The sequence below is a fragment of the Anthonomus grandis genome, chromosome 3 (assembly GCF_022605725.1).
Source record: "Anthonomus grandis grandis chromosome 3, icAntGran1.3, whole genome shotgun sequence".
NCBI classification, from domain to species: Eukaryota; Metazoa; Arthropoda; class Insecta; order Coleoptera; family Curculionidae; genus Anthonomus; species Anthonomus grandis.
In genome coordinates, this window is record NC_065548.1 from 45,670,613 (window position 1) to 45,814,791 (window position 144,179).

Genomic DNA, 144,179 nt, shown 5'->3' on the forward strand with positions numbered 1-144,179 from the left:
TTTACATTAACACTTTCAGATGAATTATTTTTGTACATGACTCGCTGAACTCTACCACTTAGATAAAATTGAAACCACTTCAATACATTATGTTTAAGGCCTAACCGTTCTAATTTCCTAATTAACATTTCTCTACTCACGGTTTCAAACGCTCTCTTAAAATCCAAAAATACAGCAAGTACTAGATTATCAGACTCAGGGGCCCTGAGAAAATTATCAACTATATTAATAATGACAGACTCACATGAATGATTCTCACGAAACCCCGATTGGTTAGGCACAACTATTTATTTATATTACAATGTTCGAGTAGCTGTTCCTTAACACATACTTCAAGGAGCTTCTCATAAATAGGTACGGTGTTAATTGGCCGAAATTCATTACACAATTTAGTGTTTTGCACTTTTGGAACAGGAACAACAATAGAAACTTTCCAGGCTTGCGGAAAAATCCCAGTACTTAAGGATGTATTAATAATATCCAAAAGACGATCACCCACAACATAAGCAACATCGCAAAGAACCTGCTTAGAGATGCCACTCTCCCCACCACCAACGTTTTTTAGATCTTTAAGTATTTCCTTCATTTTAGTCATCGATACTTTATTAAATTGTGTCAAGGTTTTCTGGACTGAAGGTGGTTGAATGAAATATGTTTGGCCATTTGCTGCTGGTGGAATATCTGCAAGAATAAGATCAATACTATTCACGAAATAATTATTAAATCTATGTGCAATATCATCCTCCTATGTAATGATTTAATTTTCAAACTTTATTTCATTAGGCATGTTTTGGTTTTTTCCTGGCAAAAGCGTCTTCAGATTTTTCCAGAGTTCTTTTTGATTATTTTTATTTAGATCTATGTTATTCGCAAAAAATCTATCCTTTTCTACTCTTATCTTGCTTACTATGTTATTTCTTATAGCTTTATATTCATTCCAAACGTTGTCGTTGTTTTCTATGGCAGCCCTTTTATATAATCGATCCCTTTCCTGCATTTGCTCCCTTATATCTTGAGTTATCCATTTTTTATCGGCATATTTCTGTTTTTGCACAATTTTAATCCTTGGACACATACTGTCAAGAATTGTTCTAATATCTGTGACAAAAGTATTAGCTAGTAAGTCAACATCTGAACTATTTCTATTCCAATTGCATGTAAGCAGTTCTTCCTGAAGTTTATGGCATTTGTAAGTCTTAAAAGACCTAGTATAAATTACTAGATCCATTGGCTGTTCCTTCGATTGATCCATAGAAATTGATATAATAGAATGGTCACTAATTTTAGGAGTTTGATGGACTTTATGCGAGAGAGATTTGTCATTTGAAATTAAATAATCGATCAGAGTCTGACTTCTTTGGACTATTCTAGTTGGAGTCTTAATTATTTGACTAAACCCATTGGTATAAATGATACTTAATAATTTGTTACTATAAAAACTGTTTTTTAATAAATCAAAATTAAAATCCCCAAGGATAATGTTGGTGTCAATAAATCCACTAACTTGCTCTAAATATCCCCCAAAAAACTCTATAAATTTGGCATCTTGTTTCTGAGGCGAATGGTACAAAACAGAGCACAAATATTTATCTCCACCCATAGATAGCTCAAATGACGACAACCAGACATAATAATCAATAGACAATACAGACCCCACCTTATATCTAATATCGTTTCTAATCAGGGCCAAGACCCCACCTGTTCTACTGTTGTTACTAGTGCATTGCTCCAAATTGTACCAGATTCTACCTGGCCTCCATTCATTTGTATACACATACGAGCCCTCTTTACTAAAGAAAATCTACGGTTTTGAAAAATATTTGGTTTTAACCTGAAATGCTCTCCAGCTGCAATGATTCTTTCCCTTACTTAAATGATCTTTGTGTAAAATTGGAAAAGAAGAAGAAGTCTTTTATACATCCCCAGACTGAAAAATCCAAAGGTGTAAGGTCGGGCGAACGGGGTAGCCACGGAATAGGAGCATCTCGACTCCGACATATCCAGCGATTAGGAAATACTTATTGCACTGTTTCTCGTACAATGTCTAAATGTGGGTTTCAGGGTTATTATTATTAGCCTTTATTAGGGCACGCAAAGAAAACGCAGCTTTTTATTGGTAACCCCAGCTTTAGTATTGAAAGATAAATCAATGTCATAATTGACAACTAATTTAATCTATAATCTCAATTTAAAAAAAATACAGTAATGCTCTTAATTTATAATTATGAAATTTAAGATTATGAAAGAAAATAAAGTAAAATTTAGCACTTAATACTTATTAAATTGTACATCTGATAATACCTCGCATATACGTATATACTTAGTTCCCAATTTCAAATCAAATCAATGATGGTGGCTATATAAACAATTTTGCTAAATTGAATTTAAAATTTGTGACCATTTCTACATATGAATTTCAAAAAAAAAGATCTATAAATTACGACGAGCCGATAAATCAGTACCTAAAGAAACCAAGCCAAAAAGGGGGTACCTGAAATTCTGAGTCTCTCCGACTGGCAACATACTTAAAGCATCCATGTAACATACTTGATGTAAATAGTTCCTAACATTTATAGCAAAAAGAGCCGAAGCACCGTCGAGTTGAAACCAAAAACTTTGTCTTACATTTAGAGGAAAATTATAAAGCAAATCGGGCAGTATTTCTTATAGAAACCACAGAAATGAATCACCAGGCAAATTGCCTGGTAAAATGACCGGTCCTAAAAGAAAGTTATTCACAACACCTGCCCACACATTGACCTTAAAATTTACATGATGATGTGTCTTAACTATGGCCCTAGGATTCTCTTCAGCCTATATGTGTGCGTTATGGATATTTGTCATGTTGTTTCTCGTGAACGTGGCTTCGTCAGTAAAGGGAATCGCCCTTATAACATTCACATTTCTATTATTCATTTCACATAACCATCTACAAAAAGCAAGTCAAGCGGTAAATCAAATTTAAAATATATTTTCTTTTGGGATGAAATCGGTTTGGGAATGTTTGGGCATAGCATCTAGCGGCTAAACTAGCATTAGAGTCACATTTTCCTAGTTGAAAATTGACAGGTATTTACTGTTTACAATAATATTTAAAACTTACAAAACATCAAAACCATATCCGCCATTTCGGAAAAAGGAACATTTCTTGGTCTATGAGCCATTATGGTTTTATAAGTTGTAAGAAAACACACCAAATACAAATATGTAATTAAAAAATGTAGATTTATTTTAGGAGTAATTAAGAAGCTTATTAAGAGCGTCGGAAGCGTTTAAATTGTTTACTTTGACATTTGTATTTAGATTTTAAAATTAAGATATCTAATAAACGGATTCTCAGGCCGACATTTCTTGAGAATACTTTTTTTTCAAGAAAAGATCGGATAATAAGAATTCTTTACTAGAAATTTATTATACATGAGTACAAAAAAGCTTTGGTATTTATAACACATGTAATATACCGAAGGAGGCGCCCTCTGCAAGAACCATAAATGGTGATCTAAATCCTATTAAGTTAAAATTTTATATTTTAAATCGTAGATGTCCTTATTGTACTATGTTTTTAATTTTAATTCTTTTATTTATTGTTGTTTTTATTCCCGATAACGGGTAATTTTTGTTTTATTTGGTGGACGTATATGTTTTTTGTAATGTTCTGATAAGTTCTAAATCTGTATTGTTATAACGAATAAGCTCCTTTTTTAAAACTGTCTTGAATTACCTGTATTTTATTTCAGTATCTGATGATGGCTGTTTACACAGCCGAAATGCATAATACATTTACCTAAGTGACCTACATGCATTTTTCTTAGAGATAAAAACTTCCTCATTTTGTAATCTTTATATACACATTCTCCTACAAAATATGGACTTCTATTCAACTATTTTCATCTAAGTTTTTGGAAAACATGTCCAAGAGCAAAGACAATCTGAGGTAACTTGTGTCATAAATCCACTTCTAGTGTTCATATTGGGTTGATATTTGTTTTGAAAGATTCTTTGAAGTGTTCTTCAGCTTTCATTAAACCTTAATTTGAATTTTAGTGTAGATTTTTTTTATCCAGTCTTTTTCTGTAAAGATTCATCCCATTCTCTGTAATACTTACAATATAACTTCTTCAAATTCTAATTTGATGAAAATCAGAGCCATTACCAAGAGAATTTATTACATACATTTATTCTTTTTTTATTCCTCCTTAAACCCTTAGTCCAAATAGCATTTTCCGACTTAATACTCCCTTTCTATCAATGATGTCAGACGGTGATATACACCTCGGGCAAACTACGTGCGGCAATTCCTCTCAAGTTAATGCATCGACTTTAGCACGCAAGACCTTCGTTGGCCCGACCGGTATAGCATGCCTTTAATATGACATAATTTGTTTATTCTTTCAATTTTTAGTGGAGATTTTTTATTTTTTCGTGATCCTAATTATATTAGACCTATACCAGGTGGCCCATGATAATTTTCCCGTAACCTGTGACCCTATACAGTGGTACACCTTGCCACGCGTACACACTGTAAATAGATAAAAATTTAACATCTGTTGGACCGTCTCTCTTGTTCATCATTTAAATAGGGCGCTAGAAACGCTAATTTTTTTTCGTTCTTGGGTGGCTTTAAATTTGACGCACCTTGTTCACTTTTGGTTTTCCGTAAATTCATAGTCTTGCGATAATTGTCTAGTCTTAGTCCACCTTTCTTTATACATTTTACCTGCAAGTATTAAAAATTTTCACTTTTGTTAGTATTTTTTTTACATATTATTTTTGTTTTAGATTTTTGGCTACGGGGATCTCATTCCGAGCACTCGCTTTTTCTTTTCGACTTGGTGAACGTACAGTAAGAGAAATTATATATATATAATTAATGTGTATATTATTGTGTATAATTATATATATGTATATATATATATACAATATGCAAGATTTTGCAACCCATTATTATGTTGATGAGAAGCTTTGTACTAGATCAGAGAATAGTACACACATAGATCCGTTGATCTATGGAGATCCGTTGATTTCAACTAAGATCCTTTGACCTTAATTTGTGTACATAGATCCATTGATCTATGGAAATCCTTTGATCTTAATTAAGATCCTTTGACCTTAATTCGTAAATATAGATCCGTTGATCTAGAGAGATTCGTTGATCTCTACTTGAGAATCGTTAATCATAACTCATACGCATAGATCCTTTGATCTATGGAGATCCGTTGATCTCAACTAAGACCCTTTGACCTTAGTTCGCATGCATGAATCCATTGACTTATGGAGATCCGTTGATCTCAGTTAAGATTTTTTTTTCCCTCAATTCGTATTGTATTGGTCCTTTGACCTTACTTTGTAAGTATACGTCTTATACTCACAATTCATCGTCTTGAAAAGTATTCCATTTCTTAATTAAATCAGGAGACACCACCATCGGTCTGATAACTCGTTTGGTTCTCTCTCGTAAGTCTTGGACCTCATAGCGATCATTAATTAACACTTTTGTTATGCGGAATGGCCCTCTGAACTTCGGTAACAGTTTTCGGCTTGACCCCGTTGGAACCTCACTGACTATTCGCACCAGCACTACATCTCCTTCTTGATACTTCGTAGCCTCTTTTCTGGTCTTGTCATATCTTTCTTTTTGCTTTCGTTGATTTTCGGTTATGTGTTGGGAAATTGGGAGCTCTCTCGCAACTCATGTAAATCTAATCTTTAAATTTAAACTTGCACTTTGTTCAAAATCCATGCTTCAGCTATATTCTTTGATTTGCAACCGATTAAACATTCCATTGGTTCCATTTCCAGTGGCATTTATAGCTCGATTAAATGAAGTATGTAGTGAGCATTGTATTTTTTTGATAAACTGGTCCCAGTTGTCAGCTTCTTTTTCTACTACTGTCGCAGCCAAAGCGTTAACAATAGTCTTATTATACCTTTCACATTGGCCGTTGGCTCTCGAAGTAGCAACAGCATTTAACACATGTTTTATCCCATAAGTCTTGCAAAAGTTATCAAACGTTTTCGAAGTAAAAGCTGTTCCTCTATCACTTATAATACGATTGGGAACACCAAAAAGATGAATTACGTTCATGAAAGCGTTAACAACATGTTTACTTTTTTGATCACGTACAGGTTCCAATACAGAAAACTTGGTAAAACCATCTACAATCACCAACAGAAATTTATTCTTCTTCTTGCTTGTAACAAATGGGCCCACGTGATCGATGTGAAGTGTATGAAATAGAACTGCGATTTTTTCGATTGGATGTAGTTTACCTTGTTTGATTACGTCAGTTTTCTTATAATAAACACAGTGTAAACAAGCCTTGATATACTTTGTGACAAATCGCCTCATTTGTGCAAACTAATAATTTTCACAAATGCGCTTTATGGTTTTATCAATGCCCAAATGACCAAAATTATCATGACACAGTCTACATATCTGCATTCTTGCTATTCGAGGAACAACTAATGCTAGTTTCTCATCTTTTAACTTCTTATATAATTTATTATCTTTCAGCTTATATACCTCAAAATACTGCTTCGTTTCTCGATTTTCTTGACGTAATTCTAACATTTTTCTTATCCGGTTGATGTGAGGATCTTCAAGTTGTGCTGCTACTATCCATTCGGCTTCTGTTATATCTACCTGGTGTACTTCTACATTGATTGGATTTCGACTTAACGCATCGATGTGAGCCATTCGTGTGCCAGCTCTATACTCTATTTCAAATGTGAACTCTGATATTTCCAACCAATTACCGCATCTATTAAAAATTCGTCAGGAATTGTCAATTGCAATACTTTTAACTTCGTAAGCTTTTGAAAGCAATAATCCCCCAAATTTTGACTAGGTTGAGCTTCATAATTAGCGGCCTTACGAAGTAAACATGCAAATGGAATGGACTTACCAAAATGTTGTGCCATACTTATCTTCAACTCACTTCAAGAAATATCACATTTTTCGTGTTCGTCAAAATATTGTCTTGCATTCCCACATAAACGACCAGCCACTAAACGCATTATTGCATCACCGTCCCAACGATACCTTTCTGCCACATTATCAACACGCTTAATCCACATTTCAACACTAATGTCGTCCTTCTGTGGATCAAACAATGGAATCAGGAACGCATCACTCGCGCTAACACCCGCGGATGTAGATGGTCGATTCCGTAACTTTTTCACTTCCGACTGAAGTCTTTTTACACTTCTTTTTAACTCGCGGCTATCCGCACTACTACTACTAGTCGTAGACGAAGAACTCGAACTTGACGAACTTCGCGTACGTTTTACCTGTTTCTGGCTTGGTTTTCCCATTTTAAAGTTGTTTAAACAAAAGTCAAAAATCAAAAACCGTGCCGATTTATATTTTATAGTTTTTTAACGTAAAATATATAAAAGTACACAGTAAAGTCCACTTATTTGAGCTGATCTCACTTCCTGACAATTTGTAAGATTAATTTATATTAAAACGCCAAAATAAACTTTCAACATTATGTAAACGACCAAAATTTTATAAATAAGATACGAGTGCTCACAACAAATATATATTCCAGACTACCGGGCTTTTTCTTTTTAAAATACATTCTAGCATATCTAAAGTTTGTCCAAACAGTTCGGTAACAGATGTGGGTAGATTCCCACCATAGTTCGTAGGCTCTTTAGTATTCTTATCACGTCCCAGCCTAGGGTAGCTTTTAGCACCATGTGGTCTCATTTTGGGCCCGGTACTTTTCCGTAGATTAAATTTTTTTGATGGCCGCAGATTTAAATGTCTACTCATTAATCGTATACCCATAATAGAATTCCGAAATATTCCATCATCTGAATTCTTCCCAAATAAACCTACATCTTCAACGATCAATTTATATTTTGCATCTACTAATGCTAAAAGTACGGTGTTAAAGTGCCTCTTATAAAGTCTAATCCACCATGTGATGGTGCCTGAATCCGCACGGTTTGCCACATCAAGGGCACCCATCGCATTTGAAAAATTACACTTTTCCCGAAAACCTTTCTCTGATCTAGTACAAAGCTTCGCATCAACATAATAATGGGTTGCAAAATCTTGCATATTATATATATATATATATATATATATATATATATATCAATGTGTATGACAAGACCAGAAAAGAGGCTACGAACTATCAAGAAGGAGATGTAGTGCTGGTGCGAATAGTCAGTGAGGTTCCAACGGGGTCAAGCCGAAAACTGTTACCGAAGTTCAGAGGGCCATTCCGCATAACAAAAGTGTTAATTAATGATCGCTATGAGGTCCAAGACTTACGAGAGGGAGCCAAACGAGTTATCAGACCGATGGTGGTGTCTCCTGATTTAATTAAGAAATGGAATACTTTTCAAGACGATGAATTGTGAGTATAAGACGTATACTTACAAAGTAAGGTCAAAGGAACAATACAATACGAATTGAGGGAAAAAAAATCTTAACTGAGATCAACGGATCTCCATAAGTCAATGGATTCATGCATGCGAACTAAGGTCAAAGGGTCTTAGTTGAGATCAACGGATCTCCATAGATCAAAGGATCTATGCGTATGAGTTATGATTAACGATTCTCAAGTAGAGATCAACGAATCTCTCTAGATCAACGGATCTATATTTACGAATTAAGGTCAAAGGATCTTAATTAAGATCAAAGGATTTCCATAGATCAATGGATCTATGTACACAAATTAAGGTGAAAGGATCTTAGTTGAAATCAACGGATCTCCATAGATCAACGGATCTATGTGTGTAAGTTGTAAATATTATGTCTTAATTGAAGTCAAAGGATTTCCATAGATCAAAGGATTTATATCTATACGAACTAAGATCAACGGATTTTAGTTGAGATCAACGGATCTCCATAGATCAAAGGATCTATGCGTATGAGTTAAGATCACAAATTTATATCTGAGTTCGACGGATCTATTTGTATTTGATCGACGGATCAAAGAAATAATACTCGAGGTTACTTATAACGCTAAGGCGGTTTTTTTTGCAGGTTAGCCTCACCTGAGGACAGGCGGTTAGGTCAGGATGGCCGACTGTAATCTACGGAAAAGTACCGGGCCCAAAATGAAACCACATGGTGCTAAAAGCAACCCTAGGCTGGAACGTGATAAGAATACTAATGAGCCTTCGAATTATGGTGGGAATCTACCCACATCTGTTATCCAACTGTTTGGACAAACTTTATATATTTTTATTTTAAAAAGAAAAAACCCGGTAGTCTGGAATATATATTTGTTGTGAGCACTCGTGTCTTATTTATAAAATTTTGGTCGTTTACATAATGTTGAAAGTTTATTTTGGCGTTTTAATATAAATTAATCTTACAAAAACTTGTGACACCAGAAAGTGACATTATTTTTTCACATATTGGGGATGAAGCATTCCCTTTAAGGACGTTTTTATTGAAACCATATTCCAGTGACGATGCGCTAGACGAAGAGAAAAAATTATTTAAGTATAGGTTAGGTCGGGCAAAAAATATCGTGGAAAACTCTTTCGGCATTTTAGCACGAAAATTGAGTTTTTCCCATGAACACATTATGTGTATTGTGCTAGCTACCTGTTGTCTTCACAACTTTCTAAACAATGATACGTGCCAATGGTCGGAAAATTATCAACGCATTTTCATTTTAAGTATGACAGGATTGTAAAGTTTACGAGGAATAGGTGGTGCACTGGTCTCATGATGCACTAAATATCCTAGATTCCTTTAAAAAATATTTCAATTCTGTAGTAGGATCAGTAGAATGGCAATTGCGAAAAGTTGCGAAATGCTGGAAGACGATTACCATAAGCCGAATAGAAATCAGATAAGAAATGCCTTAACATCAGTACATTTTTCATTTTCTAGAATTGGAATCTGTCTTCCGAATCCCGATCAGAAATACCGATGTACCGTCCGTGCTGTCAACTGGCAACTCTCATATGTCAACATTATGTGACATGACTGTCAAATATGGCACGCAATCCAAATCTTCCGTTCTTATTGAAACACCCTTTAAAAGATCTTTTCTTTAATTTTAAATCATAACTAAACCTGTTTTCTTTATATCACTATATATTTTTTAAATTAAGTGATATTATGTTTAAATTAATCCGACTTGAAACACGATAGTAATATTAATATTTCTCACAATAAAAGGGAGATTATTAAAAGCGAGCTTTTATCGGGACGAGATCTGCCAATAATACCCGACACACCTGGCGCCAGCCCACCGTCACAACAGCTGTATATTTTCACTAAAAATGTTTTTGTAAGTAAATGTATTTTATCTGGCATGTTTATCTAACACCTCAGACCACTTTAAACCCAACAGCAGCAGCAGCAGCAGCTCGTGTTTAACAGGTTTGCAAGCGTTTAAAAATAAATCAATTAGCATATTTGTCTCATTATATGAACAATGAATAGTTAAGATGTATCTCGGAAGAGCCATGCATTTATGAGCTAATAATATAGGATATAATAAAGGATGGTCTTTTATTTTTAATAATATATAATTAATAAACTGTTAAAAATAATAATAGTAATAATAGCAAGAATAATATTAATAATAGAGGTGTATACAAATTATTAATGATCAAAATGACGGAATCTAACTCAAGAAGATGAAGCATGAACTTCAAAAATAGTTCTGCGGAGAAATAAGAGGCAACCTAGAAAACCAGTCAAATGCAAAAAATAAAATATTAACCATTACATCACTTGCAATATCTGTCATCCAATACAGATTTGGCATTAATAAATTGACAGAATCTAAAATTAGAAAACTTGATAGACTTAAAACAAAAATTGCTTAATATGTATGACTTTACACCCTAGAGCTGATTCGATCATACATAAAAACAGTGGAGGGAGAAAGCTAGCCAGCATAGAGACCGGTCACATATTTTTATTTAAGGACTTCATCAATATCTGGAACTTAAAATCAAAGATAAGTATATGGAGATGGTATACAAACATGATTAAAGAACCAAGTCGAAGAGCTAAGAGTTTCACCAATCCCATTGATTTTAAAACAAAAATGCTAAATTCGTTTAAAGAAAAGCTAAAGAACAAAGAGCAGCAAGAGCAAATGACCAGATGAAAAAATACGAAATTACATGGATAAATAATAAAAGAGGCTGAAAAATATTTCATTACTACAGAACACTTGTGGAAGTGGTTTGCAATTGTAAACTTAAAATCAGAGTATCGAAAAACCTTGGAAATTGCAAAACAACAAAAAAGAAATATACATTGTCGAATTTAAATGTGTGCCTGGATGAAACTTTGCGGTTTGAATTTCTCACTGTTCTTTATATTAAGTTCACTGAGTGTTAAAAAAATCATTTAAGGAATAACCTCATGGCTAGTTGTTATTGTGGTCACTAATATTAGTACTGGAGCTACATATATTGTATATGGCCGTTTTCGTGGATTCCTTTCCACACAGATACTGAAGCATTTATAAAAGCGTGTCAAGAGCAAACCATAGCAATCAATTATATGAGGGCTAGAATTTTGAAAACCGGAATTGATCCTAGATGTAGACTTTGCCGTGAATGCAATGGAACTATAGGTCATGTAGTATCAGAATTCCCTATTCTTGTAAATAAGATTTATACAGAGTGATTTTTAAGTTGATACTTTTTTTTAACTGTGTATAGAACTCGGTAAAATAAACATTTTTTTCAAATAACTTTATTCAAATAACCGAAAAATAAAAAAATTGCAATGCCAAAATGTTATAAAATGAGTCCAATACGGTCCTCTCTAATTTAAATAAGTTGTTCAAAGTTGTCACCATAACTTTAACACAACGATTTGCTCGACGTAACCACTGTTCCATAACGGCACGCAATAGAGAAATCGGTTTTGTCTAACTGTTGCCGCAGCCTGCTCAATACGTGCTATTAGTTCTTCTTGTGTGTCGATAGGCGTCTTGAAAACAAAACTTTTCATATACCCCCACAAAAAAAAGTCACATGGATTTAGGTCTGGCGACGACCTTGGTGGCCATGCAACTGGTCAATTTCGGCCAATCCACCAGTTTGGGTAACCTATATCCGAAAATTCGCTCACTTCTCGTCTAAAATGGGCGGGTGCTCCATCCTGCAGGAGCCACATAGCTTGCCTGATATTCAGTGGCACGTCTTCTAACAGAACAGGCAGATTATTTTGCAAAAAGTCCAAATAAACATCGCCCGTCGAACGGTCTGGTAAGATAAATGGTCAACAAGTATCCCATTCACAATTCCTGCCAAACACATTAGCATAAAAGCGGTGTTGAAAATTGGTTCTGCGAATTGCATGGGGATTATCAACAGACCAAACATGCGTATTTCGAAAATTGTTAATTCCGTTTCGGGTGAATGTTGTCTCGTCCATGGCTAAAATTTTGTTCGAAAAATGTTGATCATTTTCATGTTGTTGTAGGAACCATTCACAAAACTGAACTCTGCGGTGGAGGTCTTCAGGCAGTAGCGCTTGGACACGTTGAACGTGAAAGGGATTAAATTGATTCTCGCGCAATGTTGTCCATACTTTTGTTTGACTTAATCCGACCTACCCTGCAACAACTCGAGTACCTGTTGTTGGATCTTTTTCGATGAGATTTAAAATTTGTTCTTTCCTATGAACATTTTCAGGTCTCCTTCCTCTTCCTGCATGCCCTCCACGATGTTTCCGTAAATCGCCAGTATTCCTAGCCCGTTGAATAAGATTTATTAAACTTCTGGGTGTAGGATGATTCCGCAAAGAAAAGCGGTCTGCATATAATACCGAAGCAACAGCAGCACTTTGAAAACACTCTCCATAAATAAGCAACATATCCACAAGTTCATTATTTTCATAACGATGTGCCATTTTAAGGAAGAAGTATCAACTTAAAAATCACCCTGTATATATCTGGGCCTTGGTTCCAAAAGGGCCAAAGTAATTTTTTTAGATTTGAGCTTAAGTGCATTTTTGAAATCGGCACAGACCAGATTATTATGTGGGTATAAGGGCCAAAGTCTATTTTTCACAGGAAAAAAATTACAAACCCGTAAAGGCCAATGTCAACATTTCAATTTTATACTCTTTTTTCAATAAAAGGGCCAATGTGGACATAGGCCCCGGGAATCCAATATTATATAAGTCCAATATCGACATTGGCCTTTTTAGAAATAAATGGTGTTGATCTGTTGCGACAACCCAACCCAACCCAACCCAACCCAACCCAACCCAACCCAACCCAACCCAGATTGAAGCCGAAAATGAAGAACATAAAATATTGGCTGAATGCGGATATAAAGAAAAAAAAAGCGACAAGCTTAGGTGCAAAACAAATGCTAATTTATTAGTTATAAGCCTTGACTTGCAAAAGTGTTTGCCAACTCTTAACTTACAAAGCAGTATGTCTTTTTATAAGAGAAAACTTTGGACATTCAATCTCACAGTTTTTGAATCACATAAAAATATAAATTTGGCAAAATGTTATTTATGGAATGAAACAATAGCTCAGCGAGGCGTTCAGGAAATCGCTTCTTGTCTGTATACTTACCTTCATAACATTCCCTTTGATGTGAATGAAATAATTATGTACAGTGATTGTTGTCCTGGACAAAACAAAAACATTATAATTTCTGCTATGTTGCTAACGATGATTGAAGAATATTTTAAACGAGAAGGAAGGCATGTCAGCATATATCACAAATTTCTTATTCCGGGACATACTCATTTGGAAGCCGACCAAATTCATGCAGCCATTGAAAAGGCTAGAAAAAATACCACAGTAAAAATAGAAATTCCTAGAGACTAGGCTAATTTTTAATATCCTCTTTACCCAAATCAAGCTTAAGGAAAATATAGAAACTTATCTATGTTGTATAAAAACCACACCTAATGCGACCTCATTACCTTTAAAGTCAATTTGTCAAAAATTGCGATTTATGACTTTGGCCCTTTTAGAACCAAGCCCCAGATATATCGCCACGAAACTGTCGTGTCACATTTGCACTAGAACATTTGCAAGTTGGATTGCATGGGATACAATTTGAAAGGAAGTTACCATTAGTTGGAGGTTAATAGATCGAGCAATAGCTGCAAATAAATCAGACCTAATTATTAAATTTAAATAGATAAAAACTTTTTTACTAATAGATTTGTATCGATTCCATCTAATTACAATACAATTCAGAAAGAAGCAGAAAAACTAATTACACAGATTTGCAAATTTAGGTTCAGAGTTTGTGGCATATGCAGAGTATAATGGTTCTAATTGTGATTCGATGCAACAAGATTAATTTTTAAGAATCTAAAATTTATCAAAAATATCTCTGGTAAACACAATTTCCAGTCACGGCAAAAATTCGTTGTGTTGAGCTATGTACATAGTGCTCTAGTGCTAGGTACGCTAAACGTCATAAGCCTGAAATTCCGTGGAGTGGTTCCAACGAAGAATAACACTATAATTAAAAACTATTTGAAAAAGAAAATAATAATAATTAAGGATCACGCAAAACCTATAAAGAACAAGGCGTAAGCAAAAAATGATCCTATACTACCTCGATACGACAAAGCAACAACTAGCCTTATACGTATATCGACTATGATCGTACAAGAAAAGCAATGAAAGGAAAAGACAAAACTCAACTTTTGTCCGCAGCAAAAAAATTCTACAGGAATCTAGAGATTAACCAGACTAACCAAATAAAGAGCATTACATCTGCAGTGCAGGAGGTAAAAGAGTTCGGGACAGAAATATGGTCAAAACACATTAGGAATGATCAGAATGCACCTTGGATATAACACGAGGAAGTGTGAATGAGTGGGATTCAAGAAATCACACCGAATCGCCTAAGAGTAAGAGATCCGAGCACGATAATTAATAGAGCATCGAACTGGAAAGCTGCAGGGCGAGACAAGATCCATAATTATGGAATTTAAAGTTTCCAAGTACGCATGCATCAATATGCCACCAGTTTAACTTTATATTCATTCATCAAGCAATGGACTTTGCGATCACGGTAGCCATCCCGAATTCCTGATAAATAGAGACAGTGTACACTATTACCGTAGACTATGTACACTATTTTCTAACTGGAAATGAAAACTCAAACACATGCCACGTATAGTTTTGCAATGATCATCCAACTAGACATATTTAAAATAGTTCCTGTCTTCGTTCCGTTGGAATGATGTCTGCCTTAAGTAGGCCCTAAACGGTCAATCATTTTGATCAAACAATTGCGCCAATTGATTGAATTAAGCATGATTGATCGTCTAGAAACCCTTTTGTCGATTGAGTCAATCATTGATGGTCATTGATGAAAAGTTTGATTGACGCAAATGATTGAAGAGGACGCTTGACCGTTTAGGAGCGTTTTGATTAACTTTTCCAACAGTCAGACGCTCAGAAGCAATCATGGATGACTCTTCGCAGGCCGACAATAAGGAAACAAAATCGGAACGTGAGTTTACAAGCTTATTAATAGATTAAGATCGAGATTCCCCAGAGCTGTGGAAAGTGAAAAGCAAGGACTACTTTAATAGAAATAAAAGAAGCGCGGCGTTTCAAAAAATTGTGGGTGTTTTAAAAGCGTTAAAACCGGACTTCACTGTTCAAAAATTAAAACAAAAAATTAATACTTTGAGAACTAATTTTAACAGGGAATACAAGGCAATTGAAGCAAAAAAGTGTCTGGGGCGTCAGCGGATGATGTTCCTGAACCATCGCTCTGGTATTACAACGACCTTTTATTTATAAAAGATCAAATTGAAATTGCATCAACAGAAACTTCAGAGGTAAGAGTTTTTTTTTATCACATATATATCTATCATTATACATTATAATTATATATAGGGTGTCATTATATAAAGGTTGATAAGTTTAATTAAATTATTTCAATTATTTAAACAATTTTGTTGCCATGGGATTGACTCAGAGATATTGAAAAATTCGAAAAAGTTATCCCTTATTTCCTTGGCTTCAACTGTTGAGTTACCTTTGGTTTTTTGAAGTTGTAGCAATAGTTGAGTTCCTTGTGTCCATGAAGCAGGTTCCACACTACCGGTAGAAGAATTTGCATTATCAACGTCGTGTGGTTGCAAATAGTTCCTTCTATTTCTTAAGCACAAGTAATTGTGCAAATGGCAACATGCCATAACAATTTTTCTAGCTTTATGTGGTTGAAATTTAATGTTATTTTGGAATACCTTGAATCTCTTTGTAAGTATTCCAAACACATTTTTGACTATCCTGCGTACTCGGGATAATCTGTAATTGAAGATCCTGTTCTCATCTGTTAAAACAGCTCTATTATAGGGCTTCATAAAATTAGGAAGCAGTTGGAAAGCCTCATCACCAACGAACACATACGGAAATTTTTTATTAGTACCTGGTAACTGTCGAGAATCTGGCATATTCAGCCGATTCTCAGACAACCTGCGCCAAAATAACGTGTTTTTCAACACTCCACCATCTGAAACTCGGCCATTTGCTCCGACATCGATCGTCATGAAATGATAATTTGCATTTACAATCGCCATAAGCACAATACTAAACGAACCTTTATAGTTATAATAGTAAGACCCCGAATTGGAGGGTTTTTGGATTAATATGTGTTTGCCATTAATACTTCCTACACAGTTATGAAAGTTCCATTTTTCTTTAAATTCCTGTGCAACTTCTTTAGTTTTTGGAATCTGAAAAAAATTAAAATATATATCAAATACTCATAGGACAACATCTTTACTATTATTCCGTAGTTTTGTTTTAACTAATTTATTTGTTTTTTGTTGCAGTCACTGTTGCCTGAAGACCCGCAGCCATTTCCTGCTTCAAGTACTGCTTCTACTCGTACTAATGAAACTGCACTAGCTTCCATCACTCCTACCCGAACTCCACAGCCTTTTTCAAAGAAAAAAAAGGTCAGCCCGATCCAATTGAGCACCTAGTGGAACTGGCTTCAGAGTATTTTGGAAGACCTGAGCTATGAGGTTGGGCTATAAAACTAAAAAAGTTACTTCCAGATTAAAAGCGGTTCGCCGAAAAAGTTATAAATGATGTGCTTTTTGAAGCAGAAATGGGTAGCTTAACAAGGATTGCGTTTTGGAACACACCCACGTTGGTCACCCTCTCACCCTCCAGCGTCACCACAGTCAGGTTATAGTTGGCAGCGCTGTCTCACCGCACCATATGCACCTCCGTTACAACAAACAATGTGGTATCCATCTCTGTCACAACAACCAATGTACTCTCTATCTCCATCACAACAACCAATGTGCTCTCCATGTCCGACACAACAACCAAAGTGCTCTCCATCTCCGTCGCAACAATCAATACACTCTCCACCTGAAGCCATGACAGTTCTTCCCGAGGCTTTGCCCCTTCTATAATGCATTCACCACAACCCAGTGCAGAAAATTTGCAAGAAGAAAGTGCGGCGGACTTGTTTTCAACATTTTTGTCAATGTGAATTAGACACTTTAATTTATTTATATGTTTCCTTTTTTATTTTTATATGCAAATATGTTTAATGTGTAATAAAAAGATTTTGAAAACTTACCTGAATATTATCTTTTAATGCCTCGATAATTGCTGGGCAAGTTTCCATTATTATAAGTTCCAGAGTCTGAGGAGCAATGGCGCACATGAACTTCAAGTCTTCCAAATCCATACCAGAAGCTAGGTACCTCAATGTGATGGAAAGTATCTGAGTTTTAAGAACCGCTTCACGCATATTAGTGTCTTTTTCTTCTATTTTAGGCCTCACTAATTCTAATAAAAAATCAAAACTTTCTTGGTCCATCCTGAGGAAGTTTTTATAGTCTTCAGGTTGCACAAAACATTGAGTAAATGTTCATGAGTGAAGCGATTTCTTAATTTATACCACTCAAAACCTTCGCGTCCTCTTCTTTTTCTGTTTTTTGACTTGACGGCAGCTAAAGTCAAAGCAAGGAAGCCTAAATCTGCACTTGAGACCATCGTTTCAACACACTATATTTGAAATTTTACCACTAAAAATTCACAAAAATTTCACAAAAATAGAAAAACATCGGGAACAGTACCGTTTAAAACGAAACCTCTTTTGGGAATGCACTTTGATCAAAAAATTCGTGGATGATTAAAGCGACCGCCAATGATTGACTCAATCGATTGATTCAATCTTTTTCTCAAACGATTAACCATCTAGGGCCTCTTTTAGAGCCAATGATCCTTCTGCGTGTGCGAAGTGCGGTTTACATTTCGATCATCTTGAAAAGCTCTTCAGATAACAAACCGTGGGACGGTAAAAGTTGCACAAAGGCAATGAACAACAAAAATACTGTTTCTAGCAAATGGCGCCAAGACCCAAGAGCTGCAATTCGTGTCATTTTGTCGCCTTGAGAAATGCGTGCAAGCAACCGATCGATACCTGCAAAGAAAAATATAATGAGAGCGTGAAGACCAAACTTCTCAATTGCTCAAAAGCAGTCGGTTAAAAATTCTATCATTGTCGAGGAAAGATGGTTCCATTTCAATACTCGCAATGGAAAAGGTAGACTTGCTGGGTTAGTTGTTTGTACCAAACTCTACCCTAGAGGTCTTTTCCTTGGAGACTGGATGGATTAAAAAAAGGAAAAAATACGATGTTTATCAATTACCATCCTTGCTTTAATCCCGCCAACTGCCAAGGAAATGGAGAAACTTGTCAACCAGCAAATTTTGAAATACTTAGAGCCCATCAACATCAATGGTTTTCGAAAATACTGATCTACTGGCGATCTGTTGACCTATTTCACGCATGTTTGAACCGAGCCTATCGAGAATTATGGGGAATCTTGTACCATATCTATGGATCTTTAAAAGTCATTCAGTAGGGTCTGACATAAAAACCTCTTAAAGAAACTGTATTAATATGGTTTATCACTATTTCTAGTTGCTTGGTTCGGAAGCTTTCTCGAGAACTGATCCATCCAGGTTGCCATTGATGGACACACCTCGCAAAGATTTTAAATTAACGCTGGTGTCCCTCAGAGCATGCATCACCCTATTCCTGTTATGAATTAACGATCTTCAAGTCGTCCAACTAGATAATTTCAGCCAACACATCGTGCCAGGGTGGCATCGCCAGGTAACAAACAACTATTACCTGACCTTAATTACATTTTGAATTGGAGTTAGTGTTATATAATTGAGTTTAACGCAGGTAAGACTCAGACTGCTGTATGTACAAAGAAGGCTGCTTCTGCCGCCCCAAGCCTTACTATTTCCGCGATTTCTTTACTTCTGTGCATGTATTGTTGCATGATCATGAAAATAGCGTAAAGATAGCCAAATAACAAAAGCGGCTTCTTAAAAACTTAGGGATTTTATTAAATTTAAATATTTGAAACGAAAATGCTGTATATACCGCAACAGCTTTTAATGCTTTACAAAGTTGAGATTCCTCTTCATCCATCTCTTGCTCCATCTCTTGGCCATCGATCTCATATATGGAGCTCTTTACCCAAACACACTCTAAAGATACTGGGTTGAATCCTGAAGAGGGCTATACGTTATAGGAGATCCAGAGATAACTAGAAGCTTGGACAGTTAGCGCATAAAACGAAAGTGGTGAATCTGACTCTGTTTTTCCAACACCATCATAGTATCGATAAAATACTACCGAACTGCCGCATATCTTTTTACCTAGAGTTATCCAAGCAAGATCTACTAAACAGGCAGCTGCCACTCATGAATATCGAGTGCATCTGCAGATACCGCTTTTACAGAGACGTGCAAGCCTATGAAATTAACTCTCAAACCACGTCTATAGCGAACATTGCAACTTACAGAACTTTCAGAAAAATATCCACAGACAACATCGTAGAAGTAGTGTTGCTCGTGATATTGGAGTATCATAGGGTTTGCGCTTTTGTACCCGTGTATTCCGTAATAAAAAGAGATTCGGGAAAGTACCCTAATTTTCTCTTGCAAGATATAACACAACTACTTCCGAAGAGTAAGCACACTCACGAAACTTCTAATTACCGGTCAATTACGTGCTTCCCAACTTGCTGCAAAATCCTTACAACCGCTATCTTAGAACATTGAAAGGCTAGAATTAGCATTGCCGTAGAACTATGGGCAGTTTATTTGCTTGCAACATTTCTGATGCAATGATGTCAAATGCTTATGTAGAAATGGCAAAAAACACACTTTGTAATATTATGAAAATTTGTCGCTTATTTTAACAGACGCAAAATAATATTATTCCTCTTTAATAAAAATTAAACATTTTCTTTTCATAAAATATTGAATATATACTCTATAAAGAAGTCAACATTCAAAGTTAAATGACTGTAGAAAACGTCCCTATATTAGAGAAAAAGGCAACAACATTGCAACGCCGCTCGATCGTATTGGCTGATTCCATGGACACAACTAATCTTTACCAGTGACGTCGTCCAAAGATATTTACATGATTAATATTTATTATTAATAAATTATGCTTTAAATTACAAACAATATTACCGTTTATGAACTCTTTATGCGTTTTTTTAACGTACTTCATTAGAGTAAATGTACTTATCCAATAAAACGCATTTTTATGGAAACTAAATATTTTATATTTATTATAGATTTCTTAATAAATTTTTATTATTCTACGTTTATGACGACGGTTGACTCTTGATATGATGTTATGATAATATCGGTATTTACTAGTGAAAACATCGGCTTAAATCGCCTTTTTCCCATGGTGCGGCACAAACAGCATAAGTTTTTACTATCGTAATAGTTCGCAAAAACACTTAAATGAAACCTTTTTTAACCAAAAACTAAAGAAAAAACACAAAATTTCACAAAAGCCGCATGTAAACACGAAAAAATTTGAACAATAAGGTACTGTATTTTATATTATAGTCGATAAATATTCAATAATGTTATTACAAAAGTCTATTTTTATACCCTCACTTCTGAGAGTCATAAGACAGAATTGACCCGTTATACATATTGTAATAATATAATCAATACGGGAATACCAGAAGGAAGTGTTTTAGGGCTAGTGCTTTTTTAAATTTAAATGTGTCAAATTGGAAATATTGTACCAAATTATATTATCGTATCATAACCTGATGATATCTACTGCATTGTAATTTTCTGGTAATAGTTGGAAAAATGTATGTAGGATTAGTTTTAATTTTTTACCTAATTTACTGAAGGACCTTATTTTTATTTAAATTTGCTCGAGTGTCACTGGTTTACCGCCAGAATCCCAAGAAACAACCAAATGTTGCGCGAAGCGCGAAATTTCGTTGAAGGCGTAGGAATTGAACAATGTGATTGGTCAGATGCGAAAAGCCTGTTAACATCGCTGTGCAGCAATGCATGCGCGAAGGTCCGTCGGCAGCAGTTGAGTCGAGTTAAGTTGATTTTGTTGGCTTTCAAGTAGCAGACAAATATTACGTTTAGTTTAGGCCGAGACGCGACCTTAATAATTAACATTTAAGGCGTGGATTAAATAATGTACTTTCGTGTGTTTGCTGTTGTAGCCGTAAGATTTTGGTTGTTTGTCGTGGAAGTGTAAATTTAAAGGCTGTCAAACATTTCTCTTTCCTGATGCCAGCTTATTAATTTAATTTATTTTAAATTTACATTAAAGAGTGCTTTTCTGAAATCCAACTCCAATTATCAGACCCTAGACAATGATATAAAAAAAGCCTACATGTATATAAATTTGCATATATAAGTGAATCTTAAAAAAATTTGAAATAAAAAATGAGAAATTACTAACTTAAAAATTATTTCATAGTGATGATAATACTTAACTGCCTAACCTTGCAGCGAAATTTTCCGTTTACCATTTTCATTTAAATAACCACGATCAAATTTACTTGGTGCTTTATGACCGTTCTATACACAGCCCGATCGATACTCGATATATTAATGAGCCGATCCAAATTCCATTTTCGACGGGAAACCATAAACCGTAAAGGCACGCTTTTGAAAATTTATTATTCATTGAACGATTTCCCCATAAATAGTGAATAAGTAAATATGTGTACAGTCTATTTACAGGGGATATTGGAACAAATTGAGCGTGATGATTAAAAGTTTGGGGCGATGCCGCTCTTGCGTGATCAGAATTGTAATCTAAAATAAAGATTTAACAATTTTAAGTTGCATTTTAGAAAAGACATATCCTTTATTTCTAGTTCTAAATAAATTTTCTGCAAGCAGATAGTTGAAGCTATTTTTTATCGAATGAAATATTATTCTTTTTGTTAGCCTGCGTAATGTACTTACTTTGCAAGTTCTCAAGAGCTTATAAGGATATATACTAAAAATGGTAAACTATTCAATACGTACAGTATTCTCAACTAAGTACGTCATTACGGTGTCCGATTTGGTCAAAAAATATATAGACCGCCAAATGATTTAAATCTGAATACAGAGGATATCTATCATGTCTCATAGTAGACACGCGGAGATGTGTATAATGGTTGAAAATGACATTAGATTCACCATTACTGAATAAATTTACTGTAAAAAAGAATAAACGTAGTAGACTGAGGAAAAAGAAAAAGGAGTAGAGGGGCTACCCACAATGAAACCAATTGAAATTACCAACAACAATATTAAAGAAGTTGTTCAACCTTTGGGTAGCACTCCGAGCACTCACAAAATTCATCCCTACTCGAGGAAGCATTTGCGAAAACGCAAAATATATTAAGCTGTTCAATTTACAAATGTAATATAAACCTTGCAATACTAAAACTATTCTTTACGTCTGAGACGACATACATGTCTCCCAAAAATCAAAACACCAAAAGCTTTCGACCTAGTTACTGTATACTGCTGTATAATACAGCAGCCTGTGTCTTAGCTGCGTTAATTTGAATTAGATTGCACTCACCCTACTATGAAATTATATTAAGATCAGTATTATCAGTTGTTACCTAGTTAGTGACGCCTTAGGCACTGGTTGGGCGACTTGAAAGGAAGACACCAATGTAAAGCTGTAATTTCGTTTAAAAGTTTTATCGAGAATATGTAAAAGCTCATTGCTTTATAACAGAAGGAGGATAGGGGACAAGATGCATCCCTGAGGGATACTAGCATTAATTTAAAACCTCTGCGAGGTGTGTCCATCTACGACAACCCGGATGGATCCATTCTCGAGGAAACTTCAGCCAAGCAACGGTGTTAGTGGCAACCCATAAAAATACAATTTGTTTAACAGGTCTTTATGTCAGATTTTATGAAATGCGTTTAAAATATCTAGAGCTATTGCACGAGATTCACCCTATTTTTTTATGGTCTTTCTCCAAACATGTGTGTCATAGGCCAACACATCGTCAGTAAATCTGCGTTTTCGAAAGCCATACTAACGGTCGTTAATAATGTTGGTGGACTCTAGTTATTTCAAAATTTTCTGGTTGACAAGCTTATTCATTACCTTGGCAATCGCCAGGACTAAAGCAATCGGATCGAATATCTGTTGAATCCGCGCAAGTTGTCAGTCTCCAGGGAAGAGACCTCTTCTGTGTGAAAGAAAAAACAGTTTGCTTAACGATAATATCAGCACCACCACACACTTTCTCTGGGCCGAGTGGCTATCCCTCTTAGGCTCTACAACATTATCTCTGCATTCTTGGCAAGGTCAGTGGTATTTGCTTGTGGGTCTATGGTAGAGTTTGATGCGAACATCTGACTCAGAAAGTCTGCCTTTTCTATTGCGGTCAACAATAACATAATCTTAATCCATTTCGTTAATTGAAAATTTTATTCTTCACACTCTCATTATATTTTTCTTTGCAGATATCGATCGTCTGCTTGCACGCATTTCTGAAGGTAACCAAGTTGATGGTTTGTTGATGGTTTGTAGGACTTGAGTCTTGCTTTTTATGGTGTTCGGAATATAAGTCTTCAAACCTGCCAAAATCACCCCTGAAATCTCGCTCACACGCTGAATAATCATCTGTTTTAAAACAGACATCATTCAAAGGAAACGATAAGAGGAACTGTTTTAAATGTTTTAAGTTGGCTAATCTATAATGCCAAACTCTAGGCAGAATGGGTGGATTTAATTTTCATTTCTAGTTCATATATTGCGCTTATTAATTTGTGATCCATTTAACACTTATTGTCCTGAGGACGTACTATATTGGTCGCAAATGTCCTGCGTGGGATGGTCAGAAATTATCAGATTTAGGATATTCGTGAGATGTCTCTTAAATACTTATCTTTATATCCCTAATTAAATATATATCATTATATTAATCTAAGAATTTTTATTTGTTTTTTTCTTATTTTTTAATCTTGAGTGTTAGTAAAGCAGTAATTACGAGAGTGCATATAGCTTTTCTAACATTTTGTGATTAAGGTCCAAATTTGGCCTTATTGTGTCCGTCAAACCTCGTTTCGGTTTAGTTTTACTCCATGATATAAAGAGGTCGCTGTTGTCGACAATTCTCTCTATTATTGCACGTTGGGGATGTTGAGTGCGTTATTATGACTGATCTTTTCAGTTCTCCATCCTCAATTTTCTTTTTAGATAATAACTTTTTTCGTAATAACTGAGTTTTGTTTTGAGTGTTTTGCTTTCGTTGCTATATCGGTGTTTTGTAGTCGCCACGATAAGCAAAGGTGATGTTGAACTAGGATTTTAAAATAAAGGGTTTCGAATGGATTCCCTTAACTTTAGTTGAATCGGTAAGTGGAAGAAGGGTCTAAGTGCGAAAATACACATTTTCCAGGAAATAAAAAAAATTAATTATTTCAATTAGGAAGGAGAATTTCGTGAGATTAAAATTTATTGCAATTAATAACTAAAATATGAAAATAATGTTCTGTCTATCTGCGTTATCGTATGCTTGAATTGAATTGACGAAACAGTGGGCTGCCAAGGCAGTTGTGCATATAGGTCTCCTGATGGACCCGTCATACCCCACCGGGGGTTACCAGAGCCCAACGGCCTTAGAAAAACCTATAAGGCTCTCTGGTCTGAAGGACTTAAAGTCGCTCGGTACACTGAAAGTGTTACCCAAGTATTTGAACCTGGCGCGCATGAGTGCTGGGCACTCCCCGACTACATGGTCAGCGGTTTCATCCTCCTCACAGCACTATCGGCATTCCGGGTTGTCCGCAATACCGATAGTATGGAGATGGCTTCTTAAGTGCCAGTGACCGGTTAAAAGACCTGTCACTAGCCGAATTTCGCATCTTTTTAGGCGTAGTAAAAAATTGCGTAAAAATCGTATGCTTTATTTATACAATTTATATTTATTCAATGAATCCTTGCTTAGTTAGAACGTCTTATCAAGAAAAAACTAAAAAAAATAAAAATAATGCCTTTATTTAATAAGCAACTAAAGGGTGATAAGATCTAGACCTAAATTATTTATTCATGAAAAAGTATTCTAGGAAAGAAAATTAAGTTAGAATTAGCAACATATCTCATTTGAAATTTCATATTTTGGTTTTTACTCTGTGATGGATTTTGCTTTTATGGAAACCTTTTCCCGGATACATACAGAAAGTTTTGTTATTATTGATCCGCCGGCTCCCGAGGGGATCCGGTCAGTGGAAACTGAACCGCCTTGTGGGAACGCCCAGCCGCAAAAAATACGCGCATCTTTTTATTTACATTTGTTCATCGTGTGGAATAATAAATTGCTTAAAATATTCGGCTCCCACTTCTTATTCAGTAAAGCTTATTCTGGACATTTATTTTATAGCTTGTTATAAAAGCAAGTTTATAAAATCTATGATGAAAAAAAAAGCATAAAACTTATTAGTTTTAATTCCTTCAACTTAGAAATTCCCAATATTAGTCTAATAATTAAGACCATAGATTATTAAATTAAGCCAAATTATATAGTCAAATTTGCAAATACTCATAAAGCTTATAAGCTAGTAAATCTTAACGCAACACAATATATTTATTAGTATCAAAGCTGCAGGCGTTACAAAATCCACTTTTTGTTTGTATTTATTTCTTACCAAAAGTACCGAAAGGCACCAGTTTAAAAAAGAGTTATCCATACAAAACTAGTTTGCTTTTCTTCACAGCTGAAATCGCGCTAGTTTGACATTTTCTGATATAAAACGTCTACATATAGGGTTAAGTGGTGCAAAAATGAGACACGTAAAAAATACTAATTATGTAATTCCCATATCGTCACCGTCATATGAAAATTGCGTAAGTCCACACTTTCCAGAAATTGAGATTTGGGCGTGATCTTATGAATTATTTTATTAACTACAATTTGGTGTAATAAGATTGAGTTTTCCTTCATAGATGGAGCCGCCACAGCAGCAAATGAAAAGTCCAGCGGTTTTTATTTTAGTTTGAATTTTGCGTAAGTCCGTGCGTTCCGTGCTATATCGACGTGTGGATTGCAGTGTTTGTTGTTTCCGCAGTTTTTTTTTAAATTACTTAATCATTTTAAGAAATAATTAATAAACTGTTTTCCTACAGAATTTAGGTAAGTACAGAAATGTAAAATAATATTTAAATTCAGTTTTATCTTATGTTAACTTATTAGTTATATGCTGTATACTTTTGCGAGGAGTTAGAGATTTTTCATATTAAATTAAATTGGAGTTACGCATATTTCATACAATAAATTATTATAGCTCTTATGGTAAAAGTCCCAAACTATTAGATTTACCCATAAATTGAACTAATATCAAAACTTAAATCATTGTCATTGTAATTATTGCTATTCATGTATCTTAATAATTTAATTTGCTCTTTAAGCTTTGGGCTTAATATTAATGATTAATAAGATTTTAAGCTTGTCTATAAAAATTAAAATTGTGATTTAGTAGGTACTGTTAAAAATTGGGTTAAAATTACAAGAAAGGATATTTGGTTGTAAAATTATGTTTTAACTATTTTAGAACAGTAACTCAACACAAAATCATTTAACTGTTTTAGCAGCGATACTGGGACGTGTTTATAAATTAGTACACAACTTCTCTGTATTAACTAAAGACTGACTATAACAGATAGTATAGTTTTTTTATGTGCTTTAAAATCTAGAATTTCATATGTTTTTTTATCTTTTTTAGAATAAATCAAACTTCGACAAGCTTTAAAATTTTAAGCAAAGTTCTTAACGAAAGTCAATCCAAAAATTCTAGTAGCGTAAGTGATGAGCCTGAAAACGTCGAGTTTAATAATGCTAAAAACCACGATAATGCCGAACTATCTCTTGCCATAAAGAATTTAGAAAACGAGTGCTTTCAAGCTCAAGTAGCCATAAATGATGAGAATATTGATCTCAACCTATCCAATGAAGATTTTGTTACGAAACTTATAAATCTTAATACCGCCGAAGATTTGGATGCACTAATAGACATAGATTGCTTAAATAACGTAACGTTAATCGAAAAACAAGGAGCGGAACATTCTGAAATTGAATCTTCAAGTGGTAATAACAATAATCATAGTAATATTTTAAGTTTACAATCGGATCAAGGACAAGAAAATATTGATATTGAAAGTTCAGATCAGGAATTGGTTGAATCTGAAATTGGGATTGAAGAAAATTTCCAAAATGATGAAGTCACATTAGAAAGTGAAGGTAGTAGCATCAATGTAACAAATAAAAAACGAAAACGTAGGCCAAACAGACTCAGCAACAGTAACGAGTGGGAGTAAAATAGCAACAAGAAGAAAAGAGAAAAGGGAGAAAAGTATTTGGGGCAAAAAGACAATACATTTGTGAATAAAAGTGGAAGAAAAATTAAAGATCGTTGTACCTCCTCAAAAGGACGAAAAAATGGTTTTGAATGCTATAAAATTGAAGAAAAGGAACGAAACGGCATATTTAAAAAATTCTAGAATTTTTCGTGGAGAGAAAAACAATTTACAATGTTTCTATTAGGAAAACAATTTTTCTATTAGGAAGAACGACCGCAACAGAGACAAAAAGAGCAAGAAACAGAAAAAATGAAAGCCGAAGAAGTACATCCTGCAGTTATTTTTTGAATACAAAACAACGCATATGGCGTCAACATCCTTCCATCGAAAATCGGAGGAACTTTTTAGCCTCCAGAAATAGCTGCAAGCGAATTATTGATGAATGCAAAGAGAGTCACAACAACAGGATCAAAAACGAACTGCTATACTGCCCAAATGGAACAAGATCTTTCTGGTCGGTATCGAAAGCCGTTAGTCAAGGATTTGCTAAGTCGGCCTTGCCACCCCTAACAGCAGATGATGGTTCTATCGCGGTAACAGCAAGGGAAAAAGCCAACTTACTGGGTAAACTCTTCGCGTTTAATTCTACTCTGCACTCGCAAGGCAAAACACCGCCATATTTGCCAAGGGTGAATTCATCGATGGGAGAAATTTCGTTTCCCCAACGAATTATAAATAAAATTCTTAAAAGCGTAGACATCAACAAAGCTTCTGGACCCGATGGAATTCCAGCCCTAATATTAAAACGTTGTGCAGACGAATTGACTCCTCCCTTATGTAGACTGTTCACGGCATCGTATAAGCAAGGCCAATTTCCAACAAGCTGGAAAACTGCTCGAGTGCAAGCTGTACCCAAAAAGGATAAGAAGACGATGCCCTCCAATTACCGCCCGATTGCATAGTTTCAGTTATATCGAAGATTATGGAGAAAGCAGTCAACCAACAACTGTTAAAATATCTGGAATCATCTGGACTAATCAGCGATCATCAATATGGCTTCCGAAAGCTTAGATCCACCGGCGATCTTCTAGCCTACGTCACACACTTGTGGACGGAGGCCATGGAGAAGCACGGCGAGTCCCGCTCAGTCGCTCTTGACATTTCCAAGGCATTTGACAGAGTGTGGCATAAGGGACTACTAATCAAGCTCTCCTCAATCGGCATACAAAACTCATTATTGAATTGGATCAAAAGTTTTCTTGAACAACGAACAATTCAAGTAGCCGTCGATGGATACCTCTCCGACAAATTTAACATTAACGCTGGAGTCCCTCAAGGATGCATTCTATCCTCCACCCTTTTCTTGGTATATATCAACGATTTGCAAGGAACCACTGTCAATCCAATCTACAGCTTTGCGGACGATAGCACACTTATTTCCACATTTAAGTCCGCCAAACAAACGACAGCCGCAAGTTCTCAGAATCTTAGTCAGCAACAAGTAGCTTCAACCAACAACGATATTAGAGCAATCTTGGAATGGGGCGATAACAATTTGGTCAATTTTAACGCTAAAAAAACGCAGGCTGCAGTATTTACGATGAAGACTAACCTTGGTGGCCTGAAGCTGGTTATGGCAGGGAAAACATTGCCAATGAAATCATCTTTACATCTTCTAGGAGTCGAGGTCACCAACAGTGTGTCCTGGCATGACCACATTGCCGAGGTCACCAGGGCGGCTTCCAAAAAACTCGGAGTGCTTGAAAAACGAAAAAACTGTATACACCAGAACAGCTGCTGACTCTTTATAAGGCTCAAATACGCCCTTCCCTCGAGTATTGCTCGCATGTCTGGAGCTCTGCACCAAGCATAGTTTAAACCTGCTGGATTCTATACAGAAGAGAGCTATTCGTCTTATCGACAAACCAGAACTGACAAAGAGTCTGGATAGTCTGGAGCACAGGAGAAAAGGGGCTGATCTCTGTTTATTGTACCGTTATTATCACGGTAAGTGCTCCATTGAGCTGGCAGGCCTGATTCCACCCAGAGCTGTTCCGGCAAGAAGGACGCGTCTAGCAACTGCGGCTCATCAACATCGAGTCCACCTGCCTACCCCAAGGACGTCGCTGTATCGGGACTCATTCATCTGGAGAACATCTTCTTTGTGGAACGGGCTTCCACCTCACATATTTCCCGACACATACAACCTAAGCGTTTCAAGATAAATGCCCACAAATATCTTCGCGCAAGCACCACTCCAAGAGTGACATAGGACTCTCCTCTTGTGCTTGTGTTTACCATAAAAAAAAAAGTAACGATAGGGTTAGACTTTGTAAAACCATGTTCTGTAATACCTTAGCAATATCTCTAAGAACTATTACTTGGGTTCGGAAAGATATGTGCTCTCCAGAGAAGAACAATAATGACAGCCATATAAAACATAACCGAAAAAAAGATGCTGAAGAATCTACTGAACTTCTCAGAAGAAGTATTGAGAAGAAATTGTCAATTAAACAATTTTTAGAATCACTACCCAAATTAGAGTCACATTATTATCGCAAATCAAGTGACAAATTTTATTTGCAACCTCAATGGAAAAACAAATCGGAGCTTTATAATACATACAAGGACTTTTGGTGTAAAGATAAGAACATTCAGCCTGCCAGTATGACATTGTTCAAATATATATTTGAGGAAATGAAATTATCCCTGTTTTCTCCGAAGAAGGATCAGTGTGATGTATGTGTAAGTTATGAAACAAAAAACACTTCTGACGAAATCTAGAACCTGCATATTAAGAAAAAGGAAGAAGCCCGCGCTGAAAAAGAAAAGGACAAAGGATCGTGTGATAGGGTTTTTACAATGGATCTGCAATCAGTGCTACTCAGTCCCAAGTCGAATGTTTCTGCTTTATATTATAGAACAAAGTTAATTGTTCATAACTTTACAATTTTTGACTTGCGTTCAAAGGACGGATTTTGCTTTATATAGCATGAAGGGGAAGATGAGATCAAAGCAAATTGTTTTGCTTCAATTATTTGCAATTTTTTAAATACAAAGGTTTGTCCTTCTTTTGATGCAAATAATAAAAAAAAACATAATTCTTTATAGTGATGGGTGGGGTGCACAGAATCGCAACGTTATTTTGGCTAATGCACTTTTAAATCTTGCAGTTCAGAATGATGTCTGCATCATTCAGAAATATTTAGAAAAAGGAGGAATCATACACAAATGGAGTGTGATTCTATGCACTCATCTTGATGTGTATGTATTTAATTTGAAATAATACACAACCTTAATTTACGAGAGTATATTTTCGACTAACGACTAACTACGGTGAGGCAGACGGATCTGAAACATTTCGGCCTGAGGTAAGGGGAATGCAGTAGTGGAGACGAGTAATGAAGTCTTAAGACGAAGTCTTAGACTTCATTCATAAAATGGACAATGGCGTGTGGTATTATGTAAAACTATTTAAATTCGATTTAAGGAAAATAATTTTGAAATTTATTAAAATAAATTTTCCTAATTAATTATTTATTTGTATGTTTTATGGTTTTAGAAATAAGTTCTTTTTTTTTTTGGTATACAGGGTGTCCCACAATCAACGTCACAGGCTATAACTTTTTTATTTTTAACTATAAAAATAAAAAAAAAAATTAATAACTATAGGACCATTAACCAAAATTACTTAAAAAAACTACCCCCAACAAATACATCCCCCAAAAATGAATTTGTCGGGGGTAGTTTTTTTAAGTAATTTTGGGTAGTGATCATATAGCTATTAAAATATATTTAAAAAAAAAATACTTACAAATAAAAAAGTTATAGCCTGTGACGTTGATTGTGGAACACCCTGTATACAGGGTCGCACGCAAATATCTCTGTTGCTAAGTCGAATTTAAAAACAAAGTTTAAACAAAAGTTGCTAAGGTCACAGGGAGCCACGTCACTGCAATACGTACGTGTATTTTGAAGGTCATTAAAAAAAACACAAGTCAAACGTCGACTAAAATGAGCCACCTGGTATAGATTATAAAAAACAAACAGCATAAGCGTTTTGGCAATGATAAAAGTTCGGTTAAACTAGTAACGGGAATTTTTATGTTTTTTTTTATGCGAAATTTTCACTCTTTTTGGTATTTCCGAAAAAGTAAGGTAATTTGAGAAAAATATAAGGTAAACTTACCTAATTTTTCGTTTACTGTTATTTATGTTAATGTTTTTTTTAAGTCTCACACACTTCACTTAAACATGTTTTTATTTTCACTGGTGAAATAAGCGAGCTCGTTTTCTTTACCTTCAGCCTCGTATTCACTATCGTCTTCACTACTACTGCCATAAGTGTCACTGTCCTCATTTCCTATTGTGATGACAAGGAGCTCGATTTGTTCCATGATTTGGTCAGTTTCCCAGAATTTATCCTCCAGAAGTTTTTCCGTGAACCATCTAGTAAAATTTTCCCTATTCATTTGGCCATGGTAATCACCTGTGGCCAATCCGGCTTTAAATATTAAACAGGCATTGTCCACAAAACCCTTGTCGGAACCTGCATGAACAATTATTGGTCGACCTAAAATATCATTTAAAATATATATATTTCTCAAATTTAACGGGTCCTTGCCCGTGAAAAAAATATTTGACTGTAACTTATACACTGTTTTGTATTGTATGCTTACCCGTTGAACTAATATTTTTTAAAACACCAGTAACCGTATCGCTCTGCCAACATTTCTTGAACGTCAAATCGTTATCCACCCAAGTTTCGTCCAAGTTAATAATGTTTCGGCCTTCTTCACGATATTTTCGTATTTCGCGAAGTTATTTGTATCTCCAGGAAAGAATATTGGGCCTCTCCATTAAGATTTTCCTCTTATTTTGACACTTACGCCAAAAAAAGCCATTTGACTTTAATAAAAGACGAAGCGTTTCCTTGGAATAAGAAAAATTTGCCTCTTCTTTTAATTTTCTTCTTTCTAGTTGTAACAACTTTCTAGTTGTCGGAACCACTTTATATTACAGGTAAAATCTGGTGATACAATGCCTAACTATTTGAAAATGAAAACTGTCATCTTTTTCGACGACAGTTTTCCGTGGCCGCTGGACTGGCTAACATTTCATCAGGGTTATTTTGTCGCCTTTCTTCATCTTCCTTGTGAATTTTTCTCACAGATGATACGGAGACTCCGGTATAAAGGGAAACGCGATCAAGCTTACGCTTAAGAGGCAATTTCATCGAATTATCGCAAATCCTAATAACAACATTTTGAATGCATAGTTGGTATACAAAAAGCAACAAAATATAATATAAACTACTGTTTTTTTAAGAGGCACAATGTATTTCACTTTTTTTTAAATAAATTATTATAACTTACCTGTATGTTTGCTATCACTTCCCTCCTTTGACTATGAAGGACCTTACCCTCAGTGAATTTATTCATTATAATAAATGTTATTATTCGTATATATGTAGACAATAATAAAACAAACTAAAAAATTAAATATTAGGTATTTCATGTAAGTAATAAAACAGTGAAACTCCAAACCTAAGAAAATTACACTACCTACTTAGGTATACACAACACTACTATTAGTTTTTTTAATTAATAGCCACAAATAAAACAAAATAATAAATAACATATAAAATAAACGGAATCCAAAAATCAACGATAAAACCTACGCCACTGTCCACCCTTCAATAGTAATCAATATTTTGAAACGGCAGCAAGCATTGTAAACAGGTGACCAAAGACGCTGTCCAATGAACTGTCGAAATAATTCATAACAAAAACACGTGCGGCGAGGGAAACCAATCACAAGCGTTCAGGTTCATAATGGCTGACCCCTATTATACAAGAAGTAGAGGAGTAGACGTAGGAATGTAGAGATGATATTATATTGCATATTATTAGAAAGTCCCGCACAATTACGTTTTGAGGTTAAACGTGGCAACGTCGAATATTTTGGCCCACATTCCTGCCGCTGTTTTAGATCCACTTGCCAGAATATAAGAGCACAGCATAAAGAAACCAGCAGTCTCACTCCGCTCGAAAATGTAAGCGAACTAATAGCATCCTTAGCCATGCCGCAGCCATGTTCTCCGGATGCCGAGCTCACTGTTTATCGAACTGTGTTCATAGGTGTATCGCCTAGTTCAGCGCCGTACTTAGTGACTATTTTAATAGCATTTTTACAAAGCGTAGCGTTTTTTATAAAAACTTTTGTATTAAAAGAGGGGTATGTCAAAAATTATTAATGAAGCAAAATAATTGACTTTGCCAAAGTTTTTAATAGCTGCAAATTTGGCTGTATGGCTTAAATAACATAATTAGGCATCAATTAAAGTTGCAGCAATGTAGTATTTTTTTTTTTGATTTTTAAGGACATTATTTATATTTCTGCTATTTTAACAGTGTTGCCATATTTAAAAGAGTTGCAAAATTGTATACTTTTACTTTAGTTGGTACTTTTACTAATATAACAAAAATTCGCAGATGTTAGAATTGTTTTGAATTGTTGCCAACTATTTGTCTATTTATTTATTTATGTATAAGAGTTTCTATTTGTTTTGAAATATTACTTTATTTGTATAATTAGTTATCCTTAAACTACTATGTAGTCAGATGTTAATCTAATTAAGTATGTACCATAAATTATTTAACAGGCGATTGTTTGAGTAATTTTAAGACAAAAAGTTCATATGAACATAGGTCCGCAAGTTCTCTGGCGGTGTTATTTATAACATTAAGGAGCTAATTTACCCCTAACATGATTAAATTTATTAGGTTCAGTGTAATCTCGAACGGGACCTGAAGAAATATTTGTGGCAAAAAAATTGGGGCACCTGAATTTTGTGCCATTCTTAATATGTTATTTGATTTACTCAAATACAAATACAACTTTTTCGTATCTCGCTTATTTTTCGAGAAAAAAAAAGTCCACTTAATTGCATATCCCTGGATCACACAAGGAATTTGGGGAAAAGTTTCATTTGGAATTCATTATTAACTAAGCAAGATACGAAAAAAATTCAAGAGACAGAAAAGTTTTATTTGTATAATCCACAAAACATAATAAAAATTGCACAAAAGTCAGTGGCATATATTTTAGTTGTTGTTAAATTTTAACACCCTGTATATTGAGAACGAAGAATTTCTGGACATATGTTTATATGAACTTTTTGTTTTAAAATTACTCAAAGAATGGTCTCTTAAATTTATGGTACATACCTAATTAACTTCCTGCACGTATTCTTCTATATCGTCGTTGTTAGATGTAGAAATGCGATGTTTATTTTTGTTTAAATATTTTGTTAATGTATGAACTTTATTTATATTAAAAAATCAATATTTGGTACTATGTAGGTATTTTTATTTTACAAAATAATAACATCTAAAAAAATGTTTAAGTCCGGCTGTAGCCAAGGCAAAAGCCGCGTGGACCGTAGCGAGTGTCAGCGGCATCCCTACTATAAGCAAAAATGCCTCGCCTGCGTTAGTACACATGCACCGAACTCGCTTATTCAAGCCAATGTATTTTTATTGAAGTGCGACTGCTGGTTTCTTTATGCTGTGATAAGAGATACGATAAATTCCGTAAATGCCGTCGGTTTCGAGCCAGCAGAAAAAGGTAACAAATAATAATACAGCTATGCGGTGTAACATAAATAAACAACGGATATGGAACACCCTCCCCCAATAACAAAAAAGAAAAAAAAAACATCAACCAGTCAAACATCAAACCTAACTGTCTTCTAAAGTAAGACACTTGCAAACGATCCGGCATTTTAATTTTGCTATGTCTACGCAACACACGTGTACCCGAATCACTTTCTAAATCAGATTTATCACTATCTGATAAAATTACCACTTCATCTTCACTAGAGCTAAAACTATTATTATGAAAATGTAAATACATTAATTATTCTGCTAGTTTTTGTACAATTTTATTAGTATTCTGTAGTTAAAGTTGATTCGTAGGGTTTCTCTAGGGTTCTACTTGCGTTTGGTTTATTATTTTCATCTATATTGTTTAGTTTTTAAGTAGTTCATCTTGTTCGAGAGCCCCATTTTGGCCCCAATTTAGGTTATATTATTGTAAATCCCTGTAGTTCTAATTTTCTAGAATTTGTATACTTGCTTGCTTTGACTGTCAGTATTCTCCTAAAATTATTGGTCTCTTTGGGCAAAAACAATGAAGATAATTCTAAATATTTCGAAACTGTTCCATCGGGTTTTTAAAAGGACGCGGTTTATGACAATTCATTCAGTTTTAATTGTTTAGTCAGTTTTTACCTTGGAAACAATTAAACGACAATCAAGGCGAGTTAGGTTGGTGCTTTTAACGTTGACAGTAAAAGTGTGTTCCCGAATTTCGTTACACTATTATTATCAATCGAGGTAGATCTTGGAATTATGGTTGTATTTGTCTTATTATGTTCAGGCTGAAATGTTACATAATTTTTTTTAACTGGCTGAGGTGCCTCTTCCATTTTATTCTATCATCTACCTCTATTACGTAAGTTCTTCGACCAAGAATATCTTGAATAACCCCTTGACACCACTTACTTTTGTCTGCATTTGGACGATAACCTTGAGCCCACACTTTTTCTCCAATACAAAATGATATGTCTCGAACCTTTTTAAAAATTTTCTCCATTTTATGCTATTTATTTTTAACTACATTTTCGGTGGAAGGAAACAATAAGTCAAATCTAGTACGTAAAAAGCGACCAAAAATAATTTTGGATGGACATTCTTGAGTGTTTGTTTGAGGCGTATTGCGATATTGAAAAAGAAACGTATCTAAAATAAGTTTCAGATCAGTTTTATGATCTTTGTAACCTTTAATAAGCGCTCTTTTTAAAATTTTAACACCGGACTCCGCCAATCCATTAGTCTCTGGATGAAAAGGAGCACCCGTCTTGTGGATAATACCCAAACTCTCTAAAAAAGATCTAAATTCAACAGACAAAAAAGTTTGTGCATTATCTGTAGCTATTTCTTTGGGCAATCCAAACTGAGAAAATAACTTTCTTAGAATTTGTATTTTTTTTTTTATGGTAAACACAAGCACAAGAGCAAAGTCCTATGTCACTCTTAGAGTGGTGCTTGCGCGAAGATATTTGTGAGCATTTATCTTGAATCGCTGCAGGTTGTATGCGTCGGGAAATATGTGAGGTGGAAGCCCGTTCTACAAAGAAGATGTTCTCCAGATGAATGAGTCCCGATACAGCGACGTCCTTGGGGTAGGCAGGTGGACTCGATGTTGATGAGCCGCAACTGCTAGACGCGTCCTTCTTGCCGGAACAGAAGACATATTTTGCACAATAAAACATTTCAACCATTTGGATGTGGCGTCTTCAACAACTAAAAATGTTTTATTAAACAATGGGCCAAAAAAATCTACATGCAAACGAGTCCAGGCATTTTTAGGGCAATCCTACATTATCAAAGAAGGTTTAGGTGACTTATCCGCATACATTGAACAAATTTTACATCGCCGAGTAATATTTTCAATAGCCTCGTCGATTTTTGGCCACCATACGTATGAGCGAGCCAAAGCCTTCTGTCAAATGTCAATGTGGGTTAAGGGTAGCTCTTCCAAAATACTCGTTTGAAAACTTGAAGGTACAATTAAACGATACCCCCACATTAAACAACCGTGTTCAATAGATACTTCGTTTTTTCTTATAAAAAATGGCTTAAGGTCTACAGAAGGACAAGTTTTAGGCTAGCCATTTTTACCATTAAAAAAAACTTTGCTAATGATTGGATCTTTACCAGTTTGCTCTTTAATTTTTAAAAAATTTACTGGAAATTCGGAATTTTGAATATAATTTAAATATGACACTTTATCATTGTCACTTGATGAAAACACAATGGAATACTATTATAATAATAGTTAATATTTTCAACACTAGTTCCTAGTCGAGATAGAAAATCCGAGTAATTCTTTTTTGTGTTGACGTATTTAATTTTAAAATTAAATGATGATAAAATATACGCCCACTTTTGTAGGCGATTAGCTGCAAAAATCAGTAGCCCTTTTTTATCTCCAAAAATGGCTAAAAGGGGCTTGTAATCGGTATACAAGGTAAATTTTGTCCCATACAAAAATTGAAAAAAAATTTTTACTCCAAAAATGATGGCTAGAGCCTCTTTTTCAATTTGTGAAAAACCTAATTCGCTTTTACTTAATAATCTGGAAGCAAAAGCGATTGGCCTCTCAGAACCGTCTGGATAAAAATGACTAATAATCGCTCCAAGCCCTACACTGCTAGCATCCACCAAGAGTTTAATGGATATTTTGGGATCAAATTGAGCCAGAACCGATGGAGAAATTAACATTTCCTTGATTTTAGAAAAACTATTTTGACTTACCCCCGATTTTGACGAGAGGTACCTGGATTTTGATTATAATATATTTCCTCTAGTTCTGTTTTAATCGGGGCCTAAGACTCCTTGGATGCACGCTTTTCATGATCAGCGACCGCAGACTCCTTTGCCAAAGCAATTTTTTCCATGAACTGAAACGTACAGTCCCTACTGATGGCATTTTCTTCAAACAAGCGATCGGAAAAACGCACGTCATTAATACCGATCGCAAAAATATCTCTCATTAGCGTACTGAGAGTTATTGTAGCCTCAAATCCGCAATTACTCACTAAATTTTTCACATGAGCTGCCCAATCACACACTTTTTCACCGGGCTCTCTTTGAGCAGAGTAAAATTTACTTCTCTCCGAAAAATAGGACAGCACTGGAGCAAAATGCTTTAATAACAATTTATCCAAATCCTGGAATTTCACTTCCGGTGGCGTTTTCGGTACACACAAATTTCGTAAGAACACGTAACAATCTTCATTTAATGTATTTAGAAGAGTCGCACGCATTTTGTCGTCCTCCGTTATACCATTTGTTACGAAAAACTGTTTTAGCCGCTCGGAAAATATCGCGTAATCCGACTTTTCCGGATCAAACGTACTTAAATTTCCGCGAAAAGATGACATTTTCACCGACTACTTTTAACAACTTAGATCCGTAAGATCGACTGCGCCAATGATGTGTATGTATTTAATTTGAAATAATACACAACGTTTATTTACGAGAGTATATTATCGACTAACTAAGAGATACAATAATACAAATTCGAGCCGGCAAAAAAAAGGTAACAAATAATAATACAGCTATGCGGTGTAATATAAATAAACAACGGATATGGAACACATCTATTAAAAGAAAATTATCTGGTAGGATAATAAACGTACCTGCACACTATATTTTTTATGCAAAATCTGCGAGAAAATTACCAAAACCTTACGAGATGCAATATTTGCACCATGATTATTTTAAAGATTTCTCTGGTCTAAAGTTCATTAGCAAACTCCGCCCTGGTCATAAAGAAGGGGATCCCGAAGTTCACGATATTAGAGCCTTAAAATATAGCCCTGAAGGGTCAATTGAATTTAAGCTACGACATACTCATACTTTTGAAACGTTACCGGTCAGATTAAATCAAAATAATGTACAATGTGTCCCCATGGAAGATATTCCAAGTGTATACCAAAATAAGTTACAAATAAAAAAAAACCAAGTTTGAGCACCTTCAAGAATTAAAGGTAACAATAGAGCAAGACTATCGTTCATTTCACGACTCACTTGAAGACGAATAAAGCTAATATAATTTCAGTTTTTCTGCGTATTTATATGTATTAGGATTGGGTATCCACTTATCTTCTGAAAATAGGGTTTTTATTTGTTAAATAAATATTTTATAAATTTAAGTCGTGTTTTAGTATTCCTTTTTCAGTTTTTTTTTTAATTTTAAGTTCAATTTTATTCACTATATATTTTTTATGTAAATATCATTTACTATAAAAAAACACTATTTAATTTATCTATAAAGATAGAGATACAAAATAAATAGTGTAAGCTGCCTAACTCTAATCAAAATGACGAAATAACATGTGAATTTGCCTAACTCCGATAGTACCATTAAAAATTTTAAAAAAAATTATTATTTATTACTACACTACAGGAGAAAATCTAAACCACCCAATAAAAGTATCAAAGTGTTTATAGCCAAAAATATAAAAATTTAAAACGTTTTTTTTCTCTCCTGTAAAATTTACCTTTTTGGACTTAAGCACTTTTCATTATGACGGCGACAATATATTCTTTGTTATAAACTGATAGCAGCAGTTGTAAGAACCTCATGACTACAATTTATAATTTTTCAGTAACCCTATGCTTAAAATTAAAATTACAAAATCAATTGTTTTATTTGAAAGTATATAACTTTTAAACCCGTTACCGAAACTTTTGTCGTCTGAGTTCGTAGGTCGGTTCAGCGCAAACCAATGCTAATTTTGTTATTTGAACACTCAAGTACAAAATTCAGTATGCCAAAGAAATATATTCCAAAGCCAAAGAACTATAAGGATAGAGCTCTCGATAAAGCAGCAAATTTGGTGAGAACTTAAGATTTTTCTGCAAGAGCTGCTTTCTATATCGACAAATCGAAACTTAGTCGCTACACGAATAAGAAAAATTTGGTAAAACATGGGCAAAAACCAGCAATATCTGTAGAGGCCGAACAAAATTTATCTTCAAATTTGATAACAATAACCCAGTGGAGGTTTGCATTAACTAAGCGAGAAGTCCAAGATGCCGTGCAGATGCACTTGCAAGAGAGTAACCTTACAAAACGCTTTTCAAAAATGAACGTCCCGGCGACGATTGGTTTAGGAATTAGAAAGATCTTGCAGAACTCATATCCATGGTAAAAGAACTGAAGCAGGAAATCCGAGAAATGAAAGGCTCGCTAGACTACATTAACGAGCTTTTTGAAACAGAGAGGGTGCGTAACCGAGTCTTCGAAGGAATTATTGAAGAATTGAAAGCGGAAAATACGTGCCTAAAAAAAGAAATGGGCCATGTCACTGCTGTAATAAATACCATGGAGTATCAAAAAATAAAAAGTAACGTGGTAATTTCTGGTATCTGCCATGATAAACATGAAAAGCAAGAACAAATCGAGGCCAAAACATTGACCGTATTAAAACATATCGACGAAGGTATTAAAAATGCAGATATCACTGAAATCAAAATACAAAACACCAAATCAGATAAACCAATAGTGGTTGCTACATTCGCTAGTGAAAAGAATAAAACTGATTTGCTCAAAAAAAGATCGACAAAAGGAAAAATTACTGGAGAAGCGTGCGGCATTCCAAATATACGAAACATTTATATTAATGAGGAGCTAACATTTATGACTCTGAATCTTCTACGTGAGGCATCTAAACTAAAAGGGATAGGGTTTGATTTTGTCTGGAGCAGAAATGGTCAAGTGTTTGCACGGCGCAAGCAGGGGGAAGACGCAATAAAGATACATAATAGGTATTATTTGCAAGATATTGTGAAAAATGTAAGTGAATAAATAAGATAGTTTTAAATTAGGAGTAGTCAAAAATAAGTACAGTAGTCTATATTTCATTTTCATAAATGGCGCTTAACACAATCTGCGATGATGTTCAAGAATATATAACTAACGTTATTGATAGTATAGATGAGACATATTTCTTTAATTATGAGAATAGAGATTTAAATGTTATCCACTTTAATTTTAGGAGCTTAAGTAAAAATTTTGATAATTTGTTGGCATATTTAGCATATCTAGACAAAAATTTTGATGTAATTGCACTTTCCGAAACCTTTGGCTTAAAAGATAAAAAAAATAACCTAAATATACCGGGTTATATGTTCTGTTATAATGAAAGTACAACTAATAAAAATGATGGCTTTGCTTTTTATATTAAATCGGCATTGTTAAAAGCTGTTGAAACTGTAGAGATTAATAACTGTAAATTTCTTCGGGCAATTTTGAATAAAAATTCGTGTGAAATAGGCATTACCGGAATATATCGATGTCACGACATAAGACAATATGATTTAATTCAAAGTCTTGAAATATTTTACAATAATTTAACTCCAAAACTGGAGACAGAAATCTTTTGTGGTGACACAAATATTGATATAAAGGGAAAAAACGAAAACATATTGCATAAGTGCCTTTATTTAAATTTGTTTTCATCTCTAGGCTTTAGAAGCAAAATAAATGACTTTACTAGAGTAGATGGGCCACATAATTCATGTTTAGATCATTATTTTATAAAAACATTAAAAAAAACTAATGGGAGTATTCTCAGAGGTGGACATTCAGACCACTTCCCTATTTTGCTAAATATCATTTTAAAAGAAAAAACTCTAGTGTAAATAAATATATAAAAAAACTTGATGATTAAAAATTAAATGTATTTCTTCGATCAGAAAACTGGGGAAGTATTCTTGAAGAAAAAGAACCAAGTAAATGTGCCCACTTATTTATTGAAAAATTAAAATCATACATTAGTTTATCTACAAAAGAATCTTATATTAAATGTAAATATAGAAAGAAGAAATCTTGGTTGACGGGTAATTTATTAAGGTGTATAAGAGAAAGAGATAGGTTAAAAAAGATATCAACTTTAAACCCAAATAATTTAAATGCCAAGGAAATGTTTGTAAATTACAGAAAAATGTTGACAAAAATACTGAGTAAAGCTAAAGCTGTATATTTTAGGCAAATTTTTGAAATATGTAAACAAAACCCAAAAGAGTTGTGGAATAACATAAAATATGTCACTAATCAAAACTCAGCTAAGCCGAAAGTAACTAGTGTAATGGGGGAGTCAGGTTTGGTAACAACAGATCAAAAAATATCAGAGGAATTTAATAAATACTTTAGTACGGTGGGGCAAACACTAGCCGCTAAAATAAAAAAACCTCAAAACTATGTTATTAATCTTCAAAAAAACTGTAAAAGTAGTTTTTTTCTTAAACCTATTGTCAAAAGTGAACTTATTACTATAATTGGATCTTTGGGAAATAGTGATTCAAATGTTGATGATGGCATATCTAATAATTTTATTAAGAATTATAACAGATACTTGATAGTGCCTCTTTTACATCTGGTAAATACTATCTTTGGGTCTGGAGTTTACCCTGAAATTTTAAAAAATACAATCGTTATACCACTTCATAAATCAGGCCCAAGGGATGAGTTAAAAAATTACAGACCCATAGCTCTCACCAAAAGCATAAGTAAAGTTGTAGAAAAATGTATTAAATTGAGATTATGTAATTATATTGATAAAAATAACCTACTTAATGCAAATCAATATGGTTTTAAGACGGGAATGGGAACTGAGGATGCTTTAGTCAGGGTAGCTGACGACATAATAAATGCTTTTAACACCAATACAAAATGTATGACAATCTTCCTGGACCTGGCTAAGGCCTTTGATACTGTGCCGCACCACATCTTGATGGAAGCTTAGAAGCTAAAGGTATAAGAGGAATACCATTAAATTTATTAAAATCATTTCTTGAAAATCGTTACCAGCAAGTTAAGATAGGCGAGATTCACAGTAGTAAAATTCCAGTGAGGTGTGGTGTGCCACAGGGCACGGTCCTTGGTCCAATATTGTTCACTCTCTATATGGATAGTATATTTTTGGTAATAACAAGTGTGCAAGTTGTCTGTTACGCTGATGATACAGCTCTCATGGTTGGGGGTGGCATGTGGGATGAAGTGTTTCAAAAGGCCGAACAAGCTCTTGTTGAGGTTAAAAAATGGCTGGATTTTAGTTTATTATCTCTTAATATTGACAAGACTCATTTCATGTGTCACTCCATGACAAAAGCAGGATTACCTTATGACCTTGAGACTATTAAAATTCACGACAATGATTGTAGGAATATGAAAACTTGTAATTGTGTGCGGATTAGTGCAGTGGACGAAATTAAATATTTGGGTGTCTACTTTGATAGGCATCTAAAATGGGAGATACATGTGCAATATATCTGTGGTAAACTTAGAAAACTTATGTATAAATTCAATATATTAAGACAATGTTTGTCACGTAAAACAATACTAAATATTTACAAAGGTTTAGAAGAATCAATTATTAACTATGGAATTTGTATCTGGGGAGCCGCCAGTAAAACTTTCTTGAATCCTCTTGAAATCATACATTAGTTTATCTACAAAAGAATCTTATATTAAATGTAAATATAGAAAGAAGAAATCTTGGTTGACGGGTAATTTATTAAGGTGTATAAGAGAAAGAGATAGGTTAAAAAAGATATCAACTTTAAACCCAAATAATTTAAATGCCAAGGAAATGTTTGTAAATTACAGAAAAATGTTGACAAAAATACTGAGTAAAGCTAAAGCTGTATATTTTAGGCAAATTTTTGAAATATGTAAACAAAACCCAAAAGAGTTGTGGAATAACATAAAATATGTCACTAATCAAAACTCAGCTAAGCCGAAAGTAACTAGTGTAATGGGGGAGTCAGGTTTGGTAACAACTCTGGAACAAGCTCTTGTTGAGGTTAAAAAATGGCTGGATTTTAGTTTATTATCTCTTAATATTGACAAGACTCATTTCATGTGTCACTCCATGACAAAAGCAGGATTACCTTATGACCTTGAGACTATTAAAATTCACGACAATGATTGTAGGAATATGAAAACTTGTAATTGTGTGCGGATTAGTGCAGTGGACGAAATTAAATATTTGGGTGTCTACTTTGATAGGCATCTAAAATGGGAGATACATGTGCAATATATCTGTGGTAAACTTAGAAAACTTATGTATAAATTCTATATATTAAGACAATGTTTGTCACGTAAAACAATACTAAATATTTACAAAGGTTTAGTAGAATCAATTATTAACTATGGAATTTGTATCTGGGGAGCCGCCAGTAAAACTTTCTTGAATCCTCTTGAAATTACCCAAAAAAAAATTATAAAGATATCTCTTTTAAAAAATATAATGCATCATACCGAGTTACTATTCCAGGAATCTAAATTACTTACTATTACTAAATTATATTTAAAATCAATAATTAGACTCCTTAGTAACCAGAAAATTAACATTAATACATCAACCCACTCAATTGCAACTAGATTTGCACAAAGTAAATCAATGATCTTATCAACTCCAGTGCATTATACCGCAGTTCAGAAAAGTATAGTCTTCTTAGCTCCCAAAATATACAATCAATTGCCTCAGGAACTAAGAAATAAACCATTCTCTAAAATTAAACGGAAAGTTAATTCATGGCTACTAAACCTTCAAAAAGATATACTTCTGACAGTAATATAGATTATTTATAATATTTTATCACAATAGGTATGTACGTAGAATTGCTTGTTCTTTTCTCATTTTCTATTGTTCCGACTAACGACAAATAAAAAGCATTTTCTGCTTATATGTATATTTATTAATTGATGAGTATATAGACACACGCACAACTTTTTAAAAGTAATTGTGTGTCTAGTCTTAGGCAAGTATTATGTTGTATATTTTCCTAAAATAAAGAGATTATTTATTTATTTATTTATTTATTTATCCATTGAATCAATAGGAATATTTCCGATTTCAAATAAAAAATATCCTATAGAGAGAAATATCCTACGAAATTAAATAGACCCTCTTGATATACAGAGCGATCAGTTGGAAATTAATGAAACCCAAGAAAATATTGTTAATGAACAAGTAGGCTCAGAATCTAGAAATGGTTGCAGCACAAGTTTGGTATCAGCTGACAATGTAGTTTCTACGACATCTGCGAAACCAGAGAACAAAAATTCTTCATTGGAATGCATTTTGTTAAGTAAAATTAACAAGACACAGAAACGTCGCAAAATACTCAGCAGTAGTCAAATACTAACTAGTGGCGAATACGCAAAGCCAATTGAAAATATGGATAAAGAAAAAAGCAGAAAGAAAAAAAAGGTAGTTAAGAAGAATGAAAGAAGCAGAAACAGAAAGAAAAGAAAATTAAAAAAAAACTTCAAGTAGTTCAGAATCCGATTAAGAAGAAGAGGTTCAATACGATAAAGCGATATCGAAAACATGACAGTAACTGATTTGGTTAGAAAAAAAACTAATCAGGATGTTGTTCAAAGTGAATATGAAAGTAAGTGAGACAGAAGATATGCGATTATCACATTTAATCAGCGTCGGAAGAAATTTTATTATAACTGCTGGCGATTTCGTTTTGGTTAAATTTAAAACTAAAAATAAAAATATGCACTACATGGCTTTTATAAAAGAGTGGCTACTTAATAATGAATTTTGTGTTTATTATTTATGACGTAAGGGAAATAAATTTGTTTATTCAGTAGTTCCGGAAATCAGTAATATGGTAAAGGAAGATATTGTTTTAAAACTACCACCCCCAGATCCGCTTGCAGGAACATCTAGAATGGCAGATCTGTATTCCTTTCCAATAGATTTCAACAGATATTTAGTTCGTTAGATTCTCATTAGTAAAGTAATAAGTAAACATGTTCCTCTATGCCATTAAGTTATTTCTTTTTTTTTACTTATTTTATATGAAAGATTTTTTTTATGGTAAACACTTGTAAAACAACAGCTTGGAGTCCTTTGCTCAAGTTTTGACTCAATATTTAGTTTAAGAATCAATGGTTACTACTTAACAAATATTTTTGAACGCATTTTCCTATAAATAAATATTTTTGCATTTGTTTATTGTAAATTTTTTTTTTAAATGGTGTCTCAATTCTGCGAGTCCTATTTTTGATTTAGACGGCGAGTCCGACGCTTTATACCTAAATTTTACCACTATTTCATATTGCATCTGGGCTGTCTCATATTTGCACTTTTCCAAGGATAAATATGAGAGAGAGTTTTAATTTTTTTCCTTATAATATAGGTAAACTTGCTATGTTTCTATTATTGCAATATTTGTCTGATTATCAGTTACATCTTATAAAATTTTTTTCGATGCCTATAAAGGAGCCCAAGACCTGAAAAATACGAATGATTTAAAAAATGTCTCATTTTTACACCACTTTGCCCTAGGTCTTCATACCAGGTGGTACAGGAGTGACCTCTCTTTCTGATGGGTAGTATATAGCACCTGAGACTCAGTGGCGGCTTTTGGGGCAGAGCCACAGTGCCATGGCTCTACCTAATAAACGTTCAAAAAATATAAAATTTATTTTTTAAATTTTACTTCAGTCCAAAAAAATATCTGTATATTAATATTTAATACCAATTATAAAATTAAAATACTGGAACGCAGCCAGTGCAAGATTCCGCAAATTTCGCTAATGCGGAATCGAAGACGTAGTTGTGGCGCCAGGCCCCGTATCGATGCATGTTACATCGAATAATCACAGCAAATGTCCTTGAAAGAATGTGGTAAAGCTACGGCAAATTAAATAATTTTGGGCCAGGCTCCAAACCAATAGAATCTTTTCTAGCAAAACATGCGTGATATTGTTTGTTTTGATTATTCATCGGGCGTTCGTGGTTCCGTAGAGATCTTTTATTTTATTTGGCTGGCGTTTTCGGCTTTGTTGATGTTTTTTATTTTTATTAAATATTAAAAACAATGAATAAAATTAGTTTTTTAAAAGCAAATCCATTTCCAAATTAGATTAAGGTTTGGCCCTACCTCCCTGAACTGTCACGAGCCGCCACTGCTGAGACTGTATATCACAAGGGTTTTGTGATCCACATTGCAGGCATAAAGATGTGGCATCACTTCAATGGAATTTCATAAGGAGACTATCTGGTATACACATGGCTTTAAAATGAAAAATACACCTAGTGCAAGGCTCTGTCGTGGCGTCCAACATACCAGCACCGTATACTGGCTGGGGGAGCATGCTACTGCACACGCAACACAATCGTATTATTCTTCTTGGACAGCAGGGCTGCAGCGTTCAGCTCCTAGGAACGCAGGCCATGCTAGAAACGAGGGAGCGGACTCCCTTGCTAGACTGCAATCTGCGAAACAGCCAGTGGGGCTTAAATATATATAAATGTGTAGCAGTTGCATAAATGAAGGGTCTGCTGGACAAGTAATCCCTCCAAAGGCGGACCGAAATACCTAGCCTGAAACAGGTTAAGACACACACAGAAGGATCCTCTGCCTGTCTCACCAGACATTTACTGCGTTTAAAAAAACGCAAAATTCGGCTGGTGACGAATCTTTTAACCGGACAATGGCATTTAAGGCGCCATCTCCACACCTTCGGCATTGCGAAAAACCCGGAATGCCGGTGGTATTCGGAGGATGAAACTGTAGACCACGTTATCGGGAAGTGTCTAGCTTCACGGGTGCTACGTTCAAATTCTTGGGTAACATCTACAGTATACCTGAAACTTTAGGTCCTACAAACCAGAAAGCCTCATTAGTTTTTCCAAGACTATTGGTCTAACCGAAAGTTACCATTTCGGTGGGGGACCCGTGGTGGCCTATTAGGAGACCTATATGCTGCCCACTGCGCTACAAATTACAACGTCTCCATATAAAATCATATAAAATAAGCTTATGGTAGTAGAGTGACAGATTACAAAATAAATATAAATATACGTTAAAAAAATCATCCATTATTCTCAAAGAGACTTTAATATTATGTAACAAGGAAAAGAATAAAATTAAAGTCAAAGTCTCACAAATGTAGCATCTATTGGTTACGTTACGCGTGTCGCTCCTTCGTTATTAACTCCTCAAAGAGTTAAGGAGTAGTAATAAATGATATACCGTTGTTTAAAGTTGAGAAATGATGGTCAAAAAATATAATTTTCAACACAAGTTCAGCAAAACACTGATAATTTCTTAAAAATGTAAACAGTTGGGTTTGAATTTACTGTTGATCAATTTACCGTGATCCACGGAAGTGTTAATTTTTTTTGATTTTCTATGAATACCTATAATTTTAAATACCCAAGAAAAATTTATTAAATTTTTTTTTTGAATCTTTGAGCATTTGGTCTATTCCTCGTTTTCGGTTTATCGTTGATTTTTGGGACACTATATACATATATACTGGTATATTTTTAGTTATATTTTTATTATGAAAAACTAAATGTTTTTAACGGTTATAAAGCTTCCCAACTTTACCCTAAATCAGTGCATAAATATTTTATAGTAGTATATAAGGCAACGCAACATTACAAAGCTAAAACTTCCCGTTTAAATTGAGTTGTCTACAATCCCGGGATGTTTGTTTTAGATCTTAATCTGGCCACAATCAATCTCATAGGGGGCAGTACGTTCCGCAGCAACGCGGCACCCTACCGAGGATGACAAAGCCACGATGCGAGCGCCAGACCGAGATTTTAATGAGCGATACATTCAGGGAGAAATATGAATTACATTTCAATAAAGAGTGTTTCATTATTATGTCTTCTTTTTTTCGTTTTAGTTCTGTCAATATGTTACAAATCTCTCCTGGGATATCTTGATAAGTAACCATAGCTTGATTAATTAGTTTTGGATAATAGAAAGTTGGACTTAACTGATCCTTATGTAATGGTTAAATTTATCTCTTATACAGTGCTTTTCTTTAATGTCCCTCCTTTCTTCATTTTTTAAATGGATCAATTAAATATATTAAAACTTAAGGTAATGCAATTGATGAATAAATACATTGTTTTAAAGCAAAAGTGGCAGATGAAAATTTTAAGATAACTGCTGAGCGCCATCTTGGAAAAAAATTTAATAAAAAGGGTGATCTTGTAGCACAATATTTCGAAGCTCCTGACGAGTACTTGATAACCCTAGAAAATAAATTCAATATATTTACCTACTACAAAATGGTGGTACATTTAATAATTATCTGAATACATTAACAATAAACTTGATATATTGAATAAATACATTGAGTTCAATTGAAAAGATGATTGCCTTGAACTTCTTAACATAAGAATAGTTGGTCCGAAATTTGACACCGAACATTTTCAAATACACTAACATCGATATTTCTACAAATATTCGTTATTATCTGATGTAAATTCAATACTGAAGCAGGTTCAATTTCGTACATCTTTTGCTTCAAAACGCCCCATAAAAAAAGTCTAGAGGTGTCAAATCTGGCGAACGAGCTGGCCATTCTACAGGTCCTCGACGGCAAATCCAATGACCGGGGAAATTGTTATCTATAGTTATAGTTATCCATTAATAGTTACGAACTTGTCTGGATTAGTGTGGTATAGGTATGGATAGGTATGGTATGTAGTAGGTGTAGAGTAGTGTTTATTTTTTCTGGATATTCAGTATGAGTTTCCCGGAAGACGTGTGGATAAGTGTCACTCCAATAACTACAATTTTGTCTATGAACATTACCGTTGAGAAAAAATGTACATTCATCACTAAAACAAATATTATGAAGATAGGTAGGATGCCGTGCAATGGTTTCCGTCATAGTTTCGCAGAATTCTGGTCTTCGATCAGGGTCATTTTCAGTTAACTGGGGTACCTACCATTTGTACGGATGATACTTATTTCTTTTCAAAAGTCTCCATACAGTAAAAGGACAAACCTCTTGTTCATTCGCGACAGAAGAAGTTGTTGGGGATTAACTATCATCTCACCAATTATTGCAACTTGCTTTTCTTCCGAAATGGACCGACGTCCTGGGGGCTTTTTGTTGTTGACCTAGCAGTAGTTGTAAATTTGGATACGAGTTTTCGTAATAAATATTTTTTACAAATAGGATGATTTGGGAAACGATCGTTGAAAATCCTTTCAGTTTCGTGAAAGTTACGCGTCGCACCGGAAATAAAAATCGCTTCGATTTTTTCTTCCAATGGACGAGAATTGACCATTTTAAACTACTACCACTAAAACCGAAAATTAAATGAGAATATTTTAACTGCACAATGATCTTTGTTTTTGTACTGACATTTTTGTCACTGTCAACAAAAAAAAAACCAAAACAAACTTTTATCGGAATTATCGTTGTCGCTATGGATATGGCAGAGAATGACAATTATTTGTAGAGAATGCATGTCAGTGTTTTGGTTCAGATAATTATTAAGCCGTTTAAGGACTGTACTACTCCAACCTAAAAGTTTTCTAATACATTTATTTAAAAAGATATAAAGATCAAAGGTTTTACCAGACGAAATGCATAATCTGTGATGCGCATTTTGATCAATATACATATAATCTCTAATGTAACGTGGATAGATAAAACACTTGACAGGCCCTAAAAAAATGTTCCCTCCTTCTGACGGGCAGTTACTGGATGGCACCTAAGAGAGTGAACTGAAATGGTGTACGGAAGCAATACTTTGGAACCTTGTGATCCGAGATTATTACTGAGTTGATTGCATCACAGATTCTTGATATTTTTTGGTAATCTGTCAAGTTAGCTTGACTGTTATTTCTCATTCGCTTCAGTCCCAGCTTCGCTTCTCCTTGAATCACCAGGTCTAATGGTGAGAGGTTAAGAAAAACTTCCATGAATGCGATTGGTGTAGATTTAATGGCTCCTGCTGTGCCTAGACATGCGAGTATTCTGCTTCACTTAAGTCTTGCTCCTACTTGCATGGTTTTTGGCCACCACATTAACGCAACATAAGTTATAGTGGACACTACTACTCTGGTATAGATCCAGTGTGCTATTTTGGGCTGTAATCTGATTCCGGTCACTAGGTTATTCAGTCGAGATGTTTGTTTCAGCTTAATTTAGAGTCCTAAATAGCCCCAGATATTTTATCTCTCGCAACATAGGAGTTTTTTTACCATGCAAGAATAGTGGCCCAAGGTAATCTTTCGACTTTTGGTAAATGGTACAATTGCGGATTTAAGGGGACTGATCTTAAAACCTTTCCTCTCTGTCCAGATTTTCACGATGTTCAGAACAGCCTGCATTGTTTCTCATCGTCGTATTACAATTTTTTTGACTAGTATCACCAAGTCAAAAACTAAAGCTCTATATCTTTTTTCCTTACAACTTAGGACTTAGAAAGGCTTTTAGAGTTTTATTCAGCATTTTACTATCCTGATTCTGAGCATGCAGTCTATCTACCGGCATGCTCTGGCGTCTATTCCAAGTTCTTCTGCGGTCCTTGTAATAGACTCGAATGTCAGACGAATTGACAAAAGCTCCTTCAACGTCCAAGAAGTTAACTCGTCGGTTTCCAGAGTCTTCTCTACCATAGTAACGAACCTATGCAGCGTCGTCTCTATAGATTTGCAGTAGAGGGTTTTCAACCAATGCTCTATCCCCGAAGTGTCTATTGAGCATGTGTTTTTCTAGTGTCTTCAGAAGAAAGAACTTCAGTCAGCCCATCTTTTTGGTAAGGGTCTGGTCATGTTCAGTTTCTCCTTGTATGCGGCTTTGGCGAGTCTATCGTATCCAATTCTGTCGACTTGCTCCCTTCACTCCTTTTATCTTCCTTGTGACCATCTACGAACATCTGATAACTTATCCCATCACTCTCGGATCTCATTGCTTCGCAGCCTATCCCTCAGTGCAATCACTCGTAGGGCCCTCATTTGGCCGATTTGTGTCTGCTCTTGTTTCTGCTGAGCCAGAGAGGATGGATCTTACTGCTGATCTGTAAATCCTGGATTTGATTTTTAATTTAATTTAATTTATTCATACATCAATACATAATAATATAAATTACATGAATGTAGGAATGTAGGAACATACTCATAGGCACCTAGGTAACTTAAAACCTGAATGAGCCTGTTAACAAGATTTTTTATATTACAAAATATCAATAAATCCATCTGATGCTAATTTATATTCACTTAAGACCTAAACTACATATTCGGTTACTTAAATCTAACCTATATAAATTCCAATTTATAATTTTAACTGCTGTTAAATAGTTCTTTAACTTTTTTATTATTTGTATAAATATAATGTCTGCAAGATTTCTTAAATTTTTTTTTATTCGCTATTTTTCTTATATCTTTTGGAACTAAATTAAATATTTTTGGTGCAAAATAATTTATAAAACGCTTATTTAAATTTGTATTACTTTTGGGAGTTTTTAAGTGTTCATTCATCTTATTGCGAGTATTAAAGGTATGTGTTACAGCAATATTCAGTTCAGGATTTTTATGAACAAAGCAACAAACTTCCAAAACATAAAGTGATCGGACATCAAATATATCACATGAGTACAATAAATTGGTTGAATATAGTTTATTTTTCCCAAACATGATTTTTAAAATATAATTTTGTACCACATTTAAGGGTTTCAAAGAAGTTTGGTACAGTCCACCCCATGCAACAATACCGTATCTAATCAATGACTCAACCAATGCCCTATAAACTGCAACCAACAATTTCCGGCTTAAGATTTGTTTTAGAATGTAAAATTTGTGTAAGAGTTTTCGAATATTTTTGGTTAGATTTAAAATGTGGTGATTCCATTTTAGATGCTTATCAATAGTAACACCCAAATATTTAGTGAAGTAAACTTCTTTAATAATATTATCCTGTTGTGTATTGTTTTCTATATCAAGAGAATTAAATGATGGGCGGTTTGCTTCAGTTAATGAAAATGCAATATAGTGAGTTTTTGATATGTTAAGTGATAATTTAAAAGTGTCTAGCCAGTTTTTTATCTTACGTATTCCGATTATTGCACTGTCTTTCACATTTTCCCATGTTGTTCCAGAGAAAATTATTGCCGTATCATCTGCGTATGATATAACAGCACCATCTTTAATTTTTAATTCTGTTAGTGAGTTAATATATGTAATGAACAGTAAAGGTCCTAACACGGTTCCCTGAGGTATTCCTATTTTTATTTCTAATGGTTCACTTAATGTATCCTCAATTTTTAAATATTGCTGCCTTCCAGTTAAATAACTTTGAAAAACCTCCAATACTGGGCCCCTAACTCCATTTGAAGATAAAACATCCAAGAGAAGATCATAGGGCACAGCATCAAAGGCCTTTGCCAAATCCAGGAATACTGTAATACATTTCTTGTTCTTTTCCAGTTTATCTGTTATTTGTTTAGTAAGTTGATATAGGGCATCTGTTGTACTTGACCCACTAAGAAAACCGTATTGTCGTTTCGATATTAAGTTTTTACTTTGCAAAAATGTCATTAACCTATCTTTCAGGCACTTCTCAAAACTTTAGCAAAATTATTTATTACACTGATTGGTCGATAATTATTTATATTACTTTTTTCTCCGGATTTAAAAATAGGTGACACAATTGATATTTTAAATTGTTCAGGGACTTTTCCCGTAGTGAATATTAAATTAATAATATGGGCGAGGGGGCGAACTAAAAATAAATGTGTCTTTTTTATTAAAGAAGAGGTAAAGTTATCTATCCCTGGAGAGCTATTGTTCTTAAGATTGTTAATCTGTTTAATTATATCATTATTATCAACTGGACTTAAATAAAATGAACTCAACAAGGCTGTATTTACATCTATTTCATTCTGGCTAGTTTTAATTTTGTTATACATTTCCAGTCCAATGTTAGTAAAGTAATTGTTACAATAATCGGCCAAACTCTTGATATTCGTAAAGGGGATGTTAGTTTTATTATTTACAATGGGAAGTATGTTTTTTTTAATTTTTGACTGACCATTAGTCGCTTCTGTTATTAATTTGTAAACTCTTTTAAGATTACTGCCAGCATTTTCAATTTCCGTTTTATAATATGTGTGTTTAGTTTTATTTATTAGTTTATTTAGGTTATTTCTATAATTTTTGTAAATCAGATTATCATTTTCATTAAAAGTTTGCAAAAGTAGTTTTTTCATTTTGTCTCTTTTCTTTATACTGGTTATTATACCATTGGTTATCCAAGGTTTACGTTTTTCATATTCTTTTATGTGAATCGTCTTTGTGTAACTGGCCTGGTCGCGATAGGTTACTAAAATTTTATAAAAACTATCTGTTGCTCTGGCTGAATCCGTTTCAGATAGGACAGTGTTCCAGCTTTCTTCTTGTAAAAGATTATAGAAAATTTGTTCATTTAGTCTATTTATTTTTTTAATTATATGTTTATTTTTATTGCAATTAAAATTTTTTTTAGATATGTTTAACATAACGGGATAGTGATCTGTCACATCAGCATGTAGTAAATATGAGTTGACCTGCATCGTATTATTATTTTTTTTGTTAAAGAAAATGTGATCAAGACATGTACTTGTTTCTGGGGTAATTCTTGTCGGAGAGTTTACACATGATAAAAAGCCGAAGTGATTTAAAAGGGAAAGATATGAGTTTACGCAGTCATCATCCTTGTTTAAAATATTTATGTTAATATCACCCAAAAAAATATTAAATTCACTTTTTTTACATTCTTGTAAATAAATTCCAAGGTCATTCAAAAAAAGGCGTTTATCTGTATTAGGGGTTCTGTAAGTGCAAATCACGCTGATAGTAGTGGCATCTTTTTTTAGATTGATCTGACTCAGTGTAACATTTGAATTTTTAAGTAAAACGTGATTAATATCAAAAGTTATATCGGATTTTACAAAAATGACAACACCATCATTTCTATTATATTTTGCTCCATTATAAAACATCTTATAGCCGTCAATATTATATTGATTGTCATAACTTTCAAAAGATTCTCCCAAAACAATTATATCGCTAAAATTTAACTCATAAGCTTGCAAGTATGCTACTAGTTCATTAAAATTCTTATGTATAGATCTAATATTAAAATGTAAAATATTAAAAAAAATATTATTGAGATTAATTTTACTTGTAATTGATTCACTGTCGACAGTCTCCTGATGCAATACATTATCCAGAACTTCTAGGTTTTGTAATAGTACTATTTCAGGTTGTTCACATACCATTAAGATTACCCATGATAATCTATTTTCGTTCGCAGAAGATTCAACTGGTACTGATAAGATGGACATTCTGGGTTGTTTGCTTCATGAACTGTGTTGTAATTACTTTTGTATTTCATGTTTGCTGAAATGCAGTTGACGCATTTTTTTTGTAATTTCGGACATTCAGATACATCATGTTTGTTGGAGCAAAATTCACATACAGCTTCATTAGGACAATTTTCAATTTTGTGGTAAAATTGTTGACACTTAAATGATGATTATCGACATGTATTTGTTTTTCCAAATATTATTATGTAGACATACACTCTTGCTGCTTTATTTACTCGTATTTTTACCTCGCCATATGTAATTCGATTGCTCGAAGCAACTCTCTCCAGGGACAAATTTCGAAATTTTGGAAAAAAACATGGACCTAAATCGGGTGCGGAGTATGTATCCAGTATACAATATATGAACCTTGGTTGTTTCCGAGTTCACGTTCATCTCTCCTAAACCTACATAAAATGTGGGGTCTGTTTGTTTGCAGCTGTTAGTACACGGCGTTTAGGTTAGTGTTCAGTGCTCTTATATTACATAGATCTACTCTTAAATGTTTCATGCCTGTTGAATCCTCCAGATCTACCTCCACCCAGAGATTCGAACGAAAGGCTATTTTAACTCCAGATTATTTCTGACCCATAGGATGAGCTGCAGGATAGAAAAATAGTAGGAATAAATTTTATTGGTTATTGAAATTACAGTAAAAAGATAGTTTAAGGATATTATTTATTAGTGCATACATAAAGTTTTACATTATGAAGATATAAGAATCCGAACTGTATAAACTGTAACATTGTAATTTATTTAAATTTGGATATAACATTAATAAAACAGACTACAATTCGTGGTCGCACTATCAAGTAAGTCGCTTTTGCTAAAGCCATCCGCATCCACGCAATAATATTTTTTCTTGCCGGTAGAATCAGTTGTTTCCTGCAACACTTCATAATTACCATTACCATCACACGAAAGAGAAGGACCGTAAACATAAGTATCTCTAGCACAATCTAAAATAAAAAAGAACAATGGTATACTCTTCATCCTAATTTATTACTTAGGATTGTTTTACCAAAACGCAGGATTTGAATTGCAAGCCATATTTGACATTTATAATATCACATGAGTATAACGTGACAGATCAAAAATTGATAGATGGGAGTAAACCTGGAGAATTACACGGTAAAACAAGACGTCCTGATTATCAAAAATTAATATCAAATTGGTAAAGCCACTAATCGTAAAGTGGGTCTATTGTTCGGTTGAAATAATGTTCCTAATGCATATACTGTGAAAAGAATAATCAAAAAAGTCGAAAGTACTCGTTTGGTTAGTTTTGTGAAACACATGATACGAGCTCGTAAAGCTCGTTCAGATTAAAATATCACGGCAGTTCGGTAGAGTGTGACAAAAAGGCCAGATACGTCAAGTCAATTTTGTAAACAAAATCATTTTCAGTAATAAGGTTCATTTTCACCCCAATGACTTGGTTAATAAGCAAAACTGTTGCATTTGTGGCTTGGAAAATTTACAAGTTATTCATCAGAAAGCAATGCATCCATAACGCATCACTCTATGGTATGCATTATGGTCGGGAGGAAGAATTGGATCGTTTTTCCTTGAACGCGAAAAAGGTAATGCAGGAACGGTGAATAGAGAACGTTATGGTAATATGATAGCCCAGTTTTATATGCCTCATTTGAAAACTATTGGTCTTAACGACATGTGGTTTAAACAAGAGTACCACATGTACTGCCCGTGAAACATCAACAATCTAGCACGTGCACGAGCTTGCTTCTGGTCGTGGCATTTCCCGATTTGGTGACCAGAATTGGCCTCCAGGCTCTTGCAATTTTAAGCCTTTAGCTTTATACCTTTCTGAAGTTTACACAGGTTTAAGTTAATAAGTCTGCAACCATTTAAGAATTGAAAAATTGGGCAAATATATTATGATATTTGAGAAATTTATATCTAAGGGAAAGCCTGAGAAGAGACTACTCTAATAAAACATCATTATCTCTATAAATAATCAAGGTCCCTTGTTGGGGTCATTTACAAAGATTATGTGATGCTTAGGCATATAAGGCGTTGAAGTTTATCTACTTGTAATACAATTTAAGCTTTCTCCATTTAGGGTTATCAAACAATAGCCCCGTATGTAAGAAGAGGCTTGACGATAGATAAGTAGATCCAGGTAAAGATCTTAGACGACGAAACGATCTTAGTTGCGAAAGGCACCAGGAGCTATCGAAAGCTCTCTTGAGATCCAAAACCCGTAGGTGGTCTTTTTAATTTTAACTTAATTCATACTGGACGAGTTTATAATTCTGTATGATACCTAGGAACCATACTGTTCTGAAGTATTTTAGCTGCATGCCTCTAAGGGATAGTGGTGTGCCGTTAGGTTATGTCTCGTTGTTAGTGAAGGTACTCCTTAGTAGGAGCTCTGCTTTTTGGGGTTAATATTTGTCCCTACTCGAAGCTTAGTGGCAGATATATGGAATAGAATAGACTAATCAATAGATCTGGTAGGCATGGGTTCATATACAGTGGTCTTTCAACTAAGATGCCTTCTTGCCTTAGTCGGTAAAATTAATTGGTCGGTAAAATTTGGGATTCGAGTAGTCACTTTTCCCAGGTTTTGTATTAAAGACTACTTTTAGTTCTCGCCATTGCTTTGGAACATAGGCCTGGCAAGGGAGGTCAGAAGTAAGCATATCTAGGCATATTGAAAGAGGATATATGGACTCACGAACCGAATCGAATATCCAATTTTGTGTAATAAGCTCTAGCACTTCCAGTTAGGGTGGGGAAACAAAGCATGTGCAAGGTTACTTCCTTTGGTTCTCTGGTTGCCTTGCCTGAAAAAGCCAATAAGCAGAAACACGTATCGATAAACTTTTTTTTGTCATTACAAATTTTTTTACACGTCTCTAGTATGTAGTAGTTGTTAAACTCTAATTACTTACTGCAAGTGAGTTTATCTTTTAGCCCAGAAAGATTTGCTTGCCATGTTCCAATCTTAGTGTTATTTCTCCATGTGCAGTATGCTCTGTAATTAAAAAATGGATATGTTTTTTATAATATACAGCTACATAGCTACCTAATATTAACAAAGTCCTAACGAAAGCACATAAAGTGCTCTAAAAGAATCTGCTATCAAGAAAACTAAATCACCAATCTAATCAAAGGTACTACAAGTAGAAATCTATAAATTGAACAATTAAATACACATCTGTGACCCGGCTTAATCAAATAATATAATTGATCTATTTCATAAAAAAGAGCCGACTACATATTGCAGCAAATACTGGCAATTTCCTTGACTTGCCATACAAATATGCTAATATAATCCAGCTCACCAATTTGCTCTCAAGCAAGTAGGATTTTTTTAAGTCGAATACAAAAACAAATAAATATCAGGCAACTATTAGAAAAAGGTAGAGAATACTATATATGTTTTATAGATTATAAAATGGCTCAGATGTTAAGTGACCCAAAGTATAGAATATACTTTTATAAAATAACTAACATAATTGCTCTCATTAAGACGCTATAAATAGATCATCCCCAGTACCACTGTGGTAACATCAATAAATAAATAAAGGAAAATCATCATAAGGGCGCCCAACAAGGAGGTTTGCTCTTACTGTTACTGTATAATATAAATAGTTAGTATATAATGTGAATTCTTATTTTGAAGAACTGGCATAGGAAACTCAAGATCGGTGGTATGTAGACGATACGATCTTTACCACTGCTGATAAAAAAAGCTTACATTATCAACTTATTGAAGAACATTAGTTAAGAATATGACTTATAAATTAATTTCAACAAAATGATTAATAATAGGAAAAATGAAGCACTTCTCTTGATTTTCTTTTAGTACTGCCAACTACCATCGAAGTAATAAAATTGAGAAAATCCAAAAATCTCATCCATTCTTCTCTAAGAGACCAACATACAAAATTGACGAAAAACAAATAAAAACACAAAGTCACACAACATGTAATTTAACGGGCTAAATTACATGTTGTGAGACCGTGACTTTGTGTTTTTATTTGTTTTTCGTCAAAATTGAGGAAAGGTAGAAAGGTAAATTAAGCCACCGGAATATTGCCCGTAAAATTTCCGCTGATGGAACACCGTATTTGAGACGTAATGCTGGTGTAGAATTCTGAGATTATATTTGACAGACAGAAGAGTAAACATTTCAGCCCTGAACGAGAACAAGCCTGAGCAGCGATGGACTCAAGGATAAACTTAACGGAAACGTAAGTATGCAAACTCAACGATCCGATGGTCTGGTTTAGCCTACATGTGAACAAACTTAAATATAGAAACAATTGCCTATGAAGCATGTACGTGAGGCTAATTGTATAAAGATACAGTAATTTTAATTTCGTAAATAATATGAAATTGAAATAAGACATCATATATTCAGTACCAGCTGAATGCCCGCGGCGTTGCTCGCGTGAAAATAAAAGAAAAGTCGAAGAAGGCCTCCAATAATAGTAAATGCAATCCACAATACACAAAAATAAAATCCGAAGCCTCGCCTCATTGATAGTACATGCAACCCACAATTGCCACGCCGTTTTTCTTGAGGTCAAGGGGCGCGATTAATATAATATAATTATTATAAAACCAAGACACAAATAATCTTAAAAATGATTCGTTAGATGCAGAGCGAGCGGTAAGACTGAGTCGAGCCACCTCTCGGGTCTCGCATGGACCCGCCTTATTGTTGTCTACCAAAATATAAATAATACAGAGGCACTTTTTCAATCGTATTTATTAATTAGTTTTATGCTGCTATGCGATATTTATCATATCACTAACACCCCTTATCGGTGATATTTCAAAAAGTTCGTTGGTATCCGGGGCCTAAATTATAAAAAAAACATTGTTGCAGTTAATTTTTTTTTCTTAAGTTGATGCCTGCGACTCGTTGGTGCGGGCAGTCTCCGTTCAAACTCTAAAGCCACGCCCCCTTAGATCTCGAGGTCACGGCTAACAATTTTCCTATTTTTTACCCCTTATCGGTGGAATTTCGAAAAATCCGATCTTATCCGGTGCCTACATTATAAAAGGAACCCGCTGGCAAAATTTCACGTTTCTAGCTATTGTAGTTTGGGCTCTGCGATGATGAGTCAGTCAGTCAGGACAAACTCTTTTATATATATAGATTGAATAACTCACTCAGTAACTCTAATAGCAATTACGTATATAATAATAAAAATTACTTACATTCCACTAGATATTGAATATGCACCGTATCCACCATCGGCATCACACAGAAGCGTATCGGCTGCAACGACCTGAACACCGTGAGCCTTTAATTTGGCTGTTATCATTGCTGTAGCGAATTTTTTACTTTCGCACTGCCGTAAATATTGAATTCCGACGGTTCCTTCTGAATCTGTAAAACAAATATTACATTATAGAAATAAGTGAAGGATTAATTTAAATCAGAACCTACAACAAGGTAGTTTCTTCATTGCCTTAGATGGTACTACTGGTGAAGTTAGTTCTCCAGTTAGTGGCTCGGTACACCAACAAATTTCTTTTTCCATATCGCATTGTAGTTTTTCATAGTTTCCCACACTATCACAATGTAACGAGGCAAAACTGCGGCCGGCTGATTCTAGTTCGTATTTTTTTCTGCTACAAGCTAAAAATATAAAAAAATGTTGAATTGTGCACTTAATATGCACTAAATGTTACTAAAATGACCAACTTGTGTTTCTACTTAATGATGTATGCACGGTAACTAAAAATAGACTAGACTTGTAGTAGTAAACTATTAACTTGTACGTACTTCACAGTAGTAATCTTAACTGAAGCAAATTATTAATCTAATAAAACATCCGTATATTAATTTGTAGATAGAATTTTTGATGGTACGGAAATAGTTTTCTGGATCTATTAAAAGCGATTAATAGTCTTAACCATCAGATACTGATCGAAAAGCCAAAGAAATACATGATTTGTGGTTTTATTTTAAAATAGGTAACTTATGAATAATGAATATGAATTCAAGACCAAAATAATAATTACTTTAAAAGATCAAGACTTTGTTCAGAGGAGGACTATCCGTATCTTGAGGTTACTCAGAGCTGTGTCATGAGGTTCCTTCTCTTTTTTTTATATGAACATGGAAACTAAGAAAATACTCGACGATGATCATCTAATGTCATTTTTTTAAATTATTCTAACGATATTACTACGGCATTATGCCAAAGGGTTTAAATTTCGATCAATACAAGAACGACTTTGCACAAGAAGACTTATCTCGATAGATAAAAATAATAAAATTTGACATTTTCTAATTAATCGAATAAAGTACTTACCACAAGTCATATTTGCTGAGTCCACATAAAGGGCTTCTCCAAATAAACGTATACCATGAGAACTATAGCAAAAGCACCTAAAAATTGAATGAGATCATTGAAATCAAACTATAGGTTTAGGTGTATTAGCTTAATTCTGTATTTACAATATGAAGTAGTTCATAAGTTTTTCAGCTGTGCGTGAAAATCAGGTTCACAACCTGCCAAAGTAAAGATAATTTAAAAATTATATAGCTTTAGGAAAAAACTACTGTGAAATGAAGTACTTAACTGTTGTTAATGATCTCTTTGACACGCGAATTGCTGCCTTTTTTTTTGTAAATGCGTTGAAAGGTCTTATGCAAGAGGCGTATGAAAAACATAGAAACTCGATTTATTTCAACAAAAGTCTATAAATAAATATGCTTACAAAGTATTTATACAATAATTGAACGGTTACGACTAACTCAAATTGAGAACGGAGCATATGTCAGTTACCAGTGACCTATTTTTCTTATCCGGGCCCTTGTAGATGTTTAAGGCATCAAATAAATCGATTAATATTTAAACGATACATGGAGAAATCAACGATTTTTCGCGAGGACACAAGTGGTACACCCCACAATGTGCCAAAGGTTAAGCAGAAATATTTCGGAACAGCGCACATAGGGGTATTTCATTAATCTAAGCGGCCAAAATTGTTTTTTTTTGTTTTTATCTATGCCAAAGGATATTTTAAAGTAAATAACATCTTATTTTAATAAGTCAAGTATATTTAATATAAAAAAAATTAATAATGATAAAAAAACTAACATTCGTCAAATAAAATATCATCTTCGCTGTCTGATGGATCTGCAGTAGTTACGCTGTCTGGAGGACTGGCAGGCATCAGAAGTGTTATGGTTTCTGGTAGAAAAGATCTCAATTTTCTTCTGTTTACTTTCCTTATGCTTAATAATTTAATACCGGATCGGAACTTAAAAGAAGCCGATTAAAAATGTCCCTGTTGCAGTCCTTCCTGGAGAATTTTCGGCCAAAATCTTGACGTTATGCTCGGAAATGTTTATTTCGGGCTTTTGCAGCCTCTTCGGAGAGCTGTCCAATGGGCAATAATGCATTTTTTATTATAACTGCACCATGAATAAGTACTTTATGCATAGTTGGACTCATTGGGTGCCAAGGGTACAAACTAACATATAACCTAGCAGTTTCCAATGCATATATGTTGTATTTTTCATGATTAATTATATACCCACTTGAAATTACTTCCAAAATTACTTTTAGTCTATAGATTAGCTCATAGCTAATGCCAGTTATTTCTGATGACAGTTTTGTGTCCTCGAAAAACCTCCTGCTCGTGTTGCCGTCATTTGTATTGCCGAAATTAGCCTTTGGCATATCCACTAAGAGTCCAGTTTCTCGGCTAAATCTTTCCTGAATTTCCAGCTTTCTCTCCTTTTCCATACTTTTTTCTGTTTCGGTCTTTCGTTCTCTGTATTTTTTCACCGGCAATTTATATGCCAAGTGGAGGATAGTTTCGAAAAAGCGAATTCTCGCATGTAAAATTGAGAGTCCAAACTCTAAAGCTTCAGAACAGACTGGCTTTTCTAGATTTAACTAGTTAAATTCTTTGGAGGTTGCACCACATATATAGCACTTGCTGGTTGATTTAGTGCCTGTAGCTGCATTGCAGACCTTTCCATCTACCATTGTCATGATAAAGACATGCCTAACTAACAATTCTTTTTCTTGTAAATTAACACGTGTTGGTTGAAGTCCCTGTATAGACTTATTTATATACTCAATTTCTTCCTGCGTAACATCTGTACTTTCTTTTACGAATCGAAACCTTATTGGTATACAGTACCTGGGAGATGAGGGAGTAGGATTTTCCCAGACTATATTTTTACCTTCTTTACCACAAACTAGTCTTAGAGGTACAAAACAGCTTTGAAATATGTTAGCGTCTGAGTCGGCGTCATTTTCAAATTTTTGTTTGAATTGACATTGTTGTGAGCCATCACAGCCCCATTTGCAAATAACCTTTAAACTGTCTTTTTCTTCCTCTCTCAGCGTTATTAGAACTTCGTTCAGGTAGGTAGATAAACGCATTACGGTGAGATCAACCAAAGCTTGCAAATTACTTTCGGCACTGGTATTGGTTACGTTGCATTCTTCTGTTGGTGGGTAACATTTTTGTTTTTCTTTGTGTAAAAGACTGTAACAAGGAAAAAACTTTTTGTTCGTATTTCGGATTACCCCATATTGTCTTCGAGTTAAATCTGCTTCCACAAACATTGATAGCGCCTCCGATGGAGCAAGTTGGGTAGGCTCTTTGGTTTTTGTTTCTGAAAACGCCTTCTTATATTTCGTAACACATAACGGGCTACTTGTGGTTATTTCCTTTAGTATGTCGGAAGCATCGCGTTTTCCGCTTTTTCGCAACTCAACCTGAGCAGCATGAATGATAACTTCCTTGGCTAATGAAGCCCGTATTTCTTCGGTTTTTCTTCTTTTAGTCCTTTCACTTGATTCTTCAAACATCTTAGGTGGTCGGCCTGGCCTTTTTTGAATAACCACGGGAATTTCAATAGTTCCTTCTAACCATGATTAATTGTATTTTAAAAACACGTCTTCCTTCTTATGGGCCTTTACCCACCTTTGCTTCGTTTGTGATTTAAAACGTGCAAAACTGGCTTTAAAACTTTCAATTTGATCTTCTGTAAAATTGTCACAGGACAAAATTTGATCCTTCAAAGCATTTAGTTTTTCTTCCAAACTTGGTAGACCCAGGGCCTGCATACGGTCGAACATGTTTCTACGGGTCACTAGTTTTACTCCCGAGGGACCTTGGCAATCTATAACAAAAAAATGTTCGCCTGTTATTACTCTTACAATAACAATGTTTTTATTTTATTTTTATTCAGATAAAACAAATCAATTCACAGGACTAAAACCTTTAATCGTAATAGAAATAATAGCTGGATCTAGGTGGAAAGTATATCAAATCCATTAGTAAGCAAAAATAATACCCAAAAAATACTTCATAATACTTGTTACGGTTTAAATTTTATTAACTAAATAAAAATATTTTAGAACAATTTAAATTATATCGAAATTAGTGGATTCTTACCTGGTCTATCCAAATCCATCACTACCGCGTCCAAAATAAAGGCACAACTATTATTAATATTCACTGAAAGCGTAGCGAATTGAGAAAAATGCGAGAAACAAAAGTAACAGCACGAGCGACGGTCGACTTCAAACTAATGCTGGACGAATGGTGCGCACGGAAGAAAGGTGGGGTGTTATTCTTGGATTAGTTGCTTATCCTATGCCGTCGTTTTTTTTACCTAGTTTAATAGTTTGAAAAACTAACTTTTGGCCGCGCAGATCTCGCAAATACCCGTATGTGCAGCGTTCTGCCGAGTATATAAGAAGCTGCATTGCCGATAGTCAGTTCAGTCAAGTAAAGTTCTGAATATTGGCGCGAGATTTAACTAGTTGTAAATAAATACAGTAAAAATTAATATCTGTGGTAGTCGTGAGTAATCGCGTTTTCGAAGTGAAGTGTCTAAGTAAATTAGTTGACTATTTTCGATTGTTCTAATTTGCACCTAACTAAGGAGAAAAATTGCAACATTAAATCAAACTTTCTGCAAAACGAGGAGAAAATTCTGCCACACTCACCCATTTAAAAAGTGAACTTGGGAAAAAGCTAAGAGAAGCATGCCAGGCTGGAAGAAAGGATTTTGGAAAATAGTACCAATTAAAAAAGTGAGCTTGGAGAGAAGCTAAAAGAAAATTTTGCCACGTTGGAAGAAAATATTTTAGAAAACAAGAAAGAATTAAAAGAAAAAGTTTTTTCACTAATGGACTACAGGTTTCAAGAAGTTTGAAGCAAAATTGCAGTATTAAACGTCAATACTATCGATGAGCTGCTTTGTTGACCTTCAGTAGTGGACAATAAAAACAAAGTTTATGGCAATACTGAACCTGTTGTATTGATGCGCCTTAAACCACCTCAATTGGATGATCTGATTCTGGAATATTTATTAGCGTTAGTTTGAAGTGGCTGCAAAACTAAATGGTTGGTCAGCGAGGGAGAAGGCCACAGCCCTTATATGGGCTTTAAGACGGGATGATGAAAATAATGTATCCAGAAGAATAAGAAGTGCATTACTACCTAGTGAGGACTTTGGAGATGCGTTATAGCTAATCATACCTGAAACATGTCTAACACACGCGGTAAAAAAATCGGTGCCAAAAGTCAGGAGAGTCCTTGTAAAAATTGTAAGACTTTAAGACCTTGTAAGACTTGAAGACAATATTGCATGTTTGGTTCGACTGGCAAATCCAGATGTCCAGGAAAGGATCATCGAACATTTGGCAGTCCAAGCATTTCTGGATGGACACCACGATGCCGAAATGAGGAAGATATTCTCACAACTGCCTAGGATAGTAGATGCATTAACACGGGCCTTGAATTTGAGGCTGAAAAATACAAATAAGGGTTGGGCCCGTGTCCGGCAAGTGATTCCAACTTTGAGGAATCGGTCAAGCGAATGAATGTAATTAGATAGTAGCAACAGCATTTTCATCGACGCGTATGTGAGTGGAACCCTCTGCACGGTGCTTCGGTATACAGAAGAGAATATAAAATGAGAATAAGGTGATCATCGGAACATACATATGGGACACCAAGTGCTTTGACTCACGCTTTAAGTCGGGAGTCCTAAAGATAGGTTGTAAGAAAGTTGTTTTGTATCGTAAGGGAATTACAATGTTCGAGTCCTACTTCCAGAGGAAGCTTTGATATCGGAGCGAAATAATTCTGGAGGGCTGCATTGATAGCAAGACCATGGATGATGAAGTAGTCATGTTCGAATCTAAAATGCTTGACGAGGATGTTGGTCGAGAGACAGCAGTCGGAAAGACGCTCGTACGCGCTGAAAGGAATATTTCTGTGAGAGTAATGAATGTCAATTATTATTCTCTGCTGTTAAAGAAGGGCATAAAATTAGGGCACTGCGATGCAGTTTGAGCCATTTACAAGTTGCTGCAATGAACATCAATAGGGAAGTTATTCCGAAAGAAGTAGAAGAACTGGTATCGTCGTCTGGTATCAGTGTAAGATCAGACCCAAGAAGGAGGCTGAGGCATTTGGTCCATAGATACCGATACACATACATAATCCACACAAAATCAGTACAGGAAATGGCCGACACATCTGGCTTGGCAGATAGTTCAAAGACAACCACTAGTCAGGAGAGAAAAAAACTGATAAAATTATTGAGAATATGGCCAAGAAAGGCACTAGAGAACCATCTAGCAGTCCATAGTCTTCACTGGTGCTACCCGTTTATAAGAAAAACAGATCGACCATATTCTGCGTGGATTACCGGTAGCTTAATAATGTAATTAAAAAGGTCAGCTCTCCTTTTCTTCGCATTGATGGCTATTGGACACTCTGGCTATATCGAACCTGGTGACAATATTGTGGTAGGAAAATTACATGAAAAATCTTCAAGAAGTGTTCTTAAGGCTACGAGTTTTTGGATTAAGGTAAAGTCCAAATAAATGTTCTTAGGATTATGCACTTACTACTATGTGCAAGATTTTACCAACATAACAAAACCATTGACCAGGAGAACAGAAGTAGATCGAAGATTCCAAGACTGTCAGAAAGCCTTCGATCACCTAAAAAGGGCTCTGAGAAGCGCACCTATGCTGAGCTATCCCCTATCTGCAGAAAAATTTGTACTGGATACCGACGCTACCGATGTGGGCATAAGAGCTGTGTTGCCCAAAATCCAAGATGGCCAAGACGAAAAAGTCAACTATTGCATCACTCGCTAAGAGTTGCTAGCTGTTGTAATAGCAATGGAGCACTTCTTGGAAGAAAGTGGAAATGTAGGAAGTTCCGACTGCGAACTGTCCATGCAGCTTTAAAACGGCTTCTTGAGTTTAAAATTCCGAAGGGTCAAGCGAGCAAAGGAGAAAGTTGATGAGTTGGTAAGAACCACCATTGTCTATAATACTTGGCAAAATGGTGATATTATAAAAGACCAGAAGAAGATAAGACCTAGATAAAGGAAGGGAAAACGCCAACTTGGGAAAAAAGTTGCTAATTATTCTCCCAATATCAAGTTCTACGGAGCACACTGAAACTCTTTAATTTTTGAAGATGAACTCTTGCGGCGGAATATAGTTGAACACGACAGCAAAGAGCAAAGAAGGCAAATCGTTGAGCTTAAATATCGAAATGTCGGAGTTGCTAGAAGAAATCCATATCGATGTATCAGGATGATATCTTGGAATTACAAATACCACAGAGAAAGACTTTAATACGTCAGTACAACAAAGGAAAAAAAACCTTTGAAAGGATTGTGATTAACGTTGCTGATCAGCTTTCCGAATCAGAAGTACATCGTAGTCGTAATAAACTACTACAGCAAATGAATTGTGGCATACCCTCTACCAAGCCAGGAATGTTCTACTATCGTCAAGGTCTTAATAAAATGAATGAATAGGATCATTAATAGGTCATAATTTGGCCAAAGTAGTCTTTAGCCACCAAAGAGACTGGGTTAGGTCTCTTGATTTATTTCTGCTGGCTTATCAATCGGTCATCCATGAAAGCACAGGCGAGTCTTTAGTTCGAATAGAAACGGGAAGAGAACTTCATCTTCCATGCAATCTAAAGTTCGATTACCCGCCAGGAACCGATGTTGCCAGGATGACTATGTCAGTAAGCTATAGGGTTAAGCAAAATTTCACTACCTGTGAATCATTCACTGTGAATAAAAAATCACATTCACGACTTAATGACAACTTGCAAATAAACTGTGAAATGTCAAAATGTGAATGAGAAAGGCGCGTTCACATAAAGATAAACGAATGCGCGTTGAAATTAGCCGAAAGAAGTAATTCATTCATCAGCGATTGGCCGTCGTTAAACAGACTATCTCACTCCCATCGTCTATCCGTCTCTCTCGTTTGTGGGGAAAAACGAGAGAAGAATTATTTTTTATAAATTATTTTTATTGTACATGTATTATATTTTATATTGTCATGCTTATTTAGTTTTTTTTACTGCATTTTTATTATGATAGAATATCTTAATTAATGTATTTCTGAGGAAGGTCGAGTATTAAAGATGTTTTTATCATTATTTTAAACTTTTAAAGACAATTATTTTTTATTAGGACATCGTGGTATTAACTTTAAAAATGTCTATGAAAATATATATTTTTCCAAATGTGACAACAATAAATCATTGTTGTTATTGTCAATGATATTTTCTTCAATTTTTATTTACTTTTAATATTAGTACCCTAAATATACCCTTAATATTTGTATCTGGGTAGGAACTATCCTTAACACAATAAACACAGAATAGTAATACTTTTCTTATTATTATGCGAATTCACTGCCATGATATTAAACTAAACGATAAGCAAACTCGCCAACCGGCGCTCAATCGTGAATTCACGTTCACAGGTTATATTCACAGTGAATAGAAAATCGCGTTAACAGCTATACCTGTGAATTCAAATTCACGACTTAGCTCAAGCCTAGTAAGCTATGTAGGCGAATGGATCTGATTTAGATGAATTCTCTAAGATGCAGGCGATCGGATGAAAGACGCATATTATATCAATTCTAAAGACCAAAGTTTTCCGTAGAAAGTTCGGAAAGATTCAAGAGCCGCGTCGTTCGAACCCCAAAGTTGGGCAAGCACTCAAAATAACCGGTAAAAAGACTGGTAGAAAGATCTTCTACCTGCTTACTAAAGAGGCGTCTTATTAGAAATCGACCTAGAAGGACGTTTAGGATGTTTTGTGTTCATTAAAGAAGGAGTTGCTTGTGAAGGATCTGAGAATCCTACCAATCCCTAAATTGGCATGGATAACCTGGGTTGGAGGATAATTCGCAGCATGTTAAAATTAGTCTTCAGGTCTAGAGACATGGAAGTTCTGGGGTGGTGTTATACTTGTAACGTCGTTCTCTGAAGACTGAAGAACTGTTGATTATTAATTCTACAAGAAGTCAAGTTGTAAAGAACCATTTATCGATATCGATATTCACCATCTTTGCAAATATTTTGGAATGAAATGAGCTTAAGGGGAGGGGGGGCAGTATAACGATATTGTAGACACCGAGAAATCTGATTCTCTGTCATTCCGTCATGATACAATTATAATGCAAGAATAAATCGCACTAAATCTTGAAGGTTAAGCGGCAATCTTCTGGAGCAGCATTCTGCCGAGTATATAATAAGCTGCATCGCCGATATTAGTCAGTTTTCCATTCAGTGAATTAAAGTTGAAAATATTTACGTGAGATTTGAATAATATATAAATACAGTCAAAATATATAAAAAAATATATCTAAACTATCTCTAGAGGTGATGAGTGATCGATAGTGTGACTATTTTTGATCCTTTTAATTTATACCTAACAAAGAGGAAAATGGAAAAAAATCTTAGATATTCCGAGAAAATTTCAATAAAATCTAGGAGCTAGAGCCCAAATGAACATGCGCAAGTCGCCCAATTTTGTAAGCTAGACTTATATATATGTATATAAGAGAAACAATTTATCTTTTATGACATGTGTTGCTTAATGTTAGATGCTGGTAACGCGAGCCTTTTTAAAACATTCAACACATAACAGATTTCCGTATAAAAGAATTTGAAGCTTGACTGCTTTTAAATTGTCACACGCCTCTTGCTCAAGACTTTTCGACAAGTTTTTCCTCTTAAGGAAATGGGAAATCACTACATTAATTATTTCAATGGATGTTTCAGTTAATCAACATGGCTAAGATTGGAGAAAAAAATTCCGGTCTTTCTAGTCCCTTATTCGGATTTCCGGATGTTACAAACAACAGGGATATTACCATAAAAATGGGAGACTTCTATGCAAAAATTACAAAGCACAAAATAAAAAATATTATTGGTGATTTTGGGTTGGGCACAAAAAATTAGAGGATAAAAGAAGCTTTGTTTGCCTTTAATGTATTGACTCAAAGATGCGTGAACATCAATCAATCAATGTGTATCTTTTTTCTTTACTACAACGAAGCATTTGAGAAAGTTCGCGAGAACCATCTTATTCAATGGCTTTAAAGTAAAAAAGATATAAAAGATATTAGAATAATAAATAATTTATACTACAATCAGACGGTCAATATTAAAGTGTATAATGAACCTTCAAAAGAAGTAAAAATACAACGTGGTGTAAAGCGGAGAACTAGTAGAGAAAGTCAGTAAATACAAGTAGTTAGGAACAACGGTCAATGAAGGTAATGAGTATACTGAGGAAGCTAAAACCCATTAGCGCCCAGCGATCAATTTATAGATCACAACATCAAACAGGTGTTCAAAATGTGTCTGGTGAATTTTAAGCCGCGCCTATCACCAATATCGTGACTTTGATTGTAAATCGGTCCTATTTAGTGCCTTACTTCATTGTACGACCGAAAGTGTTTATTTTATTGGACCTTCGTTGGAGACATTTTTTTTATCAAGTGCATCGACTATTGTATTTTGAGATAGCTTTAAACATTATTAAGGTAAGTTAAATTATGTATTATATTTCTATTAGGAGGGGTTCAATAAATGTAGCTAAGTGGTTATTGTTGCATGTTTCTATTTGTTTTACTTTTTATAACACTGATTTTTATGGTGATCTATAAATAGATCGCTGGGATAAACAGAGATTTTTTTAAATTTAATTTCTAAAAAATACTTTTTAGATATAAAAAAATGTTTTTCTGTAAGATTTCTTCTTTATTTCAGATATAAAAATGAGCAAACCTAATATATTTAAAAGTCTAGAAGATGCAGTGCAGTACCTGTACTCAGAGCAAATAGATGCGGACATACTAGCGTTGCCACCCGATGTTGATAAGCTAACCGCTAAGGAAGTATTTAACTATGAAGAAACTGGATCCCTATCTTAGAGGATATTGCTGGTTATGTAGAAATACAGACAAATGAAGATGACGAAAGTGAGGAAGAAGATAACTTAACATTGGCACGTCTACTCTCTGAGAAAAAAAAGCAAAAATTGAAAAACCACAAAAACTTGAAACTAAATGAATCAAAACTGACCCTAAATATAATCTTCAAACAGCCGAACAGGATTTTTTACAAGCTGAGAATGATATGAAAGCTACATTGAAAGACTCCTCTGCGGTAAACATATTTGAACACTTTTTCGATTATGAAATTTACAGCATGATAAGGGAACAAACTACTAACTATGCAGTTACCCAAAAGAATCGACATGGATTTACAATATCAAAAGATCATGATATAAGGATTTTTATTGGTTTTTTAATATTTAGTGGCTATCATACTTTACCCTCTGAAAGAGATTACTGGTCCGATGAAGATGATTTATGCCAATCAATCGTGAAACATGCTATGAGTAGAAATGCCTACTTGGAAATAAAATCATGTATTCATTTTGTCGACAATACTAGGTAAAGCTAAAGACAACACAAATGATAAATATTTTAAAATACGTCCATTATTTGGAAAAGTTAATAATAATTTTAAGAAATTCGGAATTTTTCAAGGAAATCTGTCAATTGATGAATTGATTGTTAGGTATTATGGTCGGTACTCGTTAAAACAATTCATTAGAGCCAAGCCAATCCGTTTTGGCTATAAACTATGGGCAATGTGTGGCGAAGACGGATATTGCTTTTCTTTTTCACTTTATGCGGGAAAAGAAGAAAATCAACAAAAAGAGGCTTTGGGTACCAGGGTAGTTGTAGAAATGCTATCAACTGTGGAAAATCCGAAAAGCTACTCCGTCTACTTCGATAATTCTTTTAGTAGTCATAGGCTATTTCACAAGCTAAAAGAATTAAAATTTAGAGCTACTGGCACGATAAGGGAAAATCGGACTGCCCAGTGCCTATTACAATCAACCAAGAAACTGGAAAAAATGCCTCGTGGATCATATGATTTTAGATTTGACATCAAAAATGAAATACGAATTGTTAAATGGAATGACAATTAGTGTAATTCAATGGCCACTAATTTTGATTAAGTAGAGCCAGTAGCCTCAGTTCCAAGCTGGAATAGGAAGGAAAAAGCTCGCAAGCCAGTTTCCCAACCTAAACTGATATACAACTACAATAAATACATGGGAGGAGTGGATCACCATGACTGGCTGTTGGAGAAGCATAGCATCGCCATCCGAGGCAAAAAGTGGTACTGGTGTTTATTCAGAAGGATGATAGATATGGCAGTAATAAATTCGTTGCAGCTTTATTGAAGAATCAATGGGAAGAAATCAATAAATTTAAAAGATTTTAGGCGCGAGATTGCAGTAACCTACCTCATGCTTGGTCATGGACGAAGTATTATGAAAGGTAGACCTCTGAGCTTACCATCAACCTCCAAATCACGTGTACCTGATGAAGTTAGACTTGATGAAAAGGGGCATTTTTTGGAAAAGAGAACTAATCCAAGAAGATGCCAATACACTTCTTGTAAAAGTCGCCCACTTACTTACTGCAAAAAATGTAACATTACGCAAAAATTAGATATTGTACAATTTTACAGTAATAAAAAACATATTTTTTTTAGAAAAAAAAAATCTATTATTTCCCCGCGATCTATTTATAGATCATATTTTTTTGAAAAAAACTAAAAAACAAAAAAATTTCTTTAATTTTTTTTGGCTAAAAATTATCCAAAATTTTTTCAACGATTTTCAAAAAAAAAATAATTTGGGCGTTAATGGGTGAAGACATGGACAAGCCAGGACCATATTTCACCAAATGAAAAATCTGCTATGTAGTAGAGATTATAAGTTACAACTTGTATTCTTGCAGAATATTATGTAGAGAAATATACATGGAAAAAGAAAAGAGAAGCCTTCTGAAAAGAGCTGGCACTTGAAGAAAAGGGATAACCAATTTGTGTATCAAAAATAGTATTAAGAATATAACTGAAGAAAGATATTGGACCCTAACGCATGAACGCCCGCCACAAGCGATGCTTCAATAACGTCTAATATTGAACCCTAAAAGATTTATCATTAATGACAGAGTCAGTGTCAGCTACAAGAATGACAAAATGTAAATTCGCTTTGCTATAAGATCATGACTTCAAATATTTCTTCTCCTTATTGCTCATATTATAGGCCTTTATAGCATCCAACTTAATTCTCTTAAGATATTGAGGTCCATGAATCCATACATATCTTTGCTCAAGTTTTGGTTTTATTCCAGATAATGTTCCGAAGTGCACCGGAAATACGGCAATAGCATTGGTTCTTTGGTAATGACAAGGGCATTAGTTTTTCTGGTCGATACCCTCATCTTGAAGGATTTTGCTTTTAGATAGAGTATAGGAGCCGTTATAAGGGGCCCTCCATTCTCCGCTATAATTAGGGGGTATCGGCATTACTTACATTTTGATTCTCCTGCTGTGAGAGTATATCCTTCCATTGTGCTTTTAACCTGGATTATTATTTCATATTAGTTTAAAAAGTTGTGGGCTACGTCTACTCGTCGGATTTTCGTTTTTTTTGTTTCTTCTGCCATCTTTTGGTTAACGAAAATTGGAGCAGATGTATTGTGGTTTAGCTGTCTTATGACATCTATTATGGTTCTCAGTACGTTTTTTTAAGAATATTTATCACGTTCTTCAACCTCGCCCTGTCCAATGCTTTGATAAGGTCTATAAAGTACATAAATGCAGAGATTCCGCATTCTATTGCCTTTTTCATCACTTGACTCCTTTAGATAATAGCATCCATGGTTGACCAATTTTTCCTGAACCTTTGTTGTTCTTCTGATATTTTTACATATTTTCTAATTAGTGTTTTTACGATCTTCGTGAACAGTTTCATGATAGAGATTAGTAAAGTGATGTTTCTATAGTTTTCTGGAGCTTTTTGTTCCCTGTTTTGAATTTGGGAACGGTTCTGCTCTTTTTTCAATTATTTTTTAGTTGTTAACTTTATAAGTTATGTCATTGGTAGTGTCACCCATATTTGAATAACTCATTTGGTATCTCATCTAGTCCGGATGCTTTCCTGTTTTTAATCTTCTTTGTCTGTTCTTTCGATGATTTTGGGAGGTTCTTTAACTTCTCCGCCTTCTTTTGCTTAAGGATTTAAAGACTTAAGTTTTTTAATATTTTCCTTAAAAGTATGTCATCGATATGATAGTCGTTGTACACAGATTTGAAGGTAATTAAAAACTAGACAAAAGTTTATATTCCTACCTGCCTAATAGGCCGCCTTTACATTGTTTTGGTAACCAGATTCCATCATCATCACATGTAGGCTTAAATTTTTTAGCGGTCCAATAGTTATTTATATAATCTGGGACATTGGAATGATATGCCATACATGGAACTAAAAATATAAAAAAAAATTAAGTGAAATATAAAATTTTTTAGAAATATACGAGAGATATAATATACCTTTGCCATCGTCTTCATTAATAGTTTCCGGCATGCAAAATTTTAAGCACTTAGATCTAGCAAAGTACGTCGTACAGTCGCTATCTGTTTGGCAAGAATATTTTTGATAGTCACTCCCGGAGCATCTATTTTCACAGTTATAACCGGAAATGCAGACTGTAGGATCCTTGTCGCAACTACCTTGTACGTCTAAAAAATGAGATTATAATATTGTTATAAAAATGTAAATACGTTAATTATTTTCATAGTTTTTGCACTGTTTTGCTGTATTTTATAGTTCAAGTTGATTAATTAAGTTATAACATTTCTAAACTATTCCATGGGTCTCGAAAAGGGATAGCGTTTCGTGACATTTTAATCGGATTAATTAGTATTGTTGTTTACCTTGGAAACAATTAAACGGCAGTCAATGCGAGTCAGTTTAGAGTTTTTGAGGTTGTCAATAAAAGGTGTGTTCCTGACATTAAAGAGTATTCCTGGAGTTAGTGTCTTGCATAAACTATTGTATTCCTGAATTTCGTTATAATTGGTGTTAGGAGTAAAAGATATCTGGAAGCCCAATTTAGTCTTTTTTAGTCTTTAAAGAGAAGTTAGGCCAAGACGAAAACCGAGAAATTAGTGGAGCTGTTAATTAATACATTTGACGAATAAAGAGAAGAACAAAAAGACCGAGATAAGAAACAAAAAGAAGAACAAAAAGAACGAGACAGGAAACAAAGAGAAGGCCAAAAAGAACGCGACAAGAAACAACAAGAAGAACAAGACAAGAAATATTAAGAACTGATCAATACTTTGAAAGACGACCTGAAGAAAGAAAATAAAAAGCGAAATAAAAAAATTAAAAAAGGAAACTTGCTTAAAAGCAGATTTTAAAAATGAGTTAGAAAAACTTGATAAAACAGAGAACAATAAGAGGAACGAAGCCGATACCAAGAAGAACAAGATTTACAACTTCGAGAAGATCTTGAGACAGCAAAGCGAATTCCCGACTTCGAAGCAACAGCTAAAGAAGAATTTGGAGAAATAGATTAAAAAATACAAGAACTAGAATTAAAAGTACAACGTTACAGAAAAGCTTAGCGAAAAGCATTTTAAGAGAAAGGATTTACTATTGTTGTTTCAATTATTTTTTTAAACCAGTCAAGTGTCCCAACCAGAATACTAATGACTTGCGAGAAAACATCACTACGTTAATACGCTTTTGGCAAACTTTACACTCTGATAAGAAATATTTAGGAATCAGCGATATTGGAGATAATTAAATGACTATAAAATTTTATAATATCCACTAATTCAAATGCCCTTCTTCGTAAGGAATGTTGATCTGCACTCTTGATACTGCAAACTTGATATAAATCAAGAATATATAATTAAAAAACATTCAAAGTTCAAGGAAAAAGTCAGAAGTGTAGACAACTCCCTAGTAGAAGAATTTCTCCTGAGACCAAAAGAAATCCGGCCATGGAAAGGCGTAATATGATATTAGCCGCCGAATTCAAATATAACTAAAATAGTTCTTTTAGTATCTAAGTTGAAACCAAAGGACTGAGATCGCTCAATCCTCCGCCCGACTCACTTAGGCTTTGTTTTCTCTGCGAGGAGTGGGGCTCGGACTCCGGCTCCACCCAAAGACAACCTTTTCCCGAAGCCTAATTACTCTTTCCTATCCTGAATTAAGTTAAAAATCCTTTAATCCAACCTTAGCACCCAGAAGTAGTATAGTAGTATAGGAGATCAAAGTACCATAGCACGCAGTTGCAACTGAGAAGACCGGCAAGAGCATTAACAACTAGTCCAGAAGAAACCAGTGTAACAAAGATTTAGCTTTGGGACCGTCGACTCCCATGTCAACTTCGGTAATCAGCCATACCAATGAACTATCAAAACCGGCAAATGATTTAAATCGATTCACAGGTTAGAATTATATCGTTTCTTTATCTACAAGCACAGCGACCCTTAGTAAAAAGGAATTTGATTTTGTAGTTATTGGCAGTGGAAATTAAGTTGTAGTTGGAAATTAAGTTGTACTACAGAAATACTAAGAATGGTGCCATTTGAGAATCAGCTCACCGTCTCCAACAAGTGTACCAAGAATTCAAATCTAGGAGATAACAACCCGAGTAAGGACTCTAACAGTTTGAGGCCGATGTTGCTCGATTAGTAAATCTGGCTTATCCTTCTTTTCCAAGGAGTTCCGAGAATAGGTTTCAATAAATTGTTTTATTGACTAACCATGCTCATCTAAGGATGGCTTATCATAAAAGTATTTCGAAAGCTTTGACTCATGAAGTGGAGTATGAAGCAGCTTTTTAAGCAACTAGAAGGCAGACATGGATAAGATAAATCAGAACTTCGTAAAGTGATCTCGAAGAGCGTCTAAAAAAGCTTGAGTAATTTTTGGCTAGAAAATCTGAGAGAGAGAGATCATTGCGCTGTTGTAATTTTAATGAGGAGGGACACCTTAAACGTCAATGCCGCAAACTTTTGACAGACCCAAGGAACCAGAAAAACGCTATAAGGTAGCTGCGTACTACCAAGCTCCACGTATAATAATAAGCCATCTGCCGCGCCCTGAAGAGAGCTTGGTACCACTAGGCAAAAAAATGCGACAGTGAGTGAAAAATATGCGATACAGAATCCAGTCTAACCATCGTGAAGCAGAACCTTGTATCTCACCATAGAATTTCACCCCCACCAAATTTAATCCTGGAATCAGCGAATAGAAAAAGGTTCCCGATTATTGGGTTATATAAAGCTAGTCACTATTGTCGCAATAATATTCCAGCAGCAAGTATTAATAGTAGAAATTGTGGATGACGTTATATAAGGATTAGATATTATGAATGCTCAGCAATGTAAAATGGATGTATATAACCACATAGTGTTGACGACTGCAGAGATCCTTAGGCACCATCTATATGAAGATATTGCCCGGGTCGTTAATTTATCTCAGGATATTACCATATCAGCTAACTCAGAGATGGTAGTTGTTCAGTAATGGCATTAGAATGACTTGCACTAATTGTTTAAATACTTATATTAATCTCACTTTTCTAAGTAAATTTTAATGACCCCTATATCTAAAAATATGTCTGCTCGCTCACACCAAAATTCCTCATTTCCCTCCTAAATATGAACGAGAAACCAGACGTGAGAGGAGTGGACAAGCACTTAAAAAAGAATCATTTTCATGTATTCGACGCATTTTGTGTATACTTCACTATTACTCAAATTCAGTAACTAATCCCGTAAAACCTTGCCAAAGTTATCGAAAATACAGGCCGGTAACGGGAGTGACGACGAGGCCTATGGTATGTTCATTTTTATTATCCTTTTCTCCTATAAACTTATTGGTCTCACCGCCACAGTAATTAATGTCACAACTGGAGGAAAAGATGAAGAAACTGTTTTGGTTGCACCCATCGATAACTGTAAGGTATAAGGTCAAGCGATTATTCCAGTAAAGACGTTATCCTTTCAGAAGGACTACAGTTTTTGTTCGAATTGTAAACTTAAAAGGATTTAATCAACACCTAAAACAAGATCATGAAAAATGCAAATATAATTCATCATTCAAGCAGAACTTTTCCTCCTGTATGTTTACAAAACCTTTTTAAAGAATCTTCCGCCAATTTGACCATGGACCAGACCATGAATTACGACATCTTTTTGAAGAAAATCAAGATATGTTTTCCTTAGACGATAACGACGTGGGAAGTACTGATTTGGTGCAGCATCGAATTAACACTGGAGGCAATGCTCCACTAAAGCAAGCACTTAGAAGAATTCTAATAGCTAAACAGGGTTAAGTTTCCTCATTGTTTTAAGAAATGAGGACAGCAGGTGTAAAAAATATGCGGACTGTATAAAAAATTGGTGTGCTAATATTGTGCCAGAACTGCCAAAAATTAACAGACTTGTTAAATAAAAAAAATAAAGAATTATTTAATTAATAATTAATTATTAACAATTTATCATTTTAATATTGCTTTAATTATACTTGGATTAAAAAAATGAGGATTATTAGATTATAGAATTATTGGATTAAAAGAATTAAAGTTGAATGGAGGGATGGGTAATAACAGGGAGGAAAAAGGAGAGTAAAGGTATGGGAAGTGAGAGTTAGAAAATGGGTACAAGGGAACCAATGGAAGGAGGGAGACTTACTATAGACTATAGAGACAGCTCAGGGAATCTTCTCAAAGGGAAGCCGACTAGCACTAACCACTTTGGTAGAGTGGCGTGGATTCAACAAGAGTTCATATAAAATATAAGCGCCACCTGTTTTATCCCAGATGGATAAGAAAATCCCGATGACCAAGAAAACAGGAAATTACTAAAAGCACTATACCTATAAACCTGAAAGAAAATCTCACAAGGAAGAACAGACAGTTTTAAGTGAATCTATATTAAAAGAAAAATTAATAATCAAACTTATTATTCTAAGAACAAGTTATGTTGCCCTTCCTAAATATAGTATTTATATCAAGACTAAAATCTTATATTATGTTGTTTGGGGCTAAAAGTTCGCATGAGTACCTTCGAAATAGGCCTATTTATCCAGTTTACAAGATCTATACGGTCTATTTCAATAAAATAACTAATATGTACCTAGTTATTATGAAACTATTCAAAACAATGGTGTGGTAGTAAAATCTAATGATGAGAGTGGTAACAATGTAATTTTGAGGTTAGTATTTAATCTAATATACTACAGTAAAGTTAATGAATGTCGACAGGACTTTGGTTTACTGGTTAGGTTGTTTTACTGACTGCATGGTTCACTAAACGTCACAAACATTGATCAAACCTGGCTCCAAAAGGGCTGCATGATTGCGATGGGGGACCTGGGTGGATCGGTTTAATAGTGAATGTCAATGTAGATGTTGTGGACGTTATTGGAGTAGATGAATGGAGATTTCTACCTCTTATAATAGTGGATAAAGACCATACTGGGGGATAAAAAAAAAGCCTGAAAGTGGAAGAATACCCAGATTGAGGAATCGCCAATAGAGTAAGTAGATATAAGCATTGATGGTTAAACTTAACGGTATGCGTGAGTCTACTTATATAAAATTACATGTGTAATATGTAGATTATCATAAACCAAGATGCCAAATGAAAATATTAGGACTTACCAATGGAATTGGCCTTTTCTCGGGAACACAAAACTGGACACTTAAACAAAGAACCTTGAAAAAGTTGGGATTTAACTACACCACTTATAATCCTGCACTATTGCAGTATGGCATTTAGTATCCACAAACTAAAATACCCAAAAGGTGAGTTTTCAACTTTTCATTGGAGTAAAATCGGCAAAAATACCAAGAAACAACCTTCTTCAAAAGCTTGTTCTTCAAGACTCCTCGAGGTCAAAGATTTTCGCGCCAGAAAATGGTTTAAGTAGGGATATGGGAGAATGAGCTGGAATCTTATTGGCTAGGATATGACTTCTGACATTAGTTAAATCAAAACAATTAAAAAAAAAATAAAGTTTTGATTAATAATTTGAGTTTCATCATAAGGGTTGAAAATTATTGATATCAAAAATAAAATTAATACTGAAATGATAACTGTTTATTTTATTAATTTTAGCACCAGAATAACTTAGAAATTGCCTCTTAAAGTTTTATAATCGAGCTATGCTTTCGCTAACATTTTAGATTCATTCTATTTTCTTATTCTTTATGTATCTGACGAAAATAAACTGTAACAGACTCAAAAGTTAACAAATTATTTATTTACATCGCCATAAAAATACAAATCAGGACGATAATATATAACAGTCTGCTCTGTTCGAAATTCGAACACACACACACACAGCCCGCCGTACGACTTCTCGAGCATACGTTAAAAGACAAATATGCCCAGCCAATGAGAATTGAAGATGGGACCAAATACCGATTGATCCCTTCGTTTACGTCCGTAAAATTTCGCGTGCCTATTGGCATTGGCAATATTGGCATATTAATTTTGTTTTGTTTTCCCTAACCTAGATTGCAAATTTTATTTTAGTTGCTTTGCTTCCTGAATTATTTAATTATCGCCGATAATTATTATTTCCATCGATTTTGTCACTATTTGAGTACTCACAGCAGGCATAGTGCTTAGTGTTGACTCCGTTGTCTATAATATTTGGTACTACGCTAATTTTGAGTTCAAAAACAAACATTTTAGTGTTTGATTTTCAATTTCTAGTAAACTGTTCAGGGATTTCTTTCCTCTGTAATTTCTTTTTTAGCTGCTGCAGTGTCTGTTTACGATAATTATGGCAACACTAAGTAAGATATTTTTTTTAGGTTTAATCTGAAATATTATGTATTTTTTAGCCAACAAAATGCAATCTGCGAAGTCTGCTAGAAGGAGTTTCAGGAAGGAAGTTTCACCCAGAATTTTTTGGCCAGGCATACAAGGAACACATTATATATCCAATGTGTACCAACGATACCTAGACATTTTCTTATTTTAATAGTTTAAACAAACATTTTTGTTTAATATCCACAAAATAAAGATAAAACAATCATTTTTAAATTTTAGGAATTTTGAAGAATATACCTCTTATAGAGAACAAAGTAATAGGGAAGTCGATTATGCTTGTCAGATCCAAAATAAATTTAAGAATGGAGGATAACATATATTTTACAATTGCAACAGGAGAAATATCAGAGGTTATATAAACTCTTAGTTATCAGACATAATTGTATATTTTGTTGTTTACTTTTAGGATTTAATAGCTTATGTAAAATGAGAAACATTAAGTCTGGGGGAAGCATATGCATCAAGGGACATGCCCCTCAAGAATTTTAGTTAAGGTTTTAAAGAATGGTAATATTGCATTAATTTTTATATTCCTAGACTAATTCATAATTTCAATCCTTTGTAGGATCAGTTGTGATCAGAAGTGCTAGTTTATAATATTATGTAACCAGATTTATAATATGATTATAACCAAGCTGGATGGATTTAGTTTCTCCTCTACCATTTTAGTTTTAAGTTGTGGATATAATATAATATAGTATAGAGTTCATAGTATTGTTTATTTTAAAAATTATTATTATAAAATATGTTATTATAAAATTTAAAGTATATTTGCTAAAGGTTAAAACATTTCAGTAAGCTAGTCGACATTAAGATATTTGATAAATATGATGGGAATTTTTTAATTTCAAAGTAATTTCAAAACTGTCATCACAATGATTTATATAATTTTCAAATTGTCTTTGAAAACTACTCAGCAAGTACCTAAGCTGCCTCAAAATATTTATGAAATATTTACTTCTTATGGCCACTATGATGATGCATCATCCATGGGATTTTATCAAAACAATGCCTAAACAGTTATTTAAAAATTAAAATAAATACACATATTTTTTAGGATTATATGTTTTAAATATTTTGATTTTAATTGTCGTCAAATAAAAGTTTAAATGTTATTTATATGGTGATTTTTTCTTGAAGATTCATATACTTTTAGTTGTTTATTGCCTGGCAATCTTTATCATCTACCTACTCGATATTCTCTGATCCACATATTTCAATCTCCTAAGTAATGTATAATTGGCTATTTAAATGCTTTTTAAACGTTCATTGACAATTATTATATTATGAAAGTTTTAAATTATCAATACCTATAGGAATATGGCATGTAAGAAGTAATTTTACACTAAATTTTATTATAATACCATAAAAAACATCTATAAAACAATTTAAAATATAAATACCAAAAAAACTTTAAGTGTTATCATTAATAATAATGCCATAATTTATGGATGGTTGAATGTTACCGTTACACGGTATATATACTGTTCTCACTCATGCACTTGTACTTATTTATTAAATAAACCTAGACCCCATGCAACAACTGTCTATTTTTATTTTCTTAAAAATCTTGATCACCCTGCAAATATAAATAAAAAAATCAATAATTTCCTAATCTATAACAGCTACAAATATTTCTTTATTGAACGTCTTTTATATATCGTCATTTCTTTTTCGATTTAAAATCTAAATGCCTAACAAAACAAAGTCCTGTAGTAGCAAATATATAGGTCAGAGATGCCAAATCTCGCTGTTTAACTACAGGCATCAAAAAATTCGTATTTTGAATTTTGGCGGCACGCAAGCTACGCCTCTGTAGTGCCGGAATGCTCTTATTGGCTGGGCATATTTGTCTTTTAACGTATGCTGACTTCTCGCTACCGCTTCGGTCCCCATCAGTTTCAAGCAGCGTTGCCATTATGTGACTAAATTGTCTGAACAGCAGGAGTTTTAGAACCATCTTAACGTAACCGATTCCTGGATAAACTTTTCTTTTGGATACAGAAAACATATCCATGCAATGTTAGAATTAGAGCCGCCCTATTACAAAAATATGAAGATGGCGTGAAATTAATAAATTATTTCAGTAAAACGCGATCAAAGCCAGAACATAACTATTCTGTGACCAGACGAGAGCTATTGGCATCAGTAAAATCTATTGACCATTTCCATAAATATTTGTATGGCCAACGATTCACCCTTGGGACTGATCATGCTTCTGTGAAATGGCTGTTTCAATTCAAAACCCTGAAGAACAAATAGTAAGATGGCTTTCATGATAAAAAGGGTATCACTTTACAATAGAACATAAGAAACGCAACTATCACTCAAACGCCGATGCTTTATACAGAAGACCTTACATTGAAACGTTTAAACCCTGTCTTAAAAAGAAATCCATTTAAAAAAATCTTTATCTTATTATTAGCAGGGCTATACATTTGTGAATGTTGTTTACATGTTCATAAAAACAGAGATTCCAACTCAATAAATGCTTTTAAATTTCGCCTAAAGTCAATACTGGTTTCTAGGTGCATACATAGTTGAAGCCAGTTTCTTCCATAATTTTATGTTTCTGATATATTTTATAAAATTTTGTTGGTATCATACTTAAAAATAGATAAATAAATAAATAAAAACTAGCTCAACGAGACCCTCAAAATCATATCTCTATCTCTTTTAGTAAGTCGTTTTAGCAGATAAGAAGATTAAATGTAGCAGCAACAGGAAACAAGACGATGCAGTTTTTGAAAAATCAGACAAAATGTTCTATCAAAGACTGAATGAACCTAGGTCAAGCCATAATAATAGCACTTATCTATCTTAAAAACACATTGAATATATGTGGAGTGCTCCACCAACAAAGACATGCGGGTATAACTTCAATATAGATAGGTGACAAACCACAAAAATGCCATACAAAAAATCCATTGGAACACGAACCGGTAAACGCTGAAGAAATTTCTAACCTCAATAGGCGCACATATAGTCAATACTTCGAAAACAACAAATTATTCGGTGACCATCAGTTTGGCTTCAGACTAGAAAGGAACACAGTTATGGGGATTCCTGACCTTGTGGATGTGCTGATGGGCCGATTTGAGGGCTTAGAGTACTTTAATGCCCTATTCTGCGACCTCAGCAAGGCTTTTGATGGTGTCTCAAACTCGCTTTTGTTAGAAAAGTTAAAAGTTAAGTCCTATAATTTCAGTGAAAATGGTATAAAGTTGACATAGTCATATCTTGCTGATTGGTGTCAGAAGGTGCAGGTGCGTGGAATATTGTCTGCGAATGCACCTTTAGATATTGGGTACCGCAGGAATCAATTTTGGACCCCATCCTATTTCTGATTTTCATAAATGATCTTTCTCTTAGTTAGGAGTGGTGAGACTATGATTCAAATTCAAATTCAAATTCAAATTCAAATATATTACTTAAAATTGTACAGTATGATGGATGTAAAGAAAAATTTAATAGCTCGGGAAGCTGTAAAGAGTGGTTCCGGTCTAATCGCTTACTTTTAAATGCACCAAGAACTTAGAGTAAGGTGTTTTTATTAAGAGAAATTAATGGTGATCAAATCTGTCAGGTTTCTTGGTGTGAAACTGAATTCGAGGTTTATCAGGGAGCCTCAGATTGCGGGCTTGTGTGGTGAACTTAGTATTGCAGCCTTGGTCTTGAGTCTAGTGGGATGTGTATTGGATGGAAACCTTAAGAACTGCATATTTTGCTATTTTTCACAATAAAATGAGTTATGCTGAGTGTTATTAGCGTGGGTTGGTTCATCACATTCGATCCGCGTTTTTGGACTGCAGAGAAGAGCTATGAGGTTTATGTAACATCTGAGTTACAGAAAAGATTAATTTGGTTGCATATATTCTGGAACATCTTTTGTATATAAAAAATGGTAGGGATAAATACAAAACTTATGAGAACGTCCATAATCACAGCACTAGGGGAAAGTTTAATTTAGTTACGCCCTATAGCAGACTGGAGAAGTGCCAGTGTAGGCCTGATTTGCTGGATGTCTGACTCTTTAACAAACTATCTTCACTGGTTAAGGAACTTTCTCCTAACCACTAATTAAAAAAGGGAGTAAAATCATTTTTAATTAAAAAGGCGTTTGATGAAACTTTAAGGTTTCTTGAACTTAGAGTCTTGCACATGTAGTATTTTTAGGTCTTTAGTAGATAACATTAGTACAACTTTTATTTTAATTTAGAATTTTATACTTACCAACACTACCTAACTACTACCAACACTTTCACAAGCATACACCCACAAGAGGAAACGCCTTTAATGCAGTGGTATATAAAGGACTTATCAGTGTATTTGAGAGAAGAAAACGATAACCAGGCATGAATAAAGTTTTAAGAACAACAATTTTTTTAAATTCATATTTCGTGTTTATATAATAAAAATAATTGTTTATACATGTCAGGATTATCAGGATTCTATAATAATAATATACAGTAGGTACAAAGTAATAACAATTTATCATCAATACCGATAACTTATCTAATTTTTTGCTTCAATTGCTTTTTCTCTCTACCCTTTCCAAAGAAGATCGAAAACCATCCAAAAACAACACTCAAAATAGAACACCAAAATAAGACACCAATACAGAATTAGTCGGGCAAAGTATACCGCATCATTAACATAGATAATTTTCAGATAAAAAATGTGTTATGGTCTGACTTATTTAATAAGTTTCATTTAATATATATCATAATAAAATAGGTCAGCAACGAAGCTTATTTTCACTTAGATGGAGGAGTTAATAAACATAATTACAGCTACTGGGATCCTGAAAACCGACGAAATATCTACGAGCGTCTTCAACATTCTATAAAATTTATAGCATAGTATGCCATTGGTTTGACTGGTATTGGTCCATATTTCTCCGAAGAGGCTGGCCATACCATCACCGCTAATTCTAATCGCTATGTTCACATGATCCAACTTTTGTTGGTTCTAGAATTACGCAGAAAAAGGATAAGCCCAAGGAATGTGAGGTTTTAGCAAGATGGTGATACATACTGCCAACGCTTCAATGAATGTTACCCGCAACCCAGGAAAACTAATTTCCTATTTCGGAGATACTTTGGCCTCTATGGTCTCTCTGTCTTCTGTTTTTTTTTTAATAGCCTCATGATTTAAAGACATTATTATTCTAAATATTGGGCGACATAAACGGTTTAAGAAAACAGTTGAAGCGTATTTTTATGAAAAAATTCATGATTGGTCCAAGCAAACCCTTTAGCTTGACTATATCAGTGTTCCTGTAACTTGAGTTATTGAAATTGGACAAATTTTCTCTCACAGAAGTAATTTTTTAGTTGTCCAAGTTACAATTTCTTGAAGCGTTTCATTATCTATTAAAAAATTCCAAATATCTGATTTAGTCAGGTTATTTCCCAGACTTCTGGCATATGCCGTTGGACCTAGCAATCCTTTGATATTGTTATGTTTTCGAGTTTTTAGGTTTTTGGGAGACTCTTTAGCTTGCCATTGAAAACCATATTTTCCCTGGAATATGTTTATTTCTGCTTGTAAGGGATCGTCAGATCTAGTTTGATCTTGATCATCCAGAAGTTCACCTAGTTCTAAAAGCACACTGTCTGAAGGCAATTCTTCATCGCTACAGTCTTCACTTTCTTAAATAACATAATCTGTATCTTCGTCCGAATTGTCTATAATATCTTCTGTCTCTTGATCAGATAAGTATCAATCGTCATTCTTGGAAAGCAGCATTGTTGGTATTTCTAAGTAAGTATTTTATCCCCAAAACACAAGATATTTTGCTTGTCGTCAGTATGCAATCTCTTATAATTGGTCTGGGAGACTGTATGTAATCCTGTATGTCTTGAAATTCGCCCTTAATACGACTGCAACTGCTACAAGAATCAAATCAACAGTAAAACACTATGCTTAGCATAGGCTACTGGATGTGGACGTAGAGCCTACAGTGTTATCGTGATTAGCAGAAATTCTACGTGCTTGGTCTATTAATAATAATAATAATCTGGCATTTATTGTAAAAACAGAGAAAGTTCGCGCGCGGAAGAATAAACATATACTATAAACAACCCTCACGGTCTTATAAACTTTGGTTTGTAACTTGGTTGTTTTTCTTCATTTTTTTGTTTATGTTGTACCTGGTCTCTTTGAGAAAATGGTTGAAGCCTTTTTGTTGAAACATATCCTAAGTATCTATCCCAATGATCAAAGTCTTACTCACTATACTATGATGCTAATAACCTAACTCTAAAAAATATACCTATCCAACCACAAAAAATAAATTTAAACCAGGATGAATAGATTTCGAGATCATCGTTGTCAATATTTTGAGGTATTCTTTTCGTCTAAAAGGGAATAATCTTCATTCCAAGTGATTTCACTTGTTTCTCAGAAGAATTGAATTGCCTTTTTTAAAGTAAAAATTGACTGAGCAGTTCCAATGATGTGAGAAATTCTTTGATAAACGTTAGCGCTTAAATGTTCAAAGCATCTTTGTCCAATTGTTTTTTTAACTCGGGGCTTTAACACTGCGTTTGGCCTATATCTGGTGATATTATATCTTGCAAGATAGTTTTTTTCTTAAAAATTCGTATTGCCATTGTTTTTAAAAATAACAATCTTAAAATCATCTTTGGGAGCCATTTTTGAGTAACCGCTATAGAGTTGACTGCCGATCATATTTTTGGAGTCCTCTCGAATGCCGTAATTTTTTATTTCTTTTTTGGTATTAAAATATACCATAAATCATGTAAATAATAGTATTATTGCCTTCTTGATCGGAGTGGTCGGCGTCAAACATCAATTTTGTCTCAGGATGCCGAACATTCCGATCGGAGGAGCTAAAGACTTAGCAATTATACGAATAAAACACACCCTAATAATCTGAAAACCCGTTTATTTTTGCCTTGGGAACACAAAAAAACATAAAATAAACATAAATAAATATAAAAAAAACTTTAAATCATAAAAGAAACAGATAAAGTTATACAAAAAAAACATATATATAAATTATTGTTATAAATAATCATAATAAAACAAAAAAAATAACGAATTGCCAAAATATTAAACTAGAAACAAGATTTTGGGTATACAAAAAAAACGTGTTTAATTTGCGACCTAAGAAACTAAAAAAACATAAACAAATTTGCACAAGACAGAAATATATACATATAACAAATACCAGACTAAGAAAACTAACTTTTCTTATGATAGTCTTCAAAGCACTTTACACAAAAACCGGGTGTTCCAGTGCATTGGTTGCATTCAAACGTTGTCTGTTTTCTATTTTTTTCCCTGCAGATTTTGCATTCCTTTATAGACTCTTTTGGTTTCAGTACCTCCTTTCTTCACTTCATTGGTCGTTTTTTCAATTTTTGAAAGGCAATGTATTGGGTTCAATGTCTGTTTTTATTAGGAGGATCGACGAGTTCCTCAATTGGGGCTAACAGATCTCTTATTACCTCCAGTCGAAAGTCATAAAAAGGGAGACCACGTCCACGACCATCAGAGTACTTTCTGTGTAGATAGTACGCATTTATCAGACTCATTTGTAGAACATGAGTGAAAAGTTTTTTATACTACCTTATTGCCTTTCTGTTGCAAGGATAATATGACAACATTTGATCCTGGCGATCAATTCCTGACATATATTTGTTGTAATTTAAAATGACCCTAGGTTTTACCGTTTCTTTTCCCCTTTTATTTTAAAAAAATTCAGTTTCATTTGCAAATGCTGTGCTAATATAACAGATATCCCACTTGTCCTTTCATTTTCCAATGTGAATTCCATTGGAAAACCTGGATTAATTTTCTCCTCGTTTTAATTTCGCCTCCATGACTTCTTTTGGGTTGGGTTTATGGTCAGGTCTTAGAGTGCCAGTGCAATAGGTTTCATTTTTTAGCAGTTGTGTAGCTTAGTTAACGCTATTGTAAAAGTTATCGAGGTATACCGCATGCCCCTAGCTTTTCTTCGAGTAAGTGCAAAACTACTTTCGTTGTATGTCCAGTCCCGCTATATTCATCTGATAAACCTTCATATACGCGAAATTTTAGCACCAATTCATCGGGTTTCGTGAGCATATAAAGCTTTATGGCTTTGTGGCGTTTATTTTGAATATATTGCTTAAACTGTAAATGCCCCCGTGAGAGCACCATAGATTCGTCTAACGACAATTCTCTTCCCGGGTAATAGATGCTGTTCATCTTCTCATTGAGAAAGTCGACCGCAAATCTTATTTTACCTAAATGATTGTTATCCCTAGAGTTGGCAGATGTAAAAGGTAGGCACCTCAAGATTAGAAGAAATCTATTTCTTGCTATGTATTTTCGAAAAATAGGTATCTTGAATTGCTGTAGGTTGTATGCGTCAAGAAATATGTGAGGTGGAAGCCCGTTCCACAAAGAAGATGTTCTCCAGATTATAATGAGTCCCGATACAGCGACGTCCTTAAAGTACGCAAGTGGACTCGATGTTGATGAGCCGCAACTGCTAGGCGCGTCCTTCTTGCCGGAACAGCCCTGGGTGGAGTCAGGGAGTCAGGCCTGCCAGCTCAGAGGAGCACTTACCGTGATAATAACGGTAGAATAAACAGAGACCAGCCACCTTTCTCCTGTGCTCCAGACTATCCAGACTCTTTGTCAGTTCTGGTTTGTCGATAAGACGAATAGCTCTCTTCTGTATAGAATCCAGCAGGTTTAAATTATGCTTGGGTGCAGAGCTCCAGACATGTGAGCAATACTCGAGGGAAGGGCGTATTTGAGCCTTATAAAGAGTCAGCAGCTGTTCTGGTGTATACAGTTTTTTCATTTTGAAAAGCACTCCGAGTTTTTTGGAAGCCGCCCTGGCGACCTCGGCAACATGGTCATGCCAGGACACACTGTTGGTGACCTCGAATCCTAGAAGATGTAAAGATGATTTCATTGGCAATGTTTTCCCTGCCATAACCAGCTGCGGGCCACCAAGGTTAGTCTTCATAGTAAATACTGCAGCCTGCGTTTTTTCAGCGTTAAAATTGACCAGATTGTTACTGCCCCACTCCAAGATTGCTCTAATATCGTTGTTGGTTGAAGCTCTAATATCGTTGTTGGTACTTGTTGCTGCCTAAGATTCTGAGAACTTGCGGCTGTCGTTGGTTTGGCGGACTTAAATATGGAAATAAGTGTGCTATCGTCCGCAAAGCTGTAGATTGGATTGACAGTGGTTCCTAGCAAATCGTTGATATATATCAAGAAAAGTTGTTCGTTGTTCAAGAAAACTTTTGATCCAATTCAATAATGAGTTTTGTATGCCGATTGAGGAGAGCTTGGTTAGTAGTCCCTCATGCCACACTCTGTCAAATGCCTTGGAAATGTTAAGAGCGACTGAGCGGGACTCGCCGTGCTTCTCCATGGCCTCCGTCCACAAGTGTGTGACGTAAGCCAGAAGATCGCTGGTGGATCTAAGCTTTCGGAAGCCGTATTGATGATCGCTGATTACTCCTGATAATTCCAGATATCTTAACAGTTGTTGGTTGACTGCTTTCTCCATAATCTTCAATATTACTGGAACTAGTGCAGTCGGGCGGTAATTGGAGGGCATCGTCTTCTTACCCTTTTTGGGTACAGCTTGCACTCGAGCAGTTTTCCAGCTTGTTGGAAATTGGCCCTGCTTATACGATGCCGTGAACAGTCTACATAAGGGAGGAGTCAATTCATCTGCACAACGTTTTAGTATTAGGGCTGGAACTCCATCGGGTCCAGAAGCTTTGTTGGTGTCTACGCTTTTAAGAATTTTATTTATAATTCGTTGGGGAAACGAAATGTCTCCCATCGATGAATTCACCCTTGGCAAATATGGCGGTGTTTTGCCTTGCGAGTGCAGAGTAGAATTGGACGCGAAGAGTTTACCCAGTAAGTTGGCTTTTTCCCTTGCTGTTACCGCGATAGAACCGTCATCTGCTGTTAGGGGTGGCAAGGCCGAATTAGCAGAACCTTGACTAATGGCTTTCGATACCGACCAGAAGTATCTTGTTCCATTTGGGTAGTTTAGCAGTTTGTTTTTGATCCTGTTGTTGTGACTCTCTTTGCATTCATCAATAATTCGCTTGCAGCTATTTCTGGAGGCTAAAAAGTTCCTCCAATTTTCGAGGGAAGGATGTTAACGCCATTTGCGATATGCTGCGTTTTTAGTGTTTACTGCCTTTTTGCAATTCAGGTTGAACCATTGCTTGTTGTTTGATCCGCGTTTAGTAGAAAAAGGGATATAAGCTTCCATTCCTGCCAAGAATGTCTCTGTAATTTGGTTTGCACATTCTGAGATGTTATTGGTTCTAAAGCAGACTTCTTTCCAAGGGAATGAGCGATAAAATTCCCAAAGATGGTTCCACTCTGCTGATTTATAGTGCCATACCTTCCGCGGCATCGGAGGATCCTGCGTTTTAACCTCCAACTGGCAAGGGACTGTTATCAATTTGTGGTCCGATGTTCCTAGGGGGGCATGTACTAATACAGTGTACGAGTCAGGGTCTGAAGCCAAGACCAGATCTAGGAGACTCGCGAACTCGCCGTCTCGATCGGGGATTCTGGTAGGTTCCTCCACAAGCTGCGTAAGCCCGCATATGGTGGCAAATAGCTCAACTTCTCGTCTTTCATCGTCGTTCTTGTTGCAGAAGCGCAGCCAGTTGATATTGTGAACGTTGAAATTACCCATGACGATGTTTTCTGCGCTTGGGTAGTCAATTTGCAGATGGTTAATGCAATCAACCAGGTTTAAAAAGAGCCGTCTATATTGGGTGTCGCTTGGTGGTCTGTAGATACAGCAGATAAATTTCGTGGCACCACTGGCTATTATTTTAAACCACATGACGTCGAAGTCCGCAGGTTCAAGCGTTTCCTCCCGCTGGCAACTCAAATCGTTCTTGACAAATACTGCCAATCCAAAGTTTAGTCGAAATCGGGTGTGTAGATCGTATCCAGGATAAATGAGGTGAACATTTGTTGTTGAAGGTTTCACCTTTGTTTCTGCTAATATATACTGCTAATATTTACTCGTGTTAGTTCAATTGTTCTGGTATGAAAGAGGAGACCTATAAAAATTTTTGTCTGGAACAGCCAGATGCTTCCAATTTGTGATACGAGACTTTGAAGGTATGCCTTTATTAAGAAAAACTTGAATAGCATAGTCATTCGTCTGGTCGGCAATAATTGGGATAAAAATGTGTCGTCAATTATTAGGTTGAAAAAATCTATAAGTCTGCCTCTGTCTGGAACTGGCACTAAAAGCTCTTGATTTTTCTTGAACGTAAACTGCTGTAATGTACATATTTTTGTTCACTGAAAATCCACTTGCACATCTGTCGAAGCTAGATTAGTACTTATAGGTGACTGCGGGGGATTTTCTAACCACTGTTGATCATCCTGTGTGTCCGAATCACTTTCTGCCTCTGAATCGGAGAATTCATCATCTTCGGACTCTGGTAAATATTCATCATCTTGTTGTCTTCGAAAAATTGCAGTAGTTGTTCATCTGTAAGTGGTTTCTAACTATCCACAGGTAATTCACCTTTCTTTTTGCAATCCTAAAGGTCCAGGTTTAGCATCCATATTTAGCCACAGAAAAAAAAAGACGTAAGCAACTATAATACGTGATTAACAAATGTTTTTAGAACGACGCCGGACAGAAAACAACCCTCTCTCACCAACGCCGACTGAATACTAATTCATACAAATCATACATAAAGTCCAGTGCAACGATATATTAGAATGGTCACCCGTCAAAACACCAGCATTCCACCTGCCAAACAATGTCATCCACCTTCTATTTACATTGTTTGAGAAGTAAAATGCTGGTGTTTTGACGGGTGACAATTCTAATATTTTGTTGCACTGGACTTTACCCAACACTCCAATCGGAGTAGTTGGCAGTCAACCTGTTGGGAGTGACTGTAGAACTTCTCCCCATCCAATAAGACCATAAGTTAAATGTGGCTGAGCCAAAGCGTAGTAAAGACATTTAAGTTGTTGAAAATAAATACACTACAATAAACTTTAAGTAAGGATAATAAGGACCGAAGCTTTCTATTTACGTACTCTATATGATGACAAGATTTAAGATGGGTATCAATAAAAATTCAACTATCAAAAAATTTATTGGTGATACCAAATACCAGATACTTTTTTGTGTGCGTGTATTATTTATTTATTTATTTATTTATTTATATATTCAATTACAAACACCTTAACAGGTAATTACATGTAAATGTTAAAAAAAAAAACACAAATAATATGCAATAAGCTTATAAATCAACATACACAAATCAAACAAAAAAGCAAGAAAATAAAGAAGCTACATATATTATCTAACTTATCCCCCTGTTCCTCTTATAACCTTATTTTTAAAACTATTACAAGACTCTCCCGTAAATAGATCATACGAACTATAGTGCGTATTATACAATTTTATTAGTTGGTCTGTTACCCCTCTAAATCCATAATTGGTACGGTGAGATCGTTCATAGAAACGGATCCTTTGACGTGTAACCCTATTTGGGACTTTTAATAATATCCTCTTTAAAAGATAAGAACTATCTATTTTACCGTTAAGTAATTTAAACAAAAAATAGATTCTGGCATTATTTCTTCTAATTTCCAAAGTTTGCAGCCCAACTAGCTGACATCTAATGTTATAACAAATAGTTTCGTAAGGGAACCTATATTTATAAAGTAAAAATTTGCAAAACTTATTTTGAACTCTTTCTATACGATTAATATGTATGAGAGTGTATGGCGACCTTTACGCCGACCGGTCGCGCTTAAATTCGTTCCGAAGTAAAACCGTATTTATTAATTCTAAAAGTAAAATAAATGTTTAAAATTAGTAACAAATATATAAATTAGTGCTACTGAATTAAATTCTTCGTTCATATTTTGAATTTGGAAACAAAGCAAGCAACAAATTGCAATTATAAATGCCTGTATATACCTCGTGCAGTTGTTCGTATTCGTGGATTTACCTCGTAAAAACAGCAAGGGTACTAGATACTGTCTTGCACTGATAAGACGGTACTGAATCGTTAAAGCGGCCCGTACATGAGAATGGATGAAGTAGCGGTCAACAAATTATTACTTGAGTTACAGAACACTAGAGCAGAACTAAAAAAATCTATAAGGGACAGTGAATCCCATATATTGGAGAAGTTAGAGACAAAAATAAAAAAACTTGAAGTGGAAAATACTTCTCTTAAAGAAGAAATTGAAAACTATGAAATAAAAAGCAAAAAGAAAAATATTATTGTTTTTGGCATTAATAAGGAAGTAGTTTACAATGTCTCTAAACTTTGTCAAGATCTGAATCAGGTACTAGGAACAGACATATCCGAACGAGATATAAGCGATGTATATTTGTTAGGAAAATCCGAAAATAGTCATATCAAAATCGAATTTGTAAGTTTTTTAAGAAAAAAGAATGTACTGGTTAATCTCAAGAAACTAAAAGGAACAAAAATTGGGATTTCGGATGATCTGACCAAAAATCAACAGGAGAACTCGAGAAAATTAAGAAACTATTTAAAAATTATAAGGAATCAATAACCAGATGAAAGCAGTTACATAAGAAGATTTAAACTTTACATTAAATACGTAGGATATACTGCAAAACAACTGGATGAAGGCGAATATGTCGTTTTAGAATGACGTCCCAATAGTGCTCCAGCTACCCCAACAGTAAATAGAGATTTGGATGAAGCATTTGAAGACACAGTACAACACAATAATAAAGACAAGGCGGAGGAAGATATACAGATCCACCAGCAGCAACAGGAGAATTGAGTCAGGAAAAATGAAGGAAACAAAATAATCACAAATCACAAAGAATCCACAAGTGTAAAATTTTAGTAGGTAATTTAGTAAATATTAAATATAGTTTTTAGTTTAAATTAATTACAAAAGGAAAATGGATCCATATATATTAAACTTTGAAGCTAACGAGTATAAAACCATATTGTGCAGTGATTTAAACAGTATTAACTCAAAATGTTTTAACCATAATTCTATAAAAATATTTCAACTAAATATCTGTAGTGCTGTTAAAAATCTTGATAATTTATTGCTCTTATTGTCACAGATTGAGGTAAATTTTGATATCATAGTATTGACAGAAACTTCAGATATTGAACATAGATATTTTAAATATTCCAGGATATGATTTGCTTTACAATCATGGCAATATTAATAAAAATGACGGTGTTCTTGTATACATTAGTCAAAAGTTCAGTTATAAATATGAAATAAAAAAATTGTCAAATATAAATTTTATTGATATTGATCTACCTCAACAAAAAAATGAATCTTTTGAAATTACTGCTATATACAGACCACCGTCCACAGATGCTGACGTTTTTAATGCAGACTTGCTTCATTATTTATCTGAGTTGCCTAGGTTGGATGTTCACGTTATTTGTAGGGATATTAATATTAATATCCTAAAGGAAAAACAAGATTTAAATCATGTTCAAGAATATCTTAACCTTCTTAATGCAAACTCCTATGTTTCGTACGTAAATAATGTTTGCACTTGGAAGAGAAATTTACAGAAATCCTGTCTAGACCACTACTTTGTTAAATCCGGAAATTCTGAAAATATTAAAGCTTATTTGTTAAATTACAAGATAACGGATCATTATCCAACTATCATTGAAATAGGAGATCAGAACAATTTATGTAGAAATTGTCCAAATAAAATCATTAAAGAATACATTAATTATGAAAAATTGATACAAGACTCCTTTTTAATAGACTGGAATTATTTTTACTCTTGTAAGGACTTAGATGAAATGACGAACATTTTTATAAATAACATAACAAAAATCATGCAAAAAAATACAAAAAACGTTAAAATAAACAAAAAAAAAATTCCAAGGAAGGGTTGGATTAGTCCAAGCCTACTAAATGCTATTAATAGTAAAAATGTACTACATCAAGAATTAAAAAAATCTCCTAACAATTTAACTCTAAAACAAAATTACAACATGTGTAAAAGAAGTCTTGCAAAATCCATCGCCGCCTCAAAAAAACAATATTGTGAAAAATTACTAAGTAACCAACAAAACACCAAATGCCTATGGGATCCAGTCAATAAAACTTGTAACAAAAACCAAAAAAATCAGGAAATTGAAAAAATAAAATCAAAAAATAAAATTATATCTGATAAAAAAAAATAGCCGACGTATTTAATAAACACTATTGCTCAGTAGGGGAAAACTATGCCAAAAAAATTAAAAAACCTAAAAATTTTATTGTCAACGAACCTGAAATAGCAAACAATATGTTTCTTAATTTTGTTACTGAACAAGAAATATTAAAGATTATAAAAAAATTAAAGACAAAAAAATCCCCTGGTTTTGATGGTATACGTACTGAAATCTTAAAATTAATAGACAGTCAAATCTCATACCCATTAGCATTTTTAATAAATAAATGTCTAAAAAAGGGAAAAATAAGTATTATTTCTCCTTTGCTAAAATCTGGAAGTAGACTGGATATTATAAACTACAGACCAATTTCGCTGTTAACAAACATAGCAAAAATTTTTGAAAAAGTGCTAAAAAGTAGAATCATGAAATTCTTAAAAAAATACAAATTGATATCCGAGAATCAGTATGGGTTCATGGAAGGTAGATCGACGGAGGATGCAATTGCTGGGCTCACATCACAAATATATAAAAATCTTGATGAAAGCAGCCCGACATTGTGTAGTTTTGTTGATCTGGCCAAGGCGTTCGATACAGTTTCGCACTCCTTGCTCTTAGAAAAAATCAAAAGATATGGCCTTAGAGGAAAAATATTTGATATCATAAAGAGCTACTTATGTGATAGAATACAATATACAAAAATCGGTGGAGTAATGAGTGAGGCTGGGTCGATAACCTGTGGCGTTCCTCAGGGGACTGTTTTGGGACCACTACTGTTTGTTTTGTATATAAATGGCTTACTTAAACTGAACATTAATGGTAAAACTATATCATTTGCTGATGATACTGCTATTTTGTTTAATGGAGAAACATCGGAGGAATTAAAAATTCAAGCAGAAAGGGATTTTTCGCTAGTTAAAAAATGGTTTGATTTTAACTTATTAACTGTAAATCTTGAAAAAACCAAATGCATATTATTCTCTCCCAATGATAAAACAATAAACTGTCAAGGCATAATAGTGGATAATCAAGCAATACCTGCGACAAAGACTATAAAATATTTGGGAATTATTATAGACAACAACCTCCGATGGGACCATCACATACGTTGTTCAAAAGATTAGATGTGTCATGCCAAAATTAAACTATTTGAAAGACTTCCTGTCAACGAATCAATTAAAAACTCTATATTTTTCATTAGTGCAGTCACATTTGATCTATGGAATAATTGGTTGGGGAGGAGTGCTAAACTCACATGTTACAGGTCTAGAAATAACTCAAAAATGGGCACTTAAAATTGTATTTAACAAAGGTAGGTTTTTTCCATCGGATACATTATATGGCATAAGTGGTGTCATGGATATTAGACAGCTTTTCTGTTATAGAATGCTCTTAAGATCGTTTAAGAAACCTCAAGAAAGTTTAGTTTCTAACGAAACAAACTATAATTTAAGGTCTTCAAATAAAGTTATTATTCCAAAATGCAAAAAAATGTGCGGACAGAGAAGCTGGCTATACCTAACTCCAAGACTATATAATAAAATCCCTGATGATATTAAATGTTGTGAAAGTTTTATTAGTTTTAAAAGAAAAGTGTCAGACTGGTTACTGAGGGTACTATCGCGAGAGGATTTAAACAGTTTTGTGAACCAAAAAGAAAACAAATATTAAATTATATACCCAAAGACTTATATTGAAGTAAAAAAGTATAAGAAAGTGTCACACAAAAAACAAAATGATTTTTGCTTTTTTCGACAATACTTATGAACATTTATTACGGTAAATTTATAGTAAAATATGTATTAATATCGAGATTAATATTGAATTAAAATTGTATTTTACATTTGTTTAATAAACGTCCTATGATATGATATGATGTTATAAAATGGTGACCAGACAATACAGTTGTATTTTAAAACACTACGAACTAAACTATTGTACAAACATTTCATGGTTCTAATATCACTGATTTGATCACAATATCTCCCAATAAAACCTAGCATTCTGAAACCCTTCATCGTGATGTTATCAACATGAGCATTAAAAGTCAATTGATGGTCAAAAACAATGCTTAAATCATTAAAAGTGTCTACACTTTCCAGCAAACATCTGTCTAATGTATATGTAAAACTATGAGGAACTTTTTTCCGGTGAAAGGACATAACTTTAAATTTTTTAACATTTATTATTTAACAAAAAATGTTCTACACACCATTGAATATGAATATTAAGAAGAATTAACTAATTTTGAAATCAAAAAATAATTTAGAAAGAAAATTTTAAATGGAGAAAGTGAGATAAGAATGTTCTTAAAGAAAACTATTTCATTTTCACCTGAAATATGATGTAAAATATTTTACCTGTTGAATATATACTACATTTTGGTATGCAACCACTTCTATCTAAGTAATAGGCTGTTTCTGTTGTGGCCTTATCTGTGCAGGTTTTTTGATTCAAATCAGAAATTATTTTTCCCTTGCAAGTAGCTTCTAAACTTACAGATAAGTTTATTGCTAAAATTACAATATTAACACTAAAAATTGACTTAATCATTTTATGTAAACGGATACTACATTATTACTGGTATTTGCCTTTTCACTTTATCTTACTTCATCGATCACTGTCTACCACGATTTTTATATAATCCCTAGGATTAAGACAAAATTCAAGATAAGTGATATCATAGCATGTAAATCTGATTAATTTCTTATTTATATCGTATATCTGTATTAGAAAAAAAATCCGAAATTAAGTAGTAGGACTTTTTTGATTTCATGACTAATAATATTGGCCCAAGTCGCAATACTCGGGATCAAAAATATTAGATAAGATATTGTGATGTAAATTATTTTAAAAAATATTATAGAATAACCTTTAAATACGCATCTACAGGGAGGCCATTCTAAATGCACCAAAAGTCATAACTGATAGAGAATTTAGAAGAAATCGAAAACACAAAAAAGTTTATCATGAAGGTCTCCATACCTCATTTTATTTTTAAATATAATAATAATTTTTGCGTGTTGCTATTTCCATAATTCTTGGACGAATTTCTACAAAAAAGACACAGTTAGATATGCTCGTTATTATCTTAGTTTGTTTGACAAATGTATTGTGTCATCTTAGTGCGGGTATACACGATCCGGTTTCAACGTATGCGGTAGAAACGGAGCGGTACCGCATTGATACGACAACACATAGGTTTAAATAGGAGGCGATACACGATGCGCTAGCACCACATCGACGGAAGAACAACGCAGCTTGCTGCGGTAGCAACGGACGACGGACGACGCACAGTGTTTTGTACAATGGACAAAATTTACAGTACAGATTTTTTAAAAGTTTTATAGCTACGTTTAGGAAAATACCTATAAAGGACGATACAAGCGTTTTTTATTTTTTTATTTATACAGTGTGGCCTAAATTGGGTGTACATGTATGGGTATTTTGGAAACTATAAGAGATAGAAAATTGGTTAAATAGAAAAAGTTGTAGGGCATTTAGTTACGAATTTAGTGCTGCTTTTAGAACGATTTTATCTTTTTCCGATTTTGAAATATTTGAAAAAAATCAAAAAGTTGCATTTTTGAAAAAGGGCTGTATTTTTTTTATTTCTGCGGCCATTTTGTTTTTTTCCAAAATTAAAAAGATCTTTTTTTTTCCTTTTAAAATGATGCATAATACTTCCTAGACTCCAACTTATCTCGCGATCCTCCTAGTTGTTCTCACGCTCCGATTCGCTTAGAGTTCGAGACTGCTAGAAGAATAATTACCTACGAGAGGGTGAAATGGACCATCAAGACATTCCTTCCCTTCAAATCTCCGGGTATGGATGGATTATATCTATGCCTTTTGCAAAACGAGTTAGAAGTACTAACCCCAAACATAGTCAGACTATTCAGGACGTCCCTTGCTCAGGGCTACGTCCCAAAGTATGGCGTCAAGTGAAAGTCGTCTTCATTCCGAAACCCGGAAAAAGCGATTTTACTGACCCCAAATCATACCGACCTATCAGCCTTACCAGCTTTATGCTGAAGGCGATGGAGAGGCTGATTGATCGGTAACTTAAGGAAAGCATTCTGGTCAAAAAACCACTGCATGTGCACCAATACGCCTATCAGGCGGGCAAATCCACGGACCTGGCCTTACACCACCTCGTGAGGAAGGTGGAGGGTGCTCTGGGTAGTGGCAAAGCCTGCCTGGGTGCGTTTCTAGACATTGAAGGGGCGTTCGACAACACCCCTTTCGCAATAATCTGCCAAGCACTCAAGAGCCGCGGCTCAGAACCCTGTTTGGTTAGCTAGATAGAGGCCATGCTCTCGAAACGTCATGTATCTGCCCAGCTCAACAACGAGATTATTGAAACGTTGGCGGCTAGGGGCTGCCCGCAGGGAAGAGTATTATCCCCTACCTTGTGGTGCCTTGTGGTCGACAGCCTGATAAATCTTTTAAACAATGCTGGCCTATACACACAGGCCTACGCTGATGATCTGGTAATCCTTTGCCCGGGGAAAGACGCCGTCTCAATGCGGGGCCCTATGATGAGAGCCCTGCGTATGGTGGACACATGGTGCCTCTCGGGGGGTCTCAGGATTAACCCCAAAAAAGCAGAGCTCCTACTATTCACGAGAAGACGTAACTTTGGCACGCCCCCTGTTATATCTCTAGGTGGCGTGCAGCTGCATTACTCCAGGACAGTTCGATTTCTGGGAATCAAGTTAGATTCCAAACTCTCCAGGTACGATCATGCAGACACCAGAATGTAGAAGGCCACCTGCGCGCTATGGACCTGCAGGCGGGCTTTCGGTAATACCTGGAATCTGTCTCCTTAGATCCTCCACTGGATCTATTCGCGCATTGTGAGACCTCTTCTCACATAGGGGGCTATCATTTGGTGGCCATGTACGGAGAAAGCGAAAATTCGTGCTCAACTGGACAGAGTCCAACGTCTTGCATGTCTCAGCATAACGGGTTCCATGCGAACGGCGCCAACTAGAGCGCTTGAGACTCAGCTGAGCCCTCCGTCTCTGGACTTCGTTGTGCAATTCGAGGCAATGAGGACTGCGTACAGGCTATACGTCCTCGGCGAACTACGTGCTGGCGAGACCGGTCACGCAAAAATTTGGTCACGGGCCATACAGGAATGTCCTCTCCTTCTGATGGGCAGTGACCGCATGGCTCCAGTGACTGTGGACTGCGAGGGATTCGTGACCCACATTGCAGGTAGAGAGGAGTGGCAGCATTCCAACAGACCTGCATTGCTAAATAGGGGGACCATCTGGTACACAGAGGGCTCCAGAATGAATAACAGAGCTGGATCAGGGCTTTGTGGTGGGATCCCACATACCAGTAGGGCATACTCGCTGAGAGAGCACGCCACTGTCTTCCAAGCCGAAGTATTCGCTGTATTAAAATGCGAACAGAAAATCCCAAGCTGCGGACACCGCAATACAGTCGTATCAATATGCTCGGACAGCAGAGCTGCCATCAAGGCTATCACGGCCGCAAAGGTAAGCTCCAAGCTTGTACTAGAGTGCATAAAAGTCCTGAAAAAACTAATGTAGGTTAACTGCAGGATCCAGCTCGTCTGGATACCTGGCCACGCAGGTAATGAGGAAGCGGACTCTTTTGCCAGACTGGGATCCGCGAATGGGCCGATGGGGCCGGAACACATAGTTGGTATCGCCAAATGCGTTGCGGTCGCGTCAATGGACAAGTGGACCCACCGAAGATGGACTGAGTTCCCTGGTATGAGGCAGGCCAAAGCGCACATAGGTGGGCCCCTCTGCCTGTCTCACCAAAAATCTACTACGCCTAAGAAGACACGAAATTCGGCTAGTGACAAGTCTTTTAACTGGTCATTGGCACTTAAGAATCCATCTCCATACTAACGGTCCGCAATACCGTTAATACAACCCGGAATGCGGATAGTGCTGTGAGGAAAATGAAACCGTTGACCATGTAGTCGGGGAGTGCCCAGCACTCACGCGCGCCAGGTTCAAATACTTGGGTAACACTATCAGTGTACCGAGTGACTTTCCTGAAGTCCTTCAGACTAGAGAGCCTTATCGGTTTCTCTAAGGCCGTTGGGCTCTAGTAACCCCCGGTGTCTGGTCATGAGTATTATGCGCGGGACATCCGTCCTGTTGAAAACACACATCACTTTATATTTGTTCTTCAGGTATTTTAGCTCTCACAGCAGGTATTATCTGCTCTTTCAAAAGATTTAAATATCTTTGACCTGTCAGTGTTTGGTTATAAATAAAGAGCTCAATAAGGTGATTATGTAAAAACAATTATAGCATTTTATTAGAAAATAATTTTGTGGAGTGTTACATACTATACAATAAATCCAAATCTTATTTGTAGCCTACGTTTAGCCACTTCATGAAGATTCTCAGTAGCTCAAAAATGACGGATTATCCCTGTTGAATATACCGCAGTTGGTCCAAATAATTTTCCTGTTGGAATTATGTATTTCTTGACATTGCCTTACAAACCAGTTTGAAAATTCTAATCGTCTTGAGTAGTCTGTATCTCTTTAACCTTGAACAATAGTAGGCTTATATGGACGATATTTACTTTTTTTAAAGACTCTTTGAATGGTAGTCCTTGGTATATTCATACCAGTTGCAGCATTTCGAGTCTATGTTTTCGGGTTCGTATTAAAATAGTCTAAAATGTTTTCATCGCGAGCTTCATTGTTGCTTTGATAATTTTCGGGCGTTGATATTTCAAAACTTCCATGAGTTGTAAGGTTTTCGACAAGCATAGCGAATAGTCTTGAACCTGGCAGTTGTCTCTCAGGATACAGTTTCAAATATCTGGCGATTGCAAGATTTGCATTCCTATTACATGTAATATAACATTCCAATATGTCAAATTTTTCTTCACTGGTATATCACATTCGGAAATTAAAAATTTAAACAAAACTTACTAAATACAAACGAAAACAACTATATACGAAAAAACTGTTTAACACTAACAAGAACAAGAACAAAAAAAATAATAGGATAAGAACTACTAAACAAGATAAAAAGTAAAATCAAATAAATAATATTTTGCAGAATTGTCAGTAAATGACGCTAAATCATTAAACAATAATAATTGTTTATATGACAAATGGCCTCCATAGTCATAGCCAACTCCGTGAAAAATGAACTTTGTAACTTTTTGACATAAGAATGAAATATTTTCATAAAGTGTTATACCTATCATTTTATGGAAAAAAAAAAAGATTTTCTTTATTTAGCAAAAAAACAAAATGGCCGCCATAATAAAAAAAGAAGCTTAGGATGGAATCTCAGAACCGAAACGTCGAAAATGGAAACTGAATTCAGGTATGTGTTATCTCTAAAAAGTTGTCCCAATAATTTTACAGATTTAAAAAATACGTTGAAATAAAAAAAAATACAGGCCTTTTTCGAAAATGCTACAACTTTTCCCATTTATTTGCCACTTGTCTTGTTTTGATTTTAAACAAGCTTTGTTTTTTTTTTAAATTTGTGTGAGTTCGTTAAGTATTTTCGTAGTGTTTTTTTCTTGTTTATTGAAAAGAAATTACCAAAAATCAAATGGCAAGATTAAACAATCTTGCAAAAAAACATGGTCGATGTACTGGAAGAGACCGAAACTCTGGCAGATAGAAGGAATAGGATGTAGTTTTCATTTCTTGACCCATTTGAAATGTCTTCAGATGCTCAATTCATTAAATTATATAGATTAAGCAAGCCTATTACGATGGAATTGATGTGCTCTTTATGTGCTCCAGAGACTGTAATCTGTCCGCTACTTTTATCCACAAGACACAGTTTTAGCTGAAAAATCTTGGGTGAATTTGCCCGACTTTAATTCCGAGTGCTCTTCCATAAATAAAATTAGTTCTTTCCTTTGCTCACAAAACCGCAATACTTTTATTTTTTGTATTCATGTTAAAAAAAGTCACTTTGAAAAACCCAACAAATCGTCGCTTTGGTTGTGAACTGTCCTAACCCACATAAAGTAAAACTGGAGCTAGCGCGCTTTCAAAAAAGTTTGTTTCCAAAAAACTTATATATTCTTTTCTAGAATATTAAAAAAAGGTCAAATCATAACAATTTTTTGATATTTGTAATTAGGTGTCATACTTGTTGTGTGGATATTTTTATTTTGAAATTATAAACAATATTTTAGGTTTTATGTGGCTTAGCCCCTTTCACTACCACAGAGCTAGTTGTTTTGCCGGAATATTTTAAGATGTGAAAAGATCTAACAATAATAATGTTATAAAATAATGATAAAACTCAGCAGTTTTTTTTAACTTTTTATTATTAATATTACTAATACAAAATGTTTAAAAATAAATTTTATTTAAACTGTCAGTTTTCGTCGTTCTCGGATTCAACTTGATCCTCATCAGTGGTTCTTAGTCCCTCATAAAATCCGTGATAAGCAGACTTTATGGAGTCAGATTCGCATAACTTACGCAAGCCCGTTAATTTTCGTTTTTCAATTGGTATACTAGTTGTATACAAATTAGGTATAACTGCATTTAGATAAGATACGCCATTTCTTAAAGATGCCTTTTTAACTTCTATGGAACGAAATTCAGAATCATCAAGACGTTTTTTAAAGAAAATTTTGTTAGGTTCTTCTTTCCTATATTGAATCCATTTTATTTTTAACCAATTCAAATTACTTCCATCTGTACATTTTTGTTTGTTTAATATTGCGGATTTGGAAAAAGATTTAAAATTTAAGAAATCTGAATAGTTCATTTCAGTAACATTGTAAAATGGTTGCTTAGTTTTTGCAGTTCGAGCTACTGTGTACCAACCCTCTGGGGTGTAAATATCGATTTTATTACCACGGTTTTCAATGGCAGAATGAACGCTGTCACATTCCATTTCAGAGTGTCCTGACTCCATAAATTTTTGGTTAATAATTTCAATCGGAAGCAAATGTACAGCTCGTAAAAACATGGCAGCATTAATGCAGTTATGGTTTTGTCCCGATGCTGTGTCAGCATAGAATGTAACTTCTTTTACTTCAGGGCTATAGCCATTTAAAAGTTTCCACAAACAGGTTGCAATCTCTGACGAACCTTTGGTGCCAACCCCCTCATGCCACATAAAATTTTCAGCTTGTGCAGTCCCCAAATTATATACGGTAAAGTTAAATATCTTTAGTTTTTGGGTATAGTATAACTTTCCTACTTGTAATGAAGGCGTTAAAAGAATTTTCTCCATATCTACGGCAAAACACAAAAAACTCTTGTCAAGTTTTGCACGATTTTTGTCGATTTGTTTTGCTTCTCTAGCCTCTGTTTTTCGGGCCAAGTGTGCATCCATACTGTCTTGCATTTTTATCTTTTCCTCATCATTTTTGTTTGTAAACTCGGCACAATAATCACATTGATCTTTTTTAGGCCGATGGAAACCAATATTGAACTCCGAGGTAAAAATATGCTTATAAAAGCTAGCTTTTTCTGGTACTACTCCAAGCTCTGCACAATAATCTTTATAATCTAAATATATTCTATTTTTAGATAATCCTGTAGGGAGATATTCCCTCTTTGTTGTGCTTCTACAGTAATGTGAAGAAATTAAGGGTAATTTTTTAATGTGAGATCTTATTATGTCTTTGGTTGCTTCAGATTTTTTTTGCGGTGGTGATTTCTTGCCCCTTTGATCTGGCTTAACGACTCCATGTGCAGAACTTTTATCCAGTGCTGTAAGTACCTTTTTACTCGAAATTTGTAGAGTTTTAAGGAAAAAGTTTTGACAAACTTGATGTTGTGTATGTCTTGCAGTAAGTTTATATACTAAGGTAAACTTTCTTCGACTACCCTCTTTTTGTACAACGTATGAACGCTTCTTTGGGATACGCTGAACATGTTTAGCAATAAAGTTCCACCTTGACTCTTCGCTTTTTATATTATAAAATTCGTTAAAAATATCATGTCGCGTTTCATTGGAAAAAAGTTCATTACATTTGTAATGACATCTACATTTTACCTCTGCTACTGTTTTTGCTTTTTTAGGTCTTCCCTTCTGTGTCCGATATTCTTTTCCCTCCATTCTTAAAGTTTTTTGGACATTTCTGGTCCATTTTGATGGGTCACGTTTTCGTTTTCTTGTTAGCTTTTCCTTCTCTGCATTTTCGGTGACATCGAATGTTGATGTGGCATTGTTTCTTTCCATCAAAAGCCTTTTTCTTACATTTACTAACGGTTCTGAACTTGAAGATGCTTCGTCGTTATCGTCGTTTCGATTTTCTTGATTTTGCACTGAAAATTAAAAATATGGTGTACTTGATTACAATAACTAACAAACTACCTTCAACTGGTGGTGATACTCGACTGTTCAAAAATTCTTGATGGTAAGCCGTGACTGCACTCAGCCCCGGAAATTCAACGCTTTGTTCTCTGCCTAAAAGTAATAACATTTTAAACGTAATTTAAAAAAAAACGACTAATTTAAATGTAACGCAGATGCATGCTTAGAATTACAAACGATAAATATATTTATTTAATTTTTTAATTTAATTTAATTAAACTTAACTTAAAATATTAATTGAAAAAAAAAACATTATTTTTAATAAATCACATGCGACTGCGTACTTGCGTTAAATTTTTTATACCTTCAACTGTTACTGGTGGCGATAATAATAACCCATCGGTATCGGGAATGTCTTGCCCACAATCTCCTGCAGTAACCGGCATTTTAGCTAAAATGTGCATACATTTTAATAATTATCTTTTTATAAGTTACAATAAGTTAGGTATTTAATTTGTACATATTTATAATCATGTTAGATACAGAAAGTACGTTAATTACGAATTACGTACGCCTAATTCCGCACTATTCACTCGAAAAATAATTATGTACTTACCAAAATAAACCGGCGATAGTATGGTATATTCTTTTTCTTCATTATCAGAGGATTCGTCGGACCTTTCGTCATCATTTAACTGCATTTCTAGTGCTCTTTGGACTATAAGTTTACTCCTTGAAGACATTTTTTAAAAAGCACTCTTAACAATACAAAAACACTAACTAAATAAACAAAAAAACTAAACAGTCAACGCTCTAACTCAAGAATACAAAGCGCACTAAATGCGTGCAATTATTATTCCAAAACATAAACAAATAGCGATTTCGAAAGGTAATTTAGTAGACTTTGTGTGTATATTGATTCTTTTTTAACTAACGACACCAAAAAGAGATAAAAAGATACTCAGCATTCACGAGCGGGCCGAAACAGGGACGCAAGAGCCAACACAGAAACCATAAAAATGTGGATTAGTTTTATTCACATCTATAATATTTTGATCCATAACGCTTAAAAACGCAGTTGCTAAAAGTGCTAAGCTGCTTATGCCTATTCACTATATTAAAATGTGGGTTAGATCTCTTAGCAAATTTTATGTTTCAGGGACTTTATATAGGTTGTGGCTTAGGATACTTTTAATAATCAAAATTTATACTTTTTACTATTTGTTGACAGTCTTAACTCAATTTTCAATTTTTTGTGGGTTACGACTCTTCACTACTAAAGCGACGAAATACTATAAAACAAATTTCAAAATTTCCTGATGTTTTTAAACTTAATTTTCAGGTTAGGTTAAAAATATTTATCGTCTTCATTCCGTTTGATATGGCCTCCAACAGCACTCGACTTTGCTACGTTGCCACTACATTTCATGGTCGTATGCGAATAAAATTTCGAATGCTGTTTCGAAAAATGCATTTTTTAATTCGTGTGCGGATTTTGCTGCTCGACTTTGTTCGCATTCGAAGGTTCTCGCATGGTTTCGAAAATACGGCCCCAGCACGAAATGGTTATCGAATAACTGATGATTTCCGTAGATTTTGAGCTCGTATTCATACCTAAAAATTACGTCAATGACCCATAGTAAAATAAAAATGAAATACGCACAATTTCTGATAATTAATTTGGTTGACAATACATTAAAAAAAAATTTGTTATACAAAGATTGAAAATAAATTTTAACCATTTTCGCATGGACCGTCTGAGAAATCCTGACTCGATTGGTAAATTTTGTTAGCAGCAGCATTAATTCGTACAAATATTAAAAAGATTCTGATGATTCAATTTCTGCCAAGTAATGGACTAATTGATTTTTTAAATTTTAAAGCGATGTTTGGACAACTTTTTATATTATAAACAGCCTCACGGTTGAGATACACGAATTGATAGCTAAGCAATATTAATCGATTCATGTCTCGCTTTCGTCAGTCGACAAGACGGATATGCCATAGCAATTGAAAATGAGAAGTTAATTAAGGCATTATAATTTTATATAATAATATTATTTGAGGTTATTTTATAGAAATAATAATTTTTAAAATGATATTCTAAGATAACAAAAAGAATGTATTGCTTAAATTTTTTAACTGTAAAAGTGTTTCTTTGGGTTCATTTTACAATAATCTAGAATGCCAATAATAAAGAGTTAGAAAGATGATTTTAAGTACATTTGAAATAAAATAAATTTAAAAAATGGAATCCTTGTGGAAGGAATTTGTTTATGGTTCTAAACACGTTTATACAGGGTGTCCGCTAATTAATGGTACATGGAAAAACCACAGACTCCTGATGTAAAAATATTACGATTTAACTATATTTACTCATATCCAAAAGTTGATATTAACTGAGATACAGGGTGTTAAACTTAAAACTTTTTTTTTGTTTTTCCCCAATAACTTTAACAAAAGTTAACTTTTTTTCACAAAAATTTGTAGTTAGGGGTTTTTTACTTCGAGAAATTTATTTTTATAACAAATTGAGTGTATAATGTAGGGGGCGCTGTCTGCGACATCTTTTTCTGTTTCATAAGGTCATAACTGTTTTGTGCTTAACTGTATTTAAGTTTTTATTGAAAATAATACTTTTTTCATATTTTTTACGTAAAAAAGGTATACTACTTTCGGGTCGCTCAGAATCGCCGTTTTCGAGATATCTGCCTTCAAATTATTTAGTACAGCAGCTCAAGCAAGCAATAATGTCTTGTTACTCTTTACCAATCATTTTTTACATCATAAATAATGTTTTAGTATAATTCATTGAGAATAATGCAGACAAAAATTGGTTTATCATTTAATTAACTTTATTTAAAATAACTATGACACTAGAAAATCTATTGAAAGAAAATAACATTAATGAAAACAAACTTAACTATGCGACTTATAACTTTTCCATTATGAAACTGTGACGAGATTTAGTAAAAAAATAGATCTGCTTTTGAGAAAAACTGTTCAAAATGTCTACCATTCACTTCAATACATTTAACAGTTCTTTTGCTAAAAGGTCTCCTAATTTAAAAAAATAATTGTTCGTTTTGTAGCTTTTGTGCAGCATATAAAATTCTCTGCCATAGTTCTTCTCTGGAATTCACTATTTCTTTGTAAACGAGCGACTTCATATAGCCCCATACACAAAAATCCAGCGGGTTAAAATCGGGACTTCGCGCCGGCCATGGCCTCTGGCTCCCACGACCTATTCAGCGATTAGGAAAACGGTTGTTCAGGTACTCTCTGACAGCTCTAGAGAAGTGTGCTGACGCTCCGTCTTGCATGAAATACATATGTTGCCTTATGTCCAGCGGAATATCATCAAGAAAATCTGGTAAATGTGTTTCTAGGAACTCAAGGTAAAGTTCCCCGTTTAAATTGGGCGGTAGTTCGAAAGAGCCCAATAAATGATTATCGATTATACCACACCATACATTAATTTTGAATTCATGTTGGAAATGACGTTCGTGTACTGAATGTGGATTTTGTAATGCCCATGTGTGCTTATTTCTAAAATTGAAAATGCCTCTACGTGTAAACGTTGCTTCATCAGTAAATAGTATCTTATTCAGAAACATGGGGTCGGCATTTATTTGGGCACGGCAAAAACGGGCAAATTCTATCCTGGGCGCAAAATCATTTTCTAATAAATTTTGCACAGGAGTGAAATGATACGCATAAAGACCCTTTTCGTGAAATATTTTACAACCGGATGACTTGTCTACTCCAGTTGCCGCAGCAGCATGTCTTGCACTTATTTCCGGATTTACAGCCACGCGGACCAGAATTTCTTCTTCTTGTTCTGGAGTTATAACCTTCAGGCGCCCTGCGGAATTCCGTTTAGGACGAAATGTACCTGTTTCTCCTAATCGATCGTAAAGATTTTTGAAGATCTTGAAATCAGGATGTCTTCGATTTGGATAGAGTTCTAAATATCGTCTATAAGCTTCGCGTCCATTAAAATTTGCCTGCGCATATACACACAATATATCCCTCATTTCGGCATTTGAAAAAAGATTGTGCTTCGGCATTATTTCTCAACTTACGAAAAATTTAAAAATTCAACAAAACAGTAAACTGGATGCAAAATCACAGAAAACACTAATTAAATATTTTCTGACAACTTTAAACTAATCAACAAATAACAACAACATGGCGGTTTCCTAACAACTACATCTCTAAAGTTCATTTGCTTTCTCATAGCTTACTTTAAAAAAGCGAATTATTTCCCGATTATATTAATTATTCAGCCGGGGTCGAGTGCATGGTGCACTAAATAATTTAAATACAAATATCTCCAAAACGGTAACTCTGAGCGACTTCAACTTAGTATACCTTTTTTATGTAAAAAATATAAAAAAAGTATTATTTTCAATAAAAACTTAAATACAGTTAAGTACAAAAAAGTTATGACCTTATGAAAGAGAAAAAGGTATCGCAGATAGCGCCCCCTACATTGTACACTCAATTTGTTAAAAAAATGAATTTCTCGATCTAAAAATCCCCTAACTACAAATTCTTGTGAAAAAAAGTTAACTTTTGTAAAAGTTATTGGGGAAAAACAAAAAAAAAGTTTTAAGTTTAACACCCTGTATATGTATATAACTTTTGGATATGAGTAAATATAGTTAAATCGTAATATTTTTACATCAGGAGTCTGTGGTTTTTCCATGTACCATTAATTAGCGGACACCCTGTATAGAGTGTCCGGAAAAAGGAGGCCAATCCGCCAGCCACATATAGGGTGGACCAAATTAATGCCAACTTTTGTCATGCCATTTTTAATTTTTTTATTGTAATTTTTTAATTACCATTTTTTACTCGGTATTCAATATACAGAGCGTCAAAATGAGATATATAAAATCGTTTTTTTTTAAGTATGTGGAATGTGTAATATGTCAAGGGGATCATCCTAAAAGGACCAATAAAACAACCATATCTTTGTGTAATGTGAAAAGCTGAACTAATTTATTAAAACAAATTATTATATCGTAATTGTGTTATAGAAATATGGTGTAATTTCTATAACACAATTACCCAAGTTAAATAGTACCTACGTTAGCAAAACTTGGCTAGAAACTAATGAACTACTAATTATTACTGACTACAGCTAAAATACTAATTTCCACATCAACCAATACATTAATTACCAAATATCCTATATATTTATACAGGGTGTCATTGAAATGGTGTAAAAAAATTCGGGGGGTGATAGTACTCCTAAAAATTTAAAAAAAAGTTCCTATAACTATAGGGTGGAAAATGCATATTAAGGGAGTTAGGGGCACTGAAAGGGTAAATTTAAAAAACGGTTTTTTGAAATTGTAGGCTTAAAAAACGAGATAAAATTTCGAAAAAAAATCCTCTGCCATAAATTTTGACCCAAAATCAAATGGTGATACTGAAAAATAATTTGGAAAATCGGAAAGGGTAGTTTTTGCAAGGGTAGGGGGTTAATTCGTGAATAACTTTTTTTAGGTTATTTTCTTCGCAACGTGGGTTCATTTTTTAAAAACTACATACTTTTTCCTACAAAAAAGGTACTCTTGTTGCACATCGCCCAGAACGATGGTTTTCGAGAAAATTGAAGGCAAAAAGTTTGCTCTGATGGGCTGGTAACTGGTTAAACAACATAAATTTATGAAAGTTATGGGGTTTCAAAAGTAAACAAGTAGTTATTAAATAATTAATTGAAAAATCTAAATTTCATGATTTTTAAAACATCGTATTGCTTTAAAAAAACGAAATAAACCAATTACCAAAATTCCTTATTAAATGCATACTTATTTGATTCATTAGTTGATTCATTCATTCATTCCAACCCAACCCCAGGGATATTCCACAGGGTACGCAGATCATGGAGAAGAAGAGCAGATGTCTGCATTGAAATGAATGGTGGTCACTTTGAACATTTACTATGAATGAATTAAGAAATGCATTATTTTAATAAGGAATTTTGGTAATTGGTTTATTTCGTTTTTTAAAGCAATAAGATGTTTTAAAAATCATAAAATTTAGATTTTTCAATTAATTATTTAATAACTACGTGTTTACTTTTGAAACCCCATAACTTTCATAGGTTTATGTTGTTTAACCAGTTAGCAACCCATCAGAGCAAACTTTTTGCCTTCAATTTTCTCGAAAACCATCGTTCTGGGCGATGTGCAACAAGAGTACCTTTTTTGTAGGAAAAAGTATGTAGTTTTTAAAAAATGAACCCACGTTGCGAAAAAAATAACCTAAAAAAAGTTATTCATGAATTAACCCCCTACCCTTGCAAAAACTACCCTTTCCGATTTTCCAAATTATTTTTCAGTATCACCATTTGATTTTGGGTCAAAATTTATGGCAGAGGATTTTTTTTCGAAATTTTATCTCGTTTTTTAAGCCTACAATTTCAAAAAACCGTTTTTTAAATTTACCCTTTCAGTGCCCCTAACTCCCTTAATATGCATTTTCCGCCCTATAGTTATAGGAACTTTTTTTTAAATTTTTAGGAGTACTATCACCCCCCGAATTTTTTTACACCATTTCAATGACACCCTGTATATTACACCTACCGCGCGAAGGAAAAAAATATATATACAGTATATTTTTTTTCTTTTCCTAACAATTATACGCCTTAACTCTATTTTTATGCACTTACACTAACTTATTATCCACTTTTATCACTATATTTGGGGAATTGTCTTCTATCACTCTTCATATGATCCACTTTACACAGCATCCATTTTGTTTCTCGCATTGTTCCTTAACAAAATTTTACTACCTACATTATATACAATTGAATAATACCGGGGTGGTATTATACAGTGCTTTCATTTCAAAACGATCCACCCTTAATAACCTATAAAAAAAAAAAAAAAATTAAATTTAAAAATTTAATTCATTCGCATTTTACATTTTAGACCTGTAACTTCACTCCATATTTTTAGTTTCTAATAAATAGTTCTTAGAAAAATTTGGAGTGTTAATGTGTTTTCCTTCTTTTTAAGGAGAAGAGGTTTAAAGTGAAGTATAATACATACAGTGCTTTCATTTCAAAACGATCCACCCTCAATAACTTTCTTAAAAAAAAAAAAAAAAAAAAACACGTCAAATTAGATATACAGGGGGACGTTTAATTATGCATTTACTGAAGTTCTGTCAATCACCTTCTCACCTCCCGCTAACCTCACTTTAATATGTCATATGGGAACCCCCATCGTGTGATACATCATAGTAAAGAGCGTGAAATTCTCTATTCAACGGTATCAAAAAAAATGAAATCGGTAAATGTGTAAGCAAAAAGTTAGCGAAAATGTCTAGAAATAATGAATATTTTATTTACGCCAAACTTTGGTATGTTAAATGGCTACGCCATGGTGTGATACATTATTTTAACGGGCATTCATTATGCTATCAATGGTTGTAAAAAAAATAAAATTGGTTGACCAAGAAACAATTGAAGTGTAAATGGGTAGGGTGGAAAAACAAATTTAATTAGTTTAACAAATTTACTTTATTAAATGTTCAAAATGCGCGCCGTTATTAGCAAGACAATTAAAAAGCCTATTTTCAAACTCCTTACGAACATTGGCAAGGGTCTACCCGCTAATTTCTCTGCATTCTTGAAATATTCTATTTTTTAAATTCTCAATATTCTCAGGTAGTTCTCTTTTTAAGTAGCCCCAAAGAAAAAAGTGTAGTGGGGTTAGGTCCGGAGACCGCGCAGGCCATTCGATTGCACCACGTCTGCCAATCCACTTTTCTCAAAAATTTTCATCAAGCCACTCTCGAACTACCAAAGTTTAGTGCGCGGGAGTTCCATCCTGCTGAAAATGTATATTATTTTCATTCAATAATATAGCACCATGTTGATCTACTTGATTTTCCATAGATTGGAAGGATATATTGCATTTTTTAAAAGGTTAAAATAAATTTCGCTAATCAAATTTTATTCCAAAAAAAATGGCTCGATTATTTCATTCTCATAAATTCCTGCCCAAACATTAATTTTTTGGGGATATTGGGTATGGCCCTCCCGAAAAACATGCGGGTTTTCATTATCCCAGTATCTACAGTCTGTTCACCAGGCCATTTAAAAAAAAGGTCGATTCGTCACTGAAGCAAATGTTCTTCAATAAATCGGGATCGTCGTCAATTCGCTGGCACATCACTTCACAAAATTGAATTCTTCTATCAAAATCATCTTCTCCGAGTTCATGAAGAATATGAATTTTATAAGGAAAGAACTTTTTTTTTTAACTTTATGTACGGAACCAGTGGAAATATTTGTTAGTTTTGTGGCCTTTGGTGTAGACAAAGTTGGATCCATAGCAAATTGTCCTAATACTTCAACTTGGCATGGTTCATCGACAACCCCATTTTCATATTTTTTGTTATTGCAAATCGATCCCGTCTCTTTAAATTTTCGTATCAATTCTAATACGTATTTATGGCTCACGTTTTTATCTTGATACCTTTCATTAAATGCTCTCGCGGTTCTGCGAGGACACCGATCTTGAGCTCCATAAAGGAAAATTATCTCTATTCTTTCGGCTAGCGTAAAGTATAATTAGTAATTATAATCATAAAAAGTATTCATTCAAAATATCAAAGATTGGCATAAATAAAATATTCATTATTTCTAGATTTTATTAAAAATGGACCCGCATAATCTACTCCTACAATATCAAAGGGATGGCTCGGTATTAATCGTTCTTTAGGTAAATTACCCATAATGGGTGGTAAAATTTTCGATTGATATCTACAGACTTAATACAATTTTGGACTATTTGCCTGACTAAAGAACGACCCGATATTGGCCAATATTTTTCCCGTAGTGATACTAGTAGATGATGCGGTCCGCAATGAAATAATTGTTCATGTTCATATTTTAAAATTAACCTTGTAATAGGATGCTTGGAAGGTAAAATTACAGGATGTTTTTTTTCAAAATTAAATTTAGCATTAGCTAATCGTCCTCCAACTTTTAAGCACTTAAAATAGTCGATAAATGGGCTCAATTTTAATAGTCTTACCCGTAAGCTTATTTGGGCTTAATTTAATTTGACTGATTTCCTGTTGAAAACATTGGTGCTGAATAGTACACAACAACAAGTTAAAAGAATAATCTATTTCACCTTTTAATAGGAAACCCGTACTAGTACAGTCAATCTGTAATTTTTTTTTTTTAAACTATCCAAGTCGCTAATTTTTTGAGGGTCGATTCTATTTCCGAAGAAAAGCTTAAGTCCTCGGAAGTGAGAGTCTAACCCTCCCCCCCTTTTTTTGGGAAACTCAAAAAGTTTTTCAAATCGATTTTCCAGCTAAACAGCGAGTCATACAGAAAAACTTATTGAAAATAAAATGTAGAGCTTTTTGTGCTCTACAATTCATCTCATGGGCCCGAAGCTGTAGAACCAAAATTCGAAAAGTTAGAGGGCGCCAAACTCACCAAAAGTTACTTTTTTCATTTTTTCACTGAGAAACAATTTTTTTTTACTATCGCAAGGATTGCAAAAATGTAGAGGACAAAAATACCTACAAAATGCATGTCTTACTTTTTTTTTTCGATTTACCGTTTTCGAGATACAAGGATTAAAATGTCGTGTAGTGCTTCGCGAGGATGAAAAAAAAGCAGCTGCTCGCTGGACCGCTGTCCCCCTTTCCACTCCCACTCTCCCCGCATCTACTCTCCTCCATCAGCTGATCCGGCAGTGGCTAATTTACAGTTTTGACGTAAACACGTACATTTTGCTGCGCAGCAATGAGTGTTTGTTTTACGTGCAATGCGAGGGTTGAGGACAATCTGTACAACGTGGGATCGAAGGGTCGGTTGAAATTACTTGCGTCATGTATGTACCGGGTGGCCAACTAAGAATGGACGTCGGCGATATCTCAAGCCCTAATAGTCGTAGCGCCTTGAAAAAAAAAATGTTGTAATAAAAGTGGCCAAAAAAAAATGCTGGAAATTATTTTGAAGTTCATTGGTCAACCGCTAGAGGGCGCGACAGCTTCTTTAAATCTTAAAATTGCATTTTTGCCAAAAAACCTCCTATAACGTACACCTCAAAATATTATATTAATATTCTAGGAATATTTCCTCACAAAAAAGTTTCTACAAAAATTTCTGTCAGTTGTCAAATAAAGTGGTGGGGGGCGTTTTTAGCTTGAATAAAGAAAACAGCTGAAAATCAGCTGTGACTGGACCGATTTTTTTTAAACATATTTTTTTTTTAAGTCTATTGTTGCCTTATTTTTTCAACCAAAAAAAAAAATTCAAATTACTTTTCCTAAAATCCGCTAGAGGGCGTTGACTTGTGACTAACCCTTTCTGAAGGATTATTTAAAAAAACTCAAATTCAACTATATATATTATTAAACTAAACTTATTAACAAAATAGTGTCCATTCGAAAATAAAAGTGATAAAAATGGCCATAAATTACTATTTGCTTACACAAGCTGAATAAACTCGTATTAACTAAGTATTTTTAAAAAGAAACAAACTCAGCAGTGTTTTAGAAAATCCGAGACATAGAATTGATTGTTATACGTTTATTTATTACAGGGTGTTAACTAAATAAAGTTGACCAAATTGGCCTATTTTGGGAAAACTGTGCATACAGTTTATAGTTGTTCTATAGGAAAGTTTTAAAAATTTGGGACCATACCATACCATAGAAAAGTTAATTAAAGATACAAAAATAAAATAATTTGACACTTTTAACAATTTTGATGATACCGGATGTAGATGAAAACTTGCTTATTTTAAATGGAACACTCTATAATATGTTATTTGATATTTAAATTCTACATACAATTTTAAGAAATCTTAGGTGGTACAATAAATAATATGTTATACACATCATTTATTTAGTGCCTCCCCAAATGTTCAAAATGCATTCCATCATTTTCTATGCACTGAAACATCTTTTGTTCGGTAGACAAAGCTGCAGTCTCTACCTCAGCAAATGAGAGAGTCTGCATGCAATCCCTAATCCGGCCAATCATATTTTGTCGCGTCGTAGGTCTTGTTGCAAAAACAATTTCTTTAACTCGACCCCATAAATAAAAATCCAGGCACGTTAGGTCTGGTGATCTAGCCGGCCATGGAAAGGTACCGCCCCGTCCTATCCATCTACCAGGGTAGGTAGGATCTAAAAACTCCCGAACATTTCGGGCGAAATGTGCTCGACAGCCACCGTGCTGGAACATCATTCGTTGGCGAATTTCAAGTGTCACATCCTCTAATAAAATTGGCAATTCCTCCCTTAAAAATTGGAAATAATTTGCACCATTTAGTGCGTTGTTGGCCGATAATTCGACCTCCTAATATTCCTGCCCAACAATTTAAAGACCAACGGCCTTGATGCTGGACTTCTCGCATACAGTGCGGATTCGTTGGTGACCAGTAATAAATATTGTGGAGATTCACGCCTCCATTGCTGTGAAATGTAGCCTCATCTGTCCACAATATGTTTGAAAGCACCTGAGTCTGAATCTGGTGCTTTTCGTGTAAAAATTAATTAATTTTACATTTAAAGCATCATCATCAAAAAATGAACTCTCCTTAGGAAAATTAAGTCTCATCGCGTATAGTGAAGATTAATATCCAAAAGATCGCTTACCTGTACTCCTTAAGAATATTCTGAACAGTAGTTCGATTTACTCCCAGGTCGTGCGCTATTGTTCTAGTACTTAAGTGAGGATTAAACTCGACGTAGGCTCAAACATTTATTATGTTGTCTTCGGTGCGTCCCCTGCGTTGTCTCCGAAACACGGGCAGCCGAACGTTTCCAGTCGTTCGCAAACGATGTATGATCCGAAGAAAAACTTTTGCAGTAGGATGGCGTCTATCAGGATACTGATGCGCATACACCCTTGCAGCAACTGTGGCATTTCTCATACATTAAAAATAAGTACCTATTATGTCAAACGCCTATTCGTTTGTGTAAAGCATTGGTAAACAAAGCAATACGAAAAACAGAGATAAAAAGTTAAGGAACAAAAAACTTGAACAAAACACAAAAAACTGGAACAAAACAGGAAAAACTGGAACAATACGAACAACTAGCACAACACGAAAAACTGGAACAACACGGAAAACTGGAAAAACAAAGTTCACAATACGGCGAACTAACAAGAAAATTATTGGGTGTTATTAGCGAGACTTAAAAACGCTTTAACAGTCGCAAGAAGAGACGCTAAAATGACATTTAACTGAAATATTTACATATTTTGCTTCCATGGTTACCTGCCACTTTTGTTTCCATAGCCTACTAACTCAACTTTCCTATGCACAGTTTTCCCAAAATAGGCCCATTTGGTCAACTTGGTTTAGTTAACACCCTGTATAAATAAACGTATAACGATCAATCCTGTATGTCGGATTTTCTAAAAGAGTACTATGAGTTTGTTTGTTTAAAAAAATACTGATATAAAAGGAGTTTATTCAGTTTATCTAAGCAAATAGGAGTTTATCGCCATTTTTGTCATTTTTATTTTCGAATGGACACTTTTTTTTTATAACTTTTGTTTAAGAAATGATATCGAAGTGCCGTTTTCACCAGTTTCTTTGGTTTTCTTCCCCGCTTTTAATGACGTAAAAAAATATATATAGTTGCATTTGAGTTTATTGAAATAATCCGACAGAAAGGGTTAGTCAAAAGTCAACGCCCTCTAGCGGATTTTAGGAAAAGTAATTTGAAATTTTTTTTTTGGTTGAAAAAATAAGGCAACAATAGACATAAAAAAAATATGTTTAAAGAAAATCGGTCCAGTCATAGCTGATTTTCAGCTGTTTTCTTTATTCAAGCTAAAACCGCCCCCCACCACTTTATTTGACAACTGACAGAAATCTTTGTAGAAACTTTTTTGTGAGGAAATCTTCCTAGAATATTAATATGATATTTTGAGGTGTACGTTATTGAAGGTTTTTTGGCAAAAATGCAATTTTAAGATTTAAAGAAGCTGTCGCGCCCTCTAACGGTTGACCAATGAACTTCAAAATAATTTCCAGCATTTTTTTTTCGCTACTTTTATTACAAAATTTTTTTTTTCAAGGGGCTACGACTATTAGGGCCTGAGATATCGCCAACGTCCATTCTTAGTTGGCCACCCGGTACAATCCGAGAAGACGTGCAGTTTGAAACACTGCTTGTGGCGTTAACTTTACAGTGTTACTATTTTGCCAAGAGTTTGCAGACGGTAGCTCAGAATTATTGGAGGCTTGGGATTGTTCGAAGGTTCACTTATGACTGGCTATTAAAGAATATAATCTTGATTATATCTATTAAATAAGAGGGCGCCACTTAGTTTTTTTTTTATGAATGAAAGAAAACTAAGAAAAAGAATTGGTATATAGGTTTCAATTAACAATTAAATGACCCTGGATAAAGTAGATTTAAAGAGGCAAAAAAAAAATATCTTAACAATACAACCAAATTATTTTTACACCAAAGATATGTATACACCTCATTTTCTAATCTGTTAAATGTTAATAATTTATTATGAATTGAAATATGAATAATGTTGACATGATTAAAATAAATTTGACAAAAGTAACATTTAAATTATGATTTCACTACTAGGTAGATTTCAGCACTTGGAAAATAAATTGCAATTATTAAAGTTTTTAGTAAATATCTGTTTTATGCAGGGGAAAGTTCATGAACCTTTTTACCTAAGGCATATCAGCCTTAACCGAGTTATATCTACTTAACTGCCAAAAAAGGTACTGAAAAATACTGAACAAAAAATAACTAAAATTATAGATAAGAAATTGACACATTAAATTATGATGTTGATTAAATATTTGTAGCTATAAATTGATTTTAAAAGTATATTAATAAAAATTTTAATATGTGAGACAAGTCTATGGTTAATAATATTTAAATAAATGGAATAAACTGGCCTGTATATTCCTCCAAGAAATGAACGGCTGGCCTTCAAAATCAAGGCTGTAAATGTGTGCCATTTGTAGCTTAGCTATCCAGACTGGGAATCTCTACTAATAGCTCTAACTCTGGCTCCAGCTCCACAGCTTACAGCAATTTCCCGGGGAAATCAAAATCCTGCAGCCATCAACAATTGAAGAAGAATAAAGAGGAAAACGGAAAAGTAAAACGGAAAAGTAAAACGAAAAAGTAAAACCCTAAAACAACGGTTGCCATTGTATTCACTGTCGATAAAAAAAATGAATGGCGTTAAAAATGTGACACACTCACCTTGCTAAGTTTCATTATCTATCCATTAAAATCTTGGGCATCCTGCACCAGAATTATGAAATAAACAGTTCCCTAAAGGAACAAGATTAAGGACTATAAATTATAAGCCATATTGGCCAGTTTCTGCTTCACAAATTTCGAAAATAAAAAACTGGCCTTTTACGTGCGCTTCTACCTGCGACACGGGAACAAGTCCTCGAAAAATAGATGCAGTACCGACTAAATAAGTTACGACCCCACCTCTCGCCTGAGCTGTCAATGTCAATCCAATCAGAGAAAACATCAATCAAGACCAACCAGAAGAGTGACGGACCGTCAACAGAAAGCATGAATAATAAAACCAGAAGAGTAATGCGTTACAGTAGTAATGTGTCATTGACAGTGTGAATTTAAAGAAATATCGATTAAAGAAGTTGATTGAAATTATTAATATAATTATTGAAATTAATGAAATATCAATGGAGCGTTAGTGAAAATAAGAGTAGAAAAATAAAACGCTACATGCTAAGCGACGAAAGCGTGCCTATCGTTATGCATAAAAAATTCTTGCTATTTTCTTGCTTTTTTCTATCTTCTTGCGTTGTGTTCATTTGTTCCGTAGCAAATAAATGCTCGTAAACAGTGTATAAATGCGACACGACGCGACTACAGCATCCTCCGTCTTTCTCCCGGTCGCGTCGTATTCATCTCCGTTTCAAGGAAAAACTAAATGGCAATTCGCTCTCTCACTAGCATTAGCAATTATTTCTCATACATTCAATTTTTCCATTAATTAACGTAAAATTTGTGCAGTAAAAACATTACCTATTTCCACCAAACAGCAAAATAAATCTGTATTTCCTAAATCCACAGTATAAACGTGGAAGTAACCCATGTATGACTTTACATGGCCTGAAATTGAGATCAAGCCCTTTTTAAATAAAACCATTTTTTGTTCAGGTTCTACTTTAATTTCATGATGCGCAAACGTTAGGCGACGAAAAACAGCTTTCGCCAAACATCTGAGGCAGGCTACATACACGAAAGTAAACATTTCGGTATTAAATGCATTATATCTCAAAAACGGTAAATCGAAAAAAAAAAGTAACACATGCATTTTGTAGGTATTTTTGTTCTCTACATTTTTGCAATCCTTGCGATGGTAAAAAAAAATTGTTTTTCAGTGAAAAAATGAGAAAAGTCATTTTTGGTGACTTTGGCGCCCTCTAACTTTTCGAATTTTGGTTCTACAGCTTTGGGCCCATGAGATGAATTGTAGAGTATAAAAAGCTCTACATTTTATGTTCAATAAGGTTTTCTCCATGACTTACTGTTTAGCCGCAAAATCGATTTGAAACACTTTTTGAGTTTCCCAAAAAAAGGGGGGGGGGGGGGTCTCAAATTCGGGGGTTCAAAACTCTCAATTCCGAGGACTTAAGCTTTTCTTCGGGAATACAATCGACCCTCAAAAAATTAGCGACTTGGATAGTTTTTAAAAGTTCTGGCCTTTTTTAATTACAGATTGACTGTACTATACGATGGTTATTTTTATTTTTGCAATTATAAATGTAAACGAAAGCGCTACTATAACCCTAAATAAAACAAAGTTCTTAAAAACACCCGTAATTCATTAGCCAACTTGACAACTATCGAATATGCTTCTTATAATAAGTGCGCGCGAAGACTGGCTGAACGCCGTACCCCGCCGTTCCAGGCCCCCGTGTTCCCCTCGACGCAAACTCTGCTTTGCTGAGCTTGCAAAGAACGTGGCCCTGGTCTCGGATTTGGTGATGTTTACATTAATCCGCTTACACGGCCATCCTGTTCTTGGAGCGTCCTCGCTGCTACAAAAAATTTGTATTTCCACCTGGAATTACAAAATTCGGCAACAGTTTTTTTTTTTGTTGACAAAAGTTTTATCAAATTTTTGAAAGTTTTTATTCTCTTGCATGTCATATTTTTTTAAATGTAACTCACAATGTTACTGTCACATTCTAGTGGGGTTGCCACTATTTTTTTTAATACTTTTGGCACAGTAGCATTGCTACTAACATCTTTGTTTACTTTTTACCCAAGATGGTACTGTCATCTTACCATGAGGCGTAGTGGTTCTGCCACTACCCTTTATACTGTTTTTTTTTTTTTAAACCAAGATGGTATGGCTATCTTGCTCAATAGGCGTGGTGGGTAGTGGGATTGCTACTACCCTTCATTCATTTTTTTTTTTTTTTTATAAACCAAGATGGGATTGTCACCTTTTGTCACAAGACGTCGTGGGATTGCCACCACTTTTTTTTTCTTTTTTTTTTTAATCAAGATGGAATTGCCATCTATCTAGGTCTAGCCATTAGGCATAGTGGGATCGCCACTACCCTACTTCTTTTTACAAGAAAATACAAAATTCCATCATATCTTACTTTAAAAAAAATGTTTTTTTTTTTAACAAAATATTACCAACAAAATATCATTTTTTTAAAACCAATTAAATTGAAAATAATTTTCAATTTAACAACTTTATCAAACAACTTAGCATGATGAGCAAATAAACAGAATAGTAAATAAATTACTACTCACATTTTTTTTTATTCCGCTGGAGAAGGCCACCGCCTCAGCTGTTCATGAGCGGCTACGGTTGTCCTACGCCCTTGTTTGGATAAAACATATCTTTCATTTGGAAGAATATTTCTTACAGTGTATGGTCCTTTATATTTCAATTTTAATTTTCCGCCACCAGCCAACTGCGAATCTTCAACAACATCATCACCAACATTAAACAATTTGGTACCATAACGTTTTATATCAAATTGTTGAGCTTGCTGCTTTGCTCGATTTGTTATTTTAATTCGAGCAGCCGCCACGGCCTTGTCAGGGTCAATAAATGTGTCATTAGGCTGCGAGTCAACCAAGAACTGTTTAGTAGCTCTTAATCTAAGATTTATTCCAAGTTGAAGTACTGCAGGGGCGTACCCAGTTGTTGCATAAATTGTGGCATTTAAATTGTCTTCTTGTAGCGTTTTATTTTTCTATTCTTATTTTCACTAACGCTCCATTGATATTTCATTAATTTCAATAATTATATTAATAATTTCAGTCAACTTCTTTTATCGATATTTCTTTCAATTCACACTGTCAATGACACATTACTACTGTAACGCATCACTCTCCTGGTTTAATTATTCATGCTTTCTGTTGACGGTCCGTCACTCTTCTGGTTGGTCTTGATTGATGTTTTCTCTGATTGGATTGACATTGACAGCTCAGGCGAGAGGTGGGGTCGTAACTTATTTAGTCGGTACTGCATCCATTTTTCGAGGACTTATTCCCGTGTCGCAGGTAGAAGCGCACGTAAAAGGCCAGTTTTTTATTTCCGAAATTTGTGAAGCAGGAAGTGCCAATATGGTTTATAATTTATAGTCCTTAATCTTGTGCCTTTAAGAAACTGTTTATTTCATAATTCTGGTGCAGGATGCCCGAGATTTTGATGGATGGATAATGAAACTTAGCAAGGTGAGTGTGTCACATTTTGAACGCCATTCATTTTTTTATCGACAGTGAATACAATGGCAACCGTTGTTTTAGGGTTTTACTTTTCCGTTTTCCTCTTTATTCTTCTTCAATTGTTGATGGCTGCAGGCTTTTGATTTCCCCGGGAAATTGCTGAAAGCGGTGGAGCTGGGACCAGAACTAGAGCTAGTATTAGATATTCCCAGTCCGGATAGCTAAGCTACAAATGGCAATCATTCACAGCCTCGATTTTGAAGGCTAGCCGTTCATTTCTTGGAGGAATATACAGGCCAGTTTATTCCATTTATTTAAATATTACTAACCATAGATTTGTCTCATTTATTTAAATTTTTATTATTATACCTTTTATTTCAATTTAACCTTACACATATTTAATTAATGTCATAATTTAATACGTCAATTTCTTATCTATAATTTTAGTTATTTTTTGTTCAGTATTTTTCAGTACCTTTTTTGGTAGTTAAGTAGATATAACTCGGTTAAGGCTGATATGCCTTAGGTAAAAAGGTTCATGAACTTTCCCCTGCGTAATACAAACGTTTACTAAAAAATTTAATAATTGCAATTTATTTTTCAAGTGCTGAAATCTACCTAGTAGCTTAATCATAATTTGAATGTTACTTTTGACAGACTTATTTTATTTAATCATATCAACATTATTCATATTTTAATTCATAATAAATTATTAACTTTTAGCAGATTAGAACATGAGGTGTGTACATATCTTTGATGTAAATATAATTTGGTTTTATTGTTAAGATATTTTTTTTGCCTCTTTAAATCTACTTTATCCAGGACCATTTAATTGTTAATTGAAACCTATATAGTGTTTTTCTTAGTTTTCTTTCATTTATAAAAAAAAAACTAAGTGGCGCCCTCTTATTTAATAGTTATAATCAAGATTATATTTTTTAAATAGCCAGTCATAAGTGAACCTTCGAACAATCCCAAGCCTCCAATAATTCTGAGCTACCGTCTGCAAACTCTTGGCAAAATAGTAACACTGTAAAGTTAACGCCACATTCTATTGCAGGCAATATATCCATTATTTCTCATTTTTTTTCTGTTAATGTGGAACGTAATAGATTAAAAAGCGTACGCATAGTTCGCTCTACTTGTCCATTTCAGCGAGGCATGCCAGTTGCAATATGATGGTACTGAACTTTATGTTCACTTAAAAAGTTTTTAAAGGTCATGGAGGTAAAGGCAGTGGCTCTATCAGCAATAATCCGTTTGGGTGCACCTAATTCTTTAAATACTGCAAACAATGCACGAATTGAGTCTTCTGTCGTTCTCTTGGGAATCGGCTGTAATCGGCAAAATTTTGAAAAAGCATCAATAATAACCAGAATATAGGTGCATCTTTTTGACCTTACAAGTGGACCTGCATGATCAATATGCCAGGACGATCGGTATGAGATTTGCCCAGAACACATGCTCGACAGTTTCTAATATACTTTTTCAAGCATTGTCCCATTTTAGGCCAAAATAAAACTTCTCGCATTTTGGCGATACATTTATCCCATCCAATATGTGAAGACTTATCATGATATAGTCTCATTGTTAACAAACGCACAGCAAAGGGAACAAAACACTTATGAGGCTTTAATTTAGTAACCACTACATTATCTTTTACTGTAAATGTCCGGATCAGCCTCTGGATTTACAAAAATTTCACGACAAAAATCATCGTTCATTTGAAATTCTTGAAGAGTTTTAACGTTTGATACTTTCTCTGGACTCAGAGTTTTTAAAGCACACACTTTCAAACACACTCATCATTTTACGGATTTCGACTTAAATAGTCCACATGAGCCATTTTATTACCTGGTCCAATAGTAAAATCATAGTCTTGTAATTTCACCCACCAACGTGCAACCCGGGGATGTAAGTCTTTCTTCAAGGCCGTTGCTCGGACTGAGTTGCAATCAGTGTAAACAACAAAATGAATATCATACAAATAAACACGAAAATGTTCCACAGCTTCCACTATAGCAAGTGTCTCGAGATCGTATGAATGATATCTCGATTCATAGTCTGTAGTCCGTCGACTAAAATAGGCAACCGGTCTACAAACACCATTCTCTTTTTGAAAAAGCACAGCACCCAATCCAACTGTGCTTGCATCAGTATGAAGTTTACATTGTAATGCTGGATTAAACATACGTAAAACAGGCGACTCAGTAAGTTTATTTAAAATTAATTGCTTAACACATTCACATTCAGGAGTCCATTCAAAAACATTGTCTCATTGTTTAACAAGGCTGTAATTGGCGTAGTCAGCATAGAAAACCCTCTAATAAACTTGCGAAAATATCCAGCCAGTCCCATAAATTGTCGACACTTTTAACGTCTTTAGGAGTCGGCGATTGAAGCAATGCGTTTACTTTTCGCAGACTAGGGCGAATTGTTATCTCACTTAATAGAAACCGGAGATATTCTGTTTTAAGTTTAAAAAATGAGCACTTATCATAATTTAAAGAAAATTCATGGCTTGACAAAGCTTGTAGAACTTCCCTTAAATTTGTCATTCCTTCTTCAATTGTTGTAGAAGGGACTAAAACATCGTCAATATAAACAAATGCCTTGCTACCATCTCAATCCACCTAATGCTGCATCGATGGCTCGTTGGTAAATTGCTGGAGCATTAATGTAACCAAATGGCATGCGATTAAACTCATATAATCCATCTGGAGTAATAAACGCAGTAATATGTCTTGAATCTTCATCAATTTCCATTTCATAGAAACCAGATTTCATGTCCAATTTTGTGAAATACCTTGCACGATATAAGGCATTTATTTGGTCTTCAATTATGGGCAAGGTATAGATTTCCTTAAAACTTTTTTATTTACATCGCGAAAATCAACACACATTCGCGTCTCATTGTTTTTCTTTTGAACTAGCACAATAGGACTAGCATATTCAGAGCGACTTTTTCGTATAATGCCTTTATTCAACAGGTCATCAATTATTTTATTTACCTCTATTTTTTCTTGATAAGCTAAACGACGTGCACGGTACACAACTGGAGTATCTTTTAATCTAATAGTCATTTTTGCACAGGTTATTTTATCAGGGGTTTTATTTCTATAAAAGGTCAATAAACTTTCCAAACGTAATTTTAAACTATTCTCTAAATCTAACTGATTAATTTTCACAGCATCAACTGTCTTTAAATTAAACACTCTTGCCATAGTAGATAAGTGGTGTAATTCGATCCCATCCCGACCTTTCTGAACACGTAAGGACGGTCGACCAATGACATCCCATCCTATAATAACATCAACATCGCCAGGAATTACATTATCGTAAACTACCATAAAAGAAATGTCTAAAGCCACAGTAGGCAAAACCATAATTAGGTCACTAACGCCAACAGCATAAACCACTTCAGAACCGAGCCCCGAAAAAGCCGTAAACTATTATCGGGCTTTATGATCCCATTAATTGCTTTCACAACCGATCCCTTTATTAATGAAACATCAGAACCAGTGTCAATCAGGTAGGTTATGGCTGGTGCCTGGTTGAAACATAAAACCGTGGCAATCGGGGTACTCTTCATCTGGCGTCATTTTTTTAGGACAAATGCCTTTTTCGGTTTACCATTTTTAGACCAACAACTAATTTCATTGTGTCCCATTTTTTTGCAAAAATTGCAGGTTTGCACGTTATTATTATTTTTGACTTTGTCCGATCTTTCGCTGATTTGGCATGCGTCTTGTTGATGTCCTCGACGGCCGCACTTAAAACAAGTGCCTTTAAACGGTTTGTTTGTTATTTCAAACCGCCGATCTGGTTTCCTTCGAATAGCGTGAGCGTCAGCATTTCTGGAGGCTTTTATCGATCTCCATCGCGTATCAAACTCGCTTAATAATTTTAACAAATCACGTTCATTTTGGGGTTTTTGAATATGAATTGCAGAACGCGCCTCTCCATGATCTAATCCAAACTCCACCATACTTAGCATTTTGTGCCATGGCAGATTCTCCTGGAATCTGTTTATTTGGCGCAATTTTTGGTTGCCATACTCGCATAAAGACTCACATTCTAGGCTCCTTAGCGTCGCTGCTTTAAAGGCACGTGCCCCTGGAGTTCCCTGGTCCGGAAATGCAATAATTAAATCTGCACAAAATGTAGCCCAGGTGCGAGAAAGTGGTCTCCAATCACAGCAATAGCGATAGGCACGATTTTCGCCTTGGTTCATAAAATGGTCACTTATGTTCAAGTCCTCTTTTAATTTGCTGGTGTCATCTAACTATTCCTCAATGGAATAGGTACTTTTGTCAGGATCATAGTTCGTCAGCTTGAATGATATCACCGACCCTGCTGTTGCGTGCGCACTACAGCAATCAACGCCCGTGTTGCTGGGCGTTAGCGTTGAACACGTCGGCGCCATCATGGACTGTTGCGCTAATTGGATTAATTCAGCTGGCTACTGTTGCTGAGCAGCAACTAAATTAATTAAAGTCTCTTGCCAATCCACTTTTTGGCGTTTTAGACTTAGAACTTCTCTGTCGTCCAGCACATCACCCACTACTACACTATGTACGGACTCGACACTTCCGCGACGCGAACCGTTTTCTTCAGTCTTTTTTACTCATTTACAAAGTTCTAGAAAATCCTGAATTACACAGCACGTAGCTATCCCACTTCTGATGTAAACGAAAGGGCTACTTTAACCCTAAATAAAACAAAGTTCTTAAAAAAAATTGTTCTTTGCAAAGCTCTGCTTTGCTGAGCTTGCAAAGAACATGGCTCTGGTCTCGGATCTGGTGGTGTTTACATTAATCCGCTTACATAAATAAACCTATGCATTAGTGTAATTATTCTTTTTAACCTAAGTAAATCTGAAAATTTGTCAATAATAATTTTTTTTTTGTTATTTAAAGTTATTAAGGATGGTTCGTTTTAAAATAAATGCGCTGTATAAGTGCAGCTGCTGTGTACTTGTAAGATAAATTCACCACGTTTTTTTCATATTCAATTTGTATTTAATTAACTTTATTAATATTTTTAAAATTATTACAATATCTGAAATGAGTTTTGAACAGAACATTAAAAAAACAACACGTTGCATATGCAGAAAGCCTATACGGAGTGAATGGAAATAAACAGAAAATGTTGTATAGTCTTGTGTAGGTATAAAGTATTTATTTACATAGGCAATATAATGGATGATGTATAGGTTTTTCAGTTTATTTGCAAGCCCAATTTTAATCTTCTCTGAAGTACCCCACTTAAATGGGTAGAAGCCATGTAAGTGGTTTTTACAGAACGGCTTCGTCATTCTTCCTTTAGACATTTGGCGCCGTCTCACAGAACTTCTTTTGGTAAAACATTGACTTATACTACTTAAGAGCTCTTTAATAATACAGTGTAAATAAAGTAAATACATGTATTTTTCTATTTGTATAGGGCATAAACTTAAAAGTAAATAAATATATTTTAGCGGTAGAGTTTTTTTGTAGAAAATAAATAATATAAAAAAGATTAAAATCACTATTCAGTATTACTATGTGTTCTGTTCTTGCCTTCACCTCATTTTCACTTTATTGATTAGTTCAATACTTAGTTTGATTTAGTTTAGTAGATAACGGTAATCGAAAGGATATGTCCCGAAGAAGTCTAAAGTTTTGGAAGGAGAACAAATAATAAAATTTATTAAGAAGGCTCTTAGTGATATCTACTTGGTACACAAAATCATATTGGTAATGGGTGTTTTTGGAGGTTTAAGACGAGATGAGTTGGTCAAAATGACCATTGATGATATTGAAGATAGAGGAACGGTCTTGGTTATAAAGGTACCAGAAACTAAAACTTTAACTTGAAAAAGTTTTACTATCATTGTAGAAGATTTAGGCGCTTTAAATTTAATAAAAAAGTACGCAGCATTAAGATCAGCTGGAATAAAGGAGCGAAGATTCTTTCTTACCTATAGAAAGAGTCGCTGTACAGTACAACCTGTTGGAAAAAATACTATAGGAAGCGTCCCGTTGCTCGCAAAATTTTTAAAACTGGATAATGCAGAAGCTTATACCGGCCACTGTTTGCGTCGCACATCGTCAACTTTACTTGTTGAGGCAGGTGCTTTGTTTGAAATGCTAAAACAACATGGGAAATGGAAAAGCTCTTCAGTAGCTGAAGGATATATAGAAGAAAGTATTTCATCCAAAAATAAAGTAGCCAAAATGATTGCCAATTCAGTTAATTCCGAGGTTAATTTCGTATCGACTTTTGAAAATTTTTTAATGGACAATTTACAAACTATACAAAATAGCGTTAGTGCTGCCACCTCTACCATCACAAAAAACACCTACCATTCTATAGCGGGATCAGCTACATTTTCCGGGACATTTCAAAATTGTAATTTTCATTTTGGAAATAAAGTTTAATTTTTAGTATTTAAAGAAACATTATTTTTTTGTATAAAATGGATGATTATTCTTTATTATGAAAGAAATAAAATTGGATAAGCAATAAAATTTCCAAGCATTATTATAATGCCCGCTTATAATGCCCTAGGTGTGATAGCAGGTATTATTGCTACCATAACATATTCCGTTTCTAAGGTATTATAAATCAATAATAGATAGGTAAAACATAAAAAAATAATGCCTAGTTTCACAAACATTGAATATCGGGACATCTTATTTATTTACGGTGTCACAAATAGAAACTCGCGGGAGCTGCTTCCCGCGAGTTAGGGAGTAAGGGAGTATGCGCTTCTGTAGTGAATTGTTAAAGAAATCTAATTATTATAGGGATCGCTTAAATATGTCATCAAATAGGCAAAGAGAGTGTTGGTCGATTATTAATGATTTTAGACATTGCCATAGAAAAGTATCCGATTCGGAGTTAAGACCTGACATTTTAAATGACTATTATTGTGATATACCTAATATCTTGCTCAAGGGCATTCGTAGTAACATTGATCCCTTACACTATCTTCAACAAGTGTCGGTTGAGCATTCATTTTTCTTTGAACATTCATTTTCTTTGAATGAAATCAAACGCCTAAAAAAACCATAAATCATCTGGAGCTGATGGGATATCTTCGAGGTTGTTACTCTTTTTACCTGATTCAGCCTTAAATGCTTTAGTTTCTGCCATAAACAATTCTTTACATATTGGCATTTTTCCTTCATGTTTAAGGGAGGCAGTGGTTATCCCTCTTCATAAGGGTGGAGATTTGGATCAGCCTTGTAATTTCCGTCCCATTTCTATTTTGTCTACCCTCTCTAAGATAGTTGAAAAACTTGCAAAAAGCAGAATTTTGTCCTTTTTACATCATAATGGCATTTTGTCTGCAAATCAGTTTGGATTTCAAGCCGGTAAAGGGACTCATGTTGCTGTTTTTAGCTTTTTGGAGAGCGTCTATTTGTCCTTGAATTCTGGAGAGTCATCGGCGGCAGTGTTTTGTGATCTATCCAAAGCATTTGACTGTGTGGATCATGGAATACTGTTATCTAAGCCCGATAAATATGGTTTTAGGGGCGTAGCGTTGCGATGGCTTGAGTCCTATCTATCAAATCCTACTCAGAAGGTTACAGTGTCTGGGCGTTTGTCTGCTTCTAGATCCCTAAAATGCGGCGTTCCCCAGGGTTCAGTGTTGGAACCACTGTTATTTTTACTGTATGTGGATGACTTGAGTTCATTGAAACTGCAGGGCAGGGTGGTTCAGTTTGCTGATGATACCACCATACTATGGAGCCACAAAAATTCTGATTATATTAAAACTTGTATCCTTGAAGACCTTCAGATTTTATCAGGGTGGTGTGCTTCCAACAGGCTCGTGTTTAATGTAAGAAAGACGTCTATTATGGGGTTTAAGTGCGATGTTCCGGGTCTGATGTTTGACGAAAATTCCCTCTTGCAGAATAAAGAGTGCTGCAAGTTCCTAGGAATTACCATTGATCGCCTTTGATTTGAAGATCATATTTTACATTTAGCTGGGAAATTATCTTCTGGATGTTTTGCAGTAAGAATGGCAAAACAAGAGCTGGGAGGGGTGGTTGCACGTTCAGTGTATTTTTTACTTATTCGGTATGGCTTGCCTTTTTGGGGTTTAACCAATAAGGGGCTACTTAACATGTCTTTGTTATTCAAAAAAAGCAGTTAGATACCTGTGTTCTGCTAAGTTAAGAGATTGTTGCAAACCCCTCTTCATTTCTGAAAAAATCCTAACTCTTTTTTCACTCTCTATCTTAGAAACAGCTGCTCTTATTCACAAAATTCCCAAACTACCCTCAGACACTGGCCATTTGACTCGTCGTGTAAATGATGTTCCCCTACCTATTCCTACGTCTTCCCTTACCAAAAACTCATTAATTTACATAAGTAAAAAAATTTACAATCATGTTCCTCTATGTGTTAGATATATATCGAATGTTAAGAAATTTAAAAGAGAATTAAAGACGCTTTTATTGGCTAGGGCATACTATAACCTGGATGACTTTTTTCATGATAGGTTTTAACCTTGGACATGTTGGAGAGTTTTTTTTTTTCCTTTTGTCTTCTCTAGTTTTGTCAACAAGTTTACCTTTATTTAGTAATTGATTGTTTTATTTAGTTATCTTTAATTCAAGTATGTTCAAAAATTCTTGTGTTTAATTTTGTTCATAGTTCTGTCAATTTTTGAAATTGTGTTTTTCTTTGTTTTTTTAGTTTGTAGGATGCTGGTACACAAGATTATTCTTACGTAATATAGCACATTTTCTTTCTTTTTTTCTCTTTCTTCTGATGGAGCAAATTTTAAAAAAAATTGTCAGTAGCGTAAAATACGCCACCGGAGACTTGGTCCTTTTTTGCCTCAAATCTGAGAGGTGATAAGATATTTTTTTATAAAAAGTCAACCGTTTTGATTCTCCATTTAATTTGGAAAAAAAGTTACTCTCGCAAAATTATGATTTAAGGCACTGTTTTTAAAATATGTTAATTTAATTGTTTAGAAATACCTGCTAAAATTTATAAAAAAAAGGAAATTGGGCTTAGATTTGTAAAAAAATTGAATACTTTAACACCCTGTATCTTTGTTATTAAACATTTCTGAGAAAAATTTTATAATAATAATAATAATAAGACGTTTATTAGCCACCAATACAAAAAAAAGCATAATTACAGAAGGTAATATGATTATATACATGGAATTGAATATAAGAATATTAAACAAGAGAGCATATTAAAAACAATAGGTTATATAAAGAATTTAGTTAACACAAGTAAGGCAACTAATAAGCCATGCATTCAGACTTCCAGAAAAGAAGGAAACAACTTCCTGGATTCTGTTAAGGCTTATAATAGAAGAAGTAAGAGACAAAAAGAACAATTCTTATAGACAAACTAAAAAAAAAAAACAAATAGGTAGGCATATACTTATGAGGGGGGAAAAAGCAGTAGGGGGAAAAATGGATGAAACGGAATGAAAAATTCTTTTTTTTTTTTTTTTTTAAACAGTTAATTTTTGAATAATAAATGTTAATAGAATATTTTACGTTGCATTCAGTTAGTTAGCATGTGCGTAGTATTTTAATAAAGAAAGGCATTTAAGAAAAATTAAGTTTCATTTAAAAGAAGAAGCTTGGTTTTTAATTTAAAAGTTTTTTCAGTGACAGTAAAATTAATTATTTTGAACTTATTAATCAAATTTGGTACGACATAAGAAAAGGATCGCTTAAAGAGTTATTTGCTATGGCAAGGAATTGTTAAAAGATTTTTACGTCTTATATTAAGATTGTGCACATCAGTATGATAGGTAAGCTTTTCAAGTAAGTAAGGCGGAGTTTTTGATTTAAGAATTTTGTAAGAAAAACATAAAATATGTAATATTGGTCTATTGTGCATATTTAGCCAACCTGCTTCTTTTAATTTATAAGAAATATGTTGTCGTCTTCTCGGTCTTCTTATACCAAATATAAGTCTTAAGCAAGAGTTTTGAAGTTTTTGAATTCTACCTGAGTCAAAGTTATCGAGACATGGTCCATAAATTGTGTCGCAAAAATTTAACGGTGATAGTACTAAAGCATCACGGAGCAGTTTTTTGATATTTGAGCTTAAAAAATGTCTTCGACGATATATTGTTTTTAAGGCAGAATATCCATTTTTTAGTTTAAGGGTAACGTGTTCTTTGAATCTAAGTTTATAGTCTATTACTAGTCCAAGATTTTTTGCAGAGTTTTTAAAACTTATTATATTGTTATTAAGGTGTAAATTATTTAAAATATTAGTTCGATGATTGTCACTACAAAAAAAATAGCTGCTGATTTAGTGGGGTTAATCTTTAAAAGTAATTTTTGAGTTTCTATATTTAAGGTATTTAAATCCTCATTTATATATTGATTAGCTTGGACAACATTAGTGTGATGAAATGAATAAAATAGCTGGGTGTCATCTGCATAGCAATGGTGCTTACAGTGTAAATTTTTTTTAGTAATTTGTGAAGTATAAAGAGTATAAAACAAAGAACCAAGAATGCTACCTTGGGGCACCCCAAAGGTAACATCCAATGCATTTGATTTATTGTTATTAAGCACTACTCTTTGTTTTCGATTAAACAAGAAAGAAGACACCAATGCCAACGCACACTCAGCAAAACCCATATATTCAAATATAGCCAGTAATATTCTGTGATTTACCATGTCAAAGGCTTTAGAAAAATCTAAGAGAACCAACACCGTAGCTTTATTTTTATCAAGTTCCTTAAAAATATCATCAGTCACTTTAGATAAAGCGGTTGCACAACTATACCCCTTACGAAACCCAGACTGGTATTTAGGAATTAAATTATTTACATTTAAATATTGAACTATTTAATACTCCATAATTTTTTCTAATATTTTTGATAGTATAGGAAGTACAGATATTGAGCGAACATCATTAAATTCAACAGGATTTTTTTTTTTGGGCAAAGAAATAACATTGGCTTCTTTCCATTGATCGGGAAAGCAGTTTTGTTCTAAACATACGTTTATAATATGAGTGAGTGGTTTAATTATGGCAGGACAACAAAGCAAAATCAGGGTAATGTTTAATTGATCAACGCCAAATGCTTTAGATTTAATAGATTTTAAGTAATTTATTATTATATCTTGTGTCACCAAATTAAATTTAAATTCAGCCAAATAATTTAACCTATGTTTTTTAAAATACCCAACAAATTCTTCGTCAGGGTTATTTTTATTTTTGTTAATATTAGAAAAAAAAAATTAAGTTTATCTACATCTTGCATAAGAGGAGGAAGTTGTATATTTGATTTATTAGAAATATTTAGTTTATTAAGTTCTTGCCATGTTTCTTTGTTATTACATACTCTAAATCTGTGAGCCAGGTATGCCTTTTTTCCGCCCTAATTGAACTAGTTGCAAGATTTCTGTACTGCTTATAATTTTCTCAATCCTCGCGACTTTTGGTGTTTCTAAATTTACATAAAGCCGAGTTGCGAAGTCTTTGTATAAATCTAATATTAGGAGTAATTTCAGTAATTAATGAAAGTGTATTTCTTTTTAAATTCTCTATCACGTATTAAAATGAATGACGTTAAAACTGCACCACTCTGTATAGCTTTCTGATCTGAACAGTCGAACGTTCAAGTTGGCTTAAGCCATATTTTGTGTCGGCCCACATTTTTGTGCTTCTTTTAAATTGAAAAGAGGTCATCCACAGGCGAGCTCATCGGCTACAATACCAGTAGCATCTTCAGCATCTTCAAAAGAAGATTAAAACTATAGGGTTTCGAACTTAAATTTTAAAGTTTTTGGTAAAGCAATTTGAATTACTAGCATTGAAAATCAAAAGCAGGAATCGAACAGTCATTCTCAAAAAAATAAGCTGTAGATTTTAATTATAATTTTTAACGTAAAAAAATTTACAATGCTATTCTTTTTAATAACAAACAATCTTATTTACTACGAAGAGGATGATTGACAAACATTTAACTGAAGTACTCCTAAAGGCAAATCCACTCCAGAGGAATTAACTCGAGTACACTAAAGAACGGTCTCGAAGCCATAGCTGAAAAAGCAGAGACGGGAATTCAACAATAAAGAGGTTTCATTAGTTCTCTTGCTTGACGTTGAAGGAGCTTTTCATAAGGCGAAAACCATGAAGATCTATGAGGCCCTACAGGTCAGAAATACACTGGGTTCATTGGAGGACTACTAGTTCAACTCTGGGAGATCACCGGGCAGATATTGGGGTGGATGGTGAGTGCTCGCAATGAAGTTGTCTGTTGCTAAACCTCTGGTTGCCTAAAAGTTATGGGCTAAGGTTCACTTGTAGAATTTTTAAGCCAAAAGAAAGATAGAAAAATTTATCTTAGTACTTAAATTAATAATATTTTGACGTTAAAATTACACTCGTGAATTTTGGTCTATTACTAGACACCAAGCAAAACACCGCCATATTTGCCAAGGGTGAATTCATCGATGGGAGAAATTTCGTTTCCCCAACGAATTATAAATAAAATTCTTAAAAGCGTAGACACCAACAAAGCTTCTGGACCCGATGGAATTCCAGCCCTTATAAACGTTGTGCAGACGAATTGACTCCTCCCTTATGTAGACTGTTCACGGCATCGTATAAGCAGGGCCAATTTCCAACAAGCTGGAAAACTGCTCGAGTGCAAGCTGTACCCAAAAAGGGTAAGAAGACGATGCCGCCCGATTGCACTAGTTCCAGTAATATCGAAGATTATGGAGAAAACAGTCAACCAACAACTGTTAAGATATCTGGAATCATCTGGACTAATCAGCGATCATCAATACGGCTTCCGAAAGCTTAGATCCACCGGCGATCTTCTGGCCTACGTCACACACTTGTGGACGGAGGCCATGGAGAAGCACGGCGAGTCCCGCTCAGTCGCTCTTGACATTTCCAAGGCATTTGACAGAGTGTGGCATGAGGGACTACTAACCAAGCTCTCCTCAATCGGCATACAAAACTCATTATTGAATTGGATCAAAAGTTTTCTTGAACAACGAACAATCCAAGTAGCCGTCGATGGATACCTCTCGGACAAATTTAACATTAACGCTGGAGTCCCTCAAGGATGCATTCTATCCCCCACCCTTTTCTTGGTATATATCATCGATTTGCTAGGAACCACTGTCAATCCAATCTACAGCTTTGCGGACGATAGCACACTTATTTCCACATTTAAGTCCGCCAAACCAACGACAGCCGCAAGTTCTCAGAATCTTAGGCAGCAACAAGTAGCTTCAACCAACAACGATATTAGAGCAATCTTGGAGTAAGGCGATAACAATTTGGTCAATTTTAACGCTAAAAAAACGCAGGCTGCAGTATTTACGATGAAGACTAACCTTGGTGGCACGGAGCTGGTTATGGCAGGGAAAACATTGCCAATGAAATCATCTTTACATCTTCTAGGAGTCGAGGTCACCAACAGTATGTCCTGGCATCACCACGTTGTCGAGGTCGCCAGGGCGGCTTCCAAAAAACTCGGAGTGCTTTTCAAAACAAAAAAACTGTATACACCAGAACAGCTGCTGACTCTTTATAAGGCTCAAATACGCCCATCCCTCGAGTATTGCTGGCATGTCTGGAACTCTCTCTGCACCCAAGCATAGTTTAAACCTGCTGGATTCTATACATTCGTCTTATCGATAAACCAGAACTGACAAAGAGTCTGGATAGTCTGGAGCACAGGAGAAAGGTGACTGATCTCTGTTTATTCTACCGTTATTATCACGGTAAGTGCTCCTCTGAGCTGGCAGGCCTGATTCCACCCAGGGCTGTTCCGGCAAGAAGGACGCGTCTAGCAGTTGCGGCTCATCAACATCGAATCCACCTGCCTACCCCAAGGACATCGCTGTATCGGGACTCATTCATCTGGAGAACATCTTCTTTGTGGAACAGGCTTCCACCTCACATATTTCCCGACGCATACAACCTACAGCGATTCAAGATAAATGCCCACAAATATCTTCGCGCAAGCACCACTCCAAGAGTGACATAGGACTTGCCTCTTGTGCTTGTGTTTAATATATAAAAAAAAAAACAGTCTGTATTTAAATTCAAACAATATGTATTCTTTGCAGTAATTGATTGTAACGCAAAATGAAAGAACATCCGTAACGGGTTTGTCGGGAGCCTGAAACCAGCGGCAAGAGGTTTTTCGTCAAAAGTAAAAAAACCTTACTAGTTGCACGACATTATGCAATTTGTAATGCCGTATGTAATGCCAGTTCAACATTTAGGACACACTGGAAATATTTATTTTCCAGACTTTGAGTCATTAACGCAACCAGATGGAAAACCAGACGAGCCGTTTGAGGCACCTCAAAATGAAAACGAATTTGAAAATAATACTGAGGTTTCTAGCAATAAATCAATAGTGGAATCTTCTGAACATCACACTCAAGATACTCCCAGCCTAGTCAGAAAAAAGAAGAGAATTCTACCACAAAAAGAAGAAGTTGACGTGACTGTTTTATAATATATCCAAGAAAAGAAAAACAAAACCTCAGAAGTGATGTTTGTTTCTTCTATAATTACTACCTGATGTACAGAGTCTGTCATGAGTCAGAGTCTCTTATGTTGTTGGAAGAGTTAATAACGCAGCAAGAGCAACCTCTGAAGGTCACGTCATCTTGATCAAGTGGATTTTCTACCAGAAGAACAGTCATCACGCCCACTCCTTCGCCCAACGATGTCGCATCGTCTCCATTTTCAACCGATACTTATTACAGCACAAGTAATGACTCGCCTGCTATCAATTTAGAACGACATGGTTTTATACAAAATGATAGTAGTTATAGTATACCGGATGTTCATTTGAAAACTTCCCACCACGGATTTATGAAAAACCACTGTTTAAAAAAAAAACGCCGAAATACGTCAAAAGGTTTGTCAAGGGGGACAACTTTCTAACCTGAAATTACTTCACCATCTTTCACCCTCTGCCCCCCAGGGTCATCCCCTTAAAAATTCTTAACGTCAAGGGGTATCTCAATTTGTTCAGATAGAAAACAAAAACATGAAAATATCAGTTTTTATTTCAATTAGTGTTCAAAATGTTGCCCGTTAGGGTTTGCCAAATCTACAATTCGTTTATAATTTAAAATGGAAACATCAACAACAAACAGCAATTCCGAAGATTAGACGTGGAAAAAACTAAATAACAACCTGAATTTTTTTTCGCATTCTTTTCATCAACACAGATATCCTGGGCGAACTGTATTTATTGTTATACCTGCTTAGTTATTTATAGTTGCTAAAGAAAATAAAGAATTTATTTTGCTCTCAGTTACAATTGTGACAGTTTTGGAATAGTGAAAATTTATTTGTTGAATTGAAGATTTTACATCCAAAATGGTTTACATACTAGCCGAAAGAGTGGAAATTATTTTAATTTATGGTGCCTAAAATCAATGTGCTCAGCAAACTGCCGCCACGTTTAACGCCAGACATCCGAAGAAGATAACTTCGCATAGGTATGTTTTGAACCTTGTTACTAAGTTTACTGTATCTGTTGCAAATAAAAAACATGATCATCGGCGAATTTTGGATGAAGCCGCTCAAGTTGAAGTTTTAGGTCATTTTGGAATAAATCCTAATCCTTCATTACGCAAAATTGTTGCTGCCACTGGTATTTTATTAGGCTCTGTTCACACAGTTATCAAACTTCATAAATTTCATCCATTCAAAATGAAAATATTGCAAGAGTTAACCGAACACGATTTCGATAGGCGGGTTGAGTTTTGTGAAAATATGACTGAAGCGATTAATTATAATACTATTCATGTAAAGAATATTAACTGTAGATATTGGAGCAAGCAAAATCCTCATGCATTTGTAGAAGAGCATACCCAGTACCCTCAAAAAATTAATGTATGGGCAGGCATTTTAGGAAATAAAGTGATTGGGCCATTATTTAATAACCGAAATTTAAATGGAGACATTTATTTGGATATGTTGAAAAATACCATCAATCCGCTTGTCACTGAATCCATTGAAATATACTTGATGAGGGTGAAATATATTTCCAGCAAGACGGCGGCGGCGCTCCTCCTCACTATGTTTTTCCCGTTTGGCAATGGCTAGACGACGAGTTTCCAGATAAATGGATATGGCGAAGGGGGCCTATAGAATGGCCTGCTAGATCTCCTGATATAACGCCGTTAGACTTATTTCTATGGGGTCATTTAAAATCTATTGTGTTTACTTCCCAACCTGAAAGTTTGGATGAACTTCGTCAACGCATCATCGACAGCTGCCATGATATCCCACAACATGTTTTTGAAAATGTCCGTCAGGAATTTGAACATCGCCTATATCATTGTTTGGCCAAAAACGGGCAACATTTTAAACACTTATTGAAATAAAAATTGCTATTTTTATGTTTTTGTTTTCTATCTGAACAAATTAAGATAAACAAAGACTTTTCTAATTTTCTCGAAAACGAATCGACCGATTTAAAAAATCAAACCTTAAAATAAAAGACTTCGAAAGACCTTTTAAACAAGCTATTACTCGATACCCCTTGCCATTTAAAATTTTTAAAGGGGTTACCCTGGGGGCAATGGGTGAAGTAATTTTAGGTTAGAAAGTTATCCCCCTTGCCAATACTTATGACGTATTTCGGCGTTTTTTTTTTAAACAGTAGTTTTCGAAAAATCCGTGGTGGGAAGTTTTCAAATGAACACCCTGTATTTTATCTTGATAATAACTAATATATTTATGTATGTATAAACATGATTTGTTAATAAATATAGTTTTTTTACTTACCGTAGTATTATCATAATTCTTTCTTCTGAACTAACACATTCTCGCATATTAGTATTTTGTTTTTGAATGGCAGGACCCACAAGTAACACCAAATCTTTAAATGTATTTTTAGATAATCTATAAAATGTCTGAAATTTAGTGTGATCTTCTGATAATTCCTTGGCAGCAATAAATAACCTTCTTAAAAGTTATTGTAGATATAGAGATAGTACCCAAAATTTCCTAGATTTCTTTTTCTTTTTACGGCAACGAAGGTAAGTTAACAAAAGTAGATGCTCTTCATCTCTTGACATCTTTAAGCCCACTACAAAAATTATTATGTGAAACATTTAATAGAGTACTTTGAAAATGTAACTTGAGAGGCAATTTGTTTGTCGAATTTCAAGATGTAGAGGCATCGTTGCTGCAAGACGAATCTTGTACGTGTCTATGCAGATAAGCTCCGTGTTCAGAATGCCTTACTTGATAAAAAACATTCGTGCACCTCATTTGTAGTAGTCAAATCAAATTCAACTTTGTTCAAAGTGAACTACTGCAAGTTTCTATACATTTCAGTACGTCGACAATTTGTATTAATCTTATTTGTAGACTTGCAAAAGTATTGATTAATTTCATCGGGAGTCGCCAGACTAGGAAGAGTTTCTTTGTTTTTGTTAATTTTTATGCCCATATCACCTAATGCTTTCCACCCCTTTTTATTGCTCAAAGAAAACATGCGGTTGTCATAGTTTGGTTCTCTATATCTGGCGTCATCTTCAATAGATTTAGTTCGTTTGAATTTAAGCAAGGCTCTATCTCTTTCCCTAGCTTTATCGCGGCAATTAGCCATGGATTCTTGGATTTGTTAAGACGAATGGTACGTAAAGACGCATGCGCGTTAAATAGGCCTATTAAATCTTGTGTCAGAATTAGAGAATTCCATCTAATTTGTCAAAAGTAGTAGTAACAAAGTATATAGATTTCAACAAGTAGAATCACTCCTTTGATCGCCTCAAAATGCCGCCTTTTTTTATAAGCTGTTGTAAATCACTTTTAAACTACGCCGGCACCCCTCGCATGACAGGATACAAGTCCGTCCACAAAGTTCACATTGGAAATGCGTTTACGGGGGGCAATAAGTAAAGTATTAGTTTAATAATATTATTGGGTAAAATCAAGGTTTTTTTATTTTAAAACATTTTAATGAGTTTTGACGCTAATTCATTGTGACACTGTGGCGTTAACTTTACAGTGTTACTAGTTTGCCAAGAGTTTGCAGACGGTAGCTTAGAATTATTGGAGGCTTGGGATTATTCGAAGGTTCACTTATGACTGGCTATTAAAGAATCTAAACTTGATTATAACTATTAAATAAGAGGGCGCCACTTAGTTTTTTTTTTTAAATGAGAGAAAACTAAGAAAAAAGACTTGGTCTATAGGTTTTAATTAACAATTAAATGACCCTAGATAAAGTAGATTTAAAGAGGCAAAAAAAAATATCTTAACAATACAACCAAATTATATTTACATCAAAGATATGTATACACCTCATTTTCTAATCTGTTAAATGTTAATAATTTATTATGAACTAAAATATGAATAATGTTGATATGATTAAATAAAATAAGTTTGTCAAAAGTAACATTTAAATTATGATTAAGCTACTAGGTAGATTTCAGCATTTGAAAAATAAATTGCAATTCTTAAAGTTTTTAATAAATATTTGTATTACGCAGGGGAAAGTTCATGAACCTTTTTACCTAAGGCTTATCAGCCTTAACCGAGTTATATCTACTTAACTACCAAAAAAGGTACTGAAAAATACTGAACAAAAAAAATAACTAAAATTATAGATAGGAAATTGACATATTAAATTATGATATTGATTAAATATTTGTAGCAATAAATTGATTTTAAAGATATATTAATAAAAATTTAAATATATGAGACAAATCTATAGTTAATAATATTTAAATAAATAGAATAAACTGGCCTGTATATTCCTCCAAGAATTGAACGGTTAGCCTTCAAAACAAAGCTGTAAATGTGTGCCATTTGTAGCTTAGCTATCCGGACTGGGAATCTCTAATACTAGCTCTAACTCTGGCTCCAGCTTCACCGCTTTCAGCAATTTCCCGGGGAAATCAACAGCTTGTAGCCATCAACAATTGAAGAAGAATAAAGAGGAAAACGGAAAAGTAAAACCCTAAAACAACGGTTGCCATTGTATTCACTGTCGATAAAAAAATGAATGGCGTTCAAAATGTGACACACTCACCTTGCTAAGTTCCATTATTCATCCATCAAAATCTCGGGCATCCTACACCAGAATTATGAAATAAACAGTTCCCTAAAGGAACAAGATTAAGGACTATAAATTATAAACCATATTGGCCACTTCCTGCTTCACAAATTTCGGAAATAAAAAACTGGCCTTTTACGTGCGCTTCTACCTGCGACACGGGAACAAGTCCTCGAAAAATGGATGCAGTACCGACTAAATAAGTTACGACCCCACCTCTCGCCTGAGCTGTCAATGTCAATCCAATCAGAGAAAACATTAATTAAGACCAACCAGAAGGGTGACGGACCGTCAACAGAGAGCATGAATAATAAAACCAGGAGAGTGATGCGTTATAGTAGTAATGTGTCATTGACAGTGGGAATTTAAAGAAATATCGATAAAAGAAGTTGACTGAAATTATTAATATAATTATTGAAATTAATGAAATATCAATGGAGCGTTAATGAACATAAGAAATAGAAAAATAAAACGCTACAACACATTAAATAAACAATAACTAGGTAATAGGTAATATATTTATGTATGCATCCAGTTGC

General features: G+C 34.5%; 2 protein-coding genes and 1 long non-coding RNA gene across 5 annotated transcripts; all 3 read right to left on the reverse strand.

The window, feature by feature from the left end:
- Positions 1-42,545: 42,545 nt before the first annotated feature.
- LOC126734484 (uncharacterized) lies at positions 42,546-42,960 on the reverse strand. Its single transcript, XR_007660069.1, has 2 exons — positions 42,804-42,960; positions 42,546-42,641 (listed from the first exon to the last, which is right to left on the reverse strand). It is a non-coding gene; the product is annotated as an uncharacterized LOC126734484 (long non-coding RNA).
- A 13,064-nt stretch (positions 42,961-56,024) lies between these two features.
- Positions 56,025-99,214, reverse strand: LOC126734165 (uncharacterized). Of its 3 annotated transcripts, none has more exons than XM_050437697.1 (9): positions 98,964-99,214; positions 75,104-75,292; positions 74,903-75,035; positions 61,666-61,742; positions 60,795-60,986; positions 60,563-60,734; positions 58,282-58,364; positions 58,069-58,173; positions 56,025-56,322 (listed from the first exon to the last, which is right to left on the reverse strand). In XM_050437697.1, the coding sequence occupies exons 1-9, from the start codon at positions 99,154-99,156 to the stop codon at positions 56,138-56,140; spliced, it is 1,329 nt and encodes a 442-aa protein (XP_050293654.1). In that variant the 5' UTR covers positions 99,157-99,214; the 3' UTR covers positions 56,025-56,137. The 3 variants fall into 3 exon arrangements, with proteins under 3 accessions (XP_050293654.1, XP_050293656.1, XP_050293655.1); XM_050437699.1 differs by having other exon boundaries at positions 98,938-99,057; XM_050437698.1 differs by lacking the exon at positions 58,069-58,173 and having other exon boundaries at positions 98,964-99,211.
- Positions 99,215-104,562: 5,348 nt separating this feature from the next.
- Positions 104,563-107,356, reverse strand: LOC126734530 (uncharacterized). The gene is made up of 3 exons (XM_050438205.1): positions 107,224-107,356; positions 106,920-107,012; positions 104,563-106,870 (listed from the first exon to the last, which is right to left on the reverse strand). Exons 1-3 carry the CDS (start codon positions 107,321-107,323, stop codon positions 104,961-104,963), a joined length of 2,103 nt encoding a protein of 700 aa, XP_050294162.1. The 5' UTR covers positions 107,324-107,356; the 3' UTR covers positions 104,563-104,960.
- Positions 107,357-144,179: the final 36,823 nt, after the last annotated feature.

What these genes read in the sequence shown, in the direction of transcription:
- LOC126734165 (XM_050437697.1), bottom strand. Translation starts at nt 99,156, where the DNA reads ATGATTAAGTCAATTTTTAGTGTTAATATTGTAATTTTAGCAATAAAC. An exon ending in AATGAAGAAACTACCTTGTT is followed by an intron (nt 60,735 to 60,794) that starts GTAGGTTCTGAT and finishes TTTGTTTTACAG; the next exon opens with ATTCAGAAGGAACCGTCGGA. An exon ending in AAAATTGGATATTCGATTCG is followed by an intron (nt 56,323 to 58,068) that starts GTTCGTGAGTCC and finishes TTTTTATTTTAG; the next exon opens with ATTGTGCTAGAGATACTTAT.
- LOC126734530 (XM_050438205.1), bottom strand. Translation starts at nt 107,323, where the DNA reads ATGCACATTTTAGCTAAAATGCCGGTTACTGCAGGAGATTGTGGGCAA. An exon ending in GCCACCAGTAACAGTTGAAG is followed by an intron (nt 107,013 to 107,223) that starts GTATAAAAAATT and finishes TATTACTTTTAG; the next exon opens with GCAGAGAACAAAGCGTTGAA. An exon ending in AGTATCACCACCAGTTGAAG is followed by an intron (nt 106,871 to 106,919) that starts GTAGTTTGTTAG and finishes TTTAATTTTCAG; the next exon opens with TGCAAAATCAAGAAAATCGA.